The following is a 144,179-nucleotide window of genomic DNA, read 5'->3' as shown; positions in this document are numbered from 1 at the left end:
GGTTTGCAATAGGGTCATACCAATATACAGGAGCTGCAGCAATGATCACTTGTTAAATATAGTTCCATATATTCATAAGCTGTTAGCAAAGAGTCAGGACATGCTAAATAAACCTCTTCAAATGTGCTATTAGATAACTGAGGAAAGTTTTAACAGACAGAGTCTTTACAGTGGACTCTTCCAGAAAGCCCCCTGTGTATTCTGCTACTTGGTTTGGTCTCCTCAGTGCAGACATTTACTGTGAAGGAGGTAGGATCTCTGTCTAAGTTCTCTAAAGCTAAAGTTCATTTATCTATTGTAAAAAGTTATAATATATACCCATAATAGTTCTGTAGAATGTAAAGAGGTGACTGTATGTTTTTTAGCAGCCTTGAAGCCCTGCAGCACATGCTAGGCTGAGTAGATGATGTACAGTTAGAGAGCCGTGTGCTCTTCCTAAAATGGCTGCAAGACATGCTGTATTCCAGGTCACCCTGCTGCAATATCTTTGTAAATGATTTTCTCTTGTTAATTTTTCTGTATGCTTTGTTATATCCTGTAACATGTATGTGGGAATGTAATATAATGACTGCCTGTTATGATATAGGTGGGCTGGTGACCTGGCTGTATACCACATAGTGGCAGTGTTTCCCTGTTGTATTACAGGTATGTTGCTGTTATCTTCATATACTTGTTCAATGTAAAATCCACTATACGATCACTGTTTTATAATATATTTAGAATGCAGACATTTACTGTGAAGGAGGCTCCAGCCGAGTGCACTCTACCTCAATAAAGCTTTAAACCACAGAAGACCTGAGTGTCGTCCCTTAGAGTCCACTTAGAGTTTATGCCTGGAGGAGCTGGTGACCGAGTGAGTGTGAAAGCTGGAGGTGTCGCAGATGGTGCAAGGAAAAGAGGGTTACAGAGAGGTAGAGGGCTGAGGAGAACACGGAGGGAGCCTTGTGTCAATTGCTGATTTAACCTCTTCCTTAATCATGTCTCGGATTGATTCAAGGAAAGAGGGCGATTCCTCAGAAACTATCTTGTCTGTACATTTTGGACATAGTGACTTCTTTGATTTAGAGGGCAGGGGTTTTCTACATATTGCACATCTTTTCTTGGATAAAGACTCTTCAGATCTTCTGGTGCTGGTGTCCTTGCCCTGAAAGAAAACATTTGAATCTTTTCAGGGCTCTGTAATAGGGCTACACTATAAACACCAGCACCACACCAGTGAGGGAATAGTAATGTGCCTTTCCCCCCCAACCCCTTAGCAGGGTCAATATCAGACAGGAAGGAGGCTTACCGGGAGGCAGGATCCACAGGCTTACGGGACTCAGGAGCTTCCATAGGAGCCGACATGCCACGGTCAGCGATGCAGGACACCGAACTCCGCGCTCCCAGCCCTATATCCGCCAGTCCTCTGACGTCACCCGCCACCGGAAGTGACGCAGAGAACTGGCAACTTAACTTCCGGACTGTGCGCGCGCAATCCCTCGTTCCCGCAATGAGTCAGGGAACGGAAGCCCGGGGCTGCCTTCACCGAAGGAACGGGGACAGGACCTGTCAACCCCCGACCTCTGCACGGCCCTCCCGGATGGGGCAAGTTATCCAGGCCGTGCGCGATGAACCCCTGACGTAGAAGGAGCGGCTTCCACGTGATCCCGGGGACAGGAAACACCAAACTGAAGCAGGTAAGGGGAGGGGGCCTTTTAAGTCTGAGCTTCTACGTTGTTTCCTGTCCTGGGGAGGCGGGGACACTCTCCTGGAGTGCCGTTGTGGAGGCACCGTGGAAAAATGAATTTTTTTTACTCCATTTTACCAGTGTCATGAAGTACAATATGTGACGAGAAAACAATCTCAGAATGGCTTGGATAAGTAAAAGCGTTTTAAAGTTATTATCACACAAAGTGACACATGTCAGATTTGCAAAAATCAGTGCAATCCTTAATATGAAAAATGGCCCGGTCCTTAAGGGGTTAATCCTAACTTCTACAAACCTATGAATGCAGAATCAACCTAAGCAAACTAATATGAAAAGTTATTCAAAAAATCTTCATCTACTTGCATATTATAAGTTATACCAGCAAGAATTAGTCTTTATGTAGAAAACTATGATTTAAACCAAGCCTTACTGACTAGTGATTTAAATCGTGATTTAAATCATTTTGATTTAAATCAAATCCACCCTGCTGATAATACAACCATCTGCATCCATTATGAATGGATCTGATTGTATTATCTTTAACATGGCCAAGACGGATCCATCATGAACTCCATTGAAAGTTAATGAAGGACGGATCCGTTTTCAATTGTGTCTGAGAAAACAAATCCGTCCCTATTGACTTCCATTGTGGGTCATGCAGGATCCGTTTTGCTCCGCATCCCATGACGAAAAGAAAACCGGTATGGTAACGCAACCAAGCGGGATGAAACGCTTTTTGGAGCATGCCATTCTATTCAGTACTGAATTGGGACAAAAGGAATCGTTTTTCTCCGGTATTGAGATCCTATGGCGGATCTCAATACAGGAAAATGTAAACGCTAGTGTGAAAGTAGCCTAATAAATATTGAGGTTTGCTGTTTTACAGGAAAAATGAATATAAAAAATAATAATAATTAAATTAAAATATTACCTCTATTTTGTTTTAATTCCTGTAGAGCACCTAAAGGGTTAACAAAGTTTCTAAAATCAGTTTTGAATCATGAGTGGTGTAGTTTCTAAAATGGGTCATTTATGGGTGGTACAGGAGTATGCTAATTTAATATATAAAGCTGAGTGTATGTATGTATGTCCACTAAAGGAATCCGCAGTCGCATTAACAATCACGAAATTTGGCACACAGATACAGGGAGGTTTTAGACCAGCTCTCTAGCACGTACCGTTACTGAGATATTCCCAAAAAATGCATTAGCCAATAGAAGCCTGGTCACATGACCCTTATCAGCCAATAAAAACTTGAAAGCCCTTAGTCTTCACATACACATTTTTACACCAGGTTTCCATAACAACCCAGCCATTTTTCTTTACTGCTGTAGGTCAGCTTTAAAGGGGCAGGGCACTGTGGATGACACTGTTAAAGGGGTTGTCCGGGATTGGGGACATTTGTCTATTAGTAATCTAATAACAAACATTACAAACATGCATGTGGTACCTTTAGAACATATTGCTGAAGCCCTGTTTTCCTGCTTTCAATTCATGGCCGGAAGTAAGTGTTTTCTTATCTTCAGTGACGTACCGGGTCCCTGGCAGGCAAGCAAAGCCTCCTCTTCCTCTGCTCAGGGAGCCCAGTGACGTCACTGGCAGTCTAAATAATTATGCAGAGAGGTTGGAGGGGCGGTAACTTGTCCGGCCGGCAACGCGCTAAGCCATTACAATGAATGGAGGAGGATTACTATGCTTGTTAACCACTTCCCATCTGGGCCCTTTGCCCCCTTCCTGACCAGGCCAAATTTTGCAAAACTGACAGGAAGAAAAGGAACATCTCTCGGCGCAAGGAACCAACCAGAGGTAGATGGTGAATCTTCAAGAGTTTTATTGCAATCACACAACGCGTTTCGGGGAAAGGGTCCCCTTCATCAGGTGAAGAAAATTGCATAGAGAGTGGACAAACATGCTGGATATATATACACAAAAATGGTCACATGCAAACAAGGTCAAAGGGGAGGTGGGCGTTACCTCAAGCAGAAACAAAAGTCATTGGTACATAAAATAATGCAAATGGGTATACAACTGAACAAACTAAACCTTTTGAGTTTACAGACTAATTCATAAATGTATTTATAAAACATTAACATGAAGAAGCATCGCCTCTAGATGTAGCCCATGGCTGGGGAGGAGGAACAGCATCACACAGAGTCACATGACCGCAGTTCCGATCATGTGACTTGTGATGCAATGCTTGTTGCTGGGAGACAGGATGCTAAACAGCCGGCTTAGAAGGAAGCTCGGCATACTGAAAGGTCCTGCGTCATGCTGCTTTCTTGATATGATCAGCAGCGCTACAGAAAGAAGAGAGGTGACGCCCTACTTCACTAAAAGTAAAAAAAAAAAAAAAAAACATTAGCAGAAAGATTACAATAGATAGATAAATAAATGAATGCATGAAATTAGTCCAAGATACAAATTAATGATTTGAATGCAGAAAAAAGGAGCAATCCAAAAGCAAATATCTTGGATGTAGATTTATAATATGACATATATATAAAAAATTCATTAATCCCACAAATAATTCCACAAACAAACGCCATAAAATTGAATAGGTGATATCAGATCTGTACGTATGGGATATATGAATGTATGTATATATATATATATATATATATATATATATATATATAAAAACAAATGCACATCTATAAAAATAGTGCATAATAGACACTACAGACTAAAAAATAAATAAAATAAAAAATAAATGATTAGATAATAAAAATCTAAATTTATATATAAATAGATAATTATGAACATGATTAAAACAACAATATTGATGATGTCGAAAATTGATAATAAATAATCTATAATATCAGTAACGGTAGTCATGTGACCCTAAAAGTTTATTTCAAAAGCCTCATTCAGACCGTTTGGATTGAGACAGTCGAGTTTAAAAATCCAATACATTTCACGTTTGCGAAGGGTCTGAATGGTATTCCGACAGCTGTCATTTACCTGTTCGATGGGTGTGACCTTAAACCCGGAAAAGCACCCATCGTGATGTTCTGTTGCATGGCGTGATATACTGTGCTGTAAAAATTTCTTTTTTACATTAGACCTGTGCTTGTTAAGCCTATTCCGTAGGGTTTGGATGGTGCGACCTACATACTGTAGGCCGCATGGGCATTCCAACAGGTAAATGACATTCTGAGAGCCACAACTAAGATGGTTTTTTATAGAAAAGGAATCTCCAGTAGATTTGCTGCGAAAATTTTGCAAAACTGACATATCTCACTTTATGTGGTAATAACTTTGGAACGCCTTTATTTATCCAAGTCATTCAGAGATTGTTTTCTCGTGACACATTATACTTCATGATAGTCATAAATTTGAGTCAAAATATTTCACCTTTATTTATGAAAAAATCCCAAATTTACCCAAAAATTTTAAAAATTCGCAATTTTCAAAATTTCAATTTCTCTGCTTTTAAAACAGAAAGTGATACCTCATAAAATATTTATTATTTAACATTCCCCATATGTCTACTTTATGTTGGCATCATTTTGGAAATGTCATTTTATTTTTTTAGGACGTTAGAAGGCTTCGAAGTTTAGAAGCAATTCTTCAAATTTTTAAGAAAATTGCCAAAACCCACTTTATAAGGACCAGTTCAGGTCTGAAGTCACTTTGTGGGGCCTACATAGTGGATACCCCCATAAATCACCCCATTGTAGAAACTACACCCCTCAAGGTATTCAAAACCGATTTTACAAACTTTGTTAACCCTTTAGGCGTCCCACAAGAATTAAAGGAAAATGGAGATCAAATTTTTAAATTTCACTTTTTTGGCAGATTTTCCATTTGAATCAATTTTTTTCTTTAACACATCGATGGTTAACAGCCAAACAAAACTCAATATTTATTACACAGATTCTGCGGTTTACAGAAACACCCCACATGTGGTCATAAACTGCTGTATGGGCACACGGCAGGGCGCAGAAGGAAAGGAACTCCACATGGTTTTTAGATGCCATGTCCCATTTGAAGCCCCCTGATGCACCCTTACAGTAGAAACTCCCAAGAAGTGACCCCATTTTGGAAACTAGGGGATAAGGTGCCAGTTTTATTAGTACTATTTTTGGGTACATATGATTTTTTGATCATTCATTATAACACTTTATGGGGCAAGGTGACAAAAAAATTGGTTGTTTTAGCACAGTTTCTATTTATTTATTTTTACAGCGTTCACCTGAGGGGTTCAGTCAAGTGACATTTTTATAGAGCAGATTGTTACGGACGTGGCGATACCTAATATGTATACTTTTTCTCATTTATTAAAGTTTTACACAATAATAGCATTTTTGAAACCAAAAAATTATGTTTTAATGTGTCCATGTTCTGAGAGCTATAGTTTTTTTATTTTTTGAGAGATTTTCTTATGTAGGGGCTCATTTTTTGCGGGATGAGGTGACGGTTTTATTGGTACCATTTTGTGGGACATACGCGTTTTTGATCACTTGGTGTTGCACCTTTTGTGATGCAAGGTGACAAAAATTGCTTGTTTTGACACAGTTTTTTTTATTTTTTTTTTACGGTGTTCACCCGAGGGGTTAGGTCATGTGATATTTTTATAGAGCTGGTTTTTACGGACGCGACAATACTAAATATGTCTATTTTATTTTATTTTTTCTATTTAAAATTTTTTTTTTTATTCCTTACTTGGGATTTTTTTTTTTTTTACATGTGAAACTTTTTTTTATTTTATTTTTTCAACCCTTTATTTTATTTTTATTTTATTTTACACTTTTCGTCCCCCATAAGGTCATACAAGACCTCTGGGGGACATTTACTTCACTTTTTTTTTTTTTTTACACTGTTGATTTCTCCTGTAACTGGGGTAGCCCCAGTTACAGGACAAATGCACCCCTATAGAGGCTGTACAGCAGCAATCCTGCGCTGTACAGCCTCACAGCAGGGCTGATCGAGGTCTCTGAGAGACCTCACACAGCCCCTGCACTCTCCGGTCACATGACCGCCGGGCCGGAACAGGAAGCGCACAGCGCTTCCTGCTCTGCAGACACAGCGCTCGGTGAGCGCTGTGTCTGCAGCGATCGTGAAGGCAGGGACACCTGGGCACTGTCCCTGCCTTGTCTTAGGGTTGCCCTGCTGTCACTGACAGCGGGCAACCCGATCAGCAGCTGCACAATTAGCGTGCAGCTGCTATTTCTGACAGGACGTTTTAAAACGTGCTGTCAGAAATAGACGTCCACCCATAGGAGGTTTATATCCTATGAGCGGACGTGAGGCGGTTAACATAGAAAACTCCTCCCATCAGAATTACTAGCTAATGGGGCAGAAGGCTTTAGGCTGGGTTCACACTTGAGCGTTTTACAGCGCGTTCAAACGCGCTGTAAAACGCTCAACACATGAAAACCAATGCTTCCCTATGGCCCTGGTTCTCACTTGAGCGTTTTACAGCGCTGAAAAACGCGCTGTAAAACGCCCTACGCTCAAACAAGTACTTGAGCTTCTTTGGGGCGTTTTGACGCGCGTTTGTTGCCATAGGACATTGCAGTCAATCACACAAACGCGTGTCAAACGCGCGTTTACTATTGCAAAAAACGCTCGTCAAAAACGCGCGTCAAAAACGCGCGTTAAACGCGCATATCAAAGACGCTCAGGTCTGAACCCAGCCTTAGAAAGGAGGAATTCCTTTCACCACAGGATGACATGGCCATGCTAATTGCATATATTGCATTTAGACAATGGCATGTTGATTGTGTAAAAAAAAAAAAAAAAAGATAATAAAACAATGGCTCAGTTGAAAGAAAAGGTAATAATAGTGTAATCAGTCTGCTTTTTTTTTTTGTTGATTTGAAATAAACGGATAATCCTATTTCTGTAATGAGGCTGCTTTTGTCTAGTTTAAAATAATTTTTTTAGCCCCGTACTTGTGTTTTGGAATGAATCTTTTTTGCACATTCTCCTTTTGGAGTTGCAGTGTGTGCATTTCACTTTCCTATAGTTATACATCGGTTTTAACTGATTGCCAGGTCAGTATATAAGGTTTACCTTGAAATTATATATATATATATATATATATATATATATATATATATATATATATATAATGGAGCGTGCCCCTTACAGTGTGACGGTGTCCGGTATGTTTATGGTTGCATGTGGGAGCGTGCCCCTTAGGCCCCTTTCACACGGGCGTTGCGGGAAAAGGTGCGGGTGCGTTGCGGGAACACGCAAGATTTTTCCCCGCGAGCGCAAAACATTGTAATGTGTTTTGCACTCGCTTGAGAAAAATCGCGCATGTTTGGTACCCAAACCCGAACTTCTTCACAGAAGTTCGGGCTTGGGATCGGGGTTGTGTAGATTGTATTATTTTCCCTTATAACATGCGTTCAACTCATGCATCGCATCCGCGCGGAATACTCGCCCGTGTGAAAGAGGCCTTACAGTGTGACTGTGTCCGGTATGTTTATGGATGCATGTGGGAGCGTGCCCCTTACAGTGTGACGGTGTCTGGTATGTTTATGGATTCATGTGGGAGCGTGCCCCTTACATTGTGACTGTGTCCGATTGTCTCTAAGCTCTGCAAACACTGAGCACATGACAGATGCCAGAGATAGAGCAAGGAGAAGTTTATGGGCGTACATATGCGGGAGGAATATAAGCCAGGAGGATGAATATGTATGAGGGGGGCGGATCGAAGGAGGAGTGGAGGCTGTGCAGGATGCATGAAAATGTATGAGGGGGGCGGGTGCAGGGATACGATGTTAGACAGGAGAAATCAGCAGATGCCGCCCTACACTGGGACCTACAGTGCAGTGCGGCAGGAAGTGAAGGAACAATAAACAGATATGTAAACAATGTGTTCAGGGCTGTAGGAGCCATGCTCCAGTGTAAAAGATACCTCAAACCACCTTGGGAACATAGACTTGGCTACTAAAGGTGAGTAAGATGTTTTAAAAAAAAATAAGTTTGATCCCGGACAACCCCTTTAAGGTAGCGGAGTGCTGTGGAGGACACTGTTCAGGGGCAGGTAGGGTGGCCATTCAGGCCACCCTCAAAAGATGTACTTAAAAACCCTGCCCCCATGTCCCACTAAGCAACGCCCCTGACTCAGTTAGGCCACGCCCGCTCTCACTCCGCAGCCGATGGGAATTGAAAAAATGAAAGTAAAAATCAACTTGTCAGCTGCAGGGGTGGGAGGGAGGGTGACTTTCTCCCTGCAGCTCACGCAGCACAGTGCCGTTGTCTGAAAGTGAGCTGTTCAAAAGGACATTCCTGTGTCCGTCCAGGCCCTGTGCCGGACGGAGGACAGGGAGTCTGAAAGCCAGACTGTCCGCCTAAAACCTGACATCTGGCCACCCTAGGGGCAGGCTGCTGTGGAGGTCACAGTTAAGGGGACGGTTCGCTATGGAGGTCAGTGTTAAGGGGGAGATTGCTGTAGAAGCCACTGTTAAGGGGACAGGATGCTGTGGAAATCACTGTTAAGGAGATGGGGTACTGTGGAGGTCACTAATAAAGGGGCGGCCGCTGTGAAGGTAACTGTTAAAGGGGCAGGTGCTGTGGAGGTCTATCTTAAGGGGGCAGGGAACGGTGGAGGTCACAGTTAAGGGGACAGTCCGCCTTGAAGGGCAGTGTCAAGGGGCGGGGTGCTGTGGAGGTCACATTTTAAGGGAACGGAGCTCTGTGGAGGTCACTGTTAAGGGGACGGGTTTTTGTGGAAATAATTGTTAACGAGACGGGGTACTGTGGAGATCACTAATAGAGGGACGGCCGCTGTGGAGGTCACTGTTAAAGGGGAGGGCACTGTGGATGTTACTGTTAATGGGGCAGACTGCTGTGGAGGTCACTGTTAACCCCTTAAGGCCCTATTTCACCTTGAGGACTTGGGCATTTTTTTTGCAAATCTGACCAGTGTCACTTTATGTGGTGATAACTTTAAAATGCTTTTACTTATCCAGGCCATTCTGAGATTGTTCTTTTTTTTGTCACATATTGTACTTCATAACACTGGTAAAATGGAGTTAAAAAAATTCTTTTTTATTTATAAAAAAATACCAAATTTACCAAAATTTGGGAAAAATTTGCAAATTTCCAAGTTTAAATTTCTCTACTTCTATAACACATAGTAATACCTCCAAAAATAGCTATTTGTTTACATTCCCCATATGTCTACTTCATGTTTGGATCATTTTGGGAATGCCATTTTATTTTTTGGGGATGTTACAAGGCTTAGAAGTTTAGATGCAAATCTTGAAAATTTTCCGAAATTTTCTAAATTCCACTTTTTAGGGACCAGTTCAGGTCTGAAGTCACTTTGTGAGGCTTGCATAAAAGAAACCACCCAAAAGTGACCCCTATTCTAGAAACTACACCCCTCAAGGTATTCAAAACTGATTTTACAAACATTATTAACCCTTAATGTGTTCCCCAAGAGTTGATGGCAAATGGAGATGAAATTTCGGAATTTCAATTTTTTGCCAAATTTTCAATTTTAATCCATTTTTTTCACTAACAAAGCAAGGGTTAACAGCCAAACAAAACTCTATATTTATTGCCCTTACAGAAACACCCGATATGTGGTCGTACACCACTCTACGGCCCCACGTCAGGGCGTAGAGGGAAAGGAACGCTGTGTGGTTTTTGGAAGGCAGATTTCGCTGGACTGGTTTATTTACACCATGTCCCATTTTATTTTATTTTTTTGATTTTAAACAATTTTTATTGAGCAAATCAATAAAATACAATATTAGAATAGTGGAGGGAAGTCTCCACTACTCTTACATAGGTCATAAACATAGTACAGGTCTATCAATTGTATTGTAAGTATTACAGTTTCATCAATAAGGCAAGTCACTGAAAAGACATCCCACCATGTCCCATTTGAAGCCCCCTGATGCACCCCTAGAGTAGAAACTCCAAAAACGTGACCCCATTTTGGAAACTACGGGATAAGGTGGCAGTTTTTTTGGTACTATTTTAGGGGTACATATGATTTTTGGTTGCTCTATATTACACTTTTTGTGAGGCAAAGTAACAAAAAATAGAAATTCTGAAATTTCATCTCCATTTGCCATTGACTCTTGTGGAACACTTAAAGGGTTAACAAAATCTTTGTAAAATCAGTTTTGAAGAGGTGTAGTTTCTTAAATGGGGTCATTTTTTGGAGTTTCTACTCTAGGGGTGCATCAGGGGGGCTTCTAAATGGGACATGGTGTCAAAAAACAAGTCCAGCAAAAACTGCCTTCCAAAATCCATATGGCATTTTTTTCCTTCTGCGCCCTGCTGTGTGCCCGTACAGAGGTTTACGACCACATATGGGGTGTTTCTGTAAACTACAGAATCAGGGCCATAAATATTGTTTTGTTTGGCTGTTAACCCTTGCTTTGTTACGGGAAAAAATGGATTAAAATGGAAAATTTTCCCAATTTTTTTTATTATTTACAACGTTCATCTGACAGATTAGATCATGTACTATTTTTATAGAGCAGGTTGTTACGGATGCAGGGATACCTAATATGTTTACTTTTTTAAATTTATTTAAGTTTTACACAATAATATGATTTTTGAAACAAAAAAAATCATTTTAGTGTCTCCATAGTCTGAGAGCCATTTTTTTTTTATTTTTTGGGCGATTGTTTTAGTTAGGGACTCATTTTTTGCAGGATAAGAAACCTGTTTTAATGGTATGATTTTGGGGTACATACGACTTTTTTGATCACTTTTATTACCTTTTTTTGGAAGTAAGGTGACAAAATTATGGCTTTTTTTACACTATTTTTATTTTTACATTTACCTGAGGGGTTAGATCATGTGATATTTTTATAGAGCAGGTTCTTACGGACACGGCAATACCTAATATGTGTACCTTTTTTTATTTATTAAGGTTTAACAGAATATTTCTTAAACCAAAAAAACTTGTTTTAGTGTCTCCATAGTCTGAGAGCCATAGTTTTTTTATTTTTTGGGCCATTGTCTCATGTAGGGGTTCATTTTTTGCGGGATGAGACGACGGTTTAAATGGTACTATTTTGGCGTACATACGACTTTTTTGATTATTTTTATTACCTTTTTTTGGAAGTAAGGTGAGCAACATTTCAATTTCATCATAGTTTTTATTTTTTATGGCGTTCATCGTGCGGGGAATGTAACATGACCGTTTTATAGATCGGGTCGTTACGGACACGGTGATATATAACATGTGTAGGGAATTTTATTTAATTTTATCAGGGATAAATGTGTTTTTTTATTTTTTTTACTTTTTTTCACTTTTTTTACTTTTTTTTTTTACCCAGACCCACTTGGTTCTTGAAGATCCAGTGGGTCTGATGTCTGTATATCTATCCATAAACATCACTGACAGCACCACACTATAAGGCCTCATGCACACGGCCGTGTTCCGCGGCCGAGAGCGGTCCGTGGAAACCCGGCCGGGATTCCTTCTGACAGCAGAAGCGCACAGCGTCATTGGTTGCTATGACGCCGTTCGCTTCATGCCGCCGCTGCTGTACAGTGATACACTGGTATGATCTATACGAGTGTATCACTGTACAGCAGCGGCGGCATGAAGCGCACGGAGTCATAGCAACCAATGACGCAGTGCGCTCCTGCTGTCAGAAGGAATTCTGGCCGGGTTACCACGGACCACTCTCGGCGGCGAAACACGGCCGTGTCCATGAGGCCTAAGGGCCACACTCCCACATCTATCTATAAACATCGCTGTCAGCTTTACACAATATCATTTTTGAAACCAAAAAATTGCTTTAGTGTCTCGATAGTGTGAGAGCCCTAGCTTTTTTATTTTTTGACCGATTGTCTTAGTAAGGGTCTGATTTCTTGCGGGATGAAATGACGGTTTGATTGATTATATTTTTGGGGTTATCCGCCTTTTTGATCGCTTGGAGTTGCACTTTATGTGATGTTAGGTGCCAAAAAAAAATTGCTTTCTTGGTACCGTTCTTATTTTATTTGTTTCACGGTGTTCACCGGAGGGGTTAGGTCATGTGATATTTTTACAGAGCCGTTGTTACGGACGTTGCGATACCTAATATGTCTACTTTTACGAATTTATTTAACTTTATCACAATAATAGCATTTTTTTATTTTTTATTATGTTTTAGAGTCTCCATATTCTAAGAGCAATATTTTTTTAATTTTTTAAGCAATTTTCTTATATAGGGGCACTTTTTTGCAGGATGAGGTGACGTTTTTATTGGTACAATTTAGTGGGACATACGCCTTTTTGATCGCTTGCTCTTAAAACTTTGTGATGTACACAGTTTTTATTTTATCTTTTGTGGTGTTTATCGGACATGGTGGATCATGTGATATATTTATAGAGCCGGTTATTTCAGAAGTGGCAATACCTAATATGTGGAGTTTTTTAATTTATTTAATTTTTTTAATGGCGTAAAATGAATGGATATGAGAAAAGACCATTTTTATTACATTTTTATATAAATTTTGATTTTTATTTATTTTTAATAGAGTTGAGCGAACACCTAGATGTTCGGGTTAGGGGAGTTTGGCCGAACTTTTAAAAAAGTTCGGGTTCGGGACCCGAACTTGATGCCGAACCCGAACCCCATTGAAGTCAATGGGGACCCCTAACTTCACTTTATTATTTTCCATTATAACATAGTTACATAGTAACATAGTACATAAGGCCGAAAAAAGACATTTGTCCATCCAGTTCGGCCTGTCATCCTACAAGTTGATCCAGAGGAAGGCAAAAAAACCCTGTGAGGTAGAAGCCAATTTTCCTCACTTTAGGGGAATAAAAAATTCCTTCCCGACTCCAATCAGGCAATCAGAATAACTCCCTGGATCAACGACCCCTCTCTAGTAGCTATAGCCTGTAATATTATTACACTCCAGAAATACATCCAGGCCCCTCTTGAATTCCTTTATTGTACTCACCATCACCACCTCCTCAGGCAGAGAGTTCCATAGTCTCACTGCTCTTACCGTAAAGAACCCTTTTCTATGTTTGTGTACAAACCTTCTTTCCTCCAAACGCAGAGGATGTCCCCTCGTCACAGTCACAGTCCTGGGGATAAATAGATGATGGGATAGATCTCTGTACTGCCCCCTGATATATTTATACATAGTAATTAGATCTCCCCTCAGTCGTCTTTTTTCTAACGTGAATAACCCTAATTTTGATAATCTTTCAGGGTACTGTAGTTGCCCCATTCCAGTTATTACTTTAGTTGCCCTCCTCTGGACCCTCTCCAGCTCTGCTATGTCTGCCTTGTTTACAGGAGCCCAGAACTGTACACAGTACTCCATGTGGGGTCTGACCAGTGATTTGTAAAGTAGTAGGAATATGTTCTCATCACGGGCATCTATGCCCCTTTTGATGCAACCCATTATCTTATTGGCCTTGGCAGCCGCTGCCTGACACTGTTTTTTGCAGCTTAGTTTGCTGTTTATTAAAATTCCTAGATCCTTTTCCATGTCAGTGTTACCGAGTGTTTTACCATTTAGTATGTATGGGTGACTTGCATTATTCCTTCCCATGTGCATAACTTTACATTTCTCAGTGTTAAACCTCATCTGCCACTTATCTGCCCAAGCCTCCAATCTATCCAGATCCCTCTGTAGTAGTATACTGTCCTCTTCAGTGTTAATTACTTTACACAGTTTAGTGTCATCTGCGAAAATTGATATTTTACTATGCAAGCCTTCTACAAGATCATTAATAAATATATTGAAGAGAATAGGGCCTAATACTGACCCCTGAGGTACTCCACTAGTGACAGTGACCCAATCTGAGTATGTACCGTTAATAACCACCCTCTGTTTTCTATCATTGAGCCAGTTACTTACCCACTTACAGACGTTTTCTCCGAGTCCGAGCATTCTCATTTTATATACTAACCTTTTATGAGGTACAGTGTCAAATGCTTTGGAGAAGTCCAGATACACGACATCCATTGATTCGCCGCTGTCAAGTCTAGTACTTACCTCCTCATAGAAACTGATTAAATTAGTTTGACATGACCGATCCCTCACGAAGCCATGCTGATATGGCGTTATTTGCTTATTTCCGTTAAGATGCTCTAACATAGCATCTCTCAGAAAACCTTCAAACAGTTTACCCACAACAGATGTTAAACTTACCGGCCTATAGTTTCCAGGCTCTGTTTTTGGACCCTTTTTGAATATTGGCACCACATTTGCCATGCGCCAATCCGGATCTCAGCCCCCTGTAAGAGATCGGGTGCTGCCAGGCAGCAGGAGCCAGACCCCCCTCCCTCCCCAGTTATAACGGAAAATAATACACTGCTCAAAAAAATAAAGGGAACACTTAAACAACACAATGTAACTCCAAGTCAATCACACTTCTGTGAAATCAAACTGTCCACTGAGGGACAATCAATTTCACATGCTGTTGGGCAAATGGGATAGACAACAGGTGGAAATTATAGGCAATTAGCAAGACACCCCCAATAAAGGAGTGGTTCTGCAGGTGGTGACAATAGACCACTTCTCAGTTCCTATGCTTCCTGGATGATGTTTTGGTCACTTTTGAATGCTGGCGGTGCTTTCACTCTAGTGGTAGCTTGAGACGGAGTCTACAACCCACACAAGTGGCTCAGGTAGTGCAGCTTATCCAGGATGGCACATCAATGCGAGCTGTGGCAAGAAGGTTTGCTGTGTCTGTCAGCGTAGTGTCCAGAGCATGGAGGCGCTACCAGGAGACAGGCCAGTACATCAGGAGACGTGGAGGAGGCCGTAGGAGGGCAACAACCCAGCAGCAGGACCGCTACCTCCGCCTTTGTGCCAGGAGGAGCACTACCAGAGCCCTGTAAAATGACCTCCAGCAGGCCACAAATGTGCATGTGTCTGCTCAAACGGTCAGAAACAGACTCCATGAGGGTGATATGAGGGCCCGACGTCCACGGGTGGGGGTTGTGCTTACAGCCCAACACCGTGCAGGATGTTTGGCATTTGCCAGAGAACACCAAGAATGGCAAATTCGCCATTGGCGCCCTGTGCTCTTCACAGATGAAAGCAGGTTCACACTGAGCACATGTGACAGACGTGACAGAGTCTTGAGACGCTGTGGAGAACGTTCTGCTGCCTGCAACATCCTCCAGCATGACCGGTTTGGCATTGGGTCAGTAATGGTGTGGGGTGGCATTTCTTTGGAGGGCCGCACAGCCCTCCATGTGCTCGCCAGAGGTAGCCTGACTGCCATTAGATACCGAGATGAGATCCTCAGACCCCTTGTGAGACCATATGCTGGTGCGGTTGGCTCTGGGTTCCTCCTAATGCAAGACAATGCTAGACCTCATGTGGCTGGAGTGTGTCAGCAGTTCCTGCAAGACGAAGGCATTGATGCTATGGACTGGCACATCTGGGACATCATGTCTCGCTCTATCCACCAACGTCACGTTGCACCACAGACTGTCCAGAAGTTGGCAGATGCTTTAGCCCAGGTCTGGGAGGAGATCCCTCAGGAGACCGTCCGCCACCTCATCAGGAGCATGCACAGGCGTTGTAGGGAGGTCATACAGGCACGTGGAGGCCACACACACTACTGAGCCTCATTTTGACTTGTTTTAAGGACATTACATCAAAGTTGGATCAGCCTGTAGTGTGTTTTTCCACTTTAATTTTGAGTGTGACTCCAAATCCAGACCTCCATGGGTCGAAAAACTTGATTTCCATTTTTTTATTTTTGTGTGATTTTGTTGTCAGCACATTCAACTATGTAAAGAACAAAGTATTTCAGAAGAATATTTAATTAATTCAGATCTAGGATGTGTTATTTTTGTGTTCCCTTTATTTTTTTGAGCAGTGTAGTATTAGCTTTTGATCTGAGGATCGTGAAAACTCAGATCCGACAGTATATTCTAACACAGGGGCGTTCCCATGGTGATGGGGACGCTTCAAGTTAGAATATACTAAGAACTGTGCACATAACGGCCCCCTGCTGCCTGTCAGCACCCGATCTGTTACAGGGGGCTGTGACCCGCACAATTAACCCCTCAGGTGCCGCACCTGAGGGTTTAATTGTGCGGATCTCAGCCCCCTGTAAGAGATCGGGTGCTGCCAGGCAGCAGGAGCCAGACCCCCCTCCCTCCCCAGTATTAAAATGATTGGTGGCCAGTGCTGCCCCCTCAATTAAAATCATTGGTGGTTAGGGCGGCCCCCCCTATTGAAATCATTGGCGGCCAGTGCGGCCCCCCCCCTCCCTCCCCAGTATTAAATTCATTGGTGGCCAGTGCGGATCCCCCTCCCTCCCCAGTATTAAATTCATTGGTGGCCAGTGCGGACCCCCCTCCCTCCCCAGTATTAAATTCATTGGTGGCCAGTGCGGACCCCCCTCCCTCCCCAGTATTAAATTCATTGGTGGCCAGTGCGGCCCCCCCTCCCCAGTATTAAATTCATTGGTGGCAGTGCGGCCCCCCCTCCCTGCCTCCCCAGTATTAAATTCATTGGTGGCCAGTGCGGCCCTCCTCCATCCCCAGTATTAAAATCATTGGTGGTTAGTGCGGCCCCCCCCTCCCCCCCACCCCTAATTAAAATCATTGGTGGCAGTGGCCACAGGATAACAACCCCCCACACCCCCATCATTGGTGGCAGTGGAGCAGCAGTTCCGATCGGAGTCCCAGTTTAATCGCTGGGGCTCCGATCGGTTACCATGGCAGCCAGGATGTTACTTAGCAATTTTAGAAGCATTATACTTACCTGTCTGTGGCCGGCCGGCCGGTCGCTCCTCTTACTGGTAAGTGAAAGGTCTGTGCGGCGCATTGCTTATAGCACAGACCTGTCACTTACCAGTAAGAGGAGCGCCCGGCGGCCACAGACAGCGCAGGTAAGTATAATGCTTCTAAAATTGCTAAGTAATCGATCGGAGCCCCAGCGATTAAATTGGGACTCCGATCGGAACTCTCCGCTGCCACCAATGGTGGGGGGGTGATTTTAATTAGGGGGGGGAGGGGAGGCCGCACTGGCCACCAATGAATTTAATACTGGGGAGGGAGGGAGGGGGGGCCGCACTGGCCACCAATGAATTTAATACTGGGTAAGGAGGGAGGGGGGGCCGCACTGGCCACCAATGAATTTAATACTGAGGAGGGAGGGGGGTCTGGCCCTCTGCTGCCTGGCAGCACCTGATCTCTTACAGGGGGCTGTGATCCGCACAATTAACCCCTCAGGTGCGGCACCTGAGGGGTTAATTGTGCGGATCACAGCCCCCTGTAAGAGATCAGGTGCTGCCAGGCAGCAGGGGGCAGTTATGTCCACAGTTCTCAGTATATTCTAACTTGAAGCGTCCCCATCACTATGGGAACGCCTCTGTGTTAGAATATACTGTCGGATCTGAGTTTTCACGATCTAACTCAAATCGATGGTATATTCTAACATAGAGGCATTCCCATGATGATGGGGACGCTTCAAGTTAAAATATACCATCGGATTGGAGAAAACTCAGATCCGATGGTATATTAATATTACCCGTACGTAAGGGGGGATTTATTTGATGACCGGCACTGGGGCACATATGAGGGGGCCTTTTATTTTATAAAGGGAACTGGGGGGACTTACTCGCTTTAAGGCAGCGATCTCCACTCTGCATAGACCAACCAATTGGAGTGAGCGTGGGTAAGGGACCACTCTGATAGGTCCCTTGGCGGCACCCGGTGACGTCACCGGACTGGAGGGGGCGGAGCTTAGCGGGATCTCGGCCAGGCTAGTTACCGCCCCTCCATACTTTTGCATAATTAGCTAGGCTGGCAGTGACATCACCGGGCTCCCTGAGCAGCGGAAGAGGAAGCTTTCCTCCTCTGCAAGGGACCCGGTACATCACTGAGTGAAAGAAAACCTTCACTTTCGGCAGAGAATTTATTGGAGCAAAAGGGGGCATTAGAAATAAGTTCATCAGGTAGGACATGGGTGTTGTTGATGTGGGCGACACTGCAGTACTATAGGACAAAGATCCCAAATCCCTGACAACCTCTTTAACCACCTCCCGACAGCCTAATGCAGGAATGCGTCCTGCGAGTGGCCGGGTTATTCCTCCTGGACGCATCAGCGCGTCCTCTCGCGAGACTTCCTGTGAACGCGCGCACACAGGAGCGCGCGTTCACAGGATCGGGAGGTAAACGAGTGGATCTACAGCCTGCCAGCAGCTATCATTCGCTGGCATGCTGTAGATGCGATTTGTTTAACCCCAAAAAGGTATATTAGACGCTGTTTTGTTAACAGCGTCTAATATACCTGCTACCTGGTCCTCTGGTGGTCCCTTTTGCTTGGATCGACCACCAGAGGACACAGGCAGCTCTGTAAGTAGCACCAAACACCACTACACTACACCCCCCCCGTCACTTATTAACCCCTTATTAACCCCTGATCACCCCATATTAGACTCCCTGATCACCCCCCTGTCATTGATCACCCCCCTGTAAGGCTCCATTCAGACATCCGCAAAACACATAAGGACGTCTGAATGGAGCCTTACAGGGGGGTGATCAATGACAGGAAGGTGATCAGGGAGTCTATATGGGGTGATCACCCCCCTGTAAGGCTCCATTCAGACGTCCGTATGTGTTTTGTGTATACGCAAAACACAGACACCGCGGATCCGCAAAACACGGACACCGGCAATGTGCTTTCCGCATTTTGCGGATCCGCACATTGCCAGAACTATATAGAAAATGCCTTTTCTTGTCCGCAATTGCGGACAAGAATAGGACATTTTCTATAGGCTCTACAAAAAACGCAGTGTTCGCCCGATCAGGCCTGATCTTGTGCGCACACTTGCGTTCAGTCCGCCCCACCGCAGTGACAGAATTTTTATTTTTTCTGATCACTGCAAAAACACTGTAAAATCACTGCGGCGCTATAAGGATCACTTTTGAGGGGCATGGAGAGTTCATAGAAGATTTTTTTTTTTTTTAGCACAAGTTAGCGGAAATTGATTATTTTTTTTTTTTCTTACAAAGTCTCATATTCCACTAACGTGTGACAAAAAATAAAATCTCACATGAACTCACCATACCCCTCACGGAATCCAAATGCGTAAAATTTTTTAGACATTTATATTCCAGACTTCCTCTCATGCTTTAGGGCCCCTAAAATGCCAGGACAGTATAAATACCCCACATGTGACCCCATTTTGGAAAGAAGACACCCCAAGGTATTTCGTGAGGGGCATGGCGAGTTCATGTAAAATTTTATTTTTTGTCACAAGTTAGTGGAATATGAGACTTTGTAAGAGAAAAAAAATAAAAAAATAAAAAAATTTATTTTTCGCTAACTTGTGCCAAAAAAAATATATTCTAGGAACTCGCCATGCCCCTCACAGAATACCTTGGGGAGTCTTCTTTCCAAAATGGGGTCACTTGTGGGGTATTTATACTGTCCTGGCATTTTAGGGGACCTAAAGCGTGAGAAGTAGTTTGGAATCCAAATGCGTAAAAAATGCCCTGTGAAATCGTAAAGATTCTCTGTGTGTGAGAAATATCTCTGTAAATGACAACTTTTTAAAAAAAATTATACAAAGTTGTCAATTTACAGAGATATTTCTCTCACCCAGCATGGGTATATGTAAAAATACACCCCAAAACACATTGCCCTACTTCTCCTGAGTACGGCGATACCACATGTGTGACACTTTTTTGAAGCCTAGGTGCGTAAAGGGGCCGAAAGTCCAACGAGTACCTTTAGGCTGGGTTCACACTTGAGCGTTTTACAGCGTGTTTGAACGCGCTGAAAAACGCCCTACGCTCAAAAAAGTTATTGAACTTCTTTGGGGCGTTTTGTCGCGCGTTTGCGGCCATAGGATTGCATAGGAACGCGCAAATATGTTTCTTTTGCACGTTTGTGACCAGAAAAACGCGCATACGAACGCGTGTTTGGCTCATAGCAACAGGCAATAAAAGGCCACACCCTAGTGAGAGGCAATTGTTTAGCCTGACCAAGATGCTGTCAATCACACAAACGCGCGTAATACGCACGTTGTTTATGGACAAAAACGCGCACAAAACGCGCGACAAAAACGTGCGTTAAATGCGCATATCAAATATGCTCAAGTGTGAACCCAGCCTTAGGCTTTACAGGGTTGCTCACAATTTAGCCCCGCCCAAAATGCCAGAACAGCAAACACACCCCACAAATGACCCTATTTTGGGAAGAAGACAACCCAAGGTATTCGCTGAGGGGCATATTGAGTCCATGAAAGATTGAACTTTTTGTCACAAGTTAGCGGAAAGGGAGACTTTGTGAGAAAATAAAATAAAAAAAATTGTGCCAAAAAAAATACATCCTGTATCCAGGATCATAAATGACAACTTTGTATAAAAAAAATGGGAAAAGTTGTCTTTTACAGAGATATTTATCTCACCCAGCATGGGTATATGTAAAAAGACACCCCAAAACACATTGCCCTACTTCTCCTGAGTACGGTGATACCACATGTGTGACTCTTTTTTGCAGCCTAGGTGCGCAAAGGGGCCCAAATTTCAAAGAGTATCTTTATGATTTCACAGGGCATTTTTTACGCATTTGGATTCCAAACTACTTCTCACGCTTTAGGTCCCTAAAATGCCAGGGCAGTATAAATACCCGACAAGTGACCCCATTTTGGAAAGAAGACACCCTAAGGTATTCCGTGAGGGGTATGGTGAGTTCATGTAAAATTTTATTTTTTGTCACACGTTAGTGGAATATGAGACTTTGTAAGAAAAAAAAAAAATAAAAAATCATTTTCCGCTAACTTGTGACAAAAAATAAAAACTTCCATGAACTCACTATGCCCATCAGCGAATACCTTAGGGTGTCTACTTTCCGAAATGGGGTCATTTGTGGGGTGTTTGTACTGTCTGGGCATTGTAGAACCTCAGGAAACATGACAGGTGCTCAGAAAGTCAGAGCTGCTTCAAAATGCGGAAATTCACATTTTTGTACCATAGTTTGTAAACGCTATAACTTTTGCGCAAACCAATAAATATACACTTATTGCATTTTTTTTATCAAAGACATGTAGACCAATAATTTTTGAGAAAAATTTATATAGAAATGTAGTTTTGTTTGAAAAATTTTACAACAGAAAGTGAAAAATGTCATTTTTTGTCAAAAATTTCTGTCAATTTCGATTAATAACAAAAAAAGTAAAAATGTCAGCAGCAATGAAATACCACCAAATGAAAGCTCTATTAGTGAGAATAAAAGGAGGTAAAATTCATTTGGGTGGTAAGTTGCATGACCGAGCAATAAACCGTGAAAGTAGTGTAGTCCAGAATTGTAAAAAGTGGTCTGGTCATTAAGGGGGTTTAAGCTAGGGGAGCTGAGGTGGTTAAAGGGGTTCTCTGGGAATAAAGAAAATGAAAATACCTAAATATTACTTGACTATAAATATTTTCCCAAATATCTTTCATTAGTTATAATGACTCGTTTTGTCTGGGGAGTAATCATTAGGAGAAATAAAATGGCTGCAGTCCTACTAGTACACTCAAAACCTGTCCTAATCACACAGCAGGACACAGCCACATCCCCACCTCCTCTCTGTTTCCTCATGAACTTCATTCCTACAGAGATTCAGCTGAAGATCATATTAAACTGTATCCAGGATCATAAACCCTGACAAGCAGAGCAGAGAGGAGGATGAGGCAGCTATTTACCTCAGTGCTCTGAAGTAACTTGTCCTCCTGTGCGATTAGGACAGGTTTTGTGTGTACTAATAGGATGGAAGCCATTTTATTTCTCCTAATGATTGCTCCCAGAGAAAAAAAGCCATTATAAAACAAAAGAAATGTATTTGGGAATTTATTTATAATAAAGTAATATTTACGTATTTTCATTTTCTTAATTTCTGGAGAACCCCTTTAATGTGAAACATAAACGGCATCAAAAATAAAACACTACAGATAAAAAGCGCCAGCCTCTCTGGTGGCCGAGACCATGGGAGCTCACATAGGCTGGGACTTTTTCCTATAATGTGCAAGCATAGCCACCGATGGTGAATTTAAAGCAGTGCTTCTCAAATAGTGGGGCGTGCCCCCCAGGGGGGGCGCCAGGCTCCGCAAAGGGGGGCTCGTTCAGGGCCGGCCTTTGGGGTGTGTGAATTTCTTCTGTATAATGCCGGCAGAATGAAGCAGGCGGCGCAGACAAGTGACGTCACTGAGGGACGCGCCGGCCGCCCGGCCCGCCTGCCGGCATTATACAGAAGAAATTCGGATATACGGTACTATTAGGAGTGAGGGGGGCATGTTTAATAACTTTAAACGGCGGCGGTGGGCACACGGAATCTGTGGATGGCACAATTAAGGGGTGGGGGTCTGTGGATGGCACTGTTATGGGCTGGGGGGGGGCACTGTGGATGGCACTGTTATGGGGTGGGGGGTCTGTGGATGGCACATATATAACAGTGCCAACCACAGATCCCCCTGTAACAGTGCCAGCCACAGATCCTCCCCCCATAAGTGTCCGTCATCCACAGATCCCACCATAAGTGTCCGTCATCCACAGATCCCCCCATAAGTGTCCGCCATCCACAGATCCCCCCATAAGTGTGTGTCCGATCCACATTTCTTTCTTTTTTTATTCTCTTATACGTTAATAAGGATACAGTGTTATGCAGAGGTGTACTTATAACAATTTTATAGACAAATGATACTATTTACAGTCGCGCGGGGGGCACGAAATGTTTTCTTCTTCCTAGGGGGGGCATGACAGAAAATAATTGAGAAGCACTGATTTAAAGGGACACTGACAGGCCCAATAAGCATAATTATCTGGCTGGGCAGAAGTGAGGCTGAAACGCCGCCCCTTGGGCAGAAAGAAGAGCGATTACATCAGGTTATAAAACATCAGTTTGCAGTATTCATAAGGTGGACAGGGGTTAGACTTATATGTTTTTAATGCACATTAGAAGACCTGTGCATGTATATATATATATATATATATATATATAGATAATTATGCCTATTGGGCCTTTCAGTGTCCCTTTAAGGATGGTCATAACCATAGAAACGAGAAGTGTATAATAAGATGGAAAAGTATGTTTAGTCGGAAAAAGAGGCAATATGGACAATTACATTAGTAAGTGACTTGTATTAACTTTCTCTACATGATAAATGCCATTTGCTGAAGTGACACGACAACTTTAAAGGGATTCTGTCACCAGATTTAACCCTATTAAGCTAGTTGACATAAGCGATGTGCTAATGTCAGCTAAACCTAACTAGCCTAGTCGTACTTTTGTCTATGCCAACCCAAAAACAAAACCAATAACCCTAAAGAGAAGTGGGAGACACACATATAAAATATATGTAATTTATTAAGACATGATCAAATAAATATTTTATGAGACATAAGGCACAAGTGTACAGGAGGGTGGGAGACCTCATATAAGGAGGTCAGATACAACCTCTCTCCCAAACACCCAGCTGGCAGGGAAAAGAGGTCACAGCCCTAGGTATACATCAGCATGAGAATTGTGAGAACTGTAGGTTCACTCAAAATAACATGTACTGGTATGTATGCTGTATGCACAGAAAGAAAAATGAAAAAAATTTACAAATAGCACAAGGCAAACTAGCCCACCCAAAGACCTGGGATGGCCGTATAAAGTATGCACATAGCCATTGAATTGTAAAATACAGACAAGTGTGCCATGTGCAAGTGGTAATAGAAATATAAAAGGAAAAATAACAACTAACGGAGCAAAACAACAAAACATGTATTACCCATGATATGCTGGACCCAGAGCGTGTGACCAAAAGCTGCACCTCGACGTACGTTTCACCTGAAGAGGCTTCGTCAGGAGGTGATTTATCTATGCCCCCTTTACGCCAGAAATCTAACTTTTATAATACGCTAATTAGCCTCTAGGAGCGCGGGGGGGGGGGGGGGGGGGGGGGGGCGTTGTTCCTGCTCCTAGAGGCTCCGTTCTCCCACCTTTGTCGCCTCCCTCCAAGTCCTGACAGGACCAGGCAGCACTCGCATCTGTCTGCCAGTCCTGTGCTCTGGTGAAATCTCGCGCCGTTCAGTATTTGGCGCAGGCGCGGTGAGGAAGCTGGCAGCCTTCGAGCGTCTTTCCCTCACCGCGCCTGCGCTGAATGCTGAACGGCGCGAGATTTCACTAGAGCACGGGGCTGGCAGACAGATGCGAGTGCTGCCTGGTCCTGTCAGGACTTGGAGGGAGGCGACAAAGGTGGGAGAACGGAGCCTCTAGGAGCAGGAACAACGCCCCCCCCCCCCTCCTAGAGGCTAATTAGCGTATTATAAAAGTCATATTTCTGGCGTAACGGGGGCATAGATAAAAGTAGGAATAGGCTAGTTAAGTTTAGCTGACATTAGCACATCGCTAATGTCAGCTAGCTTAACTGCCTCAGGACCGCCTAACGCACGGATGCGTCCTGGAGGCGGTCGATTCATTCCTCCTGGATGCATCCGTGCGTCATCTCGCGAGATTTCCTGTGAACGCGCGCACACCGGCGCGCGCGTTCACAAGATCGGAAGGTAAGCGAGTGGATCTCCAGCCTGCCAGCGGCGATCGTTCGCTGGCAGGATGTAGATGCGATTTTTTTAACCCCTAACAGGTATATTAGACGCTGTTTTGATAACAGCGTCTAATATACCTGCTACCTGGTCCTCTGGTGGTCCCTTTTGCTTGGATCGACCACCAGAGAACACAGGCAGCTCTGTAATAAGTAGCACCAAACGCCACTACACTACACTACACTACACCCCCCTGTCACTTATTAACCTCTTATGAACCCCTGATCACTCCTGATCACCCCATATAGACTCCCTGATCACCCCCCTGTCATTGATCACCCCTCTGTAAGGCTCCATTCAGACGTCCGTATGTTTTTTACGGATCCACGGATACATGGATCGGATCCGCGAAACACATACGGACGTTTGAATGGAGCCTTACAGGGGGGTGATCAATGACAGGGAGGTGATAACCCCATATAGACTCCCTGATCACCCCCCTGTCATTGATCACCCCCCTGTCATTGATCACCCCCCTGTAAGGCTCCATTCAGACGTCCGTATGTTTTTTTACGGATCCACGGATACATGGATCGGATCCGCAAAACACATACGGATGTCTGAATGGAGCCTTACAGGGGGGTGATCAATGACAGGGGGGTGATCACCCCATATAGACTCCCTGATCACCCCCCTGTCATTGATCACCCCCCTGTCATTGATCACCCCCCTGTAAGGCTCCATTCAGACATTTTTTTGGCACAAGTTAGCGGAATTTATTTTTTTTTTTCTTACAAACTCTCCCATGAACTCACCATACCCCTCATGGAATCCAAATGCGTAAATTTTTTTAGATATTTATATTCCAGACTTCTCACGCTTTAGGGCCCCTAAAATGCCAGGGCAGTATAAATACCCCACATGTGACCCCATTTCGGAAAGAAGACACCCCAAGGTATTCGCTGAGGGGCATATTGAGTCCATGAAAGATTGAAATTTTTGTCCCAAGTTAGCGGAAAGGGAGACTTTGTGAGAAAAAAATATATAAAAATCAATTTCCGCTAACTTGTGCCAAAAAAAAATATTTCGATGAACTCGCCATGCCCCTCATTGAATACCTTGGGGTGTCTTCTTTCCAAAATAGGGTCACATGTGGGGTATTTATACTGCTCTGGCATTTTAGGGGCCCTAAAGCATGAGAAGAAGTCTGGGATCCAAATGTCTAAAAATGCCCTCATAAAAGGAATGTGGGCCCCTTTGCCCCTGGCAATTTAGGGGCCCTAATGTGTGGTAAGTAGTTTGAAATCAAAATGTGTAAAAAATGGCCGGTGAAATCCTAAAGGTGCTCTTTGGAATGTGGGCCCCTTTGCCCACCTAGGCTGCAAAAAAGTGTCACACATCTGGTATCGCCGTACTCAGGAGAAGTTGGGCAATGTGTTTTGGGGTGTCATTTTACATATACCCATGCTGGGTGAGATAAATATCTCAGCAAAAGACAACTTTTCCCAGTTTTTTATACAAGGTTGGCATTTGACCGAGATATTTCTCTCACCCAGCATGGGTATATGTAAAATGACACCCCAAAACACATTGCCAAACTTCTCCTGAGTACGACGATACCAGATGTGTGACACTTTTTTGCAGCCTAGGTGGGCAAAGGGGCCCATATTCCAAAGAGCACCTTTCGGATTTGACAGGTCATTTTTTACACATTTTGATTTCAAAATACTTCCCACACATTAGGGCCCCTATATTGCCAGGGCAGTATAACTACCCCACAAGTGACCCCATTTTGGAAAGAAGACACCCCAAGGTATTTCATGATGGGCATAGTGAGTTCATGGAAGTTTTTATTTTTTGTCACAAGTTAGTGGAATATGAGACTTTGTAAGAAAATAAAAAATAAAAATTCATCATTTTCCGCTAACTTGTGACAAAAAATAAAAAGTTCTATGAACTCACTATGCCCATCAGCGAATACCTTGGGGTGTCTACTTTCCGAAATGGGGTCATTTGTGGGGTGTTTGTACTGTCTGGGCATTGTAGGACCTCAGGAAACATGACAGGTGCTCAGAAAGTCAGAGCTGCTTCAAAAAGCGGAAATTCACATTTTTGTACCATAGTTTGTAAACGCTATAACTTTTATCCAAACCATTTTTTTTTTTTACCCAAACATTTTTTTTTAATCAAAGACATGTAGAACAATAAATTTAGAGAAAAAATTATATATGGATGTCGTTTTTTTTAAAAAAAAATTTACAACTGAAAGTGAAAAATGTCATTTTTTTGCAAAGAAATCTGTAAATTTCGATTAATAACAAAAAAAGTAAAAATGTCAGCAGCAATGAAATACCACCAAATGAAAGCTCTATTAGTGAGAAGAAAAGGAGGTAAAATTCATGTGGGTGGTAAGTTGCATGACCGAGCAATAAACGGTGAAAGTAGTGTAGTGCAGAAGTGTAAAAAGTGGCCTGGTCATTAAGGGTGTTTAAGCTAGGGGAGCTGAGGTGGTTAATAGGGTTAAATCTGGTGACAGAAACCCTTTAAGACCTTTTCAGGTCTGGTCATCAAGGAGTTAAATGCCATCTACTGCAGTCTGCCTGTAACTTTAAAGGGGTTGTCCAGGATTAGATAAAAAACAGCGCCACCCCTGTCCACAGGTTGTGTGACGTATAGCAGCTCTGCCCCTTTGTCTCCAATGTTTATCTAATACTGTACAACCTTTTTTAACCTCCAACCACCTAAAACGCATAGGGCCGCCACAGATATTGAGGCCTCCTGTATTGATAAGTTGTGTCTGTTACCTCACCCTTACATTACAAAAACCTCCTGAAATTACCTCAGAAGAACACAGGGACGGCTTCCCGCGCCCTGGCCCTTAGACACGTGACTAACTTCCCGCTGTCCCCCACACACCTGCACAGATCTCGCTGCTCTTTCATCTATTTCTAGCCGATGGGTGGGGCATGGTGACGTCACTCTTCGAGCTGGAAGCGCTTCGCATCCAACACGGTCCAAATGTCACTATGCAGTTAGGGGCTCGCCGTGTTAATGATCCTGATTGGCTGAAGGGCCGCAGGTTCTGTTTGAGTGGCGCCGCTGATTGGCTGAATGGCATGTCGGCCAAGGATGAGGGGAGGGGCGCGGTGAGTGAATGGGAACGAAGTGTCAGAGACAGAGGAGAAGCAGAGGTGAGCGGCTGGTCCAGCGGATCCATCCTTCCAGGGGCGTCCACATCATCGCAGGGAGGACGTTATTTGCAGCAGCATCTGCACCACTACACAGGTATTCCCCCAATATGGAAGTGTGCGTCATGTGCTCTTCCTTCATCGCGTATCTATCTCTCATATGATCTCTATCTATGCATCTATCTATCCCCTATTGCCAGGCACATGCCCCCCCCCCCCCCATGCCAGCTGTGAACCTCTGGACTGACATTGCCTTCTTTGGTAATGATATCATGCTGTGCTGTGTATCAGTTCCTCTTTATTTTCCATATCTCTGCATGCTGCCATTGAATGGGAACATCTTGCTTAATTCCCCCCCCCCCCCAACACGTCTACTGCTCCTGTCTTGATGGTCTGCTACAATGTGTCAGTGCTGTGCAAATAAAAGGAATATAGTTAGCTAGATGTCACACAATTGTAGCAAACCCTCCACTGTGAGAAGTATCAGCTTTGCATTGTTTTTTTAACCTTTTAAATGGCTCCATTTACTGACTGCAAGCAGAAGTCTTGAAATGATCAGGAGTTAAAACACCAAGTATTTTACAATCACATGTTGATTATCAGCGGGTAAAAAAAAAAAAGTAAAAACTCCTTCCTCCCCCGCCACCGCTCTTCTGACAATTACTGCTTCTCCCCTTCCTGATCCGAGCTTGACCCAGTGGAAATGCCCGCTCAGCCAGTTGCTGGCAAAGGTGGGTCACCACTGCAGGCGGTGATTGGCTGAGCTGGTATCTCCTGCCATTTCCTGCATGTGTGCCAAGCCCAGAAAGTGGAGAGCAGTGGGGACTGGTAAGTGTCAGCATGGCATCGGTGGCAGATCGGTAGGGGTGCGTATGGATTTTGAATTTTTTTTATTTTTACCCCACTGTGAGCCAGATATAAACAAAAAAAAGTGGACAACCCCTTTAAAGGGTGGTTTCTGAAACTTACATATTGGTGACCTGCCTGTCCTTCGGATAGGCGATCTCTATCTGATTGGTGGGGGTCTGATACCCGGCAGCCCTATCGATGAGCTGTTTGAAGGGACCACAATAAGCATGATGACCCTTTATAGTCACAGCGCTATACATCGTATAGTGGCTGAGCTTGGTATTGCAGCTCGGTCCAATTCACCTGAATGGGACTGTGCTGCGCAGTGGCCTTGTGAGCAATGGACAGGACATCACAGGCCTAGGAAGGAGCCACAGCCTCTTCTAACAGCTGGTTGGTTGGGGTGCTGGATAGGTCATCATTATGTAAGTCCAGGAAAATCCCCTTTAAGCTTTATATATACAGATATATATATAAAAGTAACAAAAAGGGCAGCACTCCAAAAAGGGCAGCACACAATAGGCCTACATCAGATGCGGAACAGATACACGGATCGTCCATGTGCTTTCCGCATCCATATGTCTGTTCCGCAAAAAGAAAGAACATGTCCTATACTTGGCTGTCAATTGCAGACCACGGACCCATTGAAGACAATAGGTCCGCAAAAAAAGATGCGGCCAGCGCACAGACCACATCTTTATTTTGCGGATCTGTGATTTGCAGACCGGATACAGTCGTGTGAATGAGGCCTTTTGCAAAGGATTAGAGAAGGCTACGTGTCATCTCTAATCTCACATTATGACTCCACATAGTGATAAGTTAACCTGAAAAATCATTAATTTATGGCGGTGATCATGGGTCAGGGTCAGTGGAGCCTTATTCCCCTCTGTTCCATAGTGGCAGTTATAGCTATAGAGGTTACGGGTAGGTAGGTAGGTAGGTAGATGAAAGGGTTTGTACATGATTAGAAAACTAAGGCCGCTTTCACACAGTGTTTGGTCAGTGTTTGGTCAGTGATTGTGAGCCAAAACCAGGACTGGAGGTTACACAGAGATAAGGTATAATGGGAAGACTTGCACCTGTTCTGTGTGGTTTTGGCCTCATGCACACGACCGTTGTTTTGGTCCGCATCCGAACCGCAGTATTTGCGGCTTGGATGCGGACCCATTCACTTCAATGGGGCCGCAAAAGATGCGGACAGCACTCCATGTTCCGCATCCGTTGCTCCGTTCCGTGGTCCGCAAAAAAATAAATAACCTGTCCTATTCTTGTCCGTTTTGCAGACAAGAATAGGCAGTTATAAGAATGGCTGTCCACGCCGTTCCGCAAATTGCGGAACGCACACAGACGCCATCTGTGTTTTGCGGATCTGCACTTTGCGGACCGCAAAACACACAACAGTCGTGTGCATGAGGCCTTTGGCTCACAACCTTGATGAAAATCACTGATTAAACACTGACTGTGTGAAAGTGGCCTAAGGCTGCAGAAGTGTGAGGCTACTTTCACACTAGCGTTTCTATTTTCCGGTATTGAGATCCGTCATAGGGTCTCTATACCGGAAAAAAACGCTTCCGTTTTGTCCCCATTCATTGTCAATGGGGACAAAACGTAACGGAGCAGAATGGAATGCTCCAAAATGCATTCCGTTCCGTTCTCATGCCGGAGAGCGGCATGCTGCGGTTTTCTTTCCTTCCTGAGATGCGGCGCAAGACCGATCCATCATGACCCACAATGCAAGTCAATGGGGACGGATCCGTTTTCTCTTACACAACATAGAGTTCATGACAGATTCGTCTTGGCAATGTTAAAGATAATACAACTGGATCCGTTCATAACGTATGCAGACGGTTGTATTATCAGGAACGGAAACGCGTTTTTGCCGGATCCAATAAAAACGCTAGTGTGAAAGTAGCCCTAGGCAGGAAGTAGCAAACTTCTCCTATTTGAATAGAAATCAATATGGCTGGTAACCTGGATGTTCCCCTCAGCTAGACCCTGTTCAGGAGGCAGTGTGCCCTCAATATGGCTTGTAAAACCTAAACAAACTCTTAAAGGGGTTTTCCCATTTCAGACAATGGGGGCATATCGCTAGGATATGCCCCCATTGTCTGATAGGTGCGGGTCCAACCGCTGAGACCTGCACCTATATCGAGAACGGAGCCCCGAAAGCGATGGAGGGTGCACTGCGCATGCGCAGCCACCCTCCATTCATTTCTATGGGGCCGCCGAAAATAGCCGAGCCCTGGCCTCATAGAAATGAATGGGAGAATGGGCCGCGCATGCTCGGTACGCTCCCATTCACTTCTGTGGGCGAGGCGGGGATTAGCGATTGGTGGTGGAAATCTGGGGTCCTCCAGCCACAGCGCTCCCCACTCCGTTCTCAATATAGGTGCGGGTCCCAGCGGCGGGACCCGCACCTATCAAGCAATGGGGGCATATGCTAGCGATATGCCCCCATTGTCTATGATGGGAATACCCCTTTAAAGGGGTTCTCCAGGATTTTAATATTGATGACGTATCTTTAGGATAGGTCATCAATATCAGATCGGTCCGACATGTGGCTCCCCTGCCGATCAGCTGTTTGAAGAGAAGGCTGCACTCAGTTCACCTTAAAGGGGTTGTCTCACTTCAGCAATAGCATTTATCAGGTAGAGGAAGTTAATACAAGGCACTTACTAATGTATTGTGATTGTCCATATTGCTTCCTTTGCTGGCTGGATTTATTTTTCCATCACATTATACACTTCTTGTTTTCATGGTGACGACCACCCAACAATCCATCAGTGGTGGTCGTGCTTGCACACTATAGGAAAAAGTGCCAGCCTCTCTGGTGGCTCGGACCATGGGCATGCACATAATTGTGCACTTTTCCCTATAGTGCGCAAGCACAGCCACTGCTGTCGGACTGCAAAGTGGTCGTAACTATGGAAACGAGAAGTGTATAATGTTCTGAAAAAATTAATCAAGCCAGAAAAGGAGGCAATATGGACAATCACAATACATTAGTAAGTGCCTTGTATTAACTTTCTCTACATAATAAATGCCACTTGCTGAAGTGACACGACCCCTTTAAGGTCCTCCTGTCTTTTTATTCTTTTGCAAAGCACCGTTACTGGGAGAGAGGTGTGGCTTAGTGAAGCTTAGCGGGGTTGAGGCGTGGCCTACAATGTCGTCCTTTTTGAGGTGAAGCAAGTGGCCAACCTAACCATTGACCATCCTTTCATGGATGTCATCACAGATATGTACAAACATTGCAGTGGGTGGAGCGCCGGATTATATGATGAGACCTGATGATGTCACACATCTCATCTGCTAGAAGGCCCATCATCCTCAGGGACAGATCTCATCTGCCCAAAAAAATCATCCTTTTGTTCTCTCGCACTAGGCAGACCTTGTACTGTCCCTTTAAATATGACAACTAGAGATTAACCCCTGACAGTCCAGTTCCTTCTGTAGGACATGTTTTTTCACATTTTGGAGTATCATTGATGGAATGATATTCTAGATTTTTTCATCCAGGCACATTTTATAGATTTTTCCTGGCTGCTGCAATCTGTGGGTCTAATGAAGGTCACATAAGCCCTGGTACCCGGTGTGCCCAGTGCTGCCCCTCTCCCATTTTTTAGATAGGGTCTGGAGTGTCTTATATTGCGGTTTTCCATAGTCTATTGTTTTATGATCATTTCATTTTGGGGTCTGCATTGTAGGAGAAGAATTCTTCTGGGGCGGCGGGCAGGGACAGGGCAGAGCCGCCATATGCTCGTCTCTATCAGTACATTGCCCAGAGCTCATCCTTTCTGTCTGTGGTAATATCAAGCTGCTCGTCTGATGGGCAGCGCCAGGAGATGCGGGGCTTGCTGATTAGCTGTTCCCTGGCAGTTGAACATCGTATGATGATGCCAGACAGCGCCGCCTGCTCCACAGTCTGACGCGGGGGGTTACTGCCGGTCAGGCTCCTGCCTCCCTGCGATTCCTCCATCCGGGTTTGATAAGGAAATCAGGTGTGAGAAATGGTTTATAGCAAAAGGTGAAATGTGTCACAAAAACGCAAAACCTTGTGTGATACAGTCCCCCGAGCTATGTATCTAAGGCTACTTTCACACTAGCGTTCAGAACGGATCCGTCTGCATTATTACTTAGAAAATTTTCTAAGTCTGAAAGTAGCCTGAGCGGATCCGTCCAGACTTTACAATGGGGAACGGATCCGCTTGAAGATTGAGCCATATTGTGTTAAATTCAAGCGGATCCGTCCCCATTGACTTCCATTATAAGTCTGGACGGATCCGCTCGCTGCAAGCAGCGTTCAGGTGTCCGCTCACTGAGCGGAGGCTGAGCGCTGGCAGGCGGATGCATTCTGAGCGGATCCGCCTCCACTGAGAATGCATTAGGGTCAGACGGATGCGTTCGGGCCGCTCGTGAGCCCCTTCAAACGGAGCGCACGAGCGGACACCCGAACGCTAGTGTGAAAGTAGCCTAAGCCTATCATGTGTGATACTATCTGTATTTAAGGCTACTTTCACACTTGCGGCAGAGAGATCTGGCAAGCAGTTCCGTCGCCGGAACTGCCTGCCGGATCAGGCAAAATGTATGCTAAATGATGGCATTAGTAAGACTGATCAGGATCCTGATCAGTCTTAAAAATGCCTGATCAGTCGGAAAAATGCATTGAAATGCCGGATCCGTCTTTCCGGTGTCATCCGGCAAAAACGGATCCGGCATTTATTTTTTCACCTTTTTTTCAGTCTGCGCATGCGCAGGCCGGAAGGACGGATCCGGCATTCCGGTATTCTAATACATTCCTATGGGAAAAAATGCCTCCATTCAGAATGCATGGGGACATACCTGATCAGTTCTTTTCCGGTATAGAGCCCCTGTGACGGACCTCTGTGCCGGAAAAGAACAACGCAAGTGTGAAAGTAGCCTAAGCCTGTCATGTGTGATACTGTGCTTGAGCGTTGGTCACGCTGCGAGTCCGCAGCGCAGCTCCCGGCCTGACCTCCCAGCACTGACGGGGTCACATAGCATTATATTGATTTATGATGCTATGTAACCCTTACAGTTCTGGAATGTATTGGATAACACTGGCATAATGCTGCACACAGTCGGTGGGGCAGCCACATCGGATCGCGGACCCATTCACTTGAATCGGTCCGCGATCCGGCCGTTCCGCAAAAAGATAGGACATGTTATATCTTTTTGCGGAACGGAAGTACGGGACGAAACCCCATGGAAGCACTCTGTAGTGCTCCCATAGGGTTCCGTTCCGTGCTTCCGTTCCGCACCATTCCGCATCTCCGGATTTGCAGACCCATTGAAGTGAATGGGTCCGCATCCGTGATGCGGAATGCCCACGGAACGGCACCCGTGTATTGCGGGTCCGCAATACGGCAATGGGAAGCACACGTTCGTGTGCAGGGGGCCTAAGGGTTACATAGCATCATAAATCAATATAATGCTATGTGGCGTCAGTGCTGGGAGGTCAGGCCGGGAGCTGCGCTGCGGACTCTCTGCAGGAGGAACGCTCGTCTGCAGGGGGCCTAGGTCTATCATGTGCGGTACTCTTCTGATCTGTGTGTATCTAAGCCTATCATGTGCGGGACCCTCTTCTGATCTGTGTGTATCTAAGCCTATCATGTGCGGGACTCTCTTCTGATCTGTGTGTATCTAACCCGATCATGTGTGGTACTGTACCAAGCTGGTATATGTGAGCCTGTCATGTGTGATTTTCTCAGCTGAGCAGTGTATCTATGCCTATAATGTGTGAACCTATCTGCTAAGTTGTGTATCTAAGAATATCATGTGTGATACTGTTTTGAGTTGTGTATCTAAGCCTATCATGTGTGATACTGTCTGCTGTGTTGTGTATCTAAGAGTATCATGTGTGATGCTCTCTGCTGACCTTGTGTATCTAAGCCTATCATGTGTGATACTGTTCTGAGTTGTGTATCTAAGCCTATCATATGTGATACTGTCTGCTCAGTTGTGTATCTAAGTGTGTCATAAGTGTTACTGTCTTATGATCTGTGTATCTAAGCTTATCATGTGTGATGCTGTCTGCTGAGCTCATGTACATAAACCTGTTGTGTGATACTCTCTTCTCAGCTGTGTATCTAAGCCTACCATGTGTGACATGACCTGCTGAGACCGCGGCTATACCAGTAGTGTATGATAGGATCTACTTAGCGACTGTGTCCAAGTCTATCATGTTTTTAAAAATTATTTGACAGTTTGTTCATTTTTCATAAAAACCCATTATGTGGGCTACAAGCCACTGCGCCGTATATCTAAGCATAACATGTAAAACACCACAGAGCACTACAACCCCCATCCTGTAATGGGACTGATTTTAATGATAGATCTGCAGAGCTGGTGTATCTAATCCTATCATGTGTGATACTGTCTGCTGAGCTGTGTATCTAAACCTTTACTGTTTGATACACCCTCACACACATAGCTCTACGTAGCCCATAATGTTATTGAATGTCATTATAACATTTTTTATAGGTTCAGTATGTCGCTTAGCTGCTGTATCTAAGCCTCCTATGTGTGATACCGTCTGCTGAGCTGGTGTATCTAATACTGTCATGTATGATACTGTCTGCTGAGCTATGTATCTAAACCCCTCCTGTTTGATAGGGATGAGCGAATCGACTTCGGATGAAACATCCAAAGTCGAATCGCATAAAACTTTGTTTCAAAACTGTACGGAGCAAGCGCTCCGTACAGTATTAGAATGTATTGGCTCCGATGAGCCGAAGTTATTACTAATCTTGGAACCGAACTCGAGTTCGGGAAATGTTTTTTTACAGTACAAATGAATTTATGAAGTTATTGCGCAAAGTCTCGCGAGACTTCGCGAAGCAATAACTTCAGCTCATCGGAGCCAATACATTCTAATACTGTACGGAACGCTCGCTCCTTACAGTATTGAAATACTGTTTTATGCGAATTGACTTCAGATGTTTCATCCAAAGTCGATTTGCTCATCCCTACTGTTTGATACACCCTCACACACATAGCTCTACGTAGCCCATAATGTTATTGAATGTCATTATAACATTTTCTATAGGTTCAGTATGTCGCTTAGTTGCTGTATCTAAGCCTCTTATGTGTGATACTGTCTGCTGGGGTGCTGTATCTAAGCCTGTTATGCGTAATACCATCTGCTCAGCTGCTGTATCTAAGCCTGTCATGTGTGATAGCGTCTGCGCAGCTGCTGTATCCAAGTCTGTTATGCGTAATACCATCTGCTGAGCTTCTGTATCCAAGCCTGTTATGTGTGATACTGTCTGCTGAGCTGTTATATCTAAGCTTGTCATGTGTGATACTGTTTGCTCAGCTGCTGTATCTAAGCCTGTTATGTGTGATACTGTCTGCGCAGCTGCTGTATCTAAGCCGGTCATGTGTGATAGCGTCTGCGCAGCTGCTGTATCTAAGCCGGTCATGTGTGATAGCGTCTGCGCAGCTGCTGTATCTAAGCTTGTCATGTGATGCTGTCTGTGCAGCTCCTGAATCTAAGCCTGTCATGTGTGATAGTGTCTGCGCAGCTGCTGTATCTAAGCCCATCATGTGATGCTGTCTGCTCAGCTGCTGAATCTAAGCTCCTCATGTGTGATAGTGTCACCCGAGCTGCTATATCTAAGCTTGTCATGTGTGATACTCTCCGCACAGCTGCTGTATCTAATCCTGTCGACATGCCCGCTCATTACACCAGAAGTTCAGGCTAGCTCCTTGCTGGTGTAGATTTCATTTTCTGGCACACGGAAAATGAACATTAATTCTGAATTATTTCAGCGTACTTTCCATTCATTGAGACTGGTGTAATAAATTCCCCCCAGTGTCTCCCAGTTGGAGAGACCTCCGCGGCTGGAGCTCCCCCACACTCTGCTCGGGGGAGCGGTTTTATTTCCAGTCACTCACAGTGTCATCATTTCCCACAAATTGGCAAACCAAATACAAGTCACGTCGTGCTCTTCAGCCTCGGTGTATTAATACTCTGGCGGTGGTTGTAGTTCAGTCCCATCCCCCAGCCCCTGGACTTCCTATCAGTGACACATAACTGAACGTCTTGTGGACCGCAGGCACCATGTCCTCTTCACTACTCCTTGCTGCAGAGGAAGCGCCCGGCAATGTTCGTTATGCACATAATGAAGATGATGGTGGAAAGTGCTGTGGCAACCTCAAGACACAATCTAGCATTTTCTTACAGAACTGTTCATTTTACATTCAGATATAATTAACTAGTTCTCCAAAAATAAAAATCTCATCAGCCTGTAACCACTTAAAGGGATTCTGTCACCTGGATTTTAGTGACAGAGCTTTCAACATCATCACATCAGTCTGCTCGTTTTGTATTAAAATATACTAGTATTACTACCCTAAGTGTTGTCCTTTGTCTAGAAAATCGCTTTCATTAATATGGTAATTACCTGAGTAAGGAGCCCAAGGAGCTGTCCCTCCGGCCTTTGGAGCCCAGACGCGCCCCTTCTCCTGGAGCCCAGCACCGCCCCACTGCTAATTTATTCACTACTCATTGTTGGCTGGCGCATGTGCAGTGCTTCCTGTGAGGCCGATTCCAGGCGCTGACATGTGTATCCATGACATATGGCTCAGCGAACACATTCCTACACAGGGTAGTAATACTAGTATATTTTGATACAAAACAAGCAAACTGATGTGATGATGTTAAAAGCTCTGTCACTAAAATCCAGGTGACAGAATCCCTTTAAAGGAGTTCTCCCATAAGTAATGTAAAAAGAGAAAATCCGATATCATACAGTATATGACAATCTCTAACCAGCCCGGTACCTCACATGGATCCAGAGATCTCCACATTCATTGCTCTGCCTGATTTATATGAAGCTGAAAGCTCAGGGGGAGTGTACTTTCACAGGAGGCGTGTTCTTTCTGCTGCAGCTCTCTCCCCATCACAGCTCAGGAGGTGTGTCATTTCTATTGTAGCTGTCTCCCCATCACAGCTCAGGAGGTGTGTAATTTCTATTGTAGCTGTCTCCCTATTTTAGATGTTCCACAATCCTCTCCTTAAAGAGGACCTTTCACCCATTATGACAATGTGAACTAAGTATACAGACATGGAGAGCGGCGCTCGGGGATCTCACTGCACTTACTATTATCCCTGGGCGCTGCTCCGTTCTCCTGCTATGCCCTCTGGTATCTTCGTTCACAAAGTTATGGTAGGCGGAGTCTGCCCTTGTTCTGCTGTAGCGCTGGCCAATCGCATTGCAGAGCTCACAGCCTGGGAGAAAAGAACATCCCAGGCTGTGAGCTCTGCGCTGCGATTGGCCAGCGCTACAGCAGAACAAGGGCTGACTCCGCCTACCATAACTTAGTGACTGAAATCTCCGCCTACCATAACTTAGTGAGCGAAGATACCGGAGGGCATAACGGGAGAACGGAGCAGCGCCCGGGGATAATAGTAAGTGCAGTGAGATCCCCGGGTGCCGCTCTCCATGTATGTATACTTAGTTCACATTGTCATAATGGGTGAAAGGTCCTCTTTAAGTATGGTTTCCATTAATTTCCCCACTATTGATGTCAGTCTTAATGGCCTATAGTTGCCCAATTCCTCACTACTACCTTTCTTGTGAATGGGCACAACATTTGCTAATTTCCAATCTTCTGGGACGACTCCTGTTGCCAGTGATTGGTTAAAAAAATCTGTTAGGCCTCTTTCACACGGGCGTTGCGGAAAAATGTGCGGGTGTGTTGCGGAAACACCCGCGATTGTTCCGCTCGAGTGCAAAACATTGTAATGCGTTTTGCACTCGCGTGAGAAAAATCGTGCGTGTTTGGTACCAAAACCCGAACTTCTTCACAGAAGTTCGGGCTTGGGATCGGTGTTCTGTAAATAGTATTATTTTCCCTTATAACATGGTTATAAGGGAAAATAATAGCATTCTGAAAAACAGAATGCAAAGTAAAATAGCGCTGGAGGGGTTAAAAAAAAATAAAAAATAATTTAACTCACCTTAATCCACTTGCTCGCGTAGCCCGGCATCTCCTTGTGTCTCCTTTGTTGAAAGACCTGTGGTGAGCATTAATTATAGTTCAAGGACCTGTGATGACGTCACTCCGGTCATCACATGGTACGTCACATGATCTTTTACCATGGTGATTCACCATGGTAAAAGATCATGTGACGTACCATGTGATGACCGGAGTGACGTCATCACAGGTCCTTGAACTATAATTAATGCTCACCACAGGTCTTTCAACAAAGGAGACACAAGGAGATGCCGGGCTACGCGAGCAAGTGGATTAAAGAGGACCTTTCACCGATTCTTACCCTATGAACTAACTATACAGATATGTAGAGCGGCGCCCGGGGATCTCACTGCACTTACTATTATCCCCGGGCGCCGCTCCGTTCTCCTGCTATGCCCTCCGGTATCTCCGCTCACTAAGTTATAGTAGGCGGAGATACCAGTCCCTAAGTTATGGTAGGCGGAGTCTGCCCTAGCGCTGGCCAATCGCAGCGCAGAGCTCACAGCCTGGGAGGTTATTTTCTCCCAGGCTGTGAGCTCTGCAATGCGATTGGCCAGCGCTAGGGCAGACTCCGCCTACCATAACTTAGGGAACGGAGATACCGAAGGACATAGCAGGAGAACGGAGCGGCGCCCGGGGATAATAGTAAGTGCAGAGAGATCCCCGGGCGCCGCTCCACATGTATGTATACTTAGTTCATAGGGTAAGAATCGGTGAAAGGTCCTCTTTAAGGTGAGTTAAATTATTTATTTTTTTAACCCCTCCAGCGCTATTTTACTATGCATTCTGTATTCAGAATGCTATTATTTTCCCTTATAACCATGTTATAAGGGAAAATAATAATGATCGGGTCTCCATCCCGATCGTCTCCTAGCAACCGTGCGTGAAAATCGCACCGCATCCGCACTTGCTTGCGGATGCTTGCGATTTTCACGCAACCTCATTCACTTCTATGGGGCCTGTGTTGCGTGAAAAACGCAGAATATAGAACATGCTGCGATTTTCACGCAACGCATAAGTGATGCGTGAAAATCACCGCTCATGTGAACAGCCCCATAGAAATGAATGGGTCGGTATTCAGTGCGGGTGCAATGCGTTCACCTCCCGCATCGCATCTGCGCGGAATACTCTCTCGTGTGAAAGGGGCCTTAGTGGTTTTGCTAGTTCACCGCTGAGCTCTTTTAATAGCTTTGGGTGTATCCCATCAGGCCCCTGTGACTTATTTGTATTAATTTGTGCATCAAAAGATTCATTAGTCTTCTTTCCTAACTGAGGTCCTTTTCCTTCATTTTCCTTTGTAAAAACTGAACAGAAGTATTCAATGAGGCAGTCAGCTAGTTCTTTATCTTCTTCCATATATATACCTTCCTTTTTTTGTTTCTAATTTTGTAATTCCTTGTTTTAGTTTCCTTTTTTCATTTATGTATCTGAAGAATGCCTTATCGCCTTTTTTCCCTGACTGAGCTAATTTCTCTTCTGCCTGTGCTTTAGAAGCTCTTATAACTTGTTTGGTCTCTCTCTGCCTAATCTTATAAATTTACCTGTCATCCTCGTTTTTTTGTTTTTTTTATAATTCCTAAATGCTATCTTTTTGTTTTTAATGATTTTGGCCACTTCTGCTGAGTACCACAGTGGTCTCTTCCTTTTTTTCCTTTTACTGAAAAGCCTAATGCAATTTTTTGTTGCCTTCAATAGTGCCACTTTTAAGTAATCCCATTTCTCCTGGACTCCAATGAAACAGTTCCAATCTGATAGGGACTCGTAAAAAAGCGGCTTTACAAAAGTCGCACGTCTTTACCAAAAAGTCGCATGTTCTATTAAAAAGTCGCATAAGATAAGCATGGTCCTCACTGGAGTGAAATTGCGCAATTTTTTGCGACTTTTTAAATTGTCACAATAGTAAATCTGTCTAGAGATTAATTTACATGAGAAAACACGCCCACTTTCAGAAAACTGGCGGGCATAGTGCAGAGCCAATAAAAGTCGCACATTTTTGCGCAGTTTTAGCGACTGCGCAAAAATTTGCAACTTTTTCACTCCATTATTTTGACTTGAGCTAATGATAAATCTGGCCCAGAGTGCCTTTACTCTGTGTTTAATTACATGCAGTTACAGAAGTATTCAGATCCAGGTGCTGGTTTGAAAAATATGGACAACCCCTTTAAAGGAGTATTCTCATCAAAAGAAGTAGTGGCATATTGTTAGCGCCAGCACATGCTGCAGTACTGTACAGACGTTGTCACCGCTCACTGTCCCGAGTGGGGCTCACAATCTGAATCCCCTATCAGGGAGTTTTTGGAGTATGGAACGAAACGCCTATACAGGGGGACAATCTACAGACTCCAGGCAGATGTTGCTCTTGGCCATTTTGGAACCCAGAACCCTAGCGCTGCAAGGCAACATCAGCATCACATCAGGCAGAAATAGGAGCTACGAGGCATGCCCCCCCCCCCCCCCCCACTATGGATGTAGCCATAGAGGGTGTACAGGTAGCAGTCACACCCTGGCCCAGGTGCCTGAGGGGGTCCAAGGTCTGTCTATAACAAAACAAGACACTAATATAAAAAATTACTAGGTAGGTTGGTAGGTAGGGAGCCTTGGTACAGATTTTACACTGGGACACAGGCGCTTTAAAAGGAGTTGTGGCACATTTTGAAGTTTCCTCTAATCACAGGGTGCTGGGACCTCCACTGATCCCAAGAGCAAGGGTCCCATTCTCCTGTTCTGATGAAGCGGCAGGTTATGCATGCGCACTGTCACTCCATTCTCTATGGGAGCGCCAGAGAGCGCTGTACTCTGTTCTCCCATAAAGAATGAATAGAGTGGCAGTGCACATGCACAACAAGCTAAATTCAGAATGAGGAAACGGGACCGCCATTCTGTAGATTGGGGATACATTTTTGCACAATTTAAGTTTTGCACAACCCCTTTAAGTTACATAATTGTAAGGACCTGCAATAAAAATCCACTCAGGTGAATGCGGCAATGTATGTACACAGTGACTGCACCAGCAGAATAGCGAGTGTAGCTCTGGAGTATGATATAGGGTGTAACTCAGGATCAGTACAGGATAAGGCCTCATGCACACGACCGTTGTTTTATTCCGTGTCCGCTGTTCCGTTTTTCGTGATTTTCTGCGGACCCATTGACTTTCAATGGGTCCGTTGAAAACTCCGCTAATGCACCGTTTGTCGTCCGCGATCTGTGGTTCCAGTCTGTCAAAAAAATATAACCTGTCCTATTTTTTTTACGGAAAACGGTTCGCGGACCCATTCAAGTCAATGGGACCGTGAAAAAACATGGAGGCACACAAGATTGTCATCTGCGTCCGCGTCCTTTTTTTCCTATCATTTGCATGGCAAACTTGACTTAGACTTTTTTTTACTTTCCTTCATGTCTGGGGATCAACAGAACCCCATTTTGCGGAACGGAACACAACAACGGTCGTGTGCATGAGGCCTTATTTAATGTATGTATACAGTGACTCCACCAGCAGAATAGTAAGTGCAGCTCTGTAGTATAATGCAGGATGTAACTCAGGGTCAGTACAGGATAAGTAATGTCTATATACACAGTGACTCCACCACCAGTGAGTGCAGCTCTGAAGTATAATACAAAGCTGTAATAATAGGACAAGACTCAAAATGTAGCGGAACGGAAATGCGGACATACGGAAATGGAATGCTCAAGGAGTACATTCCGTTTTTTTTTTGCGGACCCATTGAAATAAATGGTTCTGTATACGGACCGTATACGGAACGCAATAAACGACCCGTATACGGAACGCAAAAAACTTTCGTGTGAACGAGCCCTAAGGCTAGTTTCACATTAGCTTTTTTTGCTGATCTGTCATGGATCTGCAAAAACGCTTCTGTTACAATAGTACAACCGCATGCATCCGTCATGAATGAATCCGGTTGTATTATGTCTTCTATAGCCATGACAGATCCGTCATGAACACCATTGAAAGTCAATGGGGGACGGATCCGTTTTCTATTGGTGCATTCAGTATCGTTCAGTTCAGTTTTGTCCCCATTGACAATGAATGGGGACAAAACGGAAGCGTTTTCTTCCACTATTGAGATCCTATGACAGATGTCAATAGCGGAATTGAAAACGCTAATGTGAAAGCAATTTGCGGTCCCCAATGCATGGGCCCCATCCGTGCAGCAGCTGTGACGGATCCAGACCCATTCAACTTGAATGGGTCCGTGATCTGTCCGCACCGTAAAAAAACAGAACAAGTTCTATTTTTTTGCGGTGCGGAGGTACAGACAGAAACACCACTGGAGCACGCCATAGTGCTTCCGTGGGGTTCCGTGCCTCCGTTCCACACCACAGCTCCGGATTACGGACCCATTCAAGTAAATGGGTCCACATCCGTGGTGCGGGGTGCACATGGCCGATGCCCGTTTATTGCGGAACCGCTGTGTGCGGTCCGCAATACGGCCACGGCCGGGCAACGGCCGTGTGCATGAGGACTAAGGAGTAGTAATTAGTAGAATTAGTCATTTAAAGAGAACCTGTTACACTGACCATGGTTCTTGAGCTGCAGACAGATAGGTACTGTACAGAGCAGGAGAAGCTGGGCAGATTAATATATAGTTTTATGGAAAAGGATTCAGTATAAATTTAAAGGTGTTCATAAAATGCTATTACAGTGAAATTTCTTTACTGTGACCTCCGATAATCCAGAAAGTCTTTGAAAGAAACTGTCACATTGAAAATGCAGTGAAATTTGCAGATTAAGGCCTCATGCACACAAACGTTTTTTTTCACGGTCCGCAAAAACAGGGTCCGTAGGTCCGTGATCCGTGACCGTTTTTTCGTCCGTGGGTCTTCCTTGATTTTTGGCGGATCCACGGACATGAAAAAAAAAGTCATTTTGGTGTCCGCCTGGCCGTGCGGAGCCAAACGGATCCGTCCTGAATTACAATGCAAGTCAATGGGGACGGATCCGTTTGACGTTGACACAATATGGTGCCATTTCAAACGGATCCGTCCCCATTGACTTTCAATGTAAAGTCCGGAGTCCCTTTTATACCATCAGATCGGAGTTTTCTCAAATCCGATGGTATATTTTAACTTGAAGCGTCCCCATCACCATGGGAACGCCTCTATGTTAGAATATACTGTCGGATATGAGTTAGATCGTGAAACCTCATTTCCGACAGTATATTCTAACACAGAGGCGTTCCCATGGTGATGGGGACGCTTCTAGTTAGAATATACTACAAACTGTGTACATGACTGCCCCCTGCTGCCTAGCAGCATCCGATCTCTTACAGGGGGCCGTGATCAGCACAATTAACCCCTCAGGTGCCGCACCTGAAGGGGTTAATTGTACTATCATATCCCCCTGTAAGAGATCAGGGCTGCCAGGCAGCAGGGGGCAGACCCCCCCCTCCCCAGTTTGAATATCATTGGTGGCCAGTGTGGCCCCCCCCCCTTCCTCCCTCTATTGTAATAATTCGTTGGTGGCACAGTGTGCCCCCCCCCCCTTCCTCCCTCTATTGTAATAATTCGTTGGTGGCACAGTGTGCCCCCCCTTCCTCCCTCTATTGTAATAATTCGTTGGTGGCACAGTGTGCGCCCCCCCCCCTTCCTCCCTCTATTGTAATCAATCGTTGGTGGCAATTATTGGCCCCCCTCCCTCTATAGCATTAACAACATTGGTGGCCAGTGTGCGGCCTCCCATCTTGCGCCCCCCCCCCCCCCCCCCCCCCCGATCATTGGTGGCAGCGGGTTACTAGCAATAGTACAAGATTCATACTTACCTGGGAGATGTGATGTTCGTGTCCGGCCGGGAGCTCCTCCTACTGGTAAGTGACGGTTCATTTAGCAATGCGCCGCACAGACCTGTCACTGTCACTTACCAGTAGGTGGAGCTCCCGGCCGGACACGAACATCGCAGCAGCAGGTAAGTATGAATCTTCAACTATTGTACTATTGCTAAGTAACCATGGCAACGAGGACTGTAGTAGCGTCCTGGTTGCCATGGTTACCGATCGGAGCCCCAGCGATTAAACTGGGACTCCGATCGGAACTCCGCTGCCACCAATGATGGGGGGGGGGAGATGGGAGGCCGCACACTGGCCACCAACGTTGTTAATGCTATAGAGGGAGGGGGGGGGGCAATGGGGGGCGCACACTGTGCCACCAACGATTTATTACAATAGAGGGAGGAAGGGGGGGGGGGCGCACACTGTGCCACCAACGAATTATTACAATGGAGGGAGGGAGGGGGGGGGCGCACACTGTGCCACCAACGAATTATTACAATAGAGGGAGGGGGGGGGGGGGCCGCACTGGCCACCAATGATATTCACCTGAAGGGGTTAATTGTGCTGATCACGGCCCCCTGTAAGAGATCGGGTGCTGCCAGGCAGCAGGGGGCAGTCTTGTACACAGTTTGTAGTGTATTCTAACTAGAAGCGTCCCCATCACCATGGGAACGCTTCTGTGTTAGAATATACTGTCGGTTCTGAGTTTTCACGAAGTGAAAACTCAGCTTTGAAAAAGCTTTATGCAGACGGATCTTCGGATCCGTCTGTATAAAAACTAAACTACGGCCACGGATCACGGACACGGATGCCAATCTTGTGTGCATCCGTGTTCTTTCACGGACCCATTGACTTGAATGGGTCCGTGAACCGTTGGCCGTGAAAAAAATAGGACAGGTCATATTTTTTTCACGGCCAGGAAACACGGATCACGGATGCGGCTGCAAAACGGTGCATTTTCCGATTTTTCCACGGACCCATTGAAAGTCAATGGGTCCGCGAAAAAAAACGGAAAACGGCACAACGGCCACGGGTGCACACAACGGTCGTGTGCATGAGGCCTAATATATAGTTTAGACATTTGGATACCAGACTTCTTCTCACGCTTTGGGGCCCCTAAAATGCCAGGGCAGTATAAATACCCCACTTGTGACCCTATTTTGGAAAGAAGACACCCCAAGGTATTCAATGAAGGGCATGGCGAGTTCATAGAAAAAAAAATTTTTGGGCACAAGTTAGCGGAAATTGATTTTTTTGATTTTTTTCTCACAAAGTCTCCCTTTCCGCTAACTTGGGACAAAAATTTCAATCTTTCATGGACTCAATATGCCCCTCAGCGAATACCTTGGGGTGTCTTCTTTCCAAAATGGTGTTATTTGTGGGGTGTTTGTACTGCCCTGGCATTTGAGGGTCTCCGCAATCATTACATGTATGCCCAGCATTAGGAGTTTCTGCTATTCTCCTTATATTGAGCATACAGGTAATGAGATTTTTTTTTTCCGTTCAGCCTCTGGGCTGAAAGAAAAAAATTAACGGCACAGATTTCTTCATTCGCATCGATCAATGTGGATGAAAAAATCTCTGCCAAAAAAAGAATAAGGAGGGGAAAGGCGTCTGCCAGGACATAGGAGCTCCGCCCAACATCCATACCCACTTAGCTCGTATGCCCTGGCAAACCCGATTTCTCCATTCACATCAATCGATGTGGATGAATAAATCATTGCCGGGATTTTTTTTTATATATATACAAAGTGTTTGCCAAAGTATATGAACACTGCCACCTCCTCAGCTCATATGCCTCGGCAAACGTATCTTTTACTGCAGAGGAGAAATCTCGTCTTGCAGCGCCGCATACACCGACTTGCGTGTAATCTGACAGCAGCGCAATGCTTCTGTCCGAATGCACATCAGTGCTGCAGCTAGTCGATCGGTTGGTCCACCTGGAAGGTAAAAAAAACAAAACAAAAAAGAAAAAACCAGGCCGCAACGCAATAAATTTATTAACTGTTGAACAGAACATAGAAACTTTTTTTTAACTTTTTTAACTGAACGGTAATTTTTTTTTTGTTTAGTTTTTTTTACCTTTATAGAACAAACCTCTCCTTCCCCATGGGACAATGTGCAAAGTGCAAAGCGCAAATCGCCCAAAGATGTGGCGAAGTACGTTATGCACTTTATCCCAGGTGAAAGGAGAGGTTTGCAGCAGCTGTGAGTAAAAGGGCCCTAATAGCCCTGTGTGCCTGTCCTGTGAGATGCAATCCCTATGCTAGGTGTACCTGTGTGTGGTACTTCCGGAAACACTCACCAAAGCATAGGGCAGGGTGGTCAGGACAGTCAGGACAGAAATAGCGGGTGTCACGCCTTATTCCACTCCTGCTACAGACACAACATCTTTTTCGGGGTGACGGTTGGGTTGAGGTACCAGGAACGACACTGGGGAAATGTCGCTCGTGTAGACGGCTAACTACACTGGTGGATGGGGCCACGGAACCTCCTGGATAAAGGAGGTTCTCGATGATCTCTTCCTGGAATTTGAGGAAGGATCGTGTTCTCCCAGCCTTACTGTAGAGAACAAAACTATTATACAGCGCCAATTGAATTAAATATACAGACACCTTCTTATACCAGCGTCTGGTTCTGCGGGAAACTAAATACGGAGACAACATCTGGTCATTGAAGTCCACCCCTCCCATGAGCGCATTATAGTCGTGGACACAGAGGGGCTTTTCAATGACACGGGTTGCTCGCTCAATTTGGATTGTCGTGTCTGCGTGAATGGAGGAGAGCATGTAAACGTCACGCTTGTCTCTCCATTTCACCGCGAGCAGTTCTTCGTTACACAAGGCAGCCCTCTCCCCCCTTGCAAGACGGGTGGTTACAAGCCGTTGGGGGAAGCCCACGCGACTAGTTCGCGCGGTGCCACAGGCGCAAATCCGTTCTAGAAACAAATGCCTAAAGAGGGCCACACTTGTGTAGAAATTGTCCACATAAAGATGGTACCCCTTGCCGAATAAGGGTGACACCAAGTCCCAGACTGTCTTCCCACTGCTCCCCAGGTAGTCAGGGCAACCGACCGGCTCCAGGGTCTGATCTTTTCCCTCATAGATCCGAAATTTGTGGGTATAGCCTGTGGCCCTTTCACAGAGCTTATACAATTTGACCCCATACCAGGCACGCTTGCTTGGGATGTATTGTTTGAAGCCAAGGCGCCCGGTAAAATGTATTAGGGACTCGTCTACGCAGATGTTTTGCTCGGGGGTATACAAATCTGCAAATTTCTGGTTGAAATGGTCTCTGAGGGGCCGAATTTTGTGGAGCCGGTCAAAAGCTGGGTGGCCTCTGGGACGGGAGGTGGTGTCGCTAAAATGCAAGAAACGGAGGATGGCCTCAAATCGTGCCCTGGACATAGCAGCAGAGAACATGGGCATGTGATGAATCGGGTGCGTGGACCAATATGACCGCAATTCATGCTTTTTTGTCAGGCCCATGTTGAGGAGAAGGCCCAAAAAAATTTTAAGTTCGGAAACTTGGACTGGTTTCCACCGGAAAGGCTGGGCATAAAAGCTTCCCGGGTTGGCGGATATAAATTGTGTGGCATACCGGTTTGTCTCTGCCACGACTAAGTCCAAGAGCTCCGCAGTCAAGAACAGCTCAAAAAATCCCAGGGCCGAACCGATTTGAGCCGTCTCAACCCGAACTCCAGACTGGGCGGTGAAAGGGGGAACTACAGGTGCGGCTGAAGTTGGTGACTGCCAATCAGGGTTTGCCAGCACCTCAGGGACTCTAGGGGGGTCTACGGGCCTGTCTGTGCGGTGGCTGCGACGGGGTAACTACTGCACGTGCCACCGTACCAGCTTCAACTGCCCTTCTGGTGCTCGCCACGTCACCATGTTGTACGGCAGTGCTGGTACTAGGTCCAGGGAGGGCTGCGCTGCTGGTGTATGCCTCACCACGTGATCCGGCAGCGACAGCCCCACTCTGCTGCTCTTGAAGCGGATCCTGCATAACCTGTGGTCTAGCGACACAGGGCCTGGTACGCCTGGTGCTATCAGGGACCTCCACCTCCTCGTCCGAACTTTGGGTCAGAGAGCCACTGCTTTCCACAGGTTCATATTCTGACCCGCTAGATTCGTCAGATGAGGGTTCCCACTCCACTGGGTCAGAATCCTGTAGGCCTCTTCAGAAGAATACCCCCTGTTTGACATTTTGGACTACTAAATTTAGGGGTATTCCCTGAGACTACCCAAGAAAAAAAGCAAACCTGTCTTACAAAGGGGAGGCTAGCGAAGTACCGGAGGCTGCTGCGGTTGATAAAAAATATCAAAACTGATTTTTTTATCGCCGCAGTGCGTGTAAAATGAATGTGCAGTGATCAAAAAAATATATATTTTTTGTCACTGCGGTGGGGCAGGCGTGGGTGAACGCACGTGTGGGCGACCGATCAGGCCTGATCGGGCAAACACTGCGTTTTGGGTGGAGGGCGAGCTAAGGTGACACTAATACAATTATAGATCTGACCGTGATCAGTTTTGATCACTTACAGATACTATAAAAGTACAAATGCTGATTAGCGATACGCTAATCAGCGAATAAAAGTGACTGCGGTGCGGTGGGCTGGGCGCTAACTGACGCTAACTACCTAATCAAGGGGCCTAAACTATCCCTAAAACCTAACAGCCAATACTAGTGGAAAAAAAAAAAAGTGTCAGTTTACACTGATCACTTTTTTTCCTTTCACCAGTGATTGACAGGGGCGATCAAAGGGGTGATCAAAGGGTTAATTGGGGTGCAGGGGGGTGATCTGGGGCTAAAGTGTACTGTTTGGTGTACTCACTGTGAAGTCTGCTCCTCTGCTGGATCCAACCGACGAAAAGGACCAGCACAGGAGCAGACAAGCCATATAACAGATCATATTTACTAATATGATCTGTTATATGACTTGTGATTGGATTTTTTGAAAATCGCCAGCCTGCCAGCCAATGATCGTTGCTGGCAGGCTGGTGACGAACTTGTTCTTTAAATTTTGCCGGCCCGCGATGCGCATGCGCGGGCCGGCTTTGAGCGAAATCTCGCGTCTTGCGAGATGACGCGTATATGCGTGACTGTGCGCAGCGCTGCCACCTCCGGAACGCGATCCTGCGTTAGGCGGTCCGGAGGTGGTTAAGGACAGCCAGGTGCTGCCAAAACCCGGCCTAGACCGTGGGGAGTAGTCACCCACCCGGCACTTTGACTACTCCCAGTAAGACCCGTCCCGGATCAGCTATTTACAGCCATACTAGCTAGCAAGGTGTCAAACAGAAAACTGTCTCTTACTCCACCGAGGCCAGGAACCTCGGTGACACATAGAAACATAGAATGTGTCGGCAGATAAGAACCATTTGGCCCATCTAGTTTGCCCAATATACCGAATACTATGAATAGCCCCTGGCCCTATCTTATATGAAGGATGGCCTTATGCCTATCCCATGCATGCTTAAACTCCTTCACTGTATTTGCAGCTACCACTTCTGCAGGAAGGCTATTCCATGCATCCACTACTCTCTCAGTAAAGTAATACTTCCTGATATTACTTTTAAACCTATCATCTATGATGATTCCTTGTACCTTCTTACAACAGTTATATGGGGAAGGCTATCAATCACTGACAGGATCGATTCCTGGACTTCAAAACCCAGAGTGAGCAGGAATATAAATGAATGTTATACTGAATCTTTCATAAAAATAAACTATATATTAATCTGCAAATTTCACTGCATTTTCAATGTGACAGCTTTTAAAGACTTTCTGGATTATCGGAGGTCACAATAAAGACATTTCACTGTCATAGCATTCTATGAATCCAAGCCCTGTGCTGCGTATGTTCTGGCTTGTCGGCTGTTACTATATTAGACATTTCTACTGCATTGCTCCTTGCAGATCAGCGATCACTATAGAAACGGCACAGCAGAGTCAGGTCTGTAGAATTTAGAAAACCGTATAACACCACTGGCTATTTTTAAACTCGCCGACGTGCCTGACTTGTCCATTACTCTTCCGTTATGCCACCAGACATTAAAGGGGAAATTCATTATTCCCCTTTATTGGCGTTTAGAAAAGTCACTAATCCACCGAATGTGAGACTTTTCTAGTCGAAATTAGCATTTTATGCCGCCCTTGCCAATTTTATGAAAAGCGGGTAGGGCCCTTTCATCATTATTTACACCTGAAACTGGCAAAAATAATGACTGAAATCTATGGCACCTCCGAGCTGTTGTACATTTCACTCCGGCGCACAGACTGTATGACAAGGCCTGCCTTTTCAGGCAGTGCAGGCCCCATCAAGCCCGGGGCCTAAGATGGTGGTGCCGCACTGCTGAATTGCACCTAAACATAGGGAATGTGGTTGCATGTTCTGATTTGGGACTAAGATACAATTTGGCAAAATGCAGCATTGAAATATTTAAATAACATCATAATAAGCTATAGACGTGGGTCCTGTGACATCGCGGTTGGACTGGCACACCAGAGGATATAGGCTCATACACAGTAACATAATTGCCAACTGTCCCAAATTTGCCGGGACTGTCCCTGAGCTTCAGAGGCAGTCCCGGAAAATGTGTGCTGTCCCAGGCCAAAAGTGGGCGGAACTAACTTAAACCTCGCCCATAAGTTTGCGTTCCCAGGTGGTGCTGGGGCGTTCCCAGGGGCGGTGGTTAGATGCCCCCGATTTATTAACTAAAACGTTAGCAAGTATGACAGTAATGAGGCTCAAAGTTCCAAAAGAAGACAACCCAATTTGGAGCTGACTTTGGAATTACTCACTGGCCATGAGGGTCTGTTTATAGCCTTTAGTCCGAGCGGCAGCAACAAGGAACCAGAATGTCATCATTTAGCTCTGTCTGTACATGTGGAACTCTGTATCAGAAAAGGGGGGCTTTATCCACTATAAATATCCAAGAAATGAATCTGCATGGCATTTTGAACCTACAAAGAAGAGGATGAAGAAGGGTAGGTACTCACAAATGGATGGAGCCCTTCTGGTTATATTTTTATATTGTTGACCTCGTTAGAATACAACATGAAAGGGGTTCTGCCATAAACTACTTTTCAGTCTACTCTAGCTCCCATTCCTCACTGGATTGTTTTTTACCAATATTTTTCAAATTTACCTAATTTACCTCAAGTTTTCTCTTATCCCCCATGCTTCAATCGTGCTTCCTGGTTTATCTTGTAAGGCCCCTTGCACACAAGCGAGTATTCCGCACAGGTGCAATGCGTGATGCGAACGCATTGTGTCCGTACGGAATCCGGACCCATTCATTTCAATGGGGCAGTGTACATGAGCGTTGGTTTTCACGCATCACTTGTGAGTTGTGTGAAAAACGCAGCATGTTCTATATTTTGTGATTTTCACGCAACGCTTGCCCCATAAAAGTGAATAGGAGAATCGCATAGCATTCGCAAGCAAGTACGGATGTGATGCGTTTTTCATGGATGGTTGCTAAGAGATGTTGTTTGTATACCTTCAATTTTATTTATCACGCGCGTGCAAAATGCATTAAATCGCATTGCACCCACGCGATAAAAACTGAACGCGATCGCATACAAAACTGCATGCCCTTGCTTGCAAAATTGCGCATTTTTCACTGAACGCATTCGTAACGCATCCGGACATAATCCGCTCATGCCCGTCTGCAAGGGGCCTAATTGTTGTCCCATCATACCTTAGGGCAGTGATGGCGAATCTTTTAGAGACCGAGTGCCAAAACTGCAACCCAAAACCTACTTATTTATCGCAAAGTGCCGACATGGTAATTCACCCTGAATACTACAGTCCAGTATAGTATATCTTCCATGTACTTTATCATTTAGCTATAATAACCTGCCTACAATCAGTGCGCCCTGTGCTGCCTGCGCTGTTCGTAGTGCGCCCTGTGCTGATGAATGGCAGGAAAAGTCTGACCCTAAGTTCACACTTGTGCGTTTTACAGCGCGTTTGAACGCGCTGTAAAACGCATAACCGATGCAAACCAATGCTTCCCTATGGGACTGGTTCACATTTTTGCGTTTTACATGCATGATGGGCTCCGATATTTTCCTGATAGGAATATATTGGCGAAAGTCTCAGCTTTTAATACCTGTATTTATGAATTGCCAGTATAGTCAGTAGTATATCCGTTTGGTGCATTTTCTCCCTGTGTTTCGTATGATTATTTGCTCTATTCTGTGTAGTTTGCTCTTGTGGTGCATGTGGACCGCGCCGACGTCCTCCATTGTATGCATATTTTGCTGGGGATAGTCGATTACTGCGGTCCACATGCGGTCGGGCTGCTCCCCCAATGAAAGACACGCCACAGTGTTAGGGGCTGAGCAGCTCCTCCAGAATTGCCACTATATTTCTGTGTTTCTGTCTTGTTAGATTTGAGTGTGTGTGCCTTTACTTGGCATTCTAACACTCTATTGCACCTGGTAACCTCCATCACATGGTCTGGTGTAGGTGTGGCTCACAGTCTGGCTTGGTTCACATTGTACTACCGCAGTATTCATGCTGGGCTTTTGTGTGGAAGCTTGGCTGTGAGCTGAATTATATCACCCCCAGACCTTGTTCACACCATAGTTAGAGCAGCGGTTAGGACCCTCTGCCATGCTGAGTGACCGTGACGTGGTGCATGATGGGCTCCGATATTTTCCTGATAGGAATATATTGGCGAAAGTCTCAGCTTTTAATACCTGTATTTATGAATTGCCAGTATAGTCAGTAGTATATCCGTTTGGTGCATTTTCTCCCTGTGTTTCGTACAGTCCAGTATAGTATATCTTCCATGTACTTTATCATTTAGCTATAATAACCTGCCTACAATCAGTGCGCCCTGTGCTGCCTGCGCTGTTCGTAGTGCGCCCTGTGCTGATGAATGGCAGGAAAAGTCTGACCCTAAGTTCACACTTGCGCGTTTTACAGCGCGTTCGAACGCGCTGTAAAACGCATATTCGATGCAAACCAATGCTTCCCTATGGGACTGGTTCACATTTTTGCGTTTTACATCGCGTTCGAACGCGCTGAAAAACGCCCGAGGCATAAACAAGTTCTTGAGCTTCTTTGGGGCGTTTTGTCGCGCGTTTGCGGCCATAGGACACTGCTGTCAATCACACATACGCGCGTTGACTATGGACAAAAACGCGCACAAAAACGCACGACAAAAACGCGCGTTAAACGCGCATATCAAATATGCTCAGGTCTGAACCCAGTGTGAGGCATATTGGTACACCACAGACTTATTCCAGGATGTGGGTGCCCACAGGGAGGGCTCTGAGTGCCACCTCTGGCACCCGTGCCATAGGTTCGCCACCACTGCCTTAGGGCATTGAGATATGTCCTGACATTTGCAGGACATGTGACACTAACCAGTTCATTTTAACTTCCACATATTCAAAATTCTCTGTGTAACTGGATTTATAACAGGCAAAACTTGTGCTGATGTCCATCATATGTTAGAGCAAAATTCATCCTCATGTTTATCTGTCTGCTGTCTGTTATCTGTCCATCCATCCAGCCATACATGACACTGTAACAGACATTGCACATAGGAGTGGTTATTGAATGGAAGGAAAAGATGTCCTGCGAGCATGTGCGTCCTGTATTACAAGGCTCCACTACAGGACGTAACCAACGGCAACTGAAAATCAAAACCAATTTGTCACAGGCAGCAATAGTTGGCTAATAACATTTTGATAAATGGTGGTATTTGGGGAAAGTGATATAACAGCGATATCTATTGGACGCGACACATTTATATTAGGGACACAATCCCTTTAATGCCTAGGGTGGTGCCATAATTGAGCTTGTCAGCTGCTTGTGATGGAACTAGGTAAGGCTACTTTCACATCTGCGCTTTTCTTTTCTGCATTTATTTCTATAGGGCTGTGCACATGAGCGGTGATTTTCACGCATCACTTGTACGTTGCGTGAAAATCGCAGCATGTTCTATATTTTGAGGCCGCATAGAAGTGAATGGGGCTGCGTGAAAATCGCAAGCATCCACAAGCAAGTGCGAATGCGGTGCGATTTTCACGCACGGTTGCTAGGAGACGATCGGGATGGAGACCCGATCTTTATTATTTTCCCTTATAACATGGTGATGGATCATGTGACGGACCATGTGATGAGCGTAGTGACGTCATCAAAGGTCCTATTCCTCAAAGAAGAAGACAGAAGAGATGCCGGCTGCGCAAACAAGTGGATTAAGGTGAGTTTAATTTTTTTTTAACCCCTCCAGCCCTATTGTACTATGCATTCTGTATTCAGAATGCTATTATTTCCCCTTATAACCATGTTATAAGGGGAAATAATACAATCTACACAACCTTGAACCCAAACCTGAACTTCTGTGAAGAAGTTCGGGTCTGGGTACCACATTCAGAACGCATTGCACCCGCGCGATAAAAACTGAACAACGGAACGCAATCGCAGTCAAAACTGACTGCAATTGCGTACCTACTCGCGCAGGTTTGCCGCAATGCATCCGGACACGCTCGTGTGAAAGAGGCCTAAGACCGGCGTAAAAAACTGGTCTTAGTAAATGTGCCCGAATAACTTGCATTCAGTAGGATTTAGGCCTCCTGCACACAAATGTATTCGTTCCGTGCATTGGGGACCGCAGTTAGCGGTCCCTGTTGCACGGGCAACCTCCGTGCAGCCGCCAGGACGGATCCAGACCCATTCCACTTGAATGGGTCAGGATCCGTCCGTTCCGCAAAAAGAGAGCAAGTTCTATCTTCTTGCGGGCCGGAAGTACGGAACAGAACCCTACAGAAGCACTCCATAGTGCTTCTGTAGTGTTCCGTTCCGTGCTTCCGTTCCGCATCTCCGGTTTTGCGGACCCATTCAAGTCAATGGGTACGCATCCGTGATGCGGAATGCACACGGAACGGTGGCCGTGTATTGCGGATCCGCATATGCTGTCCACAATACGGCAATGGGACACCTATGTTTGTGTGCAGGAGGCCTTAAGCAGAGCACAGATCTCACTGATAGGCTCAAGCTATGAGCTAGAACAGGTGAGCTCATCCCAGCTCTCAGGCTACTCCCTCTCCTGCCACTTTGTATGACTTCTGAAGCAGAGATTGTTACATCGATATATAATAGAATTATGAGCTCTGTTCCCGACCACCATTACCCCTCCGACCCTCACTCTGACTAAACAATTTACACCTCATCTTTAATGTGGACTGCAAGAACATCAAGTCATAGAAATGAATAAAGAGCCCGAGTTCCCGTCCACTCTAAAGATGCAGTTTGAATTAACTCGTCAGAACAGGGGGCACAGAGGACAGCGGCAGCCAGGAACGGAGCTCACGATTCTAAACTGTCGCAGCTGGTACGCTCAATCATTTCAATACCCCATGTCTTATGTAGTATTCAGATGGGAGCAACAATAAGAAAGAAAAACAGAGTGCTTTGTGAAAGGGTCACTGAGTTTTCAAAAAACTTTTGATATGTCATAGAGACATATGGCGTACATAGAGAAGTAAGGGCCCCATAGCAAGAATCAAACCAGGCCCCCCACACAGGACAGAAGGGTTTCTGCCTTTTCAATGACCCTTGGGCCATTTTTCCACTGCTTCATTTGCTAAAAGTTGTTCTTTTAGAGGGTAGAGTCCTGACCAAGTTTTCATCTCCAGTAGAAGAGGAGATAATCCCAACTAAGGCTGGGCCCTTTCTTGCCCTGGGCCCCATAGCAGTCGCATGGTCTGCTGCTATGGTAGTTACGCCCCTGGGTGGGGATCTGAGTGCTGAGACCCCCACTAAGCCCTAGAACGAGACAACAGAAACGCTTGCATATCACGCTCTCTTTTTCCTCACTGCAGAGGGTAGAATTGAGGCAAGCCCATAGACTTCTATTGTGACCATCTCCTGTAACCAGGGGAGAGTGTGCGATATGCTTCTTTCTCCTTGTTCTAGCGTTCGGTGGGGGTCTCAGCACTCAGACCACCACCAATTAAAAGTTTTGATATGTCTTTATGATATGACATTTAGAGCGGTATAATCCTTTTTTTGTAATTTTCTTTTTGTTTTTTTAAAGGTGCCATCTTTTCAGGATCTTCTCTGAAGTTTTCCAACCCTAGCTTGCTTCATTGTGAAATGCCCCAGCATCTATCCCCAGAAAGTTCCTTCCATTCCAAGAAAGAACTGCTCTGTTTTTCCGAAACTACACGGACCATCAGCGACTATGACTTGGGCACCCCTGATAGCCTTGACCAGGTTGATGCATTGCTGTCAAAGACACCCCCAGACTCTTATATTGACCTGCTATACAAGGAGCAGACTACCAAGAAAGTATTGTATGATGATGACTCCTGTGAGATTAAATTTATCCCATCGGAAAATGAAAACCTGTGCGGCTGGGGAGCCATCAAACCATCCTTTTTACAGGTCTTTAACACATCCAAAGGAGTGCTTTTCTTCTTGTGCGCGGCCTCTTTTCTCCAAGGCATGGTGGTCAACGGCTTCATTAATACCGTCATCACCTCCATAGAGCGGAGATTTGACCTGCACAGCTACCAGACAGGACTGATTGCAAGCTCCTATGATATAGCAGCCTGCCTGTGTTTGACATTTGCCAGCTACTTTGGGGGGAACGGTCATAAACCTCGTTGGTTGGGCTGGGGAGTATTTATTATGGGAGTTGGTTCCTTGGTGTTTGCACTACCCCATTTCACCACTAGTATGTACATTGTGAACCTTTCGGAGCATACTGGAGTATGTTACTCCAATGACTCTTACCAAGTCGTAGAAAGTGCCTCAAATCTGTCCATCTACAGGTATGTCTTCATGATGGGACAGTTTCTTCACGGGATTGGTGCCACACCACTTTACACCCTGGGGGTCACTTACTTAGATGAGAATGTTAAATCAAGCTCCTCCCCTCTATATATTGGTGAGTACAGAATCCGGAATTGTTTATGTTGTGCAGATGTTCCTCATGTTAGTGCCTACAGCATTGTGTCCTGTCATTTTGGAATTGTATCTATGTCAGTACTAAGCCGTACATTCGCTCATCACAGTATGTGGGAGATGAAACCTTTACCCAAGGCCAATTAAAAGGAATGTTTCCATGCCGCCCAATGACCATGAGACAAGTGAAACTCCACTTTTTACTGGCCCTGCACCCAATAAAGCTTAATCATCGGGGGGGGGGGGGGGGGTAGCAGGCCACGGGCGAGTGGCAGATGGTGGGGGGAACCACAGGCCTTGAGCAGGATCTGGGGAGGGAAGAGAGCAAAGGAGCTTCCTGGCTTTAGCCTGCTGTTGTCTATTGTATAATGTAAAGCAGACAGTGCAACCAGGGCAGGCCTCCCCTATCTGTATGATGTGTAGAGCAGGGCCTCCACCCGGACCTACTCACCTTAGCGCAGCTCCTCCTTCACTCCTCTTTTGGCGCCTTCAGGACTAGGTGGGAGGAAGTGAAACTGCAACAGCTCCTGCCACGGAGCTACGTGGGAGGCAGTGTGAGTGTGAGTACAGGAGCATTATGTCGGGGCCCTGAGTATTGAGTACAGTGCGTCTACGGAGGATGAGGGTGAGGGTCATCCTCAACAATATAATTTCAGCTGTACAGTGTTTGTTGGGAGTGGCCTATTATATGTAGTAATATGAGAAGGGAGGAGAAAAAATAACCCAAGGGGTGGCGCCAATCCACTGTAAATATCGATAGAGATATACAAAACACAACAAGTGGAACACTTTACTTTTAGGGATGATGGATGATGGATGATCAGGACTTCAACTAGAACCACACTCCAGCTCTTCCAACACCAAATGAAGCTATCCAGAGCAAGGAGTGATGGGTGGAGTCAAACTAAATAGGGAGAGGTGAAGGTCACATGATCCACATCTGAACAGGAGGTGTGGACATACAAGCAACACACAGACAAAGTGAAACCAAAAGATGCTATCAGATCACTAATGAGCAAATAATCTTTCAGATCTTCTCAAACCTGTCACCGGTGTGACAGTAACATTGTAAGGAGGGCACAGGAGTCTATAACCTGATCTGGGCGGTCTAAAAGGCTCAGATTAGGTGACAGACTCCCTTTAAAATACACTCACCGGGCATCTATTTGTAAATTATGCACCCACAATTCATTGCTGTCTTACAACAGGAAACCCCAGCAGAATTCAGCATGCAGCTCTGGATGTGAATGGAGCATGAAAATTAATGGAAGCCATTAAAAGCATTTTCAGAGCCATTGTGACATTTGTGTATTTCCTTAGCCATTACATTCAACATCAGACCTTTACATATGACTCATGATGACTCATTTCCAGAAGTGCAGCACAGCAAGCAGTGGAAAGATACAGCACTGAAACGTAGGGGTTACACGTGAGCCGACCAAGGATGACAGATCTAGATCTCCATAGCTCTAAGGCCTCCTGCACACGAACGAATGTGTTCAGTTCTGTGCATTGGGGACCGCAATTTGCCTAAGACACATAGTTGGTGGTTTGTGCCAGACCCGCAGTACCTGGTGAGACATATGAAGAGAGGACAGAAATGTCAAGCCTCATTTCTTTACTTACTTAAAAAGGGGTTTTCCCAGTTTTATGAGTTGTGTAATGGAAAGTTTCTCAACTTTTTAATATACTTTAGGGTAAAGTTATTAAGACTGACAAATTAATTTGCCAGTCTTAGGCTACTTTCACACTAGCGTTCGGGTGTCCGCTCGTGCGCACCGTTTGAAGGGGCTCACGAGCGGCCCCGAACGCATCCGTCTTGCCCCAATGCATTCTCAGTGGACGCGGATCCAGTGAGAATGCATCCGCCTGCCAGCGTTCAGCCTCCGCTCCGCTCAGTGAGCGGACACCCGAACGCTGCTTGCAGCGTTCGGGTGTCCGCCTGGCCGTGCGGGGGCGAGCGGATCCGTCCAGACTTACAATGGAAGTCAATGGGGACGGATCCGCTTGAAGATGACACCATATGGCTCAATCTTCAAGCGGATCCGTTCCCCATTGACTTTCAATGTAAAGTCTGAACGGATCCGCTCAGACAACTTTCACACTTAGAAAATTTTCTAAGTTTTAATGCAGACGCATCCGTTCTGAACGGATGCGAACGTCTGCATTATCGGAGCGGATCCGTCTGATGAAACATCAGACGGATCCGCTCCGAACGCAAGTGTGAAAGTAGCCTTAAAGGGAATGTGTCATCAGAAAATAAAAACTTGATATAGGCAGTAGATTATGTTAAACATTTTTAAAAGAATTTTTGGTCATTTTATTTTTAATTTTCCATGTCAAGTATAGTTCAAAAACTTCCTGCAGTTTTCTCACTGGCCTCTAGGCCTAATAATAAGAGCCACTTCTTGGTCTGTACAGATCACTTTTCAGCAGTAATCTCTTTATCACATGTATATGTATAGATATGAAGTGCATTAGGGTGCATGGTGTGTGGAGGTACTGCTGAATGAAGGGATCAGGGATCAGGCTTTTAATGATGATAAAAGGACAGGGGTCAATTTATGGAATATCATAGAACAGTCTAAAGAATGTTTTTAATTTTACAGCACCCTTAAAACTGTATATTGTAATTATTCTTGTCCACGTTCTCACATTCCAGAAAACTGGTGCAGCACAAGAGAAGTCCTGTAAATGGGAAGTTTACATAATAGAGGATATTAGTCTTAAATAAAGGGGTTTATTGACATTTTAATACTGGTGACCTATCCTTAGGATAGGTCCGACACCCGGGACCTCTACCAATCAGCTGTTTGAGAAGGCAGCGGTGGTCCTGTGCACACCAAAGACTTCTCTCTGCTTTTCCTAGGCCAAGTGATGACACGTTCATCTGCCACGTGGCCTAGGAGCAGCTCAGCCCCACAGAAGTGAATGGGGCTGAACTCCGATACCAAGCACAGCCGCTTTACAATGTATAGCTCTGTACTTGGTAAGCTGCGAGAAGGCAGCGGCGCTCACAGGAGCGACAGTGCCTTCTCAAACAACTTATCAGCGGGGTCCTGGGTGTCAGAGGATAGGTCATCAGTATTAAAATGTTGGAAAACCCTTTGAGGTTGAGAGATGAGGGAGGAGATGTATGGAGGCGCTGCACTGAGCAGAGCTGTGTTGGTGAGACTGATAAGTGTAAAGGGTTTGCCTCACTTCAGAACATGGCATTTATCATGTAGAGAAAGTTCATACAAGGCACTTACTAATGTATTGTGATTGTCCATATTGCTTCCTTTGCTGGCTGGTCAATTTTTCCATCACATCATACACTGGGTGGACCAGCAGTGGTCATGCTTGCACACTATAAGAAAAAGGGCCGGCCTCACTGGTGGCCGGGACTTTGGGAGCACTATAGGCACGCATGCACAGAAGCTCCTGTGCTGGCCAACTTGTATCTGTACTACAGAGATGTCCGGGAGGTGCTGTGCATTCCAAGGTCCCAGCCACCAGAGTGGCCATGGCTTTTTCCTATAGTGTGCAATTCCGGCCACCGATGCAGCACATATAGGAGGTGACTGGTACAGGAGCTGCTGCGCATGCATGCCTATGGTGCTCCCATAGTTCTGGCCACCAGAGAGGCTGGCACTTTTTCCTATAGTGTGCAAGCATGACCACCGCTGCTGAATTGCAGGGTGGTCGTAACCCCTGGATACGAGCAGTATATAATGTGATGGAAAAAGGCATCCAGCCAGCAAAGGAGGCAATATGGATAATAACAATACATTAGTAAGTGCCTTGTATCAACTTTCTCTACATGATAAATCCCACTTGCTGAAGTGAGACAACCCCTTCCAATTTGTATTCTAAAGTTAAAGGGGTTGTGCCAAGTATGAAGGTTTTCCGCTAAGCACAGGATAGGGGATAACTAACTGATGGGTGGGGGTCTGACCATTGGGACACCTACCATTCTGAGAAGGGAAGTCCTATGTTTCAATCCCAATGTTACCAGCAGGCCAAGCATGACTCCTGCCGCTCCATTCATTCTCTATGGGACCGCTGGAGACATAAGAGTAGAGAGAAAGGCTATTTCTGGCAGTCCCACAAAGAATGAAGCAGCAGGGCAAATGTTCAGCTTGCCGCTCCATCAGGAAGGAGACATAGGACCCTCGTTTTTGGAATCGGTGGGGGTTCCAGCGGTTGAACCCCCCCCCTCTGATTAATTAGCAGTTAACTTACAATATAATGGCCAACCAGTGCAGTGACCGGCATAGAGTGAAACCGTCAATGTAACGGTTGGTTGGACAGAGAGAGGGGCTGCATTCAGGATGGAGTGGAGAGGGAAGAGTGTACCGAGGGGTTAGACCGATTATTAATGACTTACGGTAGTCAAGACTGAATAGAACAGAGCAACAATGAGAGCAATAAAAAGCAGATATGGGTGCCAAAACATTGGCCATGTGTTTTAGTGTACACACGGTTCTGTCTGTCACTGTATTCTGGCTTACTTCTCTCCTCCTCCACATTTAGGTATATTTTACACGGCAGCCATAGTTGGACCAGCAGTGGGTTACCTGTTGGGAGGATTTTTCCTGAATATGTACACAGAATTCAACAGTCCGTAAGTAACTCAACTTGTGTCTTTTTGTTTCCCCCGGAAGCCTTCTTCTGCACACACCATAATAGGATATCTCACGCATACATGAAGCCTGAGTCACCTCTGTATCCTACAGATTTTCTCTGGGACTTTTTCAGAATTAACCTTTGCGTGTGACAGGGGAAAACTGCCACATATAAGAGATGCAAGAACATACATGGATCAGCCATAGAATGAAAGCTACTGGCAGGTGAAGCGAATAATATCTCGTGACAATGGCACCAGTCATGGGGTGGGATATATTGGGCAGCAAGTGAACAGTCAATTCTTGAAGTTCAAGTGTTGGAAGTCAGAAAAATTTGTGACCTCAAGACTTTGTAAATTGCAATGGCTAGAAGACCGGGTCGGAGCATCTCCAAAATGACAGGTCATCTGGGATGTTTAGTACCTACCAAATAGTGGCACCCAGTGGCGTAACTAGAAATGACTGGACCACACAGCAAATATTTGAATGGGGCTCCCCTCGCCCCAGCAACTTTTTCGCAACCCCCTCTACTCCTGTGGCTAGTAAACATCGCTCCCTCACACCAAGCCCAGCAGCTGCTCCATCTGTTTCCTACATTGTACTGGATATACTGTCACTGTATATAATGTCATTGTATAATAGTGTTGAGGGGGCGCTGACAATAACAAATTTTAGTCCTCCTCCTGGGTGGGCTCCTTCTGAGTCCAGGCCCCAAAGCACCCGCTTCCCCTATAGCTACGCCCCTGGTGGTACCAATAGTGGTCCAAAGAAGGACAACTGGTGAGCCAAAAATAGGGTCACACCTTAGACTTGTAGGTTATGCTTTATAAACATGCCACTCATACTGAAGACCCAATTTCTCAATGAATTTACACCAGACAACTGGCCAAAATACACTGATAAATCTCCCCCATTCTATTCTAAAGCCTCTGCTCCCCCTGACATAATATATTACAAAACTAGCTGCCTGCAGCCACTAATAGAGGGAACTTATGGGGTCATTTATCAAACTGGTGTGAAGTAGAACTGGCTTAGTTGCCCATAGCAACCAATCAGATCCCACCTTTCATTTTCAAAAGGAGCTGGAAAGGTGGAATCTAATTGGTTGCTATGGGCAACTAAGCCAGTTCTACTTTACACTAGTTTGATAAATGACCCCATTAGTGCTTAGGAATTTATACAGTTACCATTGCAGTCAATGGAAGCTGTAGAATCTTAATGGCCTGAGCTCCTCCTAGTGGCATCTACAGGAAAATGCCATTAGTCTGTGTCAGGAACAGAAGCAGTTTGGTGCTGAGGCCCCCTGGAAGTTGCGTGTCTCCATGGTAGATACCATACTGCACATGGAACACAAACTTACGCAACACAGACCTAGTCATGGATGAAACATTTTTCACAAACAGAAACCAGATCCTGAAGAACAGTCCCATGCTATGTCACCCTCTCCACCAAAATTTACAGCAGGCACTTTGTATTTCAGCAGGTAGCATTGCAGTATGTGGGACCTGTTGCAAAATATATAGCAACCACCTCCCCCAACCTTCATGTGTCATCACCTCACACCTTGAGGTTTCCAGGGGAGTCCTGATCCACCTTCACCAGAGCAGAGGTGCATCTGCCACCATCCCACACTCTACACTGCGTGCAGAATTATTAGGCAAATGAGTATTTTGACCACATCATCCTCTTTATGCATGTTGTCTTACTCCAAGCTGTATAGGCTCGAAAGCCTACTACCAATTAAGCATATTAGGTGATGTGCATCTCTGTAATGAGAAGGGGTGTGGTCTAATGACATCAACACCCTATATTAGGTGTGCATAATTATTAGGCAACTTCCTTTCCTTTGGCAAAATGGGTCAAAAGAAGGACTTGACAGGCTCAGAAAAGTCAAAAATAGTGAGATATCTTGCAGAGGGATGCAGCACTCTTAAAATTGCAAAGCTTCTGAAGCGTGATCATCGAACAATCAAGCGTTTCATTCAAAATAGTCAACAGGGTCGCAAGAAGCGTGTGGAAAAACCAAGGCGCAAAATAACTGCCCATGAACTGAGAAAAGTCAAGCGTGCAGCTGCCAAGATGCCACGTGCCACCAGTTTGGCCATATTTCAGAGCTACAACATCACTGGAGTGCCCAAAAGCACAAGGTGTGCAATACTCAGAGACATGGCCAAGGTAAGAAAGGCTGAAAGACGACCACCACTGAACAAGACACACAAGCTGAAACGTTAAGACTGGGCCAAGAAATATCTCAAGACTGATTTTTCTAAGGTTTTATGGACTGATGAAATGAGAGTGAGTCTTGATGGGCCAGATGGATGGGCTCGTGGCTGGATTGGTAAAGGGCAGAGAGCTCCAGTCCGACTCAGACGCCAGCAAGGTGGAGGTGGAGTACTGGTTTGGGCTGGTATCATCAAAGATGAGCTTGTGGGGCCTTTTCGGGTTGAGGATGGAGTCAAGCTCAACTCCCAGTCCTACTGCCAGTTTCTGGAAGACACCTTCTTCAAGCAGTGGTACAGGAGGAAGTCTGCATCCTTCAAGAAAAACATGATTTTCATGCAGGACAATGCTCCATCACACGCGTCCAGGTACTCCACAGCGTGGCTGGCAAGAAAGGGTATAAAAGAAGAAAATCTAATGACATGGCCTCCTTGTTCACCTGATCTGAACCCCATTGAGAACCTGTGGTCCATCATCAAATGTGAGATTTACAAGGAGGGAAAACAGTACACCTCTCTGAACAGTGTCTGGGAGGCTGTGGTTGCTGCTGCACGCAATGTTGATGGTGAACAGATCAAAACACTGACAGAATCCATGGATGGCAGGCTTTTGAGTGTCCTTGCAAAGAAAGGTGGCTATATTGGTCACTGATTTGTTTTTGTTTTGTTTTTGAATGTCAGAAATGTATACTTGTGAATGTTGAGATGTTATATTGGTTTCACTGGTAAAAATAAATAATTGAAATGGGTATATATTTGTTTTTTGTTAAGTTGCCTAATAATTATGCACAGTAATAGTCACCTGCACACACAGATATCCCCCTAAAATAGCTAAAACTAAAAACAAACTAAAAACTACTTCCAAAAATATTCAGCTTTGATATTAATGAGTTTTTTGGGTTAATTGAGAACATGGTTGTTCAATAATAAAATTAATCCTCAAAAATACAACTTGCCTAATAATTCTGCACTCCCTGTAGATTCTCTACTGATGCTTTATATGTCTACTCTCCATTTGGTGACTGCAATCCACTCATCCAATTCTTTACCTATGCTTACTTATCACAGCACTGATCTGACTGCCGAGAATCCTCTATGGGTTGGGGCATGGTGGATCGGTTTCCTGGGTGCTGGAGCAGCCGCGTTCCTCATCTCTCTCCCAATACTGGGATATCCACAGCAGCTGCCAGGTACGGTTACTGGGCATACATACGATAGCTTCACCTTTTATCTGTCTTCTCCCTAAGTACATAACATATAGAGATCACCATACAGTGTGAAGATACTAAATATAGTTTTCAGTTATGACTGACATGCATATCTTCACTTTGCACTTTTAAAGGGCACCTGTCAGCAGATTTGTACCTATGACACTGGCTGACCTGTTACATGTGTACTTGGCAGCTGAAGTCATCTGTGTTGGTCCCATGTTTATATGTGCCCACATTACATATATTTTAATATATGCAAAGGAACCTCTATTATTATATATTTTCCGGTATTGAGTCCCGTCCTAGGGGCTCAATACCAAAAAAAGAACTGATCAGTTTTATCCTAATGCATTCTGAATGGAGAGCAATCCATTCAGTATGCACCAGGATGTCTTCAGTTCAGTCACTCTAAGGCCCCTTTCACACGGGCAAGATTTCCACGCAGGTGCAATGCGTGAGGTGAACGCATTGCACCCGCACAGAATCCGGACCCATTCATTTCTATAGGGCTGTGCACACGAGCGGTGATTTTCACGCATCACTTGTGCGTTGCTTGAAAATCGCAGCATGCTCCTCTTTGTGCGTTTTCCACGCAACACAGGCCCCATAGAAGTGAATGGGTCTGCGTGAAAATCGCAAGCATCCGCAAGCAAGTGCGGATGCGGGGCGATTTTCACGCACGGTTGCTAGGAGACGATCGGGATGGGGACCCGATTATTATTATTCTCCCTTATAACATGGTTATAAGGGAAAATAATAGCATTCTTAAAGGGTTTCTATCACTTTGTTTCACCTATTTAGCTTTCAGACACTAGCGATCCGCTAGTGTCTGCTTTATCTAACCATCCTAATATAAGAGCTTATTGTCCTGCCGTTTAGCTAAAAAAATAACTTATATAGATATGCAAATGAGCCTCTAGGTGCTATGGGGGCGTGATTAGCACCTAGAGGCTCCGTCTACCTTAACAAACTGCCGCCGCCCAGCGCGTCCCTCCAGCCCGCCCATCTCCAGCTGAAGCGATCCTCTCCGTGCGCGTCTCTGTTCTGCGCATGCGCAGTGAATGTCTGATCGCTTCCCTGCTCAGACATCTCCACTGCGCCTGTTCCTCGGAGCACTATGACGTCATCGGCGCAGGCGCAGTGGAGATGTCTGAGCAGGGAAGCGATCAGACATTCACTGCGCATGCGCCGAATACGAGGAGCATCGCATTCCGGAGGAGATGGGCGGGCTGGAGGGACGCGCTGGGCGGCGGCAGTTTGTTAAGGTAGACGGAGCCTCTAGGTGCTAATCACGCCCCCATAGCACCTAGAGGCTCATTTGCATATCTATATAAGTTATTTTTTTAGCTAAACGGCAGGACAATAAGCTCTTATATTAGGATGGTTAGATAAAGCAGACACTAGCGGATCGCTAGTGTCTGAAAGCTAAATAGGTGAAACGAAGTGATAGAAACCCTTTAATACAGAATGCATAGTACAATAGGGCTGGAGGGGTTAAAAAAAAATATATATAATTTAACTCACCTTAATCCACTTGTTCGCGCAGCCGGCATCTCTTCTGTCTTCTTCTTTGCTGTGCAGGAGGAAAAGGACCTGTGGTGACGTCACTACGCTCATCACATGGTCCGTCACATGATCTATCACCATGGTAAAAGATCATGTGATGGACCATGTGATGAGCGCAGTGACGTCATCAAAGGTCCTATTCCTCAAAGAAGAAGACAGAAGAGAAGCTGGGCTGCGCGAACAAGTGGATTAAGGTGAGTTAAATAATTTTTAATTTTTTTTGTATTATTTTTTTTTCTGTATTAAGAATGCTATTATTTTCCCTTATAACCATGTTATAAGGGAAAATAATACAATCTACACAACACCTAACCCAAACCCGAACTTCTGAGAAGAAGTTCGGGTTTGGGTACCAAACATGCCGATTTTTCTCACGCGCGTGCAAAACGCATTACAATGTTTTGCATTCGCGCGGAAATATCGCACATTTTCCTGTGACAGACCCGCATCTTATTCGGGCCAAAAACATGATGCCCGTGTGAAAGAGGCCTTACAGTATTTGGCCAGAGAAAATACCGCAGCATGCTGCTCTATTTTCTCTGTCCAAAATTCCGGAACACGCCATTATTTTCCATTGAAATGCATTAATGCTGCATCCGGCACCAAGTGTTCCAGCAAAACGGATCCCGTTTTACGGTCTGCGCATGCACAGACCTTTAAAAATGCAAAAAAATTGAAATACCGGATCCATTTTTCCGGATGACAGCGGAGAGATGGATCCGGTGTTTCAATGCACTTGTTAGACGGATCCGTCTACAAATGCTATCTGTTTGCACACGGATTTCCGGATCCGGCAACGGAACTGCCTGCCAGATCTTCACAATGCAAGTGTGAAAGTACCCTTAGAATCTGATACACAGCACTTATTTGGAAGCTTCAGTAGCTCAGATTCAGAAAGCAGGTCATGGAAGATTCCAGCTCGGGATCTTTTACCAGTGGTTGCAAGACTACATGATGTGTCATTAATCTCCCTGTATAACATGGCTTCTTTCAGGTGCTCAGCGTTATGTGGTCATGAGAGTGTCCGAGGCTCATCAGGTGAAAAATGAGAGTCACAAACCAGATCCGGATTTTGGGAAGACAATTAAAGATTTGCCAAAGTAAGAGGCTCGGTCAAATATTCCACATCATGTAAATAATTCTTTGCATCTGGATATTAAAGGGGTATTTCAGTTTTTAAAAGTTATCCCCTATCCACAGGATAGGGGATAACTATTAGATCAGTGGAAGTCCTACCTCTGGGACCCCACTGATCATGAAAATGAGTACCACTTCAAACCCCCCGAAATGAACGGAGCCGCAGTTCGAGCCTGCACACTGCCGCTCCATTCATCTCTATAGGAGTTTCGGAGACAGCTGAGTACAGCACTTTCCAGCCATTTCCAGAGCTCCCCTAGAGATGAATGGAGCAGCAGTTCACATGCGCAACCTGCGGCTCCTTTAATTTCAAGGGGCTCCGAGGGGTACGGGGTACCTGTTCTAGTGATTAATGCGGGTCCCACACTCATCTAATAGAAGTAAGTTGTAACAACTGGAATACCTCTTTAAGGCTTTGTTCACACAGCCAAAATACTTCCGTCCCTTCATGGCTATGCTATTTTGATGGCCATAGATATTAAAGAGGTTTTCTCGTTCATTCCATTGGGGGACACAGACCATGGGTATAGCTTAGAGATATTACTAGGAGGGACACTATGCAAAAAAAGAAGCTCCTCCTCCTCGGGCTATACCCCCAGGCACCTCCAGGAGAACTTCAGTCTTTGCTTAGTGTCCGTTCAAGGAGGTTGACATTTATTCTTCTCCTGTTTGTTATTTTTTTCTGGTTTCAGATGGGGACGCAGGTCAGCATTGCGCTTTCCTGGCCCCTGTGGAGGGTCTGCCACGGTCTTCTGAAGGTTCCTGGCTACCTCCCATTCCCCCACAGAAGAAAAGTGGATCCAGACTCGACATGTTAGCTCTGGCATCCCACCAGCTGCTGGGACACCTGCTGCCTACCCTCCACCAGTGCACTGCTCTCCTTGATTGGAGTCAGACGTCTGAAGAGGTGAATCCCTGCTGGTCTGGACATCGAGGGAGCATGCTGTGCAGATAAGTATTGCCTGCTTCAATCTCCCTCCTTTCCCCCCCTCCCCCCACCCCTTCATGTCGTCTGTCTGGCGCTCTGTGACCTGAGGTGAGCTAGAGAAGGACCGGCTGGGGGCATTTTTTCCCGTTGGGAGGGGGCCCTTCTGGGGAGGGCTGGTGATTCCACTGATACCTGCCTGCAGCTCAGACTATGGCCGCATCGGCGGCAATCTTGGCACTGAAGGAGTGTATTTTATCTTATGGCCGCTGCGCTCTCTGCAGCTCCCGCCGGCCTGCTCCTCCCGATATTAACCCCCGCTGCGCCGTATCTGGCGAAGGGGTGTATTTGAAATGCGCGCGCGCGCTTATTTCGCGCCGCAATGACGCGTCCAAGGGGGCGGAGCCTCGGCGTCCAGCTCTGTCTCTCCCTACGCCGGAGACTCTGCTGGATTGCGGCCGTGCAGCTCCTCAGTTCTCGGTGACCGGAGACTTCTGCTGTTGCCTGGGTGGTAGGAATTGCAGCAACCTGGTAGGAAATCTTTTTTGGAATACCATCATGCCTAAACCTGGGGCCCCTAAGCCTTCCAAGGCTTCCTCTCAGGCTCCACTGGAGTCATGTAAAATATGCCTTAGGCCTTTTTCTGTCACTGGTTCCTGTGACTCATGCCCTGCTCCCGGACAGGATCAGCCTCCTTCTCTTGCTCAGCCCGGTCCTCCCTCTGCCCCTGCGGATCCAGCGGTACCCGCCTGGGCCTCCGCCATGTCTAATGCGGCAGCTGATCTGGCCTTAGTTGCCAAGGCAGCCATGTCCTTCATGGAGCGCATGGCGGCTACTACTCCAGTGGCATCCACCACTCCATCCCCTCTCAGCGACTCTCACAGAGGGCGTCTGACTTCTAAAAGGCAGCGTGAGCGGCAGCATTCCTCCTCGGATGACTCCGCTTCTCCCCCTCGCCTTGAGGCATGCCCGGTTGACTCTCCCCCTCGCAGGGAGCGCAAATCCGATGGGGAATTGTCCGGATCGGACGAAGTCACGGAGCGGGAACCCCTGCCTAAGCTTTCCACCATGGTAACCGAGTTGGTGGCAGCTGTCCGTGACACTTTTAATATACAAGGGGATTCTCCTCCCTCCACTAGTCGGGAGTTCTCCCTTTTTCCACCCAAGAAACAGGAGTCCGCCGTGTTCCCTATTCACGAGGAATTCACTGCGGTCCTATCAAAAGCTTGGGATCGACCTAATCAAAAATTTTCGGCCACCAAGCGTATGGATACGCTTTATCCTTTTCCAGCTGACACAGTGGAAAAGTGGACTTCTTCCCCTAAGGTAGATCCTCCGGTGGCCAGGTTAGCCAAGAACACGGCCCTTCCCGTCCTAGACGGTTCCTCTCTGCAGGATGCGGTGGACAGACGTTTGGATTCACTTTCCAAGTCCATCTTCTCGCTGGCGGGCGCTTCCCTGCGACCGGCCTTTGCGTCGGCTTGGGTCGCCAGAGCCCTTACAACGTGGTTGCAGCGCCACCACCAGGATCTGTCAGAGCAGGACGCCTCTGCAGATACTCTGGATTTTATCATCCAGATGTCTCAAGCGTCTAAATATCTCTGTGAGGCTTCAATGGACATCGGCTCCCTCTTTGCCCGTATTTCGGCCCTCTCTGTCATTCAGCGCAGGGAGGTCTGGCTGAAGGTGTGGGATGCTGATGCCTCATCCAAGCGATCCCTCGCTAACCTTCCCTTTGAAGGGTCCAGGCTCTTTGGGGCTCAACTAGATGAATTCATTTCTGCCGCAACAGGGGGCAAGAGCACTCATCTACCCCAGCCCAGGACCAAGCGTCCCTTTCGGTCTCGGCCTTCAGGTTTCCGGGGCCAGTCCTTTCGTCGCTTCTCCACTGCCAGGACGCCGTCATCCTCATCGGCAGGGGGGGTCCCAGGACTCCCGCAAGAAGCCTTTCTTCAAGCCCCAGCCTTCTTGGCGGCCTCGGGCGCAGTCAGCCCGTCCTCCTGCTCCCAAGCAACCCTCCGCATGAAGGGGTGCCCCCACCCCTCGTGGTGGGGGGCCGTCTGCTCTCCTTTCAACAGGTCTGGAGGGCTCACGTTCAGGACGCCTGGGCTCTGGAAGTGGTGACGTCCGGCTACAAGTTGGAGTTCGCGTCCAGCCCGCCGGAACGTTTTTTCCCTTCTCGCGTTCCGGGGGATCCAGCCAGGGCCTCGGACCTCTTTTTTGCGGTCTCCTCTCTTCTGGACCGTGGTGTCATTTCCCCCGTTCCCCCAGAAGAGCAAGGGACAGGTTTTTACTCAAACCTGTTCGTTGTTCCAAAGAAAGAGGGGTCAGTGCGTCCAATCTTGGATCTAAAACTTCTCAACAAGTTTCTACGGGTGCGGAAGTTTCGCATGGAGTCCCTTCGCTCCGTTATTGCTTCTCTGCTTCCAGGAGAATTTCTCGCGTCTGTGGACATTCAAGATGCCTACTTGCACGTCCCTATTGCAGAGTCCCACCATCGCTTTCTGCGCTTTGCCATAGGGGGGCGTCATTACCAGTTCGTCGCCCTACCTTTTGGGTTGGCAACCGCCCCTCGAGTTTTTACGAAGATTCTGGCGCCTCTCATGGCGCTTCTTCGCACCAGGGGCATCTCTTTGTTACCATACCTAGACGACATCTTGATAAAAGCTCCGTCTCTTCCACAGGCCGAGGACAGCATCCGAATCACGGTTCAATCCCTGGAACGGTTCGGATGGCTGATCAATCTCCCCAAGTCCTCTCTGCACCCCTCCCAGAGACTCTCGTTCCTGGGGATGATCTTGGACACCTCGATTTCTCGGGTGTTTCTTCCAGATTCCAAGGCTTCCCAGATTCGTCTGGCAATGGTGCTCCTTCTACGCTCTCCACGTCCCACCATTCGGGAGTGCATGCGGGTGCTGGGCCTTATGGTCTCCTCTTTCGAGGCGATTCCGTACGCCCAATTTCACACTCGTCCGCTACAACAGATGATCCTTGCCCTCTGGAACAAGAACCCTCGGGGTCTAGACACTCCTGTTCGTCTGTCCCGGCAAGTTCGAGCGTCTCTCCCTTGGTGGCAGTCTCCCCTGAACCTATCGTCAGGAAAGTCCTTCCTTCCGTTCTCCTGGACGATAGTCACCACCGACGCCAGCCTCATCGGTTGGGGAGGTGTTCTCCGGAACCTCACTGTTCAGGGTGTCTGGTCGACGGAGGAATCCCGTCTCCCGATAAACGTTTTGGAATTGAGGGCGATTTTCCACTCCCTCTCCCATTGGACTCCTCTCCTGGCGACTCGCCCGGTGCGGGTTCAGTCGGACAATGCCACGGCTGTGGCTTATGTCAACCATCAGGGCGGGACTCGCAGTCGGGCAGTAATGCGGGAAGTAGCGAGGATCCTCTTATGGGCGGAGTCTCATGTTCCAGTATTGTCGGCAGTGTACATCCCGGGAGTCGACAATTGGACGGCGGATTTTCTGAGTCGCACCAAGGTGGATCCGGGAGAGTGGTCTCTCCATCCGGAGGTGTTCGAGGACATCTGCCACCGATGGGGCCGTCCGGACGTAGATTTGATGGCTTCCCGGCTCAACCACAAGGTGCCGGTGTATCTTGCCCGCGCTCGAGACCCACGGGCGGACGGGGTGGACGCGCTGGTATTTCCATGGCAGCGGTTCAGCCTCCTTTACGTCTTCCCTCCGATTCCTCTGTTGCCGAAGGTGCTGCGCAAGATCGAGGCGGAGGGGATACCAACCATTCTCATCACTCCGGATTGGCCTCGTCGCGCCTGGTTCTCCAGCGTCGCTCGTATGTTGGCGGACGTCCCGTGGCCTCTGCCCGACAGAGAGGATCTCTTGTCTCAGGGGCCGCTCTTCCACCAGAATTCACGGCAGCTGCGTTTAACGGCGTGGCTGTTGAGACCGCCATCCTGAGGAAGAGAGGCTTCTCTGATGCGGTGGTAAGAACCATGATCAGGGCTCGAAAGCCGGCTTCTTCACGAATCTATTATCGCACCTGGAAGGCCTTCCTGGTGTTTTGTGAGAAATCGGGCTACTCGCCCCTACGTTTCTCTGTCCCAGTGGTGCTGTCTTTTCTCCAGTCCGGCCTCGACATGGGTCTGTCGCTCAGTTCTTTAAAGGGTCAGGTTTCTGCTTTGGCTATCTTTTTTCAGAGGTCCATTGCCTTTTTGAGACCTGTAAAAACCTTCCTGCAGGGGGTGGCGCATTCGGTTCCTCCGTATGTGCCTCCCTTGCCCCCCTGGGATCTCAACTTGGTTCTGCGCGCCCTTCAGGCGGCGCCTTTTGAACCTCTGAGGGAGATCTCTCTGGTTTTACTCACCTGGAAGGTAGTTTTTCTGGTGGCCATAACCTCCATCAGGCGAGTTTCGGAGCTGGCCGCACTTTCCTGCCGGGAACCTTTTCTGGTCTTTCACCAGGATAAGGTGGTGCTCAGGCCGGTGCCTTCTTTTTTGCCCAAGGTGGTTTCTCCCTTCCACCTTAACGAGGATCTTGTCCTGCCCTCTTTTTGTCCTTCTCCGGTGAACCCCAAGGAATGCGCTCTCCACTCCCTGGACGTCGTCAGGGCCCTAAAGGTGTACCTGGGGGCTACCGCTTCCTTCCGGCGTTCAGACTCTCTCTTTGTGATTCCTGAAGGGTCCCGTAAGGGCCTGGCGGCTTTCAAGGTCACCGTGGCGCGGTGGATCCGTTCCGCTATTGCTGCGGCATATCGCGCTCGCGGCCACGTTCCGCCGTCGCGGATTACCGCTCACTCCACAAGGGCAGTGGGTGCTTCCTGGGCTAGACGCAATCGCGCATCCGTTTCCCAGTTGTGTAGTTTTCCCAGGCGGCCACTTGGTCGTCCTTACATACTTTCACAAAGTTTTATCAGTTACACTCTCTGGCCTCGGCTGATGCTGCTCTTGGGCGCAGGGTATTGCAGGCTGTGGTTCCGGTTTGACTACTGGACGTTTATTCCTGGCGGTGTTGGATTTGTTCTTTTTTCCCACCCCATGGACTGCTTTGGGACGTCCCATGGTCTGTGTCCCCCAATGGAATGAACGAGAAAAGGAGATTTTTGTGAAACTCACCTGTAAAATCTTTTTCTCGTAATTTCCATTGGGGGACACAGCTCCCGCCCCCTTTTTTTTTTTTGGTTTACGCCTTAGGGTGTGCTGTGTGATGGTTTCCATAATGTTTTGTTTCCGTTCTCCTTCTCCTACTGCTTTTGCAACGACTGAAGTTCTCCTGGAGGTGCCTGGGGGTATAGCCCGAGGAGGAGGAGCTTCTTTTTTTGCATAGTGTCCCTCCTAGTAATATCTCTAAGCTATACCCATGGTCTGTGTCCCCCAATGGAAATTACGAGAAAAAGATTTTACAGGTGAGTTTCACAAAAATCTCCTTATCCAGAGCAATACATTTCTAATTATATATATATATATATTATATATATAATCACTCAGTTAAAAATAAAACGGAAGCCATACTGCAGCATGCCGGCCCGCAGGGGAGGCGTAATTGAAGGGCTGGAGAAAATTGGAGTGGTGGCTGAGGCAAATGAGGATGGTCGTTGTCCTCACGGTGGCTAATCCTGACTCTAACTTTCCCCTAGGTTGCTGCTGCAGTGGATGGAGGGCGCAACCCTTCTTCCCCTCGGGGCACACTCTGGTCTCGGGCTCCTGTCTGGTCGTGGCTGGGGTGCCATTGATGGTGGGTGTTTGGCAGGGTGCAAGGCAGGAGAACTGGGGCAAGGGGCTAGTGGAAGGTGGAGGCAGCAAACAGACCCGTGAGTTGCAGTACAAGTATAAGCAGCAGTACTGTTTCTAGTAGTTCGCTAGTACTAGAAGTAGTTCTCCAGAAGGCTCTGTATTAGGGGTCAGCAATACAATGTTCCTCTCTAATTCTCTCTCTGGATATCCCATGCAGTCTTCCCAAATGATCACAGGCTGACAGCCACAGATGGATGGCCAGTCCGTCCCAGAACTATGGCGGGTGCCAGAAGCAATAAGCCCTGAGCACAAGCAGTAAAGTTTATTGCCATAAACGTGCATTTACCTTACTGTCTCAGTCCAGCAACGCAGTCCAATTAAATTGGTCCTTAACCTTCTGGATAAACATTCAAGGCTTTCTTCCATCAGTAGTATTTCTCAGCAAAGTTTCTCTTTCTGGCAGCTTTTCCACTCTCAGGAATTTGGTTTTCCTGGAGAAACAGTTCTTTTAGGGCTTACTTGGCTGAGCACACCAAAGCATGTCTTTACTGTAGCTCTGTCTGCTAGGAACTCTCTATTCTACAAGCCAGGGAAGGGAGCAGGGCCAACCTAGGGGTACGTCTACACATCTACAGTGGATATAAAAAGTCTACACACCCCTGTTAAAATGTCAGGTTTCCGTGACAAAGATAAATCATTTCAGAACTTTTTCCACCTTTAACCCCTTAAGGACTCAGCCCTATTTCACCTTAAGGACTTGGCCATAATTCATTTTTATTTATAAAAAAATACCAAATTTACCAAAAATTTGCAAACAATTGCAAATTTCCAAGTTTCAATTTCTCTACTTCTATAATACATAGTAATACCTCCAAAAATAGTTATTACTTTACATTCCCCATATGTCTACTTCATGTTTGGATCATTTTGGGAATGATATTTTATTTTTTGGGGATGTTACAAGGCTTAGAAGTTTAGAAGCAAATCTTGAAATTTTTCAGAAATTTTTAAAAACCCCATTTTTAGGGACCAGTTCAGGTCTGAAGTCACAAACGTTGTTAACCCTTTAGGTGTTCCACAAGAATTAATGGAAAATAGAGATATAATTTCAAAATTTCACTTTTTTGGCAGATTTTCCATTTTAATAATTTTTTCCAGTTACAAAGCAAGGGTTAACAGCCGAAACAAACTCAATATTTATGGCCCTGATTCTGTAGTTTACAGAAACACCCTATATGTGGTCGTAAACTGCTGTACAGGCACATGGCAGGGCGCAGAAGGAAAGGAATGCCATACGGTTTTTGGAAGGCAGATTTTGCTGGACTGTTTTTTTTGACACCATGTCCCATTTGAAGCCCCCCTGATGCGCCCCTAGAGTAGAAACTCCAAAAAAGTGACCCCATTTTAGAAACTACGGGATAGGGTGGCAGTATTGTTGGTACTAGTTTAGGGTACATATGATTTTTGGTTGCTCTATATTACACTTTTTGTGAGGCAAGGTAACAAGAAATAGCTGTTTTGGCACCGTTTTTATTTTTTGTTATTTACAACAATCATCTGACAGGTTAGATCATGTGATATTTTTATAGACCAGGTTGTCACGGATGCGGCGATACCTAATATGTATACTTTTTTATTTATTTATGTAAGTTTTGCACAATGATTTCAGTTTTGAAGCAAAAAAAATCATGTTTTAGTGTTTCCATAGTCTGAGAGCCATAATTTTTTTCAGTTTTTAGGCGATTACCTTGGGTAGGGTATGATTTTTGTGGGATGAGATGACTGTCTTATTGGCACTATTTTGGGGTGCGTGTGACTTTTTGATTGCTTGCTATTACACTTTTTGTGATGTAAGGTGACAAAAAATGGTTTATTTAGCACAGTTTTTATTTTTTATTTTTTACGGTGTTCACCTGAGGGGTTAGGTCATGTGATATTTTTATAGAGCAAGTCGATACAGACGCGGCGATACCTAATATGTATACATTTTTTTTATTTATGTAAGTTTTACACAATAACAGCTTTTTTAAAACAAAAAGAATTATGTTTTAGTGTCTCCATATTCTGAGCCATAGTTTTTTTTATTTTTGGGGCGATTGTCTCAGGTAGGGGCTCATTTTTTGCGGGATGAGGTGACGGTTAGATTGGTACTATTTTGGTGGGCAAACGCCTTTTTGATCGCTTGCTGTTGTACTTTTTGTGATGTAAGGTGACAATTATTTTTTTATTTAGCACAGTTTTTATTTTTTATTTTTTACTGTGTTCATCTGAGGGGTTAGGTCATGTGATATGTTTATAGAGCCGGTCGATACGGACGCGGCGATACCTAATATGACCCGATGGCACCGCCGCCCGCTTGATAAGGTAAAACCGCAAACCGCAGGTCTGAATTGACCTGCGGTTTGCGGCTATCGCCGATAGGGGGGGGGGGGGGGTCGCATGACAGGATGCCCGCTGATTGATTCCAGCGGGCATCCTGTTCCGATTAACCCCTGCCGTGCCGCAATTAAATTTTAAAGTTAGGACGTACCGGTACGCCCTGGGTCCTTAAGGACTCAGCAATCATGGCGTATAGGTACGTCCTTAAGGGGTTAATGTGACCTATAAACTGTACAACTCAATTGAAAAACAAACTGAAATCTTTTAGGTGGAGGAAAGAAAAAATATAAAAATAAAATAATATGGTTGCATAAGTGTGCACACCCTCAAACTAATACTTTGTTGAAGCACCTTTTGATTTTTTTACAGCAGTCTTTTTGGGTATGAGTCTATCAGCATGGCACATTTTGAGTTGGCAAGATTTGTCCACTCTTCTTTGCAAAAACACTCCAAATCTGTCAGATTGTGAGGGCATCTCCTGTGCACAGCCCTCTTCAGATCACCCCACAGATTTTCAATCGGATTCAGGTCTGGGCTCTGGCTGGGCCATTCCAAAACTTTAATCTTCTTCTGGTGAAGCCATTCATTTGGATGTATGCTTTGGGTCATTGTCATGCTGAAAGATGAAGTTCTTCTTCATGTTCAGCTTTCTAGCAGAAGCCTGAAGGTTTTGTGCCAATATTGACTGGTATTTGGAACTGTTCATAATTCCCTCTAGCTTAACTAAGGCCCCAGTTCCAGCTGAAGAAAACCAGCCCCTTGGCATGATGCTGCCACCACCATGCTTCACTGTGGGTATGGTGTTCTTTTGGTGATGTGCAGTGTTGTTTTTAGGCCAAACATATCTTTTGGAATTATGGCCAAAAAGTTCAACCTTGGTTTCATCAGACCACAACACCTTTTCCCACATGCTTTTGGGAGACTTCAGATGTGTTTTTGCAAAATGTAGCCTGGCTTGGATGTTTTTCTTCGTAAGAAAAGGCTTTCGTCTTGCCACTCTACCCATAGCCCAGACATATGAAGAATACGGGAGATTGTTGTCACATGTACCACACAGCCAGTACTTGCCAGATATTCCTGCAGCTCCTTTAATGTTGCTGTAGGCCTCTTGGTAGCCTCCCAGACCAGTTTTCCTCTCGTCTTTTCATCAATTTTGGAGGGACGTCCAGTTCTTGGTAAAGTCACTGTTGTGCCATATTTTTTCCACTTGATGATGACTGTCTTCACTGTGTTCCATGGTATATCTAATGCCTTGGAAATTCTTTTATACCCTTCTCCTGACTGATACCTTTTAACAATGAGATCCCTCTAATGCTTTGGAAGCTCTCTGTGGACCATGGCTCTTGCTGTGGGATGCGACTAAGAAAATGTCAGGAAAGACCAACTAGAGCAGCTGAACTTTATTTGGGGTTAATCAGAGGCACTTTAAAGATGGCACGTGTATGCTGACTCCTATTTAACATGATTTTGAATGTGATTGCTTAATTCTGAACACATCTACATCCCCAGTTATAAGAGGGTGTGCACACTTATGCAACCACATTATTATTTTTTTTGTTTGTTTTCTTCCCTCCACCTAAAAGATTTGTTTGTTTTTCAATTGAGTTGTACAGTTTATAGGTCACATTAAAGGTGGAAAAAGTTCTGAAATGATTTATCTTTGTCTCATTTTTTTTACATCACAGAAACCTGACATTTTAACAGGGGTGTGTAGACTTTTTACATCCACTGTATATTGGCTGCTACAGCTGTCGCACGACCAAATATTGATTGCATCATGCTCACGGCCTTGCTGCAACCACGACACACGAGTTCCAAAAAAGTCAGGAAATCGGTGTCGCAGTCGCAGCAGAAGTGCAAGCCTGCTACACTGCGATACTTGGCCGTTACACAGGGGGGCCCAAATTCGCAGCATAGACGTACCCTAAAGACTGCCAGATTAACTGTTCTCTCCTATACATATCCTTCTGGAGTTCACAGTGCATAAACCACATTTAGCATCACAGTGAACATTTTAAAGTGGTGAACCAGAGTATGTAGCTTTAACACTTTAGCAGTTATGGGTCACTGCATAACTCACCCTCTCTGGCCCCAACCACTGTCGTTTCGATGTTTCTCCTATCCCCACTGCTCTCCACTTCCTGGTAAAGGCTAATTTAAAGCTCGTGTCGCGCAGTTTTGTCTGGTACTTTGAAGGGTTTTGCCGATTTTGGTGGGGGGTTTTTTCTTGGCAGTTTTTGCAGAATTTTTTTATGCAAAAAAGGCCATCTCCAGATATAGCATGGAAATCTAAGGGGAATGTTAAACACTAGACAAATAGGCTTTTTTTGTTGTGGCGTTTTCCAACCTTACAATTTTTGGATGAATGTCTTTTTTTTATTTTTATTGCAGCATGCTCTGTCCATAGCATTTTTCCCCTCACTGCCTGTCATTTTTCAGTAGCTTGTGTAATTTGTGTGTTTTTTTTAAAGTGTTCCTTTTTCAAAGGAAGTGACATTACAGGAGCCTACTTAGTTACTTATAAAGAAAAATGCCAGGCATACAAAAAATTCCATTAAATATGCCTTGTGCTAAAAAACACTATATGGGCAAAACGATACAAAAAATGCTGATGAAGTAGGGCAGTTGTGAGGCTTTCTTTTTTCCCAAAAACACTATGACCAAAACTGTGTGTAGCTGGGTGGGTTCACACAGTGGCGTACCTACCATATAGGCAGACCACGCAGCTGCTATGGGGCCCGTGAGGAAGAGGGGCCCGCAGTGGAGGAGAGGCCCCGCCCCCTAATTGCTCCGGTCTATCTTTCTAAAGCTAAAGGACCTTAGATGATGTCATCACAGGTCCTGTAAGGGAACTGCACAGTGTAAAGTGTAGTTCCCAGGTTAGAACAGTACATCTGCCAGGACCTGTAATGACATCATCTTCAGCATCACAGGTCCTGCAGAATCTAGCAAAGGAACTGCACCAAAAATGGTGTAGTTCCTAGGTTTCAAAGGTATATCTGCCAGGACCTGTGATGACATCATCACAGGTCCTTCAACCCCTAACAGTAAGTATTAGAAGTTCACAATCAGCTCTGCATTGATCCATACAGACTGGAATGGAGTGGTAAGAGGAGGTCCTCCACTTCTTGTCATTTACCCCCCCCCCCCCCATGCCCTGTTTTTACTGATTGCACACTCATGTATAATACTTCAGACAGGTACAGTGACCACAACCTCATGTACCTCCCACACAGTGACCATAATGCATAACTGACCACATATTTCTATAAACAATGCATCTACAGTATTATACCTTGTATGCCTCACATATATATATATATATATATATATACACACACACTGCATATATTAAACAGTATTATAGATGCAATATATACAGATATATAATATATATTGCAGTGTACTGATATGTGAGGTACGAGGTATAATATATGCAGTGTGTATAGATATATTGTATATACAGCAGTGTTCTGATATGTGAGGTACGAGGTATAATAGATGAAGTGTGTACAGGTATATTGTATATACAGTATTGGATTGATATGTGAGGTACGAGCTGTAATTTATACCTCACATATCAGTACACTGCTATATTTACTATATACCTGTACACACTGCATCTATTATACCTAGTACCTCACATATCCATACACTGCTATATATACAATATATCTGTACACACTGCATCTATTATACCTCGTACCTCACATTACACTACTGTATATACTATATATCTGTACAGACTGCATATAATATACCCTGTACTGCATATATCAATACACTGCTGTATATACTATATACCTGTACACACTGCATATATTATACCATGTTCCTCACATATCATTACACTGCTGTATACACTATACATCTGTACGCACTGCATCTATTATACCTCTTTCCAGGACGTCCTCCATGACAGCACTACATGGAGGTTGTCTCCCCCGCCCACTATTGGGACAGGAAACAGAGAGGTTAAAAGCTCCCCCCCACCCACCATCACCAGTGTTTTTTCCTGTCCCAATAATGGACAGGGCAGAGAGTGGTCTCTTGTAGACCTGTATAATCCTTTTTTCTTTTTCTATTTCGCCGGGCTAAAACCCCTATGCTGGGGTCCCTTAGCCTCCCAGCCCTCTCCAGTACCTGTGGGTCACGCGACTCGCGGCTGGAGGCGGGTATACCAGGGGCTGGGATACGGTAGCCGCAACCCCGCTGGGGCTCTGGGCTGCAGGACGCTCCTCCAGGAGGGATCGCGCGGGAACCGGAGCGCTTCTCTTCTCACTTCCGGGTTCGGCGCTGAACCGGAAGTGACGACTAAGCGCCGGCAGAGGAGTGCGCATGCGCGTGACCTCCGACGCCGGAACCAGCATGGCGGCGCCCTGCGGACGATCCCCAAGCGGCGAGGGACGCTGGAGGCCTAGCGAACGGCCTCGCGTCCATCCAGAATTTGTGGGAGGTGCATCCACGTCAGGAGGGGTAAGTGCCAGTGGCATTTAAAAGTCTGGTGGGCTAGGTGTCAGTCCCTCAGTCATGGACTCGTCTGGTGTGAGAGAGCAGTCCCCAGACCCTCCTGCCCAGGGACATGTGAGTAACCCAGCACTACATGTGGTGAAGCTGGCATATGGGATAGTGATAGGCTCAGGGATTTATGGCCTGTTTTTTCTATCACCATGTCTCCTAGGGAGAGAAAGATCCTACCCTAAAGGTGGACATCAAAAAGAAGCCCAGGAGATGTGCTATTTGCAATAAAAGGCTTCAGGAGTCATATACAAAGAAGCTTTGTACCGATTGTATTAACAAAATGATGAAAGAGGAACAGTCGTCCCTTTTAACGGACATTAGAGCCATCATTAAGGAAGAGGTCAAAGCGTCAGTTTCCTCCTTAATAACGCCTAAGGTGGCTGAACAGACCACCGGGATTAAAAGACCTAGGGAAATCTTGGAGTCAGACACAGAGGTCATAGAGGTGGAATATTCAGGGGAGGAGGAAGAAGAGGAGTCCTTACCTTCCTCATCCCATGAGGAGAGACGCAAGTACTGCTTCTCAACTGAGGATATGGATTCCCTCCTAACTGCAGTTAGACAGACTATGGATATCTCAGACGAACCAGCTAAGAGATCCATTCAGGAGGAGATGTTTGCTGGCCTGATTACAAAACAGAGGAAGGTGTTCCCCTTAAATTCTAGCCTAAAACAAATGATCCTGGATGAATGGGAGGATGTAGAAAAAAGGCTGTTTATTCCTAGAGAATTTAAAAGCCGTTTATCCTTCGACAAAGAGGACACTAAAATTTGGGAAGAAATCCCCAAAATCGACGCCCCGGTCGCAAGGGTAGCTAAAAAAACAGCGATCCCATTCGAAGACTCCTCCCAGCTGAAAGACCCCATGGACCGCAAAGCCGATGGTCTCCTGAGGAAATCTTGGGAAGCTTCTGCGGCCTTGATGTCTACTAACGTGGCAGCTACTTCAGTGGCTAGGTCCCTTTTATTGTGGTTATCTCAGCTGGAGAATCATTTGTCAATGGGAACTCCCAGGGAAGACATTTTGGAGACTATCCCGCTCCTAAAGATGGCGACAGCCTTTACAGCAGACGCCTCAGCAGAGTCAGTCAGGTTCGCAGCTAAAGGCGGGGCCCTTCTGAACACCGCAAGAAGGGCTTTGTGGCTGAAGAACTGGTCTGGTGATCTCACCTCAAAGAATAAGCTATGTGCAATCCCCTTCTCAGGATCATACGTGTTCGGCCCTAGTCTGGACAAAATTCTGGAGAAGGCCTCAGATAAAAAGATAGGGTTTCCTGAGACTAAAACTAAGAAGACGCAGTTTTTTCGTAAAAAATTCCAGCCAAAAAACCAAGCGTATAAGGATAAGGGGAAATCAGGGAGATGGTCCTATCCTAAAGGGGGTAGGGGCAGAGGATTTCTGCTTAACCCCAACACTTCCCAGGACAAACAATGACGCCAGACCAGTCGGGGGGAGATTAAGATCCTTTCTCCCAGCATGGAGCCAGGTAACTCAGAATCCTTGGGTGCTCCAAATTATTCAAGAAGGGTACAAGATAGAATTCATATCTATTCCGCAACACAAATTTGTGCTAACAGGGTACGGAGGAGGTACACAACAGGAAAATCTTTTAAAAGACGTCGCAAAACTAAAAAATCTAGGTGCAGTGACTCGCGTCCCTGCGGGTCAGGAAGGCAGGGGCTTCTATTCAAGGTTATTCCTGGTCAAGAAGCCGGATGGTTCTTTCAGAACTATAATCAACCTAAAACCTCTAAACGTCTTCATAAAGTACCGTCGTTTCAAGATGGAATCAATAAGATCAACAACACCCCTCATTTCTCAGGGAGCGGTAATGTGCACCTTAGACTTAAAAGATGCATATTACCATGTACCAATACATCCGGACCACCAAAAATTCCTAAGATTTGCAGTAAGGGAAGCAGGCAGAGTAAACCACTATCAGTTTCAGTGCCTGCCCTTTGGGATATCAACAGCCCCCCGGGTGTTCACAAAATTGATAATAGAGATAGTGGCCTTCCTCAGGCTGAAGGGAATAAAGATTGTACCTTATCTGGACGATCTCCTCCTGACCGCAGACTCTGCACCGGTTCTAGCGTCACAAACCCAGACAACAATATCCCTCTTACAGGATCTCGGCTGGATCATAAATTGGGAAAAATCGGACCTATTACCAGAGACCAAGAAGATCTTCCTGGGAACACTACTAGATTCAAACCTACAGAGGTCTTTTCTTCCACCTCAAAAACAACAAAACCTGGTCAAGAAATTGAGAGCATTTCAGGGGAAATCAGTGTGCACCATCAGAAATGCCATGAGCATCCTGGGCCTGATGACATCTTGCATATTTACAGTACCGTGGAGTCAACATCACACGAGAGTCCTGCAGAAGATGATTCTATCGGTCTGGGACGGAGACCACCGATCCATAGACCGGAGGATCCTTATAAAGGAGAATGCTCGAAGATCCCTGGACTGGTGGCAGACATCAAGCAACCTATCAAAAGGCGTTTCCTGGAATCTAAATCCGTATGTCATAGTAACTACAGATGCCAGCCAACAGGGTTGGGGGGCAAAGGTTGGAATCTACTATTTCCAAGGAACCTGGAGCCAGACCATAAAAAACAGGTCTTCAAACTTCAGAGAACTTCAGGCCGTTTGGGAAGCTCTCAGACAGAGTCAGGATCTTCTGAGTGGACAGAACATACGAATCCTGTCAGACAACATGACAGCAGTCTCTTTCCTCAGACATCAGGGAGGAACAAGATACCCTCTCCTCCAGAATCTAACAAACAAGATTTTTTCCTGGGCAGAGGAGAATGTGCTGTCAATCTCAGCCGTACACCTACAAGGTTCAAAAAACCAGTCGGCAGATTTCCTCAGCAGACACTTTATAGATCCAAACGAGTGGACTTTGAACAGACAGGTGTTTCTAGAGTTGACAGCCTCATGGGGATATCCGGACATCGACCTCTTTGCTTCAAGGGAGAATACTCAAACAACCTCCTTCTTCTCCCGGAATCCTGCCGATCACCCCACGGCCGTAGACGCTCTATCTCAGTCCTGGAACATGAAGCTGGCGTATGCGTTTCCTACTTTCCCTCTGATTTCAGTAGCCCTAAAGAAGATCAGCAGAGAATCGGCCAAAGTGATCTTCATAGCTCCCTTTTGGCCAAAACAAGCCTGGTTCCCGGTCCTGTCCTCCCTGAGTCAAGAGGAACCGGTTCCCCTCCCTCTCAGGCCAGACCTGTTGCATCAGGGTCCAATATGGAATCCGGAAATAAACAGGCTGAAATTAACAGCGTGGCTTCTGAAAGGGACTTGTTAAGATTACAGGGGTTCTCAGAAGAAGTAATAGCCACTATTCAGAGAGGCCATAAACAGGTGACCTCGGCGATTTATAATAAAATCTGGAAAAAATTCTGCTCCTGGATGGCGCTGAGAGAGAAGAATCCTCTACTCCCGAGTGTGGGAGATATTCTTGATTTCCTCCAGGAAGGGTTTAACATGGGTCTCAGGCCCAGTACCCTTAAGGTCCAAACTGCAGCCTTAAGTTGGTTTCTAAACTATTCCCTGTCAGAAAATCGGTGGGTAAGCAGGTTCTTAAAGGCAACCACACGGATTAGGCCAACACTAAGGTCCCAGGTCCCTCCCTGGGATCTGTCGCTAGCTCTTAATGCCTTAACAAAATCACCTTTTGAACCCCTACACGACAGTAGCCTAAGAAACCTGACCTTAAAGATGATGTTCTTAGTGGCTATCACATCAGCCCGTAGGCTAGGGGAGATCCAGGCCCTCACCATCCGTGAACCGTACCTTACAATCTGTGAAGATAGAGTCATATTAAGACTAGACCCGTCCTTTATACCGAAGGTAGCTTCTTCCTTTCATCGTAACCAGGAGATAGTACTACCAACTTTCTTCACAGACCCAAAGACCGAAAGGGAGAAGGAGTTCCATCTTCTAGACGTCAGACGTTCTCTCCTTTTCTACCTAGACGTTACCAGTTCCTTTAGAGTGGACTCAAATCTGTTTGTTCAATTTTCAGGCCGCAATAAAGGCAAGAAAGCTTCTAAAGCAACCTTAGCTAGATGGATTAAGATAGTCATTAAAGAGGCCTATCAGAGCCAGGAGCTTCCCTGTCCCCAGGAGATTAGGGCTCATTCAACGAGAGCAGTCTCGGCTTCATGGGCCGAACATGCGAATGCTTCTATCGACCAGATATGTAGAGCAGCCACCTGGGCAAGCTCCCAAACCTTTTGTAAGCATTACAGACTAAATGTGTCAGGGAATATTGACCAGTCTTTTGGACGTAAAGTTCTTCAGGCTGCGGTCCCTCCCTAGTTTTTGGATTAATTTGGTATTCCTACTCCATGTAGTGCTGTCATGGAGGACGTCCTGGAAAGTAAGAATTAGTCTTACCGGTAATGATGTTTCCAGGAGTCCGACATGACAGCACTGGTAGTTCCCTCCCTAATGTTTAGAGTAATCTTCCTTTACTTTTTTTCACTATGTTACCCATTATTGTGTGATAATCTATAAAACACTGGTGATGGTGGGTGGGGGGGGAGCTTTTAACCTCTCTGTTTCCTGTCCCAATAGTGGGCGGGGGAGACAACCTCCATGTAGTGCTGTCATGTCGGACTCCTGGAAACATCATTATCGGTAAGACTAATTCTTACTTTTGTCTGCCAGGCCTGTTTTGTAATCCCAATCCGGCCCTGATGCATAAATTATAAAACGCAGCAGCAAACATAGTTCATGGAACAAAGAGAGAGGCCTGGAATGGGTAGTGGGAGGGGCTATAAAAGGGGAATGGGGGCCCAATTTAGATTCTTGCTATGGGGCCCAGTGATTTCTATGTACGCCCCTGGGTTCACACATAGGCTTTTTTAGGCATTTGGTGTTTTTGGTGCATTTTTTTCCTGGCATTTTTGTCTAATTTTTTAAGCAAAAAATACCAGTTTGCAATGTTGCATGGAAATCTATGTTACACGCAGGACAAAATAGGCGTTTTCTCGGTAGTGACATTTTTTCATCCTTGAAGTAAATTTTTTTGCGTCAACAGTGTTTTTTTAAAATTTTCTGCATGCTCTGGTTCTGGCGTTTTTTTCCCCTCATTCCTTTTTACAGCTTCAAAAAAAAACATGTGCAATGTGTGTTGGCATTTTTTATGGCGTTGCATGGTGTTTTTTTTTTTTTTTTAACAATGCTTTTTTTCCCCCCATACAGCTCTACAGAGAAAGTGACATCACAGAGGCCACATACTTTTATCTATAAAATGCTAGGTATGCAAGAAATGACATAGAAAACTCCATGCGCTAAAACACACTGGGGCACATTTACTAAGGTACTTTAGACTAATTTAGGCATAAAATAGTTGCAAGCCCCTTTTTTAACCGACTGTGCAACAATATTTAGTCGCATGGTCTGTTTTACGCCGTGTCCGCCAGTTGGGCGGGACGGAGGGGGATGCCGGAAAATTTACGCCTGGAAATAGGCGCAAATGTTACCGAAAAACTACGCCACCCGGGGGCTGGCATAGTTTTTATGCCAGACGCAAAGACTTCCACAGATGCACCTAATTTATGATGATGTGCAAACCTTGTCATAAATTAGACAAATCTAATGGCAGTGCAAAGGGTAAACTAAGACTGGTCTTAGTAAATGTGCCCCACTATGAGGGAAAAAACATATCAACGTGATCAAGTCAGGCATTTTCTAGGCTTTTTCTGGCATTAAAAAACCACCTTGCCCAGCACTGTGTGTGGCAGCACCCTAGGGGTACCAGCACACGGTTGCGTATTTACAAATAGAATGTCCACATGGACTTTTGTGCAGATTTCTCTTCAAGATTCACATGTTTTACTTTTGGATTTTGTTGCCGATTTTGATGCTCTTTTTTACTGATCTCACCCTTTGCATTGCTAAATCCCCTTTTAAGCCTCATGCACACGACCGTTGTTTTATTTCGTGTCCGTTGTTCCTTTTTTCATGATTTTCTGCGGACCCATTGACTTTCAATGGGTCCGTTGAAAACTCGGCTAATGCACCATTTGTCATCCGCGTCCGTGATCCGTGGTTCCAGTCCGTCAAAAAAATATAACCTGTCATATTCTTGTCAGTGGAAAACGGAAGACGGACCCATTCAAGTCAATGGGTCCGTCAAAAAAAACGGATGCACAAGTAGTATGTCATCCGTGTCCGCATCCGTGTCCGTTTTTTTCTACAAGACCTTGGTGCAATAAAATTACACTTTTCATTAACCTTCCTTTTTTTCCCCCTGTCAGACAAAAAAAAAGGAAGACACAAGGAAACACAACTGAATCAAAATCGGACACGGACCACTGAAGCCAAATCACTGACAGTGAAAAAACACTGTCGTGTGCATGAGGCCTTACACTGACATATGAGGCTGACGATTGTCGGGAAGGAAGCGTTCCTTTCCAGAATTGCCTGTTCGTCAGTGGAGGAGACCTCTGCCTTTACATGCAGCGATCTCCTCCACAGTATAGGAAGGAGTGATTGCTAATGCCTTCGCTCGTCCGCATACAAATTTGTTGTTTGCCGGCAGCAGAGGCTGTTTACACGAGACAATCTGCTGCCGGAAAACAATGATTTAGGTGACCGCACCAACGATCCTATTATCTGATGAACGAGGGTAATCGACGTTACCGTTACTCCATCAGATTATCGCTAACGAGCATTTGTACAAACCCCTGTTAGGGATAATCTTCCCGAACATCGGACAGTGTAAAGTGGCCTTAAGGGTGAAATCCGCACTAAAAATCTGCAGAAACAATTGACATGCTGCGGAAAATCTTGTTCAGCAGGTCAATTTCCGCCAGGAAAATATATGAAAAGCGTACATGAAATTTGTCAACTTTCATTCACTTTGCTGGCATAGTATTACGCTGCAGTGGTTCCCCAGGAAAATCCACAAGGAAAACCCGCATGTAATCGTCAACACGTGCGGGTAGCCTATGTCCACAAGTGAGTGAATGCTGCGGACTTCTCATGCAGCGTTGTACGGTACCAGCAAAGTGAAGGTCTTAATATCATCCACTTGCTGCATGAAAAAACGCTGCGCCACATATTCACTGCAAATTTCACTATCCTCAGCCATTTCTGCATGTTATATTTGTTATTTGTTTGTGGGCTTTGCTGCAGAACCGCTGCAAAAAACACAGCTGACTTCTCCACTGTATTTTCAGTCTTGTTTGGACATAGCTCTGCAAATATTATGATTTGAGTTAGGCCTCTTGCACATGAACGTGGGCTTCCCATTGCCGTATTGCGGCCCGCATTTGCGGAGTGCTTCCATGGGGTTTCGTCCCGTACTTCCATTCCGCAAAAAGATAGAACATGTCCTATCTTTTTGCGGAAAGGGCAGATCCGCTGCAGCTGCCCCGCGGTCGGTGTTCGTGCAGGGTGCACGCGTTTGTGTGCAGGAGGCCTTACTTTTATTCTCCGTTTTCAAGATCCATGCTTGCTGTTAGTGAATGGAAATAAGTGTTTGGGATCATTTATTAAACAGAAATACACCTAAATTAGGCGTATTTCTGGCGCAGATTGTGGCGCAAAGGTCCTTTGTGCTGCAATCTGTGACTCCTCCCCGCTCACGCCAGGTCTAAAAAAGGGGCGGGTAAGGGGATGGGTCGGCAAGCTGTTTTAGGCATAGAAAATCATCTAAATGTAAGACAACAAGGAAGCTGTCTTACATTTAGAAGTGGCGGTGGATCCGCCGAAGTTAAGGAGAGGCTTGCGACAGTGCATGGCTTTATTAGGACCGGTGTCTAAATCGCCATTCTTAATAAATGTGACCTTTTATGTTCACAGGATGAAAACCTGTCTGGATTATAGCCAACTGATTTGATGCACTGGAACAAGTCATTCATTTGTGTCATGCCGCATCCTTGGAGCAGAGTCTTGTTCTCCGGATAGGAGAGGACTTCTGATTGGAACAAATTGACACAATCGAACGACTTGTTATAAGGCTAGTTACAATATGTTCACAGGGTCAGGTTTCCTGATGCAGTTTTGGGAGCCCAAACCAGGCATGAATTCAAAAAAAGAGAAGTCGTATCTGTCCTTTATGCTTTCTCTCCTTTTATGATCCACTCCTGATTTTGGCGTCCAAAACTGCATGCCGAATCCTGACCTTGTGGACATAGGTGATGTTCACACAAGAGATTTTACAGCGTAATTTTGGCGCTGAGATTCTGCCGAAAAACAACGTCTCTTCTCAGCGTGGCTTTAAGCCACCGCTCCTCGATCCTCTGCACTGCTTCCCACTGAAATGAATAGGAGGCAGAAAGAATGCAGCTGACGGTGGGTTTTCAGCCCGCCAAAATTCCGCTATAAAATCCGTAGTGTGAACATCCCCCTAGACATGACAAGTTTTCAGCCCTAGAAATGAAACAATGATTCCCTTACGTCCTACCAGCAGCACAGACAGGGTTAACTGCCCTCTGTGGACTGGTAGGAACGGCGGAATTTTTAATGAGCCCAAGAACCAATAATAAAGTTCCCACTCCCTCAAAAGGAGGGAACTACCCCCCAGCCACCGTGTTTTTTTCTGTCCTTTAGACAGGTGGACTGGCGTGTAGCTCCCCCCTCCCTTTTCTCTTGTTGGGGGAGCAAAGATTTGGGGATATGGCATAGATCTTTCCCCTTGTATTTACTTATCTTTGGGGCTTTGCGATTGCCCTTTTTTCTTCTGGCCCCTCCTCCCCTCTCAAGCACTAACCTGCTTTTTCCTTGCCTGCTCGGGATCTCCTGCGAGTCCTGTCCCCTCGTCGATCTCTAGTTGCGGGCGCCGGCTGAGGGATTCCGGCGGCGCCGCAACGTCACCTCTGTGTGGCTCCTTCTCGCCAGCAGCTATGCGCTGCCGGCGCTCACTCCTAGCAGGGGGGGGAGGGGGGGGATTAGATAACCTTTTGGATATAGATTTTCTGTTAGGCAGGGATATTATTAAATCCCCTGTTTTCAATGGGGAAGGACAACCCCGGGGGAAAAAAAAAAAAAGAAGGGGAGAATAGGAGGGAAAGTAGGCGGCTGCTTCAGCTTTGGCTCATTTGCCTGCAATAGTTCCGCCCTAGGGCGGACCCTTACGCCTCCTTATAAGCCCTCAGTTGCCTTTACTCAGTCTCTGGTTGTGCAGCTATTTAAGCAAGCCTCCAGAGCCCTATTGCCTGAGAGAGAATTTCTCTAGTTCTCCTTGTGATACTTAAACCTCGGAGCCTCGTTCCAGTTGGTGGGCTTATTCTTAAGGTGGTGCTTTGTCTTCTTATTGCTGAATAAGATTTTAATCCTCCTCTTTCTTTTTCGCAGTCATGTCTTCTCCGCGAGACTCTGACCAGCGGAAATCCACCGCCAAACGCAAGCACTTGGCATGTTTCGACTGTAATACCCCCCTAGACGACAACTGCCCGTATTCAAGATGTGACAGCTGCCGTTCCCGTACCACCAGTGAGCCCACGATGCAGGAAATGTATCAGTGGGCTTGGTGTTATGTGGATGACTCAATCAAGGGGGTAGTCAAGCTGTTGAATGAGAGGTTGCCGTGACCCTCCCAAACCCCTATGGAGGTCACCGCACCAAGCGAGAGACCCGCTGTCTTTTCTGTGGGCTCATCATCCTCTGACGAGGAGGAAGTAACCTCATGTTTTTTTCCCTCCAGAAAGTCCATCAGGTCGGGGGACCAGGATGTTGATGTTGGGGAGTCCTCCGATCCCGCCGGTCGGGCACAGCGTGTCTTTAAGGCGGATGAGACCCTCCGTTTAGTCATGTGTATTGAATGGAAAAAAACGGAGAAAGGACCAGTCCTGACTCGCAAATTCAAGATGATGTTCCCAATGGCGAAACCCCTGATGGAATCATGGGGTTCCATTCCCAGGGTTGACATGGCCATAGCCAAGTTGTCTAGACGCACTCTGGTGCCTGCAGATGATGGGTCGAGTCCGCAAGACCCTCTTGATAGAAGGGCGGAGTGCACACTAAGAAGAGGCTATTCAGCCGCTGCAGCTTCAGCATCTGCTGCCATAGCAGCATCCGAAGTGTCGTCCTTCTTGAGGAATAAGCTGAATCAGATCCAGACTGACATGGATCAGAGTGTATCCCGTGATGACATCCTGGCTGTGTTTAAAACAGTGAATCTGGCTATGGACTTTCTATGTGATACTATGCAAGTACAGCTAAAGCTCGCAGCCAAGACCATGGGCTTAGTCTCTGCAGCTCGTAAACCGTTATGGCTGAAGCCGTGGAAGGCAGATAATGCCTCAAAATATAATTTGTGTGGGCTTCCGTTTGAGCCCGATCGGCTTTTCGGTTCCGAGCTGGACAAGATTATGGAGGGCCTCTCCGATAAAAAGGGCAAGAGTCTTCCTCAACAGCCCTTTCGAGGTCGCTCCAGTCAGCATCGGGGGGGCAGACAGGGCCAGCAGTCTACTTCCCGTAGAAACTGGGGGGGGCAGCGAAGACCTTCGAGGCGCCCCCGCAGACCCACTAAGGAGGCCAATCCCTCCTGACTGCGGGCCTCCCAGAGGCTCTTGGTTTCCCCCTGCTGTCCCTGCCGTTACGCCTCTGGCTTTTCCCGTACCCTCTCCCCAGATCCCCGTGGGGGGGCGTCTTTCCCATTTCAAGGAGGTTTGGACCCATGAGATTGCAGATCACTGGGTTCTAAGCATCGTTTCCTCCGGGTACCTTATAGATCTCGTCTCTCTCCCCCAAGAAAGATTTGTTATCAATCGAGGCTTTCAGCCTGTCAAACAGAGGATTTTAGAATCCTACATCCAGGACTATATTTCAAAGGGGGCTCTGGAGGAAGTTACGGCAGGGGAGCAGGGCCTAGGGATCTATTCTCCAGTGTTCCTGGTTCCCAAGAAAACAGGCGATCTCCGGATGATAATCGATTTGAGAGATCTCAATCGATTCATAAGAAGGCCAAGGTTTCGTATGGAAACCATAAGGTCAGTCAGCCACATCCTCAGACTTGGAGATGTGATGGCCACTCTGGATCTCAGGGATGCTTACCTCCATATTCCGATCCATCCCGTCTCTGGGAAATACCTCAGGATCGCGGTCCAGATTTCCGGGGTTCTCATGCATTTTCAGTTTGCCGCCCTTCCCTTTGGAATCTCATCCGCCCCCCTTATCTTCACCAAGGTGGTGGTAGCAGTGGTGGCAGCACTGAGACTTCAAGGACTGACCATTGTCCCTGGGCCACCATACCAGTTCTGACCCACCATCTTCATCTGGCAATTTACTTTCTGCTCCGCCTAGGGTGAATCATCAACTGGCAGAAATCGAATGTGAGCCCTTCGACTTCAATACAATATCTAGGTTTCATAATCGACTCTGTGGAGATGTCCCTTCAGTTGACACCAGAGAGGAAGTCCCGGGTACAAGACCTAGCAAGATTCTTATCGGTACCACGACGAGTATCCATTCGGACTCTCATGAAGATGCTGGGGCTCATGTCAGCGGCTGCGGACGCAGTCCCTTGGGCATTATGGCACCTCCGCCCTTTTCAAACAGAACTTTTGAAAAGGTGGGACGGCAGCCCTACGGGGCTAGATTCCCTATACTCTCTATCCTCCCAAACTCGGAACTCCCTGAGATGGTGGTTCCATCTCCCTCCAGGGAAGTCTATGACCCAACCATCTTGGCTCATATTGACTACAGATGCGTCCCTAGTAGGCTGGGGCGCTCATCTAGACGGTTTCACAGTTCGGGGAACGTGGTCTCCCATGGAGTGGCCTCTCTCCTCCAATCTCCGCGAGATGCGAGCTATCCGGCTAGCCCTCCTTCACTTCGCCCCTCAGATCCGGGGCAAAGCGGTGAAAGTACAGTCAGACAATATGACTGCAGTTCTTTACATAAACAAACAGGGGGGTACGAGATCCCTACCCCTTCTTTCAGAGATCGGGGTAATTCTACGGTGGGCAGAGTTGAACCTATACCATCTATCTGCCACCCACATTCGAGGGTCCCTCAACATGATTGCAGATCGTCTAAGTCGCGGATTACCGACCATGGAGTGGTCTCTGCATCCGGAGATCTTCAAGCAGATAGTCCTCAGATGGGGATTACCGGAGGTGGATTTCATGGCAACCAGGTTCAACGCCAAGGTACAGAGGTTCTGCTCTCTATACAGGGAGGACAGCCCCCTGGCGATAGATGCTCTGTCGATACCGTGGAGGTTCAGGATGGCTTACAGGAGTCGTCCCAGAAGATTGGAAATTAGCAAATGTTGTGCCCATTCACAAGAAAGGTAGTAGGGAGGAATCGGGCAACTATAGGCCAGTAAGCCTGACATCAATAGTGGGGAAATTAATGGAAACCATACTTAAGGAGAGGATTGTGGACCATCTAAAATCCCATGGATTGAAAGATGAAAAACAGCATGGGTTTACTTCAGGGAGATCATGTCAAACTAATCTTATTGATTTTTTCGATTGGGTGACTAAAATAATAGATGGAGGAGGTGCAGTAGACATCGCTTATCTAGACTTTAGTAAGGCTTTTGATACTGTCCCACATAGAAAGCTTATCAATAAAGTGCAGTCTTTGGGCTTGGACTCCCATATTGTTGAATGGATTAGGCAGTGGCTGAGGGACAGGCAACAGAGGGTTGTAGTCAATGGAGTATATTCAGACCAAGGTCTTGTTACCAGTGGGGTACCTCAGGGATCTGTTCTGGGACCCATATTGTTTAATATCTTTATCAGCGAAATTGCAGAAGGCCTCGATGGTAAGGTGTGTCTTTTTGCTGATGACACAAAGATTTGTAACAGGGTTGATGTTCCTGGAGGGATACACCAAATGGAAAAGGACTTAGGAAAACTAGAGGAATGGTCAAAAATATGGCAACTAAAATTTAATGTGGATAAGTGCAAGATAATGCACCTGGGACGTAAAAACCCAAGAGCAAAATATAAAATCAGTGATACAGTCCTAACCTCAGTATCTGAGGAAAGGGATTTAGGGGTCATTATTTCAGAAGACTTAAAGGCAGGCAGACAATGTCATAGAGCAGCAGGAAATGCTAGCAGAATGCTTGGGTGTATAGGGAGAGGAATTACCAGTAGAAAGAGGGAGGTGCTCATGCCGCTCTACAGAGCACTAGTGAGACCTCATTTGGAGTATTGTGCTCAGTACTGGAGACCATATCTCCAGAAGGATATTGATACTTTGGAGAGAGTTCAGAGAAGAGCTACTAAACTGGTACATGGATTGCAGGATAAAACTTACCAGGAAAGATTAAAGGACCTTAACATGTATAGCTTGGAAGAAAGACGAGACAGAGGGGATATGATAGAAACTTTTAAATACATAAAGAGAATCAACAAGGTAAAAGAGGAGAGAATATTCAAAAGAAGAAAAACTGCTACAAGAGGACATAGTTTTAAATTAGAGGGGCAAAGGTTTAAAAGTAATATCAGGAAGTATTACTTTACTGAGAGAGTAGTGGATGCATGGAATAGCCTTCCTGCAGAAGTGGTAGCTGCAAATACAGTGGAGGAATTTAAGCATGCATGGGATAGGCATAAGGCCATCCTTCATATAAGATAGGGCCAGGGGCTATCCATAGTATTTAGTATATTGGGCAGACTGGATGGGCCAAATGGTTCTTATCTGCCGACACATTCTATGTTTCTATGTTACATCTTCCCTCCTTTTTCCATGATACCGAGGGTATTGCTGAAAATCCGTCAGGATCGGGCCTCGGTAATAGCCATCATTCCGTTCTGGCCCAAGAGATCCTGGTTTACCAAGCTCATTCAGATGAGTTGGGGACAATACCGGAGACTCCCCCCGGAGCAGACCCTGGTGTCGTGGGACACACATCTCTGCCCAGATCTGCACAGATTCAACCTGACAGCCTGGAGGTTGATCAGTCCCTTCACAGAGTAGAAGGGCTCTCTGAGGCGGTCCTGAGAACGTTATCACATTCAAGAGCGGAGTCCACTAAGAAGGCCTACTCCAGAGTGATGAGAATCTTCACCTCTTGGTGTGATTCCAACCAGGTGGCGTCTGCAGATCCGCCTCTTTCCGCCATACTACAATTCCTTCAGGATGGACTAGACAAGGGCCTAGCTCCGGCCACTTTGAAGGTTCAGGTTTTTGCCATCTCAGCCTGTCTAAACAAGCCATATTCTCGGGATCCGCTCATCAAACGCTTCCTTAAAGGAGCCGAGAGATTGAAGCCTACAATACTGAGACCCATTCCTCAGTGGGATCTTTCAGTAGTGCTCAATGGGTTAGCATCTCTTCCCTTTGAGCCATTGGAGGAGGCCGGTTTTTAGTTTGTCACCTTAAAGACAGTTTTTTTTGCTAGCTGTCACCTCAGCTAAGAGGGTTTCGGAGTTACAAGCCTTCTCGGCTCTGCATCCATATATCACCTTTTTGCAGGATCGGGTCCTCTTAAGGTTCTTACCCTACTTCAGACCTAAGGTTTTATCCTTTCAGAATGTTAACCAGGTAATTTCTTTACCAGTTTTATTTTCTTCCGCCTCCTCCGATGTTCCTGTCAGACATCCTTTGGACATATCGAGATGCCTTCAGACCTATGTGGATAGGTCCAAGGAGTTCAGGATTGATGAGAATCTCTTCATCCTGTTTGCCGGTAAATCTAAAGGCCGCAAAGCGTCTTAAGTTCCCATAGTCGCTGGATCAGAGAAGCCATTAGAGAGTCCTTTCTGTCTCAATCTCTGGACCCTCCGGAGTTTGTTAGGGCCCATTCTACTAGGGCCGTTTCAACTTCTGTGGCGGAAAGAAATCATCTTCCCTTAGAGTTAATCTGTAAATCGGTTTCCTGGAGCTCCGAATCGACCTTTGTCTCGCACTACAGACTTGGTGCTAAGTTTGCGGAGTTTTCGGCCTTTGGGCAGACTATTCTTAATGCTGCCAGGCAGGAAGGCCCTCCCTAGGGGTTTCTTCTTGTTATATCCCCGTCTGTGCTGCTGGTAGGACGTAAGGGAATCGTTAATTTCTAACGATAATTTGTTTTCCCTTAGTCCTAACAGCAGCACACAAATTTCCCACCCTAAGTACGTATGCTTGCTGAAAACACGGTGGCTGGGGGGTAGTTCCCTCCTTTTGAGGGAGTGGGAACTTTATTATTGGTTCTTGGGCTCATTAAAAATTCCGCCGGTCCTACCAGTCCACAGGGGGCAGTTAACCCCGTCTGTGCTGGTGTTAGGACTAAGGGAAAACAAATTATCGTTAGAAATTAACCATTACATTCACTGACAGAACGTAGGCATCCTGATAATGGAAAATAATAGTAATACCAGTATATGCTATGCGGTCTAGGGTCCCAGAGGTAGAACCCAAACCTATCAGACATTATGGCATATACTCAGGATACAATGGTTACCCCAGGCGCAGTGGGGCTTGATTTAAACCGGTCTTTGTTGGATTCATCAGACTAGACAAGAACACTGCTTGCTTTGGAGGGAGCATACATGGATCCCCTCTAAATGGACTGTTGTTTTACCTCATAGGTCAATTCTGCTGCTTCTGAAAAACCCTACGTTTATTTTCCTGTGCTTAGCTGGTGCAACTGAAGCTACTCTCATCACTGGAGTGTCGACATTTGGGCCAAAGTTTTTAGAGTCTCAGTTTAGTTTGAGCGCATCGGAAGCTGCTACATTTTTTGGTAAGTTGGACCCTTGTCTTGGGATCAAGTAAAGATCATGCCCCCTGGATTATTATTTATTTGAATTTATTTCACTAAATTTCTTAATGAAATATAAAGCAAGCAATAAACTATGATAAGCAATCACTAAATAATTATCACTAAAAATATCGGCAGCTGTTAAAGAGGACCTTTCACCACTCCTGACATGCCTGTTTTAATAGCTTCATGCGTTCCCCATGTAATAAAAATTCTGGAGCATCTATTCTTATGTCTCTATGTCTTGCCATTCCTTTATTATTTCTACTAGAAGTTATGAATGAATTGCTAGCAGTCTGCAGTAAGGGTACAGAGGGGTGGTAACAAGTTGGGGGGGGGGGGGGTCCCTGCACAGTCTGAAAATGGCAGCACCTATTAGATAGAGTGAGTCTGTGCAGGTACACCCCCCCCCCAACTGGTTACCTCCCCTCTGTACCCTTACTGCAGACTGCTAGCAATTAATTCATAACTTCTAGTAGAAATACCAGAGAAATGGCACAACATACAGACATAAGAATAGATGCTCCAGAATTGTTAGTACTTGGGGAAAGCATGAAGCTATTAAAACAGGCATGTCAGGAGCGGTGACAGGTCCTCTTTAAGTAATGTAGTTAACTAAAATAACTAATTCAGGGGGACAGGATCTTCACGTGATCCCACCTATGAACACTATGGCGTGAGAAATCGGAGTTCTAAATCTCCATTGTGCTGCGGTAATTCTTCTTAAGAGAAGTCATCAGACTCTTAACCCATATTCTAAGAGAGGAAACCACATTACAGGCGCCACAGCGGAAACCAGTGGATGGAAATATCACTACAGAGGAGCAGAGCTGAGCTGTAAAAGAAGATGCAGTGGATTATGTATTTTACTTCACTACATTTCACAACACCTGACAATATTTTTAGTGATAATGATTGATGTACATAGCTTATTGCTTGTTTTATATTCTATTAAGAAATTTACTGAAATAAATAGTCCAGGCGGACAAATCCGTTTTATCAAAACTGGTGTAAATTAGAACTGGCTAAATCAGATTCGACCTGTCAGAGCTCCTTTGCAAACTGAGAGATGGAATCTGGTTGCTACTTTATACCAGTTTTGATAAATCTCCCTCACAATGTTTAGCCTGTCAATGTCATTTTTATTCTAAGCATGGGGTCAGAACTTTTTATTGTACTAACTCAATCAAAATACCTGCTGCACGATGCGTTCCTATTGCAATAAGGTGAGGCACCCATGAGTTCCACTACTATGCTAAATACACTGGGGGTCATTTACCAAGGGACTTACGACTATTTTAGTTGTAAAAAAAAAAGTGCCTTCTTTGACTGGCCGTGCAACAGTATTTATCCAGTTTTACGTTGTGTGCGACGGGGATGGAGCGAGGGCCGGCCCCGGGAAATTTACTAACATTTACTCCTAAAAACAGGCATAAATGTTGCGAAAAACTACTGCAACAATAAGCTGGAGTAGTTTTTACAAGTGCACGACCAGAAGCACTTCTAAATTCATAGGTTAGCCAAATCATATGACAGCGTAGGGGAGAAGCTAAGACCGGTATATAACGCTGGTCTCTTAGTAAATGACCCCCACTATATTAAAGGGTGTCACCAGACTACCTTCACACATTGCAGATTATATGCATTTTTGTCTGCACAGAAGAACCGCAGCGTATTGAGCACCAGCAAAGTGACAAATCTCATGTACACTTTGGGTATTTTTCCCATGCAGACATTTACCTGCTGTGCGGATTTTGAAATCCGCAGCATATCAATTGTTTGTGTGGATTTCATTGCAATATGTGTCGCAAGACTTTTCGTCGCAGTATTGTCGCGCAACATTTTTGGTAATGATAGTCAATGGTGTCACACTGCGACATGCTACAACTGCAACATGACAGTCGCTCAAAAATCCAACTTGGATGGGTTTTTGTGCGACTGTGCTGTTGCAATCGCAGCATGTAGCAGTGCGACACCATTGACTATCATTGCAAAAAATGCTGCATCATCGTGTAGCCCTAGCTTCAGACTAGGCGTACTTGCATTAGTCTGACCTCTAGTGGTTCTTTTACAGTATGGCAGGTTCATATTAATACTTGTCTTATTAGTTTGCCCCTGAACAAAATTGTGCAAATGAGCGGAATAAAGTCACAATTCTATGTCTTTCAATGTAAAAAATTGCGCAAGTTCCCCCTCAAAACAGATAAGCCTGGTCAGGAGTGCAGTAGAAATAAGACTGTTTATGCGTCTAATTCAGGCGCAAATAAAGACGCACCTAAGTAACATAGTATATAAGGCCGAAAAAAGACATTTGTCCATCCAGTCCTGCAAGTTGATCCAGAGGGAGACAAAAAAAAAACTGTGAAGTAGAAGCCAATTTTCCCCACTTTAAGGGAAACAAATCCCTTCCTTACTCCAATCAGGCAATTAGAATAACTCCCTGGATCAGCGACCCCTCTCTAGTAGTTATAACCTGTAATATTATTATGCTCCAGAAATACATCCAGGCCCCTCTTGAACTCTTTTAGTGAACTCACCATCACCACCTCCTCAGGCAGAGAGTTCCATAGTCTCACTGCTCTTACCGTAAAGAATCCTTTTCTATGTTTGTGTACAAACCTTCTTTCCTCCAGACGCAGAGGATGTCCCCTCGTCACAGTCACAGTCCTGGGGATAAATAGATGATGGGATAGAACTCTGTACTGACCCCTGATATATTTATACATAGTTATTAGATCTCCCCTCAGTCGTCTTTTTTCTAACGTGAATAACCCTAATTTTAATAATCTTTCAGGGTACTGTAGTTGCCCCCATTCCAGTTATTACTTTAGTTTCCCTCCTCTGGACCCTCTCCAGCTCTGCTATGTCTGCCTTGTTCACTGGAGCCCAGAACTGTACACAGTACTCCATGTGTGGTCTGACTAGTGATTTGTAAAGTGGTAGGACTATGTTCTCATCACGGGCATCTATGCCCCTTTTGATGCAACCCATTATCCTATTAGCCTTGGCAGAAGCTGCCAGACAATGGTTTTTACAGCTTAGTTTGCTGTTCTCTAAAATTCCTAGATTCTTTTCCATGTCAGTGTTACCCAGTGTTTTACCATTTAGTATGTACGGGTGACTTGCATTATTCCTTCCCATGTGCATAACTTTACATTTGTCAGTGTTAAACCTCATCTGCCACTTATCTGCCCAAGCCTCCAATCTATCCAGATCCATCTGTAGCAGTATACTGTCCTCTTCAGTGTTAATTACTTTACACCGTTTAGTGTCATCTGCAAAAATAAATATTTTACTATGCAAGCCTTCTACAAGATCATTAATAAATATATTGAAGAGAATAGGGCCCAATACCGACCCCTGAGGTACTCCACTAGTGACAATGACCCAATCTGAGTGTGTACCGTTAATAACCACCCTCTGTTTTCTATCACTGAGCCAGTTACTTACCCACATACAGACATTTTGCTTTGGAGAAGTCCAGATATACGACATCCATTGATTTGCCGCTGTCAAGTCTAGAACTTACCTCCTCATAGAAACTGATTAAATTAGTTTGACATGACCGATCCCTTATGAAGCCATGCTGATATGGCGTTATTTGCTTATTTTCATTGAAGTACTCCAAGATAGCATCTCTTAGAAAACCTTCAAACTGTTTACCCACACAGATGTTAAACTTACCGGCCTTCAGTTTCCGGGCTCTGTTTTTGGACTTTTTTTGAATATTGGCACCACATGCTATGCGCCAATCCTGTGGGACATTCCCTGTCAGTATAGAGTCCTTAAATATCAGAAAAAAGGGTCTGGTTATGACATTACTTAATTCTCTTAGCATATGGGGGTGTATGCCATCCAGTCCTGGAAATTTGTCTATTTTAATCTTTTTAAAACGCCGCTGTACTTCTTCCTGGGTCAGACAAGGCACTTTTAATGGGGAATTAACTTTTACATTCTGGATTTCATCTTACAGTTTATTTTCCTCAGTGAATACAGTGGAGAAATTTTTTTTTAATAGCTTTGCTTTCTCCTCATCGCTCTCTTCAACTCCCCCCTCATTTCTCTGTAGAGGGCCGACACCTTCAGATTTATACTTTTTTCCATTTATATAATTGAAAAACATTTTAGGGTTAGTTTTGCTCTCTTTGGAAATTAATCTCTCGGTCTCTAGTTTGGTTGCTTTTATTTGTTTTTTACATATTCAATTTTTTTCTTTATAGTTCTTCAGTGCTTCCTCGCTACCCTACTGTTTTAGTGATTTAAATGCTTTCTTTTTGTCATTTATTTCTTTCTTTACAGTTCTATTTATCCACATCCCATTTTGTGGCTGTATTTTTTTTATTTTTGAGGACTTTGTCCCAGTTAGTTAGGCCTATGGCCTCTCTTAGTTGGCTAAATTTTGCTTTTTTGAAGTTTGGTATTTTTGTTCCTCCCTGAAGAAACACTCTTTTGAATGATAATTGGAAGGTTATTACGTTATGGTCACTATTTCCCAGGTTTCCCCCAACCTGCACGTCTGTTCTTCTGTCAGGTCTATTGGTTAGTACTAAGTCCAGTATGGCCGTCCCTCTTGTCGGGTCCTGAACCAGTTGGGAAAGGTAATTGTCTTTGGTTATGATAATTGGAAGGTAATTACTTTATGGTCACTATTTCCCAGGTGTCCCCTGACCTGCACATCTATTGTTGTGTCATGTCATTTGGTTAATACTAAGTCCAGTATGACCGTCCCTCTAGTCGGGTCCTGAACCAGTTGGGAAAGGTAATTGTCTTTGGTTATTGCCAAGAATCTGTTTCCTTTATGAGATATACAAGTTTCAGTTTCCCAGTCTATATCTGGGTAGTTGAAGTCCCTTTTTCACACTAAGACAGATGAGTCGGTAGACGTTCCTCAATAATAATATATTCACAGCCTGATGAACGTTTAAAAATTAACAAAACAAAACCTTTATTAGAGTTCGTTTAAAAGGGGGCAAAAAGCCTATATGTCACAGTCTGTGACCATCAGGCAACCAGTCTCAAAAGTGCACAGAGAAGAGTAATAAATAAATCCTCTGTGCAATTGAGGGACTGGGCTAAAGATCTGGCTTGCTGGCTAGTAATTGCCAATAATATGCAAGTCAGAAATTGGAGCACGGTACACCGTGTGAAATGGACGCTAGTGTGTTTCTGGCCTATATTGCTGCTGATTGTATATACCAGGTGTGGTTATAAAGCCTAGTTCATAAGTCGCATGATGCTACAGTCCAGCAGGTCGCGCTGTCTCTGCATAAGTGAAGCCTCTATGGACATATGTATACACTTTAATGTAGTGCAGTGTTCAGACCTGCCTATTTTTATATATATATATAGCTTGCGGCCAGGATAAGAAGTCTCAGCCCCACACCTGCAGCCAGTATATTGGACTACACACAATCGCTCTCAGCCAGTGTATTTTGGCTCAAATCACACAGCTAAAGCCAGTATATTTTGGCTCCATCCATACACAGCATTCACACTAAGGCTTCAGGGTAACGTATTGTATCAAGTACAGCCCTGCCTAGAGAGCCGTGCTCTAATGATTAACAGCAGCTCAACGCGTTTCCACGTGACAAGTGGTTGTCACGTATCATCAGGAGCTTATGTGCCTATGTCAGGACTACATGCCGCACTGTAGTGTGCTATGGCTCTGGCGCTGTAGTGGCCGCGCGCGGCCAGAAGAACGCCGACCTCATATGGCCAAAGCCCCGCCTATCGGGAGGGGCGTGCCGGTAACTCAGCCAATCAGAATTAAGGGCGGACTGCATAGTTCCGTCCTCTGACCGGAGGAAGCCGCAATAGTTCCTGCCCCTCTCGGCAAGTATAGTGTAGTTGAAGTCCCCCATAATAACCACCTCATTATGATTTGCCGCCTCATCTATCTCGTTTAGTAGCAGATTTTCTGTGGACTCTGGTATATTAGGTTGTTTATAATAAACTCCTATTAGTAATTTATTATTGTTTTTGCCTCCATGTATTTCTACCCACAGTAACTCCACATGTTCATGTCCCTCACTTATATCTTCCCGGAGTGTGGGCTTTAGACAGGACTTTACATAAAGGCAGACGCCTCCCCCACTCCGGTTTTGGGGTTCTTTTTTAAACAGACTGTAACCCTGTACATTAACCGCCCAGTCATAGCTATCATCCAGCCATGTCTCAGTTATTCCCACTATGTCATAGTTCTCCTCACACATTACTAATTCCAGTTCCCCAGTTTTATTAGTAAGGCTCCTGGCATTAGTATACATACATTTATGAGGTTTATGTATATTTTCTACCCTACACTTTTCCTTCTGAACTGTTCTAGTCCCTCCTTCCATTTCTCCTCCATTCCCATTACCTTGCCCCCGGTCTCTATCTGCACTATCTTGACTCCTACCAGCGCCTAGATCACATCTTTATGTCCAACCACTACCTGCCCTTGTTACGGGAAGCGAAAATTGGCAACATTTCAGTGTCAGATCATGCCCCTGTTAGCGTTCTGGTCAATCTATGTAACCTCCCACCCAGAGCTCGATCTTGGAGGTTAAACGAGACCTTATTGGAGGACGAGGCCCATAGATCCCATATTAACCATAGATTGGCTGAATTCTTTCAGGAGAATGATAATGACCAGGTCTCAATGCCCATCTTATGGGAAGCCCACAAGGGTGTCATCAGGGGGGAACTGATTAGTATTGGGACTAGAGTTAAAAAATTGAGAACGCAAAAGATGAACTCCCTGTTAGAACAAATTAAGTCGTTTTAGACTCTACATAAGAAATCGCAAACTCCTGATGTACAGGAAAAATTAAAGAGCTTGCGTTTGCAACTAAAGGACCTCCTCAACATTAAGTCGGCACGTATCTTGCAGTCTCTACGCTTTAAATATTATATGCATGGGAATAAAGGGTCTAAGGTGATGTCTAATCTGCTGAGGGCACAGCGAGACAGGGCCTTCATACCTGCAATAAAAGCTAAAGATGGGACCAGACTGCTTAACACCCCTGCTATAGCCCGGGAGTTCTGCAATTTCTATGCTTCTCTTTATAACCTGAACCAGGGCATTGTCCAATATAGGCAGTTGCAGACAAGGATAGATGATTTTCTGAGCTCGGTTAAAATCCCCACATTATCGGAATCCGACAAAGTTAGGCTACTTAGTCCGTTCACAACGGAGGAGGTAGAGCAAGTACTTCAAACCATACCTGTGGGTAAGAGCCCTGGCCCAGATGGGTTCCCCATCTCATATTATAAGAAATTTAAAGACATCCTGCTTCCACACTTTGTGCGTGTTTGCAATGCCCTGTTGGATGGTGGCCCCATTCTTTCTCAGGCACAGACCGCCCATATAACCATCATTCCTAAGGAAGAGAAGGATGCAGAGATTTGCGGGAGCTATAGGCTCAACACAGATTTAAAGTGGTGGGCCAAGTTGCTTAACCATCGCATAGCAGGTCTGCTTCTCATTGGAGAGGAGCAGGCGGGGTTTGTGCCTGGGAGGGTGGGGAGACATAATATAAGCAGGGTTCTACATGCTGTGTTTTATGCAAAACAGAATCGAACCCCTCTTGTGCTGTTGGGGACAGATGCTGAGAAGGAGTTTGACAGGGTTAGCTGGCAATACATGCACAGCACCCTGCTGGCGTTTGGATTTCCAAAGAGTATGTCTCTGCGATTTTCGCTATGTACTCTGGTCCATCAGCGAGAATCATGGTTAATGGGGCCCTGTCGGACGCCTTCTCCATAAAAAACGGCACAAGGCAAGGGTGCCCCATTTCCCCTACACTTTTCATTCTCACTTTAGAAACTCTGCTGCTGAAATTTAAGGAGTCGCCCTGCATTAAGGGCTTGCGAGAAGGGAATTTCACTCACACGATGGCTGCGTTTGCAGATGATCTGCTGCTAATGATAACCAACCCGATAGAGGCCCTTCCCACGGTACTGGGAATATTTGACCAGTTCAGTGTAGTGTCAAATTTTAAGATAAATTATGACAAATCAGAGGCGCTGGGAATTGCACTTGACCCGGGATTGGAGAGTAGGGTGAAAGCTATGCCCCCTTTTAAGTGGCCTGAAAGTGCCATCAAATACCTGGGAGTGAATGTCCCCAGTAACCCTAACCTCCTCTTTCGGCTAAACTTCCCCCCTTTGCTTGATAAGATTCAGGGATTTCTAGCAAGGAGCTCATCTTCACTAATCTCATGGTTAGGCAGAAAGAATACACTTGCCACCTATGTTCTGCCCCAACTCCTCTATCTGCTGCGTTCGCTGCCCTTGGTTCCGCCAGACGGCTATCTGCGTAAGCTGAAGACGACCTTTAGTAAATATTTATGGGGTGGCAAGAGGGCTAGACTCTCCTTTGCTTTATTGACTAGACAGAGGAAAAGAGGGATTTCACTTCCTGAGGTGGACCTGTATGTCCAAGCTATACAGCTTGAGAGGTGACTGTCATTGGTAAGGCCACCTCCCTTTCCCATGCATGTAGATCTGGAACGAGCGTTATTGGGGTACCAAGGAGAGCGATCGTTGTGACTTCCCAAGACTAAGACAGACAAGGTAATTTTTGTGAGTGGTCTCACAAAATGCACTATTAACATGTGCGGTAGATCTCAGGCTCTGAATATGCGGGACGGCCGCCTCACTCCTCTGGCCCCTCTTCATATCTTGCCACTGATTATGAATGGCAAATTATCAGAGGGATCTGCTCTGTGGCGAGAGGTCTCAAGGCTCAAAGTTGGGGACTTGGCCCGTATTTCTACATCGGAGGATTACCTTTCTGCCCTAACAGGGACATCAAACTGTATAGGCACTTTCCTACAAAAAGGGGAATTCGAGGTGATGTGCCACAAGTTCAAACGCTCACAGCTTCTGCCACTACCTGATCCCACTTGGTTGGAAAACTATGTCATGCTGCCCAAGTTGCCGCAAAAATGTCTCTCCTTAATATATAAGCAATTGTTGACAGTGAGGGATCAGACTGCCCCGCTGTATATCTCTGCGTGGGAAAATGAGCTCAATATACAGTTAGATGATAAGGAGAAACTACAGGTACTGGCCAACTCACACAGTTTTTCGAGGTGTGTTAAAGTGCAAGAAAACTCCCTTAAGATCCTAACCAGGTGGTACTGGACCCCTGTCTTTCTACACAGTATAGGGGTGCTCTCAACAGATAGATGCTGGAGATGTCTCGACGGCACAGGGAGCATTTCCCACATCTGGTGGTCCTGTTTGAAATTGAGGGCTTTCTGGCGGGAGGTGGAATCTCTATAAACCAGATTTGCTCAACACGCATTAAATTGTCGGCTTCACTTGTTCTGTTATGGCTACCATGTAACACTCTGACCCCTAATAGACATAGCCTCCCAACTCATATGATCGACCCCCCCCACGATTGAGATGTGGCACGAGAGGCTGCAGGATATTTGCAGAATGGAGGAATTAGCAGGTTGGGAGAGTGGGAACAGAGTGGGCTATCTGAGAACATGGAAACCGTGGCTAGATTATTGGAAACAAATGCATGACGGTTCTAATCAACCGAATCCCTCTGCGAGCTGAGAGAGGGCGCGTGGAATTACATCTCCCACTTTCTGAGTGGTAATGCATATAGGAGCCTTTTAAGTGTTTGTACCTCAGTGGGTTCATACTGCCATTCATACCATCCACGATCTAATTGGTGATCATATACCCAGGCTTGTGGTAAAGAAGGAGGCGACATAAGTTGTGTTGTTTTTGAATTGTTATTTAACCATTTATTGTAGGTTTCATGGACTCTGAGTCTAAGTTAATTATATTTCAATTCTGTCATGTGATATTTGACTCATGATTGCCGAGCTTATGCTCCTACCACTGAGTCATACATACTGTAACACATGTATCTACATGCTACCGGTCCATGCCAAGTAATTGATCAGATTTGAGTTTATTGTATTAATGCTTCATTTGAATACACACACAAAACAACTTTAAAATTAGTCTCAAAATAAGACTTAGACAAACAAGGTGCAAATGCCTTCTAAACAGGCGCAAAATCAGTTGATAAATGAGACTTAAAAATAAGACAGTCTGAAAACCAACATTATAGTAAATGTTCTCCATTGAGGTGAAAGGCAAAGTGAGGTTGAGTATCGTAACCCTGTGTACGGCTCCATGGAAGGAACTGTTGGTTCTTTATTTTGTGACTAAGCAGCTCAGCGTACAGCACATCCTTTACAGGATCCTCCACCTCCCCAAAACACTCCGAAGACAAGAAAATTACCTCGACGGCAGAAATCATCTAGAAAGGTAGACAACCCAAATCATAGAAAATTAAATATGCTACTTTCAGTCCTGTAAAAGGAACACTCCAGTTATGCTAACTGTGTTATGCTAAGTGAAGGGCGGGGCATGAAAAAATCAATAGAGAGAGACTCCCTGTTCATGCTCCACACCTCCAAGCCCTACATCTGTCTACCGTATCTCTCTCTGGTCTTAAATTGATTCTTCCTTTTTCTTCTCTTTTGCACAGGGTTTCTAGTGGTCCCTGCCGGGGGCGGAGGAACCTTCCTTGGCGGGTTTATAGTCAATAAATTGAAACTTCACTGCTCAGGAGTTATCCGATTTTGTATCCTATGTACTCTTCTAAGTTTGATGTCAATTTTCATATTCCTGCTCAGCTGCCCCAATATGCCTATGGCTGGCGTGACTGCACCCTACGCTGAAAGGTAGGGGCATTACTATTATCCAGGCAGGGGTGGTTTTATACAAAATAGGGCCCTGGGCAGCAAATCAAGTAGAGCCAGGCACTAACCATTTGGACACTTATTGGGCAGACTAGATGAGCCAAATGGTTCTGCCGACACATTCTATGTTTCTATGTTTCTATTGCCATACAGTGCTACATAATACTGCCACTGAGCACTCAAGTAATACTGCTATTAAAAAAAAGCCTAACTAATACAGTACATCCATACATTATTCAAACAATATCACCATATGGAGCTTACATAACACTTGCATATTTTTCCTACACAATAATATCATTCACTGTCCACATATTACTACCCTACAAAGTCAAAATAGTGAAAAGGTTAAAGGGGTTCTCTGATTTTTTTTTATTTTTTTAGGAAATCCTGTAGTCTTATCACCTGAGGATGAAGATTGTTTCCTCAGTACTTACCCATCTGTCCTGCCACCAATGCTTCTGTCTCTGCTGCTCTCAGACTGGCTGTGGACTTTACCACTCAGATCCCAACTGGATATGTTCCCAAGTCTTTCTGTTCAGCTCCAGTCGGGACTTAAGTGGATGAGCCCTCAGCCAGTCTGAGAGCAGCAGAGACAGCAGCATTCATCTGATGGGTAAGTTCTAAGGAAATTATATTTCGTCCACAGGTGAAAATATTCTAGGACAGGCATTCTCAACCTGCGGCCCTCCAGCTGTTTCAAAACTACAACTCCCATCATTCCCTGACAGCCTACAGCTATCATCCGACAGAAGGGCATCGTGGGAGTTGTAGTTTTACAACAGCTGGAGGGCTGCAGGTTGAGCATCCCTGTTCTAGGATATTCTTAAAAGACCAGAGAACCGCTTTAATAGTAAAGCCCCTGGAAAGTCAATGGATTATCAGTAAGGCCTTTGGTGGTCCAGGGAAGGCAAGCTTGTATGCTCAGGTCTCACACATTGCTTTTCAGGGTCCAGTCCCTTTGAAGGATACAAATGCCCAAAAAGGATCCTATCTGGGTATAGGTGTATTAAACAATACTCACAAAGCAGCAGCCTAAATAGGCCAACTACCCAACTTGACCCAGATATATTAAGCTATATTAAAATATAACTTTTATTGACATAATATTAAAATTCAACTAACCAAAGAGATAATAAAAATAGCCAATGGCTGTGTCCCTAACTCGCTCTTATTACATACTGTATATGAGTAGTTTAATGGTGGCAGGGCTGTGCACACTCCCTGCACAACCACTTAAGTGATAACTAACAACTCAACTTACGGACAGTTAATTCACTGGCTCACTAGGAAGATGGATCACCCTAGATCACCCTGATCTGTCAATAATGAGCTGGGCGGCACTAGGAAACGGCAGTTGGGGCGCGGCTGGGCACAAATGCAGGAGAAAGACCGCCCCTTGGGCACAAAGGCAAGTGATTCACATATGAATATAAAGTTGATTTTACAGTGTTTGAAATGCGGACAGGGGGTACACTTATATGATTGGCATACACATCATAAGACCTATGACAGCATATGAATATCTAAATATGTTTATAGGGCCTGTCAGTGTCCCTTTAAGTCATTGTCAGTCTGAAGAATATGCCAGTGTTTCTTGAGAATTTGGTACACCTTGTGATGCTGAGCATCAAAGGTGCCTATGCATCTAATTGTTTTAGGTGCAGGGATGTCAGATTTCTGCTGCAATAAGTCTGAATGGTTCGTCATTTTTGCTCGGGCAAAAGCCTTAGGGTACTTTCACACTTGCGTTGTTTTTTTTCCGCCATAAAGTTCCGTCCTAGGGGCTCTATACCGGAAAAGAACTGATCAGTTTTATCCCCATGCATTCTAAATGGAGAGCAATCCGTTCAGGATGCATCAGGATCTCTTCAGTTCAGTCTTTTTGACTGATCAGGACAGAGATAAACCAGCCCAAAAAACTGAACACTTGCCTGAATGCCGGATTCCATAGGAATCAAAAAACCATAATGCCGGATCCGTCCTTCCGCAGACCGAAAAAAAGGTGAAAAAAATAAACGCCGGATCCATTTTTCCGGATGACACCGGAAAGACGGATCCGGCATTTCAATGCATTTGTAAGACGGATCAGGATCCTGATCAGTCTTACAAATGCCATCAGTTGGCATACGTTTTGATGGATCCTGATCAGTCTTACAAATGCCATCAGTTGGCATACGTTTTGATGGATCCGGCAGGCAGTTCCGTAGCTGGAACTGCCTGCCGGATCACTCTGCCGCAAGTGTGAAAGTAGCCTTATGCAAAGTTTTTTTTGGGTAGCACCTTTCACTAAATCTCTAAAATAAGTTATTACTCTCTATGAGGAAAGTATGCTCATCAGAGCCTATCAGAAGAAGGAGCGTCCGGCGGCCGCGGCGCACGTGAGTATAAGGCTGCTCACTAACATACCATGGCAGCCAGGACTTTAGTAGCGTGACTCCTGGCTGCCATGGTAACTGATTGGAGCCCCAGCATTACACTGCTGGGACTCCGATCGGAACTGCCCACTGCCACCAATGATGAGGGGGACCCTGTGGCCACTGCCACCAATGATTAATACTGGGGAGGGAGGGGTGGGTTTGAGTTACCAGAGGGGGCTGATAAGAGGGAGAGGCTGGGGGGCACATGAGAGGCTGGGGGGCACATGAGAGGCTGGGGGGCGGATCAGGGGCTGGTGGGCACATGAGAGGCTGGGGGCGGATCAGGGGCTGGGGGGCACATGAGAGGCTGGGGGGGCGGATCAGAGGCTGGGGGGCACATGAGAGGCTGGGGGGCAGATCAGAGGCTGGGGGGCGGATCAGAGGCTGGGGTGCACATGAGAGGCTGGCTGCCATGGTCAGCTCCCTGCTGTTGTGTGCACAAAGCACAGGGCAGCAGGGAGAGTGTAAAGTCCTATTCACCCTAATAGAGCTCTATTAGGCTACTTTCACACCTGCGTTCAGGTGTCCGCTCGTGAGCTCCGTTTGAAGGCGCTCACGAGCGGTCCCGAACGCAGCCGTCCAGCCCTGATGCATTCTCAATGGAGGCGGATCCACTGAGAATGCATCCGCCTGCCAGCGCTCAGCCTACGCTCCGCTCAGTGAGCGGACACCTGAACGCTGCTTGCAGCGTTCGGGTGTCCGCCTGGCCGTGTGCGGAGGCGAGCGGATCCGTCCAGACTTATAATGGAAGTCAATGGGGACGGATCCGTTTGAAGATGACACAGTATGGCTCAATTTTCAAACGGATCCGTCCCCCATTGACTTTCAATGTAAAGTCTGAACGGATCCGTTTGCATTATCATGAAACGTTCATGGTTATGCAAACGGATCCGTTCTGAACGGATGCAAGCGTTTGCATTATAGGAGCGGATCCGTCTGTGCAGACACCAGACGGATCCGCTCCTAACGCAAATGTGAAAGTAGCCTTAGGGTGAATATGACAAGGGTTCTAGCCCTTAAGGAGGCTAATAGTTATTAAATAAGAAGTAAAAAAAAAAAAAGTTTAAACACCCACCCCCCCCCCAATATAGAAAACAATATATCGCAATATATATCGCATATCGCACATGCTTAAAATTATATCGCAATATAGATTTTAGGCCATATCGCCCACCCCTAATTCAATTGTTCAACAAAATTGTGAAAGTGTTCTGTAGTGCCATCCCAAAGTATCAGTACATCACCAAAGATCAGCGGTTTGCAATATCTCCTGAACAAGGAAGAATACAGAGGCGGACATACTCATCCTGAGTATGGGAGGTCAGTCACATTGGTGGCAGCAGTGGTATTTGCTCTTCCTTGACTAAGGAGATATTCAAACCACCACCGGGAAACACTGCCCTCGTCATCGGATGAGAGGCCGTCGAGTCGTGAATTGAACAGCAGTACAACAAGCTTAAGAGGTCCACATTGAAGAAGTCGGGGAGCAAGCCCAAAAGCGCTATCATTGCCAAGCTAATGGAGGACGACCAGGTGAACCAGGTCCGTTCCAGGATGTCGGGGATGTCTGACTTCTAGAGAGAGGTGCAATGGCGTTTGGCCCTATATGGGACCAATTCCATGGCAGATGTGATCTCCACTGTACTGGCCGAGACCACCAGGATGAGGGTGGCTGAACTGCAGCAGCAGTCCGGGGGAGCATCCCCAACCCCGGCCTCCATCATCACGGACAAAAAGAAATTGCCCTATACTGCCTTCAAGACCTTTGCAGAGGGGGACGGGGACATTGATTTCCTCCAGGATTTTGAGAGACAATGCGTCCTGCAGGACATTGCCACTACAGACTGGGTCACTATCCTGGCAAGTAAGTTAACAGGGCGGGCGGCCGAAGCGTTCCGGGTCATGGCCGACGAAGACTGTACAATCTATGAGAGAGTGAAGGAACAGCTGCTTGCCCGCTATGCCTTAACCCCTGAAGCATATCGAGTCAAGTTCAGGAGCCTGCGAAAGGGGGACAAGGACACTTACATGGAGTGGGGGCACCGGCTATATCATGCAGTAAAAAGCTGAATTCAAGGCTGTCAGGTGACCACCATAGAGCAGGTCAAACAGCTCCTATTATTGGAGCAGTTTTATAAATATACTTTGCCAGAGGTCCGGGATCGGGGACCACTGACCCTGGCGGAGGCTACGAAACTCGCAGATGAGTTCCATGATGTCCGGAGAAGCGCCACAGCCCCAGGCCCACCCCAAGTCGCTCCTGTGCCGATACCAGCAAGATGCATCGCAGTAGCGTAGCCCCGCAGAATTGGGCCAAGATGCTATGGCTGTAACCAAATTGGGCATATTCATGACTATTATCCCCAGAAACTGAATCATCAGCCGCCTGCTCGACTCAGCCCCAATCTAGCCCCGGCCACTACCTGAAAAGAGAACCAAACCACGAAACATCCACTCCTGCCGCATGGAGAGAAACCGCCCCCGCAGATGAGGACTTCTGGACGCTACACAAAGTCAAACCCTTGCAAGCAGCCACTATGGACAACCGACGGCATTACCAGCAGGTGGTTCGCAACAATGGCCGATTGGCTCAAGGTCTCCGGGATACAGGAGCCATGCTCGCGCTGATCCAGCCACATTTAATTCCCAACCTGGCAAAGACCGGTCATTCTGTGGCCATAGTAGTAGCCGGAGGACATGTATACCACATTTCCACAGCCAGAGTACATCTCGACTGTGATGCTGGAGCCCGGGATATGGAGATCAGGCTAATGAAAGATTTACCTGCAGATTTTCTCCTGGGTAATGATTTGGGACTCCTCACCTCCACCTTTGCTCCAGTAGCCAGAGAGTAAATAAACCCTGTTATCACCCACCAACAGGTTCGAGAAGCTCCTCCACCACACTCTGAGGGGATCCCGATAATACCTACTAACCTCGACTGTGACTTACCCCCTCGTTGCGCTAGGACTCGCCCGCATACTTTGAGAGGGAGACCTTAGAGGATGAAACATTAGCAACTGAAAGGATTTGGACCTTTCTGGACCTCTACGACAACCTTGGTTTGAGACACTGACGTCAGGAGAGATGTTTCTCAGTTGGCAATAACAGACACACACAGGTATCACTGAGAAATACTCTAACTTTATTATGCTATCGCTTGGCCTTATATAGGCAGTAGAAAAGTTTGCATAACAACAGCGTTAAACCAATCATAAAAGATAAACATTGGTGCTCATACAGATACTACCGGAACAGCCTTATATGGTATGTGTACGTGCAGTAAGTAAAAAGAATAGGTTTTAATCAGTCACATATAAGAATGTACGCAGTTGTGCCGAATGACCCTGAATAAGGCAAGAACGTTTGTTCTAGTTCTGGGATATTCCCAGAATCTGTCCTGGGACAGATAAGCGAACCTAACTCACAGCGGGGGTGGACGTGAAACAGTGCGTGGGTGAGATGTTATTATAACACTTCTTTACATATTTAGAGAAGACAAGATGGAGACACATTTCTCTTCAGCATCCTATAGACAGCAGGTGGGTAGGGACCCGGGAGGTGTGGGTGATGTTAGATTTGAGTGGGACCAAGGAAAGTTTTTTAGAATCAATGGAGGAGCGGTGAGAGGTGTGGCACAGATCCCTCGTAGACAGTTGGTAGTGCAAGGAAATACCAGTGCGATCTGCTGAAGATCGGCCATGATATTCCCTTAGTGGGCCATTTTGGGCACAGGCGGACACGGAACTGTTTGACCCAGAACTTTTTCTGCCAGGTCTGTCAGGTGAAGTATGGGACTACTGTAGGTCATGTGAGGTATGACAGCGGGAAGGGAAGGAAGGGGAGTCGGCTAAGGCGAAGTTACGACCCATGTCCATTGTAGGAGAACCCTTTAGTCGTATAGCTTGTCGGTCCCCTAGCTAAGCCTAGTCCTACGGGCAAGAAATATATCCTGACCGTAGTAGATTACGCTACGCGGTACCCCGAGGCGGTGGCTCTGAGGGATTTCCAAGCAGAGACTGTTGCCAGTGCCCTGCTGCAGATATTGTCCCGGGCAGTGTTTCCATGAGAAATTTTATCGGACCAGGGGTCACAGTTCACGGCCGAACTAACCCAACAGCTATGGAAGCTTTGTGGGGTTAAGCCCCTGCACAGCTCCCCATACCACCCACAGACCAACGGGCTCTGTGAACGATTTAATGGCACTCTAAAACAGCTGCTCTGGACATTTGCCATGTCCCATAAGGACTGGGAACGCCACCTTTCCCGTCTCCTGTTTGCATACCGGGAGGTTCCCCAAGAAGCTACAGGGTTCTCCCCCTTTGAGCTATTATACGGAAGGAAAGTTAGGGGGCCCTTAGACTTGCTACGGGAGCATTGGGAGGGAGCCTTGATAGAGGAAGGGATCCCTGTGGTGGCCTATGTTATGGAGTTTAGGGACAGGCTGCAGAGGTTGACCGCCCTGGTCCAGGACAATCTCAAAGCTGCACAGACAAGGCAGAAGAAGTGGTATAACCGGTCAGCCAGGGAGCGCACCTTCCAAGTAGAGCAAAAGATACTAGTACTTAAAACCGGTTAAGCAGAAATAGCTACAGACAGCCCTAGCAGGAGCCTGGACAAAATGTAATTGTCCTGAGCTCTTTCAGAGTACAGTTTATGGAAATAAAATTTATTCAAAGATCAAAAAGAATGGATCAACCCGCAATCTTGTTCCAGTGCCCTGCTGCAAATATTCTCCCAGGCAGTGTTTCCACGAGAAATTTTATCGGACCAGGGGACACAGGTCACGGCCAAACTAACCCAACAGCTATGGAAGCTTTGTGGGGTTAAGCCCCTGCACAGCTCCCCATACCACCCACAGACCAACGGGCTCTGTGAAGGATTTAATGGCACTCTGAAACAGCTGCTCCGGACATTTGCCATGTCCCATAAGGTCTGGGAACGCCACCTTCCCCGTCTCCTCTTTGCATACCGGGAGGTTCCCCAAGAAGCTACATCGCAGAGGGAAAAACTTAAGGGACATTCTTGTCCACAGTTTTTTTTACCCCAGAGTCACTAGGTACCACTTGGCTCAAATCCACTTCTTTAATCTAGTTGATAGCAAAAGATATGAAATAAGCGAATTTATAAATTGATAAATTGTATTATTTATGATCTCCAATGTCCTTGTCAGAAAATTTACATAGGAAAGACAATCCAAGAATTTAGACGTTGAATTAGTCAACACATCTGCAGTGTCAACACAAAAGGTGACACTACAATTATGATTTTGTATTACACAGTATATGTCATATTGAATGTAGGTGAGCAGTAGGGACACTGCTATTAATGGCACATTGCCTGTATATCTATTATCATTATTACATTTGCATTATTATTTTGAACGTTTTTTAAAAACTGTAAGGTACTTCACCTAGGGATAATTAGCAATATATATTTTGGAAATGATGCCTAAGTGTTATTGCAGTCATCATATTTATTATTCTTAGTAGATCTAGTATTTAGAGCAAGCATCAGTAAACCATCTATTCTCCTCTGGTTTACTGTATATAAGGCTACTTTCACTAGCGTTCGGAGCGGATCCGTCTGATGTTTCATCAGACGGATCCGCTCCGATAATGCAGACGTTCGCATCCGTTCAGAACGGATCCGTCTGCATTAAAACTTAGAAAATTTTCTAAGTCTGAAAGTAGCCTGAGCGGATCCGTTCAGACTTTACATTGAAAGTCAATGGGGAACGGATCCGCTTGAAGATTGAGCCATATGGTGTCATCTTCAAGCGGATCCGTCCCCATTGACTTACATTGTAAGTCTGGACGGATCCGCTCGCCTCCGCACGGCCAGGCGGACACCCGAACGCTGCAAGCAGCGTTCGGGTGTCCGCTCACTGAGCGGAGCGGAGGCTGAACGCTGGCAGGCGGATGCATTCTCAGTGGATCCGCCTCCACTGAGAATGCATTGGGGCCAGACGGATGCGTTCGGGGCCGCTCGTGAGCCCCTTCAAACGGTGCGCACGAGCGGACACCCGAACGCTAGTGTGAAAGTAGCCTTAGTCTTCGCGCATTGAGATCTCGCGCAGGACATGCTCACTAGCGGCTTCGTTCCAGGAAAGTCTCTAAGTCATTGCACATCCTCTTTAGGTAAGCACGGCAGTTCACGACTCTGAGTCCTGGCGCATTGCGTGTTTGCGCAGGACGTGAGTAAGCTAGGAATTCCCCTCCACGTTGCCATTGGTGGAGTGGTGTTAGGTAAGCACGCAGCACTGAGCCGTATTGGATAATATATGAAAGTCATTTTCATCCATATGACGTACTTCTAGGTCGTTTGACAACTGATCTGTCAATCTTGCGCTTGAGTCTATTTATATCACGCTAGCAGAGTCCCCCTTCAAGTCTGCCTCAAACCCCTGAAGAAGCCAGTTTAGCTGCTGAAACATGTCGGGGGGCAGTTTTAGGTTTTAGGAATCTCTTGACTGTTGTCCTTGTTCAAACATCATGCAGCAGCAATACTAGGGTGATCCATCTTCTTAGTGAGCCAGTGAATTAACTGGCCATAAGTTGAATTGTTAGTTATCACTTAAGTGGTAGTGCAGGGAGTGTGCACAGCCCTGCCACCATTAAACTACTCATATACAGTATAAAGAAGAGCGTGTTAGGGACACAGCCATTAGCTATTTTATTATCTCTTTGGTTAGCTCATCTTTTTGATTTTTAATATTATGTCAATAAAAGTTATATTTATCATAGCTTAATATATCTGGGTCAAGTTGGGTAGTTGGCCTATTTAGGCTGTTTTGAGAATATAGTCCCTTGAAGGCCCCCAAATAATTGAGGGCTCCGGGAAATTGTCCAGTTTTCCATGGCCTGAACCTACCCATTAAGTTATAAGTCCTTGAAACGGGAAGCTGGTGACAACCAGTATGGCCTCCAATAAAGCACCCACAGGGGTTGTTGTCAGAAGTCTAGCTTCGATCTCTTGGAGCTTTGATGGGCTTGGCCCCCAAACATCACTTCTATTTTATGATGTGGCAGAGGGCTGTCTGATTTTTAGATACTACGGTAAACTCTTCAAGCCCTATAACAATTTCTCCAGTTGCCATCAAGTTTTTTCAGCCTCCTGAAATCTTGCCCAGTGGATGGTAATATCACTTGGTTTTCCTAGCTTGTACTTAGTCATTTCTAATGTGTTGGGTTTGGAGATACTAGACTTAATGTCCTATGTCCTTTTTCTCCAGTGTCCTCTGGGAAAATAGGCTCAACCTGTCTGCTGCATGTAATGCCGACTGTGGATGTGTGGAGGATCATTATAGTCCTGTCTGTGGAACAGATGGAATCATGTACTACTCTGCCTGCTATGCAGGGTGCTCAGGAACATACATGGAACGGGACAATGGTAGAAAGGTATTGTCAGTTCTATATATGGATAATTACTCAGAGATGTCTAGTAATCACCACTAATAGAGTCATGGGGTCTTATTAAAATGTATTTAGAGATGTCAGTTGAAGACATTTGGCCAATTGTTTGACATCTAAGTTTAAAGGCTATGAACACCTTTGGGGCAATTTTTTTTATGACTGCATTTTCTTGTTTTGGGCTAAAAAAAAATCCAATTGGTCTTTATTAGCCGTTTTTGAGATACAGGGGACTAAAATCAGTCTGCAGAGTATCACTTTTCAGTCCCGTCAGCTGATGGCTCATGTGAAACCTTGTCTCCGATCTTCTGACCTCATAAACAGTCATATAAGCCATATTCTTAACAGTTTAATAAGAGTTTAACTATAATGAGTGTATACGAGGTCAGGTGATCAGAGATTAGGCTTCACATGAGCCATCAGCTTACAGGACTGAGAAGTGATACTCTGCAAACAGACTGATCTTTAACCCGTGCAACTCAAAAAAGGCTGAAATTGTTTAATAATGACCAACTGAAAAAAAATATTTGCAGCTCAAAATGAGTAAAATTATATCATATAGATAATCCTATTTAAAGTGGTCTTACCCATGATATGCATTGATAGAATATTGATGCCCGACATATATAAAAACTCAGACGGGCTGCATTATAGGTATTGATCGGGCCACCATCAGACATTGATTGTATATCTGGGTATTTTGTGATTGAACCCTTGCACCTATGGGGTTGGGAGGCTATAAGTTTGCCTTCCATTTATAATATTATTGATGCAGCAGGACTGAAGATGTCCTGTGGCTGCACCATTGTCTTTCTGTAGTCCTATGTAACAGCAGAGATAAATCACTCTGGCACATTTATTGCATCTGTGTTTTTAATATATGTTTTATGTAATGACCATCTCATTTTATTCTCCAGATTTACCAAAACTGCAGCTGCGTTGCGTCAAATATTTCCTTGTCGGGTGCACAGGCTGTATCGGGGAAATGTTCGTCTTCCTGCCAGAAGATGTCTCTGCTTTTAGTATTCACTTTCACTATCATATTGTTTACATTCCTGTGCAGTATTCCTGCATTGACCGCAACCCTGAGGTATCCTTATAGTTAAGCTAGCCATACACATGAGATATTTGTCTAATGTATATAAGGACAGTGCCATTCAAGGCTCAGTACCATTGGATTTCAAGCCATTTTATCCTTTTTTTCCTTGTTGATTAGCAGTGGCAGCTGTGTCCGGCATCCATTTATCTTCCTCCCCGTTTGGCTAAGCTGAAAATGCATATATGTGTGTGGGGGGAGGATAGGATGATAGCTTGTATGCATGCAATTACTTATTACTTATCTAATTCTCATTTCCTGAAAGTGCTGTGTATAAATGGCAGGCTGCGGTAAACTTTCTGACTCCTACACATTATGTGACTAATACTGCAATCACCAGAACATAATTGCTGCATTTGATGCATCTACACTCTTGATGACTTTTCAAAATAAGGTGTCATGCATGTCCATGAGGAGTAGTACTATTTCACCCATTTTACTGCATGGCTTGTACCCAGCATTCTTATCAGCTTCCCCCTCTGAAGGCTCCATTTCTAATTCTTAGTTCTCCCCGATCTAGTTTGTGAAGATTAGCTGCTGTCATGTCTCCCATAGATAACACATAGAGAAAACAGGAGATTCTGTGCCATAATTAACTCTGTCTCTTTCGTTCTCACTAATGCACTCACACAGAAGCACCATGTAGGACATTTGTCGGTGCCTGTTCTCTCACTGATCCCTATTATGCAGTAAGTTCAGACCAGTAAACCCATGGTCAAGCCGGAACACACATCCAGAATACGGACTCCAAAATATGAACATGTAAATTTGACCTTAAAGGGGTTTTCTGAGACTTAAATACTGATGACCTATGCTCTAGATAGGTCTTCGGTATCTGATCGGTGGGGGTCTGACACCCAGGATCCGCACCGATCAGCTGTTTTAGAAGGCAGCGGCCTTCTAACAGCTTTCCTTAGTCCATATGACATCAACTTCATCTGTCACATGGCCTAGGCACAGCTCAAATCCGTAGAAGTGAATGGGGCTGAGCTGCTTTCACGGTCTCTCCCGTGACAGGGGTCAGAAGATCTAAGAGAGTGGCTGCACGTGATGTGATCTGACAGCCTCTTTGTTTTCACTTGTTTCTGTGTTGTTGCTGGTTATGACCACACCTCTTGTCTCAGGTGTAGCTTAAGTGGTCATTCCAACTCCTCTATTTAGTCTGGTCTCACCCATCATGCTATGCGGTTGACAGCTCCTTTCTGTTTGTGGAAGTGTTGGTGTTTGGTTCTCCACGGAGTTCCTGCTCGTCCGCATACTTCGGAGTTAAATGTCTTTTTCCTATTTCTAGTTTGTTGTATTCCCCTATCTTTTGGTGTTCGGCCTGAGGGAGTCTCCTGTTCCTTCAGCTGGGAAGGAACAGGTCATCTTTTGTCCTGACACTATTTCCAGGGCCCTTTTGGATCAGATAGGGCTCTAGATTCCTACGTATGAACATTCCTACCATCGAGGTCTGTTCATACTGATAGTAGTCAGGGCTCGGTTTAGGGATTCACTAGGTGGTGACCTTTCCCTAGTTTCCAGGCCTAGTACCTGTTCCCTTCCCTCCTGTGTTCGGTGTGGAGTTTACCACCCACACTGCGCTGTGACAGCTGCGATACTATATATGGCACTGTGTTTGGTGAGCATGGGGAAGGCTACGGCACTCACAGGAGCGCCAGTGCCTTCTCAAACAGCTGATCGGCAGGGGTCCCGAGTGTTGGACCCCCCACCAATGAGATACTGATGACCTATCCGGAGGATAGGTCATCATTATTTAAATATCAGTAAACCCTTTTAAGCTAAGATAAAAATGGAAAGTCCCTTCAATTGATGTCACACTGGAACAAATTCTAACATGTCAGATAAACCATACTATTGATGCATAATTAAAAAATCCTGTGAACAGACACAATGTTTTAACCGTGTATATTCCCATGATGCTTTTGTATTCTAGGTGTGTCTCAGATAGTCAGCGTTCCTTTGCACTTGGGATCCAGTGGATATTAGTGCGGACATTAGGTATGGAATAACAAGAAGCACTTACACTAATGGACTCAATAACCCTAATGATAAACTCAGCATTTCCTGCATTTTATCTGCTCGGCCCTGTACTCAGAGCAAAGTGCTTTCAGCTAACAGGCTGGGTCTTTAATATATTATTACCACCTCCAGCTTAACTAGTAAAGAGCTGCCTGTCCATAGCGAGATTTACATTCACTGATAGGATGGCTCGTGCAGATAACATGATACTAGCATTACGTTCATAAGATGGCACTGAGGAGTGACTGCATGTTGTAATACAATGGTGGCTGATGATAAAAGATATCTAGGTCATGACTCATGTATAAGGCTTTGCATGCTTGAATTACTTCATGCACCATGAACATTATGACAGTTGTGGATTTTACTATTGGATATGTATGATTAGATAGCATTCATAGGTAGATACCCTTTAATCATAGAATAAAAACAGTTTTGATAAGTTGTCCAATATCTGTCTCTTTAAGTAGAATTTAAAGGGGTTGTCCCGTGACAACTTCTTATCCCCTCTAGCCATAGAATAGGAGATGAGTGTCTGATTGGCAGGGGTCTGACCGCTGGGGCCTCCGCTGATCACGAGAGCGGGTGTTTGTGTTCCCCCATTTAAACGGGACACCTCTTTGAGACTGATGGAGCCCCATAAAGTTGAATAGAGCGTCGTACACACGTCTCCTCGTTCATTCAAACGGGGGAACACAGGCCCCCATTCTAGTGATTATTGGGGGCCCCAGCTGTCAGACACTTCACCCTACACTCTAGATAGGGGTTGTAGTCATGGGACAACCCCTAAAATGCAGTGCAAGCAGCATGTTACAGAGCTGGAGGAGCTGAGCAATGCTTTTTAATAGAAGAAATGGCAAAAATAGGTGTACAATCTCCTCCACATATTTTGTATCATCGCGTCTATAATGACATCTTTGCAATTATGATGTAATATATCCCATTTAGAGAACACCATAAAAAATAACAAAAATGCCAGAATTATTTTTTGCTTATTTGCCACAAAAAAGAATAAAAAGCGATCAAAAAGTGTTATGTACCCAAACATTATATTAACCACTTCACATCCGCCCAAAGGATATAAACGTCCTATGGGTGGATGTTTAACTATGAATGGACTTTCTGTAACATCCATTCAGAGATCGCAGCTGCATGCTAATCGTGAAACTGCAGAGCGGGTTGCCCGCTGTCAGTGACCGCAGGGCAACGCAGAGAGAAGGCAGGGACAGTTCCCAGCGCTGTGTGTACAGAGCAGGAAGCATGTAACCGCCGGGGCAGGGAGAGTGCAGGACCTGTCGGCTCTGTCATAGACCACGATAAGCCCTGCACTGAGGCTGTACAGCACTGTATAGTGCTGTACAGCCTCATTGGGGGGTGTATTTCCCCTGTAACTGGGGCTACTATGTCAGCCCCAGTTACAGGGGAAATCAATCGTAAAATAAAAATGAAGTCAAATGTCCCCTAGAGGTCTTGTATGACCTTATGGGGGACACAAAGTGTAAAATAAAAAAAATAAAAAATAAATAAAGTGTTTTATCAAAAAAAAAACAGGTAAAAAAAAATTCTATTAAGTAATAAAAAAAATATTTAAAATAGGAAAACATTAATAAAATAGACATATTTGGTATTGCTGCGTCCGTGACAGCCGGCTCTATAAATATATCACATGATCCACCCTGTCCGATAAACACAATAAAAAATAAAAACTGTGTCAAAAAAAGCCATTTTTGTCACCTTACATCACAAAAAGTGCAACAAGAAGTGATCAAAAAGGCGTATGTCTCACAAAATGGTACCAATAAAGCCGTCACCCCCCCCCTCCCGCAAAAAATTTGCCCCTACATAAGAAAATCGCTCAAAAAATAAAGAAAAAACTATAGCTCTCAGAACATGGAGACATTAAAACATCATTTTTTTGTTTTAAAAATGCTATTATTGTGTTAAAATGAAATAAATAAAAAAAAGTTGACATATTAGGTATCACTATGTCTGTAACAACCATCTCTATAAAAATATCACATGACCCAACCCCTCATGTAAAAAAAAAAAAAATAGAAACAGTGCCACAAAACAGCTATTTTTTGTCACCTTACATCACAAAAAGTGTAAAAGCAAGCGATCAAAAAGTCATATGAACCCCAAAATAGTGCCAATCAAACAGTCATCTCGTCCCGCAAAAAATGAGATCCTACCTAAGACAATTGCCCAAAAAAAAAATAAAACTATGACTCTCAGAATATGGAGACACTAAGGCCTCTTTCACACGGGCGTTGCGGGAAAATGTGCGGGTGCGTTGCGGGAACACCCGCGATTTTTCCGCGCGAGTGCAAAACATTGTAATGCGTTTTGCACTCGCGTGAGAAAAATCACGCATGTTTGGTACCCAAACCCGAACTTCTTCACAGAAGTTCGGGCTTGGGATCGGTGTTCTGTAGATTTTATTATTTTCCCTTATAACATGGTTATAAGGGAAAATAATAGCATTCTGAATACAGAATGCATAGTAGGTGATCAATTGAGGGTTAAAAAAAAATAAAAAAATTAACTCACCTTCTCCTCTTGTTCGCGTAGCTCGCGGTCTCTGGTGAGTTAATTTTTTTTAATTTTTTTTAACCCTCAATTGATCACCTACTATGCATTCTGTATTCAGAATGCTATTATTTTCCCTTATAACCATGTTATAAGGGAAAATAATACAGTTTATAGACTGTCACCTAGCAACCATGCGTGAAAATCGCACCGCATCCGCACTTGCTTGCGGATGCTTGCGATTTTCACGCAACCCCATTCACTTCTATGGGGCCTGCGTTGCGTGATAAACGCAGAATATAGAGCATGCTGCGATTTTCACGCAACGCATAAGTGATGCGTGAAAATCACCGCTCATGTGAACAGCCCCATAGAAATGAATGGGTCGGTATTCAGTGCGGGTGCAATGCGTTCACCTCACGCATCGCATCCGCGCGGAATACTCGCCCGTGTGAAAGGGGCCTAAAACATGATTTTATTTTTGTTTCAAAAATTATATTATTATGTAAAACTTAAATAAAAGAAAGTAGACATATTAGATATTGCCACGTTCGTAACGACCGGCTCTATAAAAATATCACATGAGCTAGCCCCTCAGGTTAACACTGTCAAAAAAATAAAATAAAAACTGTGCTAAAAAAAACTACTTTTTTTGTCACCTTACATCACTAAAAGTGCAACACCAAGCGATCAAAAAGGCGTATGCCCCCCAAAATAGTACCAATTTACCTCATCTTCATCCCACCCCTACCTAAGACAATCGCCCAAAAAATAAAAGTAAACTATGGCTCTCAGAATATGGAGACACTAAAATATAACTTTTTTTGGTTTTAAAAATGCTGTTATTGTGTGAAACTTGAGTAAATAAAAAAGTATACATATTCGGTGTCGCCGCGTCTGTAAGAACCTGCTCTATAAAAATATCACATGACCTAACTTCTCAGATGAACACCGTAAAAAATAAAATAAAAACGGTGTCAAAAAAGCCATTTTTTTGTAACCTTACATCACAGAAAGTGTAATAGCAAGTGATCAAAAAGTCATATGCACCCCAAAATAGTACCAATCAAACCGTCATCTCATCCCGCAAAAATTATACCCTACCTAAGACTATCACCCGGAAAATAAAAAAACTGTGGCTCTCAGACTATGGAGACTTGAATAAATAAAAAAAAGTATAGATATTAGGTATCGCCATGTCCGTAAGAACCTGCCGTATAAAAATATGACATTACTAACCCCTTAGGTGAACACCGTTTTTTGTCATCTTACATCACAAAAAGTGTAATACCAAGTGATCAAAAAGTCATATGCACCCTATAATAGTACCAATCGAACCGTCATCTCATACCGAAAAAAATGAGCCCCTACATAAGACAATCGCCCAAAAAAAAAAAACTATAGCTTTCAGAATGTGCTTTATTATGTAAAACTGAAACAAACAACCAAAAAAAGTTGTCATATTTGGTATTGTCGCATCCGTAACAACCTGTTCTATAAAAATACCACATGATCTAACCTGTTAGATGAACATTGTAAATAACAAAAAATAAAAACTGTGCCAAAACAGCTATTTTTTGTTACCTTGCCTCACAAAAAGTGTAATATAAAGCAACCAAAAATCATATGTACCCTAAAATAGTACCAACAAAACTGACACCTTATCCCGTAGTTTCCAAAATGGGGTCTCTTTTTCAGAGTTTCTACTTTAGGGGTGCATTAGGGGGTCTTCAATTGTGACATGGTGTCAAAAAACCAGTCCAGCAAAATCTGTCTTCCAAAAACCATATGGCGTTCCATTCCTTCTGTGCCCTGTCGTGTGGCCATACAGCAGTTTACGACCACATATGGGGTGTTTCTGTAAACTGCAGAATCAGGGCAATAAATATTGAGTTTTGTTTGGCTGTTACCCCTTGCTTTGTTAGCAGAAAAAAAAAATTAAATCTGCCAAAAAAGGGAAATTCTGAAATTACATCTCCATTTTCCATTAATTCTTGTGGAACACCTAAAGGGTTAACAACGTTTGTAAAATCAGTTTTGAATACCTTGAGGGGTGTAGTTTCTAAAATAGGGTCATTTTTGGGTGGTTTCTATTATGTAAGCCTCACAAAGTGACTTCAGACCTGAACTGGTCCTTAAAAAGTAGGTTTTGGAAATTTTCTGCAACATTTTAAGATTTGCTTCTAAACTTCTAAGCCTTCTAACGTCCTCAAAAAATAAAATGGCATTCACAAAATGATCCAAACATAAAGTAAACATATGCGGAATGTTAAGTAATAACTATTTTGGGAGGCATTACTATCTATTATAAAAGTAGAGAAATTGAAATTTGGAAATTTGCAAATGTTTCCCAATTTTTGGTAAATTTGGTATTTTTTATAATAAATCTCAGAATGGCCTGGATAAGTAAAAGCGTTTTAAAGTTATTACCACATAGTGACACATGTCAGATTTGCAAAAAATGTCTCTGTCAGGAAGGGGGAAATGGCCTGGATGTGAAGTGGTTAATGGAAACTACAAGTTGTCCCGCAAAAGTCAAGCCCTCGCACAGCTCTGTAGAAAGAAAAATAAAAAAGTTTTGGGATGTGGCAATGCAGAAACGTTTTCTTCTTTTTTTTAAAAAAAAATAAGTAGTTTTATTATGCAAAAGTAGTAAAACATAAAAATACTATATTTATTTGATATCGCTGTAATCATACTGACCCAGAGAATAAAGTTATTATGTTATTTATGCTGAAAAACAAATGCCTTAAAATTTATAATGTAAAAACTTTGTGGCAGTATTGCTGTTTTTTTCCCATCCCCTCCCAGAAAGAGTTATTAAAAGTTAATCAGTAAGTTATGTGTACCCCAAAATGGCACTATTAAAAACTACAACTAATCCCGCAAAAATAAGCCCTCATACAGCCACATAGACGGAAAAATCAAAAAGTTATAGCTCTTAGAAGGCGACAATGAAAAAAATAAATAAAAAATAGCTTGTAACAGTAAGGCCCGAAACAGGCTAAGGGGTTACATGTATAAATTACAAGTTTTACTGAATCTTTTCCTTGCTTGCACTGCATTTTGTGGGTCCTCTTTAAAGGGTATTTATACTTTGGCAACCAAAATTTGTCTTTGCTCCAAAATAATGCATCTAGAATAAAAAATTAAAAAGCTATTGTTTTGTGTGTACAGCCCCTGTACTGACCTATATGTCTCCATGGTTGCAGAATACACACAAACCCTGTGTAGTCCACTCCTGCAGCCATTTGTTATTTTTTTCCATCGCCCCCATTTCTTAGAAGAGGGACTGCAGGATGAGACTATACAGGGGTGGTCTGTAATCTGTGACAGTGGAGACATATATAAGCTGTATGCAGAAAATCTAGGAGATTTGTAAAGTCTTTGCAATGGCGCAACAAACACGTTGGTTGCAAAACTATACATTCCCTCAAAACACTGCTGTAAAGGCTCTTCTGAACTAGAGTTATGCACCACCACCAAAAGCTGCAGTAACTACTTAAAGGGGTTGTCCAAGTTATATTTATTGATCACCTATCCTCAGGATAGGTCATCAATATCAGATCGGTGGGGGTCCGACACCCAGCACCCCTGCCGATCAGCTGTTTGAAGAGGAGGCACGCGCCGTGCCAGCGCTGCCTCCTCTTCACTGTTTACCTTCTCACCGTTGCATCTTCAATATAACTTGAACAACCCCTTTAATTGTTATAATTGTAACAGAACTGAATTTGTCTTCTGTTTCATTTGTACACCATTATAATGCTCTATTGCTGTGCGTTTCTCTGTAATCCCATGTAAAACCTTAGATGCCCTTCATGTCGCAGTGAGTTGTAACAAACTCATCTCTGCTGTATCTATACATTAAACCTAACCCCTTGACCTAGGATCACATGTAGGGCCTTTGTCTTCCTTCATATGCACTTTTCCCTCCCTGTGATCACTACTTGATTGCTACCTTCTGATCCTTCCCAGGTGGAATCCCTGGACCCATTGCCTTTGGCTCCATAATTGATATTTCGTGTCTGCTCTGGCAAAACCAAAATGGAGAGAGGGGGTCATGCTACATGTACCAAAATTCAGCCATGAGCAATTATATGCTCATAGCAGGTCTTGTTTACAAGGTAAGTGCCATTATGTAGACCTCCTCATCACTACCGTGGCATTGAAAATGAAATACCGAATATTGTCCTTCTGTAGCGGTCATCGCAGAGAGAGCAAAGTAATCTCAGTTTATGTCTCCACTGCACAGGGAAGGGTTTATATTAGGCCTCCTTCACTTGTCAATGAATCCCGACCATGTACTGTCCCGTGTTAAATTTTAATGTGTATATTTACGCATGAGTCATTTTCCACTGACTGTGCGTCAGTGAAAAAACCACAGATACACAAACTTCTTTGGTCTGTGATGTGGACCAAACATGCGCATTGAAGTCTATGGGTCGGTGAAAACCACTGACACAACACAGTTGGCATCCGTGATCTGTCAGTGATTTTTACAGTCTATTAGTAGGAGAAACTAATTTTCAGCCTAGCAGTGTCCATGGAATACAGATGGCACATGAAGGGCAAAAAACTGATACATGGACCAAACACAAATCCATCACAGATGAACCACTGACCATCTTGTGATGGATGTCGTCATGGATGCATGAAAGAGACCTTGGAATAACAGCTATATTGTTCTTTTGATTGGCCTAAAGTGAGTAGTATAATGTGAGAAGCCTGACTAGCCACACTACCAGGATAGCGTAGAGGAAGTGTGGTGCTCTAATTGAGTCATCACCCCTCACTCCTCCCTGATCTAACCAAGAGTATTAAAGGCCATAGGGGTAATTGCCATTGGGGTAATTTTTTTAAAATTATTATTGCAGTTTATTCATTTTAGGCTAAAATATTTTTTCAATTAGTCTATTGTCAGGAACCTTCCTGCTATGTCTGTTTAGTTCAGACTGTCTTGCCCTTAAGTTTTCCCTCAGTTAAGATGATGGATTGTGTCTCAGCTAGGTGCCATCTTACTTCCTGTTTCATATATAAAAACCTCTCAAGCCTGTTACTCGTTACTTGAGTATTGTGTTTTAGCTCCTTCTTGTGCAGTCCTCTCGCCTGGAACTTTCTCTCTGGGTTGTTCCTACTCCTTGCGGTTTACCCTGCAACTCCTGGACACCTGCTGACCACTCGCTGGTTTTCCTGCTGACTTCTCGACTGCATCCTTACCTTCATCTGCATACCTGCTACCTCCTGTTCAAGACTCCAGTGCTTCCTGTATTTAGGCCTTGTCCCTGCCATTGGATTCCAGCAGTATTCCACTAGTATTGTGACATCTATATTAAAAAATTTCCAAAAATTTTCTTCTACAGCTTTCGATTTTAGACTCTCTGCTTCACACTGTATAGGTCGGCTTGGTCTTATCTGTACTTTCCCAACATCCCATAAACACTCGTCAGTTTCATAATAATTGAGCTTAAATGAGTGTTTATAAGCTGTTAGGAGATCAAAGATAAGGGCTACAGATCCAGCCGACAGAGCGGCTCTCTGACGGATTCAGTTTAAAGCACAGAGCCTGCAAGTACAATGAAACTGAAAGCTACCGAAGAAAACTGTTGAAAAATCTTAATAAAGACCAATCGAAATAATAATTTTTAGCCCAAAATGAGTAGAAAGCAATAATAAAAACAAATGCCCCAAAGGTATCCTTAGCCTTTAAGCGAGACAGTCATGCTAAAATTCCAAACAGAGAGAAAGTTAAAGACTATGGGCTGGAAATACAATACATGGAGTGATGACCAAAAAATGATACCCAGAAAAAAAGCAACCCAATTTTTCATAGATTGCATACAATAGTCACATTTAGATATATATGCATAGTTGCCAACTATTTTAAATTTGACAGGACTATCCCTGATTTTCAGAGACAGTCCCAGCAAATTTGCGGTATCCCGGGCCGAAAATGGTTGAGGCTAGCATAAACCGTGCCCATAAGTGGATGTCTCCAGGCAGGATTGGGACATTCCCGGGGGTGGGGTTTAAACGTCCCATATTTTACCAACTAAATTGTTGTGTATAACAAATTGTGATACACTTTTGTTCTGATAATATTGTTCTTTTAAATGAAAAGGACTCTAAAAATCACTTGGCAATAAGACGTATCCCTAAATGGTATGTCCAATCAATGTACACAGTGGCAGAGTGTATTAACACACCCCTATTCAAAGGGGGATGGCAACATCCTGCTGTCAGTTTAGGGTACAGTTGTAGGGCGATGTTAGGCTCAGCACATGTTGTGTGCAAAGTATCACAGTGTAGAAATGAATGGGGTTGCGGTATGAATCACACGTTTTCCATGACCTACTGGGATGGATTTATTGCGATTCTGGGGTTATGGTTGTGGCATATATGCAAGTCGCTCTGTGATGCCATTTATTTCTACAGCTGCCCTGATACATTGCAATCCTAGGTCGCAAGAGGATGCTGCTGACTTATTTCATACCATTTCCCTGATATTGTACTGTTCACTTAGCTGCAGGGGCAGTGTTATATTCTGCAAGCCATCAGAGAATTCCTATTCAGCTTCCTTGCAGATGCATCAGCAGTGTGAGGGAAGGCATAAGGGCATCCATTTTGTAGATGTATTCATTGCAATCGATCTAACAAAATCTTTAACATGGACTCGGATAGGAGAGGGACTGTGAAAGAAATCCATGTTGTATCCTGTGGAAGAAAGCATATAAAATCCACAGAGTGCCCCTACTCCTCTCATGCTAATCCTTGAATTTTTGTTATCTCTAACTAGACATACTAACTCAAGGCCGAATGTTTTTGTATCCACTAAACATGACACTTTTACTGCTTTTTGTGATAAGATGTATGTATACACTACTCACAAAAAGTTTGGGATATTTGGCTTTCGGGTGAAATTTATGTAAAATGTAAAAAGTTCACGCTACAGTGATATTTCATCATGAAAGTAGGTCATTTAAGTAGAAGCAGCAATGGGGATTTCCTCATCCCTAACAACTTATTGAAACAAAAGCCAACACCAATGGTGGGTATACCCTCACAAAAATGCCAATGTCTCAATAACTTGTCATGTGGCCTTGAGCATTAATTACAGTTTGCCAATGACGTCTTCACAAGTTAATTCATTATCTGCTGAGGCATGGGATCCCAATCTTCTTGAAGGGCTGCCCTCAGGTCATTGAGGTTCTGGGGTACAGAGTTACAAGCTTCTACTGACTCAGCTGATACCATAGGTTTTCAATGGGATTCAGGTCTGGAGAAAGTGCAGGCCACTCCATTTGAGGTACCCCAGTCTCCAGCAGCCGTTCTCTAATGATGCAACCTTGATGAGCTGGCTCATTGTCGTCCAAGAAGATGAAATTAGGCCTGTGTTGTTCATGCAGAGGCACAATGACTGGATTAATGATGTTATTCAAGTAGTATGGGCTTGTTATTGTACCATTCACAAAGTGTAGGGCAGTTCTGTATTGACTAGACACACCTGCCCACACTGTAACACCACCACCACCACCACCAAAGGCTTGTCTGGTGACAACAGTAGCTGATGTATAGCGCTTTCCTTGACATCTCCAACATCGCGTGAATCGACTTTTATTAGTGAACAACACTGAGGCCCGCTGGCTCCTCTTCCAGCGTAGATGCTACCTGGCCCATGCAAGACGATGACTCCTATGGTCAGGTACCCTTGCAGGTCGTCTAGCACGCAGACCATGCTGATGTGAACGGTTTCAAATGGTCTGACGTGACACTTGGGTGCCTCTCACCTACCTTAAATGTGCCTGGAATTGTGTGGCATTCAATCATCTGGTTCAGCAGGGCATTGTTCACAATGAAGCAGTCATCAGTGTGGGATGTGGCCAAAGAACATCCACTTCTATGCCTTACTGTGACTCTTCCAGTCTTTGTATCTCAGTTGCAACCTGCTGATAGCACTCTGTGACACTCTAAGCTCAGTGGCCACTTCCATCTGAGAACATCCTGCATGAAGCCTTGCAATGGCGAGGTACTTTTGATCAATTGTTAGGTGCCGTCTTGGTCTCATTATGTAAAAATGTGAACTGCATGATGAGGAGGACTGCTAAAATACCAATTCTAATTGAACCAGGAAATGTATTGGGCGATTCATGGATCAAACACCTGTTGTAAATTTTGCCATGAAGCTCCTTGTTAGAGAACACCAAGTTGTGCAAAAAGTAATGAAACATTGAACAGCTGGACATGTGCATTCAGAAGTGTAGAGAAGGTCACATTAAAGGTGATTTTAATGTGCATTTAAGGTTCATCCTGAAATTTCACCCACAAGCAAAATATCTCTAACTTTTTGTGAGTAGTGTATATATTCACTGCTCACTATAATAAAGAAGGAAGTCATTATGAGGAACACACCTTGTATGTGTTTTTGTCGTGGTTACCCGAGCTGGCTCAACTTCAGAACAATTAGGACACTGCATCACATCAGAAAGTTGATTTCGACCACAACAGTCTACAAGCTTCTCTTTATGGCAGTTGTTACTCTGCTTATGATCCAGACTATCCTAATATAGTATTGACTCTGCTGTGAATCTGTAGTTCAAAAATGTCATGCTACTGAATTTCCTGCAATTATATATACAGTACACACCAAAAGTTTGGACACACCTTCTCATTCAAAGAGTTTTCTTTATTTTCATGACTATGAAAATTGTAGATTCACACTGAAGGCATCAAAACTATGAATTAACACATGTGGAATTATATACATAACAAACAAGTGTGAAACAACTGAAAATATGTCATATTCTAGGTTCTTCAAAGTAGCCACCTTTTGCTTTGATTACTGCTTTGCACACTCTTGGCATTCTCTTGATGAGCTTCAAGAGGTAGTCCCCTGAAATGGTTTTCACTTCACAGGTGTGCCCTGTCAGGTTTAATAGATGGGATTTCTTGCCTTATAAATGGGGTTGGGACCATCAGTGGCGTTGAGGAGAAGTCAGGTAGATACACAGCTGATAGTCCTACTGAATAGACTGTTAGAATTTGTATTATGGCAAGAAAAAAGCAGCTAAGTAAAGAAAAACGAGTGGCCATCATAACTTTAAGAAATGAAGGTCAGTCAGTCAGCCGAAAAATTGGGAAAACGTTAACAGTAAGGGCTATTTGACCATGAAGGAGAGTGATGGGGTGCTGCGCCAGATGACCTGGCCTCCACAGTCACCGGACCTGAACCCAATCAAGATGGTTTGGGGTCAGCTGGACCGCAGAGTGAAGGCAAAAGGGCCAACAAGTGCTAAGCATCTCAGGGAACTCCTTCAAGACTGTTGGAAGACCATTTCAGGGGACTACCTCTTGAAGATCATCAAGAGAATGGCAAGAGTGTGCAAAGCAGTAATCAAAGCAAAAGGTGGCTACTTTGAAGAACCTAGAATATGACATATTTTCAGTTGTTTCACACTTGTTTGTTATGTATATAATTCCACATGAGTTAATTCATAGTTTTGATGCCTTCATAGTCATGAAAATAAAGAAAACTTTTTGAATGAGAAGGTGTGTCCAAACTTTTGGTCTGTACTGTATATATCTTTAATTGTGAGAAACCAAATATCCAGAGTACAATCCACTTATGTATAGTAATTATTGAAGAAACCACAAAATATGCCAAAAAACAGACGTTTCGGTCCACTGGGACCTTCCTCAGCAGTAACATCTGTGGTGGGTGCATATACAGAAGCACAGTGTGCTGGTGAGGATCAGTTGAGTGACACAAATTTTTGAACTGTATTTATAGACTGACAAGTCCTTTTTCGAGCCCCGATCAGTATACAAGAGTGCAGACCTCAATCTTTTTCATTTGCTGTGAATCTGCAGGGAAATGACTTGATAGTTCCCGCAGCTAAAGGGATCCCAATAATAAGATGAGGAAGTTGCTATTTGACCAATTTACATGTACAAACCCAATTCCAAAAAAGTTGGGACGCTGTGTAAAATGTAAATAAATTCAAATAAAAAGAATGCAAATCTCAAAGACCCATATTTTATTCATAGTAGATCATAGAACACATATCAGATTATGAAAGTCAGACATTTTACCATTTCATGAAGAAAGCTAACTCATTTAGAACTTGATGGCAACAACGCATCTCAAAGAAGTTGGGACAGGTGCAACAAAAGGCTGGAAAAGTAAATGGTACTAATAAAAACATTCACATGACTGGGTGTAAAAAGAGCACTTGAGAGAGGCAGAGTCTCTCGGAAGCAAAGATGGGCAGAGGCTCATCAATCTACAAAAAAACGGCATCTGAAAATTGTGGAACAATTTTAGAAAAATTTTCCTCAATGTAAAATTGTGAAGACTTGGATTATCCCAGCATCTCCGGTACAAAATATCATCAAAATATTCAGAGAATCTGAAGAAATCTATGTGCACAAGGGACAAGGCCAACGGTCAATATTGGATGCGTGCGATCTCAGATGGCACTGCATTACAAACAGGCATGATTCTGTACTGTATATCAATGCATGGGCTCAGGAACACTTCCAGAAATCACAATCTGTGAACACAGCTCGCTATGTAATCCACAAATGCAAGTTAAAGCTGTATCATGCAAAGTAGAAGTCATATGTGAAAACGATCCAGGAATGTGATTGTCTTCTCTGGGCTAAAGCTCATTTAAAACAAACTGAGGCAAAACGGAAAACTGTTCTGTGGTCAGATGACTCAAAATATGAAATTCTTTTTGGGAAACATGGACGTCATGTACTCTGGACTCAAGAGGAGAGGGACCATCCAGCTTGTTATCAGCGCACAGTTCAAAAGCTTGCATCTCTGATGGTATGGGGTTGCATTAGTGCCTGTAGGTGGGTGGCTTACACATCGGGAAAGGAACTATCAATGCTGAACAGTATGTAGAGGTTTTAGAACAACATATGCTCCTATCCAGACGTCTCTTTCAGGGAATTCCTTACATATTTCAGCAAGACAATTCTAAACCAAATACCAGAACCATCACAACAGCATGGCTCCGCAGAAGAAGAGTCCGGGTGCTGGACTGGCCTGCCTGCATCCAGACCTTTTACCAACAGAAAACATTTGGTGGGTCCTGAAACGAAATATCTGGAAAAGACCCAGGACTGTTCGACAGCTAGATGAGCTACATGAGACAAGAATGGGGCAACATTTCTCTCCCAAAACTGCAGCAATTGGTCTCCTCACTGCCCAGATGTGTACAGACTGCTGATAAAAAGAGGGGATGCTACACAATGGTAGACATGGCCCTGTCCCAACTTTTTTTAATATGTGTTACTCCCATCAAGTTCTAAATTAGTAAATTTTTTCATGCAATGGTAAAATGTTTCACTTTCAACGTCTGATATGTGTTCTATGAGTTATTGTGAAGAAAATATGGGTCTATGAGATTTATAAATCATCGCATTCTAGTTTTAGGGCTCTTTCACACTTGCGTTCTTTTCTTCCGGCATAGAGTTCCGTCGTCGGGGCTCCTCTATGCCGGAAGAATCCTGATCAGGATTATCCTAATGCATTCTGAATGGAGAGAAATCCGTTCAGGATGCATCAGGATGTCTTCAGTTCCGGACCCGAACGTTTTTTGGCCGGAGAAAATACCGCAGCATGCTGCGCTTTTTGCTCCGGCCAAAAATCCTGAACACTTGCCGCAAGGCCGGATCCGGAATTAATACCCATTGAAAGGCATTAATCCGGATCCGGCCTTAAGCTAAACGTCGTTTCAGCGCATTGCCGGATCCGACGTTTAGCTTTTTCTGAATGGTTACCATGGCTGCCAAGACGCTAAAGTCCTGGCAGCCATGGTAAAGTGTAGTGGGGAGCGGGGGAGCAGTATACTTACCGTCCGTGCGGCTCCCCGGGCGCTCCAGAGTGACGTCAGGGCGCCCCACGCGCATGGATGACGTGATCACATGGACACGTCATCCATGCGCATGGGGCGCTCTGACGTCATTCTGGAGCGCCCCGGGAGCCGCACGGACTGTAAGTATACCGCTCCCCCGCTCCCCACTACTACTATGGCAGCCAGGACTTTAATAGCGTCCTGGGTGCCATAGTAACACTGAACGCATTCTGAAGACGGATCCGTCTTCAAATGCTTTCAGTTCACTTGCGTTTTTCCGGATCCGGCGTGTAATTCCGGCAAATGGAGTACACGCCGGATCCGGACAACGCAAGTGTGAAAGAGGCCTTATTTTAAACAGCTTCCCAATTTTTGGGGGAATGGGGTTGCATATTCTGGAACATATAGGAATATCACTGTGCTTTCTCTCTTTTCCAGTTATTAGGAATGGTGTTCTTCCTACTCGCTCTCTTTCTTTATAAACCTCCGCCGGTTTCCCCGGCAAGTAGTGTGGACAAAGCGGCCAATGGGCATTCAGTGAAGGTCTCTCAAGGAGAAACTTTGGTGTCTTCATTGGGCAATCCATCATGAGTGTGGCTCCTACCCACAAGTCTTCTGCAGGCATCCTCCCCTGCCTTCATGCATCATATGACAATCTTCCAGTCATCATGGCAGTGCTGTCACATCTGATGTTTTTTCTACCGATAGCATGAAAGGGCTACTCCAAGCACTGCGATGACAGCACAGAACATGGGACAGTACGTGCTTTATACAGACACGGATCAGCAATCTCCTCTTTCATTGTCTGAGTACTTAAAATATGTAATATTGCATAAAAGCACTGAAAATATAATTTATGTCAATATTTTATTGTATTTTATTGAAATTACATTTTAATATAAAATGTAAAGTTAGTGGCTTGTAATTAAAGGTTTTTCCTTTTTTTATATAAATAAAGCTTAATAAGTGTTTAAAACAAAGTTCTACAACTTTCTAATTCACTTTGTGCTTTAATTTCTTATAATTTTCAAAATCTCTGCTGGTGAATGGGAATATTTCTGTTACATGTTAAGATCCAGAGAATGCAAACCTGCCCTTCCCGCAGCCACCACTGTACACAGATGTATACAGCTCACATTGCGTTCAACACTAGCCTCATAAATCCATATGCACTGAGCTCCCCCTACTGCCAGCTAGAATGATATCATTTATCAGAGCTGCCCTGTACAAATATATTATAAATCTAAGCAGAACTGAATTTTAGACTTAAAAACAGAATGGTGGGCACAAAATGAGACCCTGTGATTTCTTTGAATGACCGTACCAGGCTGATGATTTGTACCGGCACCATTACATTGTAACAAACTATCAAGAAGAAATTAGTGCTGCTGATGTGTTTTACCTCACAGACGATTGTCTAGAATGGATCACATTGTAACAAACCCTCAACTGCGACAAGGTCTCTACTGGTTTTCAGCCTCTGCATGGAAGCAAGAATATTCCTATATATTGACAGCAAGCAAAAATCTTCACAATGGTGAAGAAGTGAAAAACAACATATATTAGAAAGTTTAAGAATGATTCATTATATAAAGTTACATAATACTGGTAAACCAACCTCATTATACATTATTTATAGTGTGGCTGCTGCTTTTCCTTACAGTAGTGGTTCGATGTGGTTTGATTTGTCTGTGCACCCATTAGTGGTTCACTTCTATGGGGCCAGGGCTGCGTGAAAAACACAGAGTATAGAACATGCTGTGATTTTCACACAACACACAAGTGATGCGTAAAAAACAACGCTCATGTACACAGACCCATTGAAATGGATGAGTACGGATTCAGTGCGGGCGCAATGCGTTCGCATTGCGCCCGCGCAGAAAACTCGCTCGTGTGAAAGTGGCCTAAGAGAGGGTCTCAAATAGAGGATCCACACCCTTTATTGCCTATAGGTAATGCCATTGTCCAGAGAGCAGAGAATTGTGTCTGTGGATTGCTTCTAATGTATGGGGGAAATCCCTCAAGAAAAGTTCAGTTCTGCTACGAAAACAAAAAATAAAAATTAAAGTTATATTCCATTTAAAGAGGCTGCCTAAGATTAAGAAAACATGGCTGCTTTCTGACAAAATACTGTCCATTGGTTGTGTCTGCTATTGTAGCTCAGCCCCATTCACTACAATAGAGCTGAGCAGCAATACTAGAGGCAGCCCATGGACAGGTGTGGTTCTGTTTGTGGAAGAAAGCAGCTATGTTTTAAAAAAAACTACTTGTACAACTCCTTTAGGCCTCTTTCAGACGAGTGTGTCCTTTGCGGAAATCATACTCTGTGTGTAAGCGTGATTTCCCGTTATGGACACTGCTCATTTTCCAGAAGCGTACGGCATTATAATGATCTATAATGTGGTGCGTCCCTGCTTGACCTTACTTCTACAGAATCATACTGACATAAAGATTATTCTGTAGATACTGGTCATGCAGTGACACACCACATTATAAATCATTACAATGCCGTACGCTTCTGGAAAATGAGCAGTGTCCGTAACGGGAAATCACGCTTACACACAAAGCTTCCGCACAGGACAAGCTCATCGGGCAGAGGCCTTGGGGTACTAACACAAATAAAAAATTTTTTACTACTTCTGCTGCAGTTTTTTCTGCACATGATTTTTGGTTTGCGCCTGTTTTTATCTAGTCTTTCCTTGTTTGGACAGACTAATTGTTTTAGTCACATTTTGGAGTCTTTTTAGACAGTTTCATGGTGTGGGCGAATGTTGGTATTTTTTTCAGCCTCTTTATCTTGTTGTGCTTTTTTAAATATGCATTTGTTGAAAAACTAATCTTCTTTTTACTCCATCCATGGGGTGGCGTAGTTCTGTTCGTCTGCGGTGTGTGGGGCAGCGCGTCATTACACAAACATAAATACGTGTATGAAATAATATTCAACGGCTATACCCCTCCAGATCTATGGATAAAAACGGTGCTCTATTACCTGGCTAACCCAATACCAGATGACTGTATTTAAATATAGAGAAAATAAAAGGTACACTTCCACTTGGACTAAACGCTATATAAAATTATATCCAATTTAATATAAGAGCATATATACATACAAATAAATCAGCAGGGCCCTTGCTGTATTGTAAAAATAAACCCCAAAAATATAAAAATCACATCAGTTAGTTAATGGAATTAAGCTGATTTATATGAATTCATCGCTTATCGATCCATAAAGTTCCACTTGGCGTATAATGTTAGGCTGGTTTATATGAATTCATCATCATAGGATAGTCCTTATAGCTCCACTCAATATATAATATTAAGATCAATGCTGGATTTCCGGTACGTCCGTTCAATGCAATCGGGAGCCGAGCCAGAATAGTTCAAAACTGTACCAAACCAGACGCGTTTCGGAGTCGCTGACTCCTTCTTCGGTGGTTATAAAAACGTGTATATGGCTGTGACAAATGTATATGCCCTGATGAAAGACACCTCGCCTAATTCATCACCTGCTGTGCGACTCATTATAAATACTATGTAAAATACTGACAGGCTAATCCACTACGCCGGTCTAATTGCATGCTGAAAAACAGACGCATATGATAAATGACCCCCAATGTGTCTTCCCACTATCAATTTCTTTGTGGGTTTTTTTTTCTCCCCATAGAGAAGTAGATATCAAAATGCCGGAAAAAAAAACTGCAAGAGCTATAGCATTCATGTTTTTTAAAAGATTTAAGGAAGAGAAAAAAAAGACACCTAATGTACAAAAATGGAAGGAGAAAAATAAAATGCTTGTGTCCTGGGTTCCATATTTCTCATAGACCTTCAGCAAACACCTAGATATCTGGAGGTGGAGTTTTTACCGCAAACAAAAAAACTGAAAAAACACAGGTGCAAAAAAATTAACTCAGAAGTGCAGAAAAACACCACAACTATATGTAGAACCAGCCCTAAAAAAGTTTTCTAGTTTAAGGTATTTTAGACAAATCTGATTACTATAGCAGCCTAAAATTGGCAGAATGCTGACAATGTTCCTATTCCCTTCTTACATCCAAAATACTGTAAGCCATAAATCATCAAAAAATGAATAGATGAAACAACTATCTATACACATCAATACCATGCATAACACAATCCACTCATGCCTATGGCAAAAAAGTGTATAACTATTCCCTTCTTAGCTGTTGGTGTTTAATATGGGGGCATCTGAGGGGTTAAATGACCTGAATCAGCATCGTCCCTGATCCTGGTCACTGCTGGTGGGTGCTTGCTGTATTATACAGCCAACACCCGCCATGTATGGAGAGAGCTTAGCGTGCCAGCTCTCTCCATATAGCCCCATAATGCAAATCATGTACATGTCAGCATAGCTGGTCTTCATTGTCAATGGCCGAACGACACCTTCAATAATGCATGGCTATTAAAAATGAAGACCGGCTATACAGTGCGGTCTTCACTGGCTAAATAGAAGGCAGCTGGGGCCTAATTGGCCGCGCAGATCTCGAACACAGCTGGCCGCAGCTCACGACCACACACCAAGTGGTCGTACCCTAAGGCTGAACTAACATTGAAGGGAATAGATGAAGCATGGAGACTTGGCAATACCCAAACCAGGCTTTTCTGTGTCCCTTACTGCCAGAGTAATCAGATTTTTAGAGAAAAAAAAAACTAAAATTAGCCCCTTTAACGCTTTGGTTCACTTTTAATGTTATGCCTCCTAAACGTTTATATGATGCAATATTTTAACCAATTTACAAACAAATCACAGATTGCTACAGAGCCATTCAGAAGCACGGTGATCTACAAGTCCTAAATATAAGGCAAGGAAATGTATCTATGCAGAATGTTGTAATCCTAGTATTTTCAGAAAGTGTGATATTATGTGTGTGTATACAGTCTATATGTACATAGATGTATAGTGGCTATTGCAGCTGCCTTACCTGTATGCTCTTTATTACGTTATAGCATTTTCATGGTTTGAATTCAAAGCATCTGTTTAATATATTCATGTGTATATTGAATTAAATTACACAGAAGGCTGAGTCACTGTGTACCTTTCCTGTACTGAGCCTGAGTTACATCATACATTATACTCAGGAGCTAAACAGATATGTAGAAAAATCGTGCGACACTCACCAAAAATGTGAAGTAGTATTTCTTTATTCCACGGATAAAAGTATGACAGGCATACAATGTTTGCAAGAACATGCTCATATCATTTTTATCATTCAGGCCTAAAGGGCCCATTGCTCCTGAGCGTATAATCCAGCTAGCTTCTTTTCTCAATAATAAGCAGTGTCTATCACCTCCTTGTGGGGGATTTTGGACAATTTGAATACCTGCAAAGCTCAATACCTTGCTATCTCCATTATGAATTGACCTTACATGTTCTATGAGTCTAGGGCACCCCTTTCCTGTCACTATGGAATTGACATGTGCACTTAAAAAAGTGAAGTATTTAGGGACTTTATAAAGGAAGCCCTGGGCTTGGTCCTGAAATATAATGTCTTCAGATTCAGGAACAGGTGGTACAGGCAAAAGTTTGGTACAGCCATGGGTACACCAGTCGAATGTACTTTTGCATATATGTTTTTGGCTAGGTTCGAGGGCAAGTTCATTTACTCTGTCGATAATCCTTGTGTTTCCTGTATTCAACTATACCTGAGATTTGTGGACGATGTGTTTTATTATTTGGTCCGGTTCTGAACATCACTTCACAGACTTTGTAGACTATCTGAATACAGGTAACAAGATGAACATGAGAATCACTCATCAGTTTGGAGGCCCCAGGCTGGAGTTTCTAGATGTATTGGTGATGGAGTGTCCCGGAACGTGTTACAGAAAACTAGAAGACACAAATGAAGATCCGACTGACTTGATCCAAAACTAAGGAACCAAAGGGTAAGCCCTGCAACAGCCCTAGCTCTCTCCCTTACTGCTCAGCCTATGCAAAAATCTCTATGGTAGATAATTGCATACCCTCGTTCCTCGACTGTATGAAACCTGAACACCCTATAATAGTGAGGGGACACGACCACCGGCTCCCTACACTTAATACGGAGGGAGTCAGGGTCACCTCGGATCAAGCAAACAGGAAATCAAAGATAAATGAACAGACTTATCTGTAGAAGCATCAGTTGTAGCATCCAGCATGCACACACTCCAGGAAGTTGTATAAACCGCAAAGTGATGCAGTATGGGAGGGGATTTAAAGGGATGCAATCAGTGCAACTAGATGACAGCTGAGAGAGGGAAACGAGATGACAAAACAAAAGAACCTCAAGCAGGAGGTTCTGAAGAGCGTCTTTCACAGCTTCTCAGATATCTGGCGGTGACATGGAGAGAGGGGGGGCGGGTTGGTGACGGAGTGCTATCGTAAGCCCACCGCCACCAACTCACTTCTCCACAACTCCAGTTACCATCCCCATAGCGTTAAAAGGTCCGAGCCATATTGCCAATTTATTAGGCTGAGAAGGATCAATGGCACAGATGAAAGTTTTCTGAGACAGTCAGCGGAGTTGAAAAAACGCCTTTTGGCTAGAGGTTATCCTTTGGATTTGATCGAGGAGGCAAGGAATAAAGCCTTCTTCATGTATCAGTATACTTCAGCATCAGAAAACACTGAGGTTTATAGTAAGGAGGTTAATCAGAAACGCCTTGTATTCTCCTTTAAATATAGCCCGATGACAGAGAGGATTAAAAGTGTGATAAGAGATAACTGGAGTATACTGGAGGCAGATGGTAATCTTAGGGGGATCAAGGGCACCAAACCATTGATAGCTTTCAGAAGAAGCCATACTCTGAGAGACAGGCTAGCGAGAAGTCGTTTCACTGAGAAAAAAATTAGCATGTGGTTGAGGAATTGGACCCCAAAAGGGAATCGTAGATGTGGGCATTGCTCCTACTGCAGGTTTAACCCCCAATGGGATGTTTTGACCTTTGGAGGGTTACAGCATAGAGTCAATTCTCTAATCACATGTAAAAGTAAATTTGTAGTCTATCTCATACAATGTAATTGCGGCCGCTTTTACATAGGTAAAACTATTAGATGCTTGTGCGACAGGTTTAGGTAACATGTCAATTCCATAGTGACAGGAAAGGGGTGCCCTAGACTCATAGAACATGTAAGGTCAATTCATAATGGAAATAGCAAGGTATTGGGCTTTGCAGGTATTGAAATTGTCCAAAATCCCCCACAAGGAGGTGACAGACACTGCTTATTTTTGAGAAAAGAAGCTAGCTGGATTACCGTATATGCTCAGGAGCAATGGGCCTTTTAGGCCTGAATGATAAAAACGATATGAGCGTTTTCTTGCAAACATTGTAATTGTTATGCTTTTGTTTTTTATACATTTTTTGTTATATTGCTTGTTTTGTAATTTGTATGGATTATAGATATCCGACTCGCCTACGGTGGTATTCGTTAATCCCGCCTAGTTGACCCGGTGCATAAGAGGTGACGCATGAGCGTCATCGCGTTAGTGGCCTGAGGAAGCGCGAAACGTCCGTCACCACAAGTGTTTGCTTGCAGTGTGTGGTCTGCCCAATGCCTGTCATACTTTTATCCATGGAATAAAGAAATACTACTTCATATTTTTGGTGAGTGCCGCCCGATTTTTACATATCTGTTTATATCTAAAGGACTATGTGGCAGAGCACCGCCAGCAGTGAGTTGGTGTCGTAGTCCGGTCACGGCTGATCCAGTGTGCCTGTTTGTGAAAAGGAGGATGAGCAGTGCCACCTCGTCTGTGCTCTTCATCTTTATATTATACTCAGGAGCTGCACTCACTATTCTGCTGGTGGAGTTACTGTGTACATACACTACTTATCCTGCACTGATCCTGAGTTACATCATGTATAATACCCAGGAGCTACACTCACTATTCTGCTGGTGGAGTCACAGTGTACATACATTACTTTTCTTGTACTGATCCAGAGTTAGGGTACTTTCACACAAGGACATGTCGTAGTTTTATTCCGGCTACCTCTCGGCATGTTTGCCGTGCTGCCGCCGGTACTCTGGCCCAGCCCGCCCCCATTATAGTCAATGGGGCCAGAGCCGTAGTCCAGGGGCACGCGTGCACTAGCGGCAGCACGGATCCAACAGGCTGTTCACCCGCTGGAACAGCCTGCCGGAGTTCGTTGCCACTAGTGTGAAACTAGCCTTACATTCTGTATAATACTCCAGAGCTGCACTCACTATTCTGCTGGTGCAGTCACTGTGTACATACGGTACATTACTTATCCTGTACTGATCCTGAGTTACATCATGTATTATACTGCAGAGCTGCACTCACTATTCTGGTGGAGTCACTGT

The 144,179-nt window shown here is 44.8% G+C and overlaps 1 protein-coding gene across 1 annotated transcript; it reads left to right on the top strand.

Annotated features, from left to right (window-relative positions):
• The first annotated feature begins 28,213 nt into the window (after positions 1-28,213).
• SLCO4A1 (solute carrier organic anion transporter family member 4A1) lies at positions 28,214-136,776 on the top strand. Its single transcript, XM_040437762.1, has 12 exons — positions 28,214-28,393; positions 56,993-57,847; positions 62,380-62,470; positions 65,759-65,880; positions 68,462-68,567; positions 97,632-97,786; positions 108,309-108,504; positions 118,177-118,342; positions 119,272-119,444; positions 121,387-121,451; positions 127,977-128,125; positions 136,301-136,776. The coding sequence occupies exons 1-12, from the start codon at positions 28,225-28,227 to the stop codon at positions 136,451-136,453; spliced, it is 2,400 nt and encodes a 799-aa protein (XP_040293696.1). The 5' UTR covers positions 28,214-28,224; the 3' UTR covers positions 136,454-136,776.
• The last annotated feature ends 7,403 nt before the right edge of the window (positions 136,777-144,179 follow it).

This window comes from Bufo bufo, chromosome 6, assembly GCF_905171765.1.
Source record: "Bufo bufo chromosome 6, aBufBuf1.1, whole genome shotgun sequence".
Lineage (NCBI taxonomy): Eukaryota > Metazoa > Chordata > Amphibia > Anura > Bufonidae > Bufo > Bufo bufo.
The sequence above is the reverse complement of the archived record's forward strand: the minus strand, read 5'-3'. Positions and strand labels throughout refer to the sequence as shown.

What these genes read in the sequence shown, in the direction of transcription:
- SLCO4A1 (XM_040437762.1), top strand. Translation starts at nt 28,225, where the DNA reads ATGTCGGCCAAGGATGAGGGGAGGGGCGCGGTGAGTGAATGGGAACGA. An exon ending in GCATCTGCACCACTACACAG is followed by an intron (nt 28,394 to 56,992) that starts GTATTCCCCCAA and finishes GTTTTTTTAAAG; the next exon opens with GTGCCATCTTTTCAGGATCT. An exon ending in GATATTAGTGCGGACATTAG is followed by an intron (nt 121,452 to 127,976) that starts GTATGGAATAAC and finishes GATCCTTCCCAG; the next exon opens with GTGGAATCCCTGGACCCATT.